Below are 144,179 nucleotides of genomic sequence, written 5' to 3'. Positions count from 1 at the left end.
TAAATTATAATTAATAATTAAAACAGCAATAAATTTAAAGGTTAGAATAAAGTACACAATGACAGCACTAATTAAAATATTGTTATCAGTATAAGGAAGGATGGACTTTAGACAGAAGTTCCAGGGATACAGAAACACTTCATGAGGCTAGGAATTGATCCAACATGAGTACATGCAAATGCTAAATTATCTCTGCACTTCATGATAGAAGGCCATCACAGCAGATAAAAAAGATGTATCAGAGACAAGGTAGGAATATGTTAACAATAGCAACTGGAAATTATACTTTTTAACCTGAAAGGTTGTGTATTGTCTTACAGACCCTGATGTATATTGGTCCAGGTAATCGAGAAGAGCAAAGTGCAGAAAACACTGAGACCTGTAGCAAACTACAAAAGTTGTCACCATTCCATAAATTCTATTAACAAGGATTACTATACAGTCTTAAATGACTATCATCATTCCAACGATACTTGCAGATGGAGGCATATGAACTATATATGCAGAAGTGATCAGCCAGCAATCACATCTAAGAATGCCCAGTACTGGCTGAGTCCCAGCCTGGTTTGAGGAAAGCTACTGCTTTCCATCCAAGACCAGCCAAATAACACCTCATCGGGCTTTATAACATTTTACAGCAAGGTTTGGGCATGACAAAGGATCTGCATGCTAAGGAAAAAGTGAGTGTGTGTGTGTGTGTGTGTGTGTGTGTGTGTGTGTGTATCTGTCTGCTTCATCCAACCATATATTTTAGAAGGAAATGTTTTCATCTTCAAATTAATTCACAGACCTTGTAATAACAATGTGAATGAACTTGATGCCACAGTTTTGTAATGCTATCCAATTATATTTTGTATTCATATATAATAGATAATTGTAACAAGATATCTCTGTCATTTGTCATTCATAATAAATGCTGTGCAGCATTGAAATGAGAAATTAGAGTTTCTACTGTGATAAATATGCATTTGCACTGTAAAAAAAATACAATTTACTGAACTCCATAGGAAGAATTCAGTCATTCATTTGCTAAAAATCATTTTACATTTATTAATATAATTTGTTGATATTTAAGACCACTAAAGAAATCTTCACCTTTTTTCAGAAATTGTTTTGGCTTGAAAGAAAAAGATTACAAGGATACATACAGTGTTATCAACGATTTCTGTTAAGGATGCAATGCGGCAGGGAATCCGGGAAGTTATAGTTATGGCAGGAGCTAATGGAGAGCTCACACGTCACTGTTTTACCACCCAGATAGATGTGGACACATCACTGGACTCAATATGTCTATTTTTTATCATTTCCAGTATTTTGAGGAAAAGTTTCTTACTGTATCTTTTTTCATATGGTTTAAGATATAAGCCATTTCTCTTTATTCTCTCAATTCCCTACTATGGCAACTTTTTCTCAATTTAGTAATTCTTTAAAAACTCTGTGCAATGCATTTTGATTGTAATTACTTTCTCTCTCAAATCCACTTAAATCCACCACTTTTCTTTCTACCCAACTTTGTGACCTTTTTCCAGTTCATTGGTTTTTATAAACCTATCAAGTACAGTATGGCTGCCCATATATTCCTGGATGTATGATCTTCAATTGGAACATAGTTGACCCACCAGGGGCCATGTGCTTCTGGAAAACATATTCTCCCTCTCCCAGATGATATCAGTTGCAATTATTACTTAACTACGGGTGTAACTTAATGCACACTTCCATCTACATGGTGGAATTTTGTCAGGCTTAGCTTGTGCAGGTCTTGGATATGCTGGCATCGTCCTGAGTTCATCTGTGCAGCTGCCCTGCTGTATCTGGAAACGTTTTCTTAGAGTCATCCACCACTTTGGTTCTAGATTGTTGGGAGGATGGCGTATGGTATTCATGTCCTGTAGGCATACATTTTTCACCGCCTACTTTAATAAGGGTTCAACCTCTCATCTAGCCCATCATCCACCAGAGGTAGTAGAAAAGAAAGGTTATGAGAATACAGGGGAAGTGGACCTTTTTAGAAATGGTTCTTTGGGGAGATCCCAATCTTAATAGTTCTCGGTCCAGTTCACTAGCAAAACCTGAATCAAAAACTGTAGTGCAGTCCACTCAGCAGACACCACACACAATTAGCAAGGGCAGTTCAATCTAGAAGAAATCCTGAGGTTTGCTGATCGGCCAGAGTCAATGGAAGCAGCAAAGAAGCAGCAAAAATGTCACAAGAAGTTCTTTGGTGAGTTTCTCTCTATGATCACCACAAGCAAAGCTCAAAAACGCAATGTAAGACAAATCAACACCTGTAACATTCATGAAGACCAGCAAGATGGAGCAAAGCAAACCAATGCTCGAGCCCCCACTGTTTGTGGGGTCCCATTTATAGTCTCTCTAAACTGCGTGCATCCTTTCAAGTGTTTGCATGACAAAATACCCTTTCACCTGTGCCTGCTTCAGCAAAACATTCTTTCACACGTCTGCTTTGGCAAAATATTCTTTCACCAGTCTGCCCCAGCAAAATATCATTATAGCCTGAGTCTCCAAAAAATCAGAAATCTCCATTTTAATGTCCCATTTATGACTGAATATTTTGCAGTCTCTTATTCTCTTCATCTTGATCAGTTCTGGGTCTCTGTGTTTTGACATGTACTGCAAAAGCTTTTCTGGTGTGGCTTGAGAAATTCACTCATTTATGACATAACAATACGTCTTTTTTTTAATTAGATATTTTCTTTATTTACATTTCAAATATTATCCCCTTTCCTGGATTCCCCTGCGAAAATCCCCTATTCTCTCCGCCCTCTGCCTGCTCCCCAACCCACCCATTCCCACTTCCTGGTCCAGGCATTCCCCTATATTCCAGCCATGGTTCTCTCTATGTGTTTTCTTTAATTGGTGGTTTAGTCCCAGGGAGCTCTGGAGGTACTGGTTAGTTCATATTGTTGTTCCTCCTAGGGGGCTGCAAACCCCTTCAGCTCCTTGGGTACTTTTGTTAGCTCCTTCACTGGGGACTCTGTGCTCCATCTAATGGATGACTACCAGCATCCACTTTTATATTAGTCAGGCACTGGCAGAGCCTCTCAGGCGACAACTATATCAGTCTCCTGTCAGCAAGCTCTTGTTGGCATCTGTAATAGTGTCTGGGATTGGTGGTTGTTTATGGGATGGATCTCCAGGTGGGGCAGTCTCTGGATGGTCATGCCTTCAGTCTCTGCTCCGAACTTTGTCTCTGTAACTCCTTCCATGGGTATTTTGTTCCCCCTTCTAAGAAGTGTTCTAGCAAGCATCTGTACCCTCCATCCATCCACAGACAGTCTGATATAGCTTCTCCCCTGATGAAGCCCACACTCCTCTTGGAGATGGAAAACAGGCATGTGGCTTCTATTGCAGCCTGGCCTGAACTCCTATTGCCTGGGTCCCTAACAGGCAGAGGAGAAGTGTGGTAAGCCACATGACAATAGCAGAGAGGGCTGTTAGAGAGCTGCAAGCAGCGAAGCCAGGAGGTGGCCCCACTGCCACAGCACATGAACTCACCCAAGCAGCCCCTGTACGTGAACATCCTTATTTATAATAGCAAGAAGCTGGAAAGAGCCCAGATGTCCCTCAATAGAAGAATGGATACAGAAAATGTGGTATATTTACACAATAGAATACTACTCAGCTATTAAAAAACAATGAATTTATGAAATTCTTAGTCAAATGGATAGATCTGGAAGATGTCATCCTAAGTGAGGTAACCCAATCACAAAAGAACACAATGATATGCATTCACTGATAAGTGGATATTAGCCCAGAAGCTCAGAATACCCAAGATACAATTTGCAAAACACATGAAACGCTAGAAGAAAGACCAGATCAATAAGTCTTAAGGAGTCAGTTTAATATTATGCCCATTTATAAGCATAATAATAGTAGGAAGGGCATATAGTTGATATCACGATGTTGTATTATTGTTAATGATGATGGTGGTGGTAGTGGTGATGGTGGTGGTGGTGGTGATGATGATGATGATGCTATTTTAAGAAGTTCTATGGAAATTTGTCAGGTCAATGCATCATAACTCTGAGACTGTTGTCTGATTAATTTTTCAGTGAGCTTCAAACTAATCTTTTCAGAGTTTATTTAGATTCCCATAATGATGGACCAGTAAGCCAAATAAGTCCTTTTCCCCAAGCTGTAATTGGTCATGGAGTTTATCACTGAAACAGAAAACAAACGAGAAATCCTCAGTCACAGGTAGTAGGGCAGGAAGCTAGCACTGACTCCCTTACTTGCCACATTCCCAGCACACCTGCATCCACAAGTTCCATTAAAGCCACTGGGAATGTTCTGTCCACTGTCCTGGCACATGTCTGCCCTCAAAACTGTTTGCATTTTTGTATTTTATGCCTTATTTAAGAGTCTTTTTATGAATATAGGTAAATGTAAGGATACGAAATGAGTGAATCCACACAAGACAGCATCATGCATGAAGATTAAAAGAAGTTGACTGATAAAAGGAAGTTGTGATCATTATTTAAAGAATTGGATGTCAGCGTTTAAGATAAAACTCTCCACAATTCTATAATCTTACAGTTTTTAACCTTTTAATACATTATATGCCTGTAGAAATGATGAACTCTGACTTATGCCTGGGTTAAATTGCAAGAGGTCTAGGATAAGAAAATTAATTAATACATTACATTAATTATCATCAAAGCATAGGGGAAGCTACAACTCAACAGATGACTCATCAGTACCATTATTTCTTAGCTGGAAGAATAATATGGTTAGTTCATAGATGTGCAGAAATAAAGTAGAAGAAAACATCCAAAAAACAAAACAAACAAAAAAACCACTGTTCTTCTTTAAGAAACTAACTTAAAAGCTACTCTAAACACTGGAGTTCATTAAAGATATTAGAGATATTGTAAAACAAAAAAAATCATACTACACAGTAGAAGAAAAAATGTAAACAATATATTTAAATGTAAATAATATATCCAACTGCTATTATAACAGGCAACATTAAAAGAAACACTTAATTTTTCTATTATAATAAAATATCCATTGCACAATCATGATCATTGCTTTATTTTTAAGTAGATTTTGTCTTTTGTCTAATTCCTTGAAACTCTGGGCTATGCTATGGCTCTCTGTTCTTTGGGTCTATCAGGGTAATGCAAGTCAATTAAATTTCAGCAGAACATGTAATTACTGTTGGGAGTCCCTCTGCAACGTTTTCAATTTCTCTTTAGGGATTTAGAACTGAACAATGAATACTTTTGGTTTAATTAAAATTCAAGTGTCAAATCCCAGAAGGCTCACTTTACAGAGACCTGCCAATCAGTCAATTGACAGGCTCATAAAACTCTTGCTCACTCTGTGATGGTCTTTTCCCCAATGTTATAACCCTTAATGAAAATTTTTGTTTTCTGCTATTTCATCCCAGGTATCTTGTAATTTGGCAGTATTATAATAAAAGAAATGACATTCTCTCCCAAACTAATGAACTATCTAGCACCAATTTACACCAAGTTTCTTGAATAAGATGACAATGCGAAGATTTTTCTTTCTTCTTTTATGATTCATTATAAATTTATGTATGTACACATATATTTGCACCAAAACCTGAAGACTAAAAAACCTAATTGAGATAAGCTTAGTATTTCAGAGGATATTTATTATTTAAATATTCCTTGGGTGTATATTTGTTATCTAATATATCTATATAAACTCTTGAAATACAAGTGAAAAACAGTGCAATTTTTGCACAGTCCTAATAATGTAGTTAAGAATGCAAGTAGCAAAATATTTAAAAAGAAGATATTATAAGTGGATGATACTGAACCCTCCAGGAAACATCAAAGAAAGTAAATACGAACTGGGAAGAAAGGAACACTGCACTGTGGTGAAAATAAGCTTTAGGCACACACTATAAAAATAGTGCGTTGGTAAGGCTTCTTCAGATGTGAGGAAGTTCAAAGTCTAGAAGAGCAATATACTAGAGATTCCTGCTATCCGGGGGCAGAATACTAAATGTACGGTAGTGATGGCATTTAAAAGACTGTCACTAAATCACACCCTCATAAACCCAGCACTTGGGAGCCCAAGAGACAATTTAAGGACTTAGGAACGCAGGGCCCCCAATGAAGGAGCTAGAGAAAGTACCCAAGGAGCTAAAGGGGTCTGCAACCCTATAGGTGGAACAACAATATGAACTAATCAGTACCCCCAGAGCTCGTGTCTCTAGCTGCATATGTAGCAGAAGATGGCCCAGTCGGCCATCATTGGGAAAAGAGGCCCCTTGGTCTTGTAAACTTTATATGCCTCAGTACAGGGGAACGCCAGGGCCAAGAAGTGGGAGTGGGTGGGTAGGGGAGTGGGGGGAGGCATGGGAGACTTTTGGGATGGCATTTGAAATGTAAATGAAGAAAATTCCTAATTAAAAAATATTTTTAAAAAAAAGGAAGGAAAAAGGGGAGAAAGGTAATGAAAGAGGAAAGCTTGGCATTATTTTTGTTTTCGTTGTTGTTGGTGGTGGTTATTTTATGCATTTACATTTCAAATGTTATCCCCTTTCCCAGTTTCCCTTCCACAAGCCCCCATCCCCTCCTCCCTCTCCCCTGCCTCTATGAGGGCTTCCCTACCTGCCCACCCATGCCTGACAGGCAGCTTATCATTTCCCTATCCTGGGTCATCAAGCCCCCACAGGACCAAGAAGCTCCCGTCTCAGTGATGCCAGATAAGGCAATCCTCTGCTACATATCCATCTGGAACCATGTGGACTCTTTGGATGGTGGTTTAGTCCTTGAGAGTTTGGAGGTTCTGGTTGGTTGATATTGTTCTTTCTATGCTGCAAAACCTTTCAGTTCCTACAGGCCTTGTCCTAACTCCCCCATTGGACTAAACACTCAGTCCAATGTTTAGCTGTGTGCATCCGCCTGTGTATTGGTCAAGCTCTGGCAGAGCCTCTTAGGGGACAACTTTCTGGGCTCCTGTCAGTAAGCACCTCTTGGCATCAGCAATAATGTCTGGGTTTGGTGTTAGTAGACGGGATGGACCCTTAGGTGGAGCCGTCTCTGGATGACCTTTCCTTCAATATCTGCTCTACTCTTTGTCCCCGCATTTCCTTGTAATAGGAGAAATTCTGGATTAATATTTTTGAGGTGGATGGGTGGCCCCATCCCTCAAATGGGGACAGTGCCTGAAAGATCCTGAGAGAGAAGAGTGAAAAATTATGTAAACCCCTAGACTTGTGTCCCAAACCCCTAGACCTCACTAATGGCAGGGAGTAAAAGTTTAACTCGCCCCATTGTTCTAGGATATATTACATAAATTTCTAACCACAAAGTAGAAGTTTAACTTGCTCCATTGTTTTAGGAAATGTTCGTACAGACTACTCCAGCTGTTCTGAACCCGTTATGCTTGCCAAATGTTATAGCTCCGTGCCAGGTGTTTGCGGTTTCTGCCTTTACCCTTTGAGCTCAGGGGTCGACTCCTCTACCCCTGCGTGGGATACCAGTCATCCTCAATGCACTGGCCTTTCCTGATTAAACCTCTTGCTGTTTGCATCAAGAGTTGCATAGTGAGTTCTTGGGCATCATGTCATCCCGGGACTTGAGTGAGGGTCCCTGCTGTTTCGGGGGACTTTCATGCCTATTCACTGGATATGGTCTCTACAGGTTCTATCCTCCCTTTGATGGGTATTTCAGCTAAAGACCTACCTCCCTGTTGTGTCCTGGGAACCTTTTGGGTCCCTGGCATCTGGGACTTTCTAGTGTCTACTCCTAGCTTCCCCTCCCCTACTGCTACACACCTACTTTCAAATTCCTGACCATCTGTACTTCTTCCCCATCTCCCCCCATATCTGAACTGGGCCCCCTTCCCCCCCCCTCCTCTCTCCTTCCAAGATCCCTCTCTCCCTCTACTTCCCAGAGATTATTTTCCCCTATGAGTAGTCCACATAGTATGCACTCACTGATAAGTAGATCTTAGCCAAAAAGAAGCTCAGAATACCCATGATACAATGCACAGACCATAAGAAACCCAAGAAGAAAGAAGATCACACCAAAGTGTGAATGCTACAGTACTATTCAATAGGAGAAAGCTTGGCATTTTAAAGAAAGATGGGGCAATACATGGATTTCTAAAAGAAAGTAACAGTAAATCTTTGTGTCCTCTAAAGTCATAGCAAATAGACTAGATTACTAGCCATTACTGGAATAATGGACAAAACACAGAACATAAACACTAGTCATATTACTACATGTATGTAATGTTTGGATATATCTTCATGACTTTGTTCCATCTCTGATCCCAGGCCTGATTGTAATGACTCTGTCCTCAGTAAACCAAGTAGCTCACTTAAGTATCAATTGACAAAGCACAAAGAAATGAAGCTGGAAAGAACCCAGATGCCCGTCAACAGAGGAATGGATACAAAAAAATGTGGTACATTTACACAATGGAGTACTACTCAGCTATTATAAAGAATGAATTTATGAAATTCCTAGGCAAATGGATGGACCTGGAGGGCATCATCCTGAGTGAGGTAACACAATCACAAAAAAACTCAAATGATATGTACTCACTGATAGGTGGATATTAGCCCAGAAACAGTATACCCGAGATATAAGATACAATTTGCAAAACACATGAATCTGAAGAAGAACGAAGATCAAAGTGTCGACACTTTGCCCCTTCTTAGAGTTGGAAACAATCACCCATGGAAGGAGTTACAGAGACAAAGTTTGGAGCTGAGACAAAAGGATGGACCATCTAGAGACTGCCATATCCAGGGATCCATCCCATAATTAGCCTCCAAATGATGACACCATTGCATACACTAGCAAGAGTTGGCTGAAAGGACCCTGATATAGCTGTCTCTTATGAGACTAGGCCGGGGCCTAGCAAACACATAAATGGATGCTCACAGTCAGCTATTGGACGGAGCACAGGGCCCCCAATGGAGGATCTAGAGAACGTATCCAAGGAGCTAAAGAGATCTGCAACCCTGTAGGTACAACAACATTATGAACTAACCAGTACCCCGGAGCTCTTGACTCTAGCTGCATATGTATCAAATGATGGCCTAGTCAGCCATCACTGGAAAGAGAGGCCCATTGGACATGCAAACTTTATATGCCCCAGTACAGGAGAACGCCAGGGACAAAAAAATGGGAATGGGTGGTTAGCGAAGTATGGGGGGGTATGGGGGACTTTTGGGACAGCATTCTAAATGTCATTGAGGAAAATACATAATAATAAAAAATATAAAAGAAAAGAAATAAACATTTGAAAAGTCATGAAACTTTTAATAATACTTTTTTTTCATAATTTTAGCCATTCAAGCCATATATCTTATTTTTGGTACTGCCACCCAATTAGGAGACAAGTCACATGTCAAGAGGGGAAATAAGGAAAAGACGCCAAAATCATACCCCCAACATATCACAATCATCCTCTGTGGCATTCTAAATACTTAAAGGGCTAGAATGGCCTTTCATGTGTATTAAAATTAATCAGAAGTGTAATATATTATCTTTCAAATTTGAGAAACGGTTCCAAAATATCAACATTAATATCCTATTTAAGATCAGAACAATAATCAACAAGATAAAATCTGGACTGATACAATTTGAAATAATTATGAATAATCCTGTGTGTTTTCTCAATATAATAATTTTAAAAAATATTATATAAATAATGTGTGAACAAAAGCAGAAAATACACTGTAGCTTCTGATCTATCCATGCCCCATAGCTTAAAAGAAGATATAAAGAATATGATACTGACAGCTATGAGGTATAAGATACACTTTAACTATTTCTGCTGTTTAAGGTTAAGGTTGATAATAGCATGGATCTGTTGATTTTGGATGTGTATTGACAATCACAGTAGTAATGATATTTCGTGGATTAAATGCCATATGCATGGAAACCAGATTAATTTCTTTTGCTGCCCCCCATTTTACTAATGAGAGCTCTGAGATACCATGCAGTTAAAAATCTTTCCCAATTTCTCAGCAGTTCTGGAGACAGGATTATGAGCAAGATTTAACTAACCTAAAACTATTGTCTCAAAATCTGAGTATACTACTTTGTAAGAGTCTCATTTTTGACCAACTAAGTAACCCAAGCACATAATGACTCTGTGTGTCTTGGTGAGTATGCTCCTACATGATCATGGCCACATGTACCTGTGTGCACGTGCACATGGAGGTCTAACTTCAGTTCTGGGTGTCACGCTTCAGGAGTTGTCGCTGTTTGATTGAAATATAGTTCCTCTTTCATCTGAAACCTCTGTGAAGAGGCTAGGTTAATCAATGAGAGATCTGCAAGTCTCTGACTCCCCAGATGTAGTGAAAGAACCTAGTGGGGAAACCCCCACTCAATTCCCGATTCAGAGTGCACCCAAGAATCACGAACAGAACAGAACGCCTTGATGTAAAAACATGAGGTAGTTTAATGGCGGAGCTCTGGGTCAAAACGTATCTCACACAGGAGACACATTTCGACCCAGAGACAGTGATTTTGACCACGAGGCTTGGAAGCTAGGGGTTTTTATAGAAAAGGGGCTGGGGCTGGGGGAGGAATTGGCGCAGTTTCACATGATTGGTCCATTTAAACATCAGCAGCCTGTTAACATTTAACTTAGGTCAGAAGAGCGGGAGATAGGGAGGCACCGAGCCAGTCCAGCATGTCATTCTCTTTATCTTTATGGCTAAGCAGCGTCAGGAATGTCTTAACGACGGGCCTGCCCAGGCATGTCCTGGCCTGTTCTGCTATGTTCTCAGCCCCAGGTTTCAAAGCTCACAAACAACTCTTTGGGCTATTTGACATAAATTACATGAATCACAGGTTTCACGTTTTATTTCCGTTCAGTAGGATTACAAGAATGGGCCACTAGACTCAGACTTTTATATGTCTTTTGGGGACTGAAGCCAGGTTCATGACGGTAATACGCACCTCATCCACTGAACTATTCTCATCATCATTAGGTGTCGTATTATAAACTATGAAAAACAGCTTATACTGAAAAAATTTTAATAGGCAAGTATATTCCATTGGTGTTGATCACTACATCCACTCGAGTAGTGACAAGTGCGTCAGGCCCTGAAAACCTGGGCACTGTCCCAGGAGAGAAGTTCACGGAAACTTAGTCTCCTGGAACCATGGCATCCTGTATACAGAATGCTCCAATGTCCTTGCTTTAGTTGGTAAATGGACCTGTGTGCTTTCCCTTAATATTGCTTTATTACAAGTGCTCCTAAGGATTGATATTTTGACATATAGCTAAATTAGATTCTAGGCAGTCCTTGATCCGACCCTGGGCATGGATAGCTAAGTCACTGCCCTACACAGGAATTTACATTATCTTAGAAGAAGGAAGTTTGTGATCTAAGGAGGAACCAGAGTAGATACTTAGAACTATAGATAGCTGAGTTACACCCATACACAAGTATTGACGATGACCTAGGGGGAAGGTGGACTATACAATAGACTAGAATAGGAACTACAGCAAGGGCACAAAGCCCTTGCCCCTGGCTTCTAAGATTAAGTGGACCTTAGGTGGAGCAGTTTTTTATCCCAGTTGTTAACATTGAATTTTATCCCATTTGGTCCCTGACAGTCCTTCCGTGTTTACATTCCTCTGTTTTGTGTAAGAATCCAGTAACCTCATTGTACCTTGCCGGTGTGTCACCTAACTTCCCTATTTTCTTCTGTATAAAAAGTTTGATGCTCGATTTGACAAATTACATTCTGATCCACACTCCCTTGTGTCAAGTCTGTTTGTCACCCCAATTCTAGCTGACTCTATGCCCATCTTCTGGAACCCCTGATTCCCATGGATTGAGGGGGGGGGCCGATCAGGCCCGGTCCATGGCAGTTTATCAGCCAGGTTGCTATACTATTGGAGTGTCCTGAATATTATGGTATTTCTGCCCCAGAAAAGCAATTTGAAAAGAGGAGAGAGAGAGAGAGAGAGAGAGAGAGAGAGAGAGAGAGAGAGAGAGAGAGAGAGAAATCTAAGGAAGTAAACAATTGTTAAAGTTAGGGAGTTCCCCTTGTGCAGCCACTGGTGGTCAGAAGGAATACGTTAGCATGTGAAGTGAATCAAAAGGAGAACCCTGAAAAAATGTTAACATGGTGTTGGCCTCCATAGCAAGTGTTTGCCATCTTATGTTTTGCCAACTTTGGTGTCAGAAATAATCACACTCTTTTTTGTTTCTATTGACCTTTTGATACCAGTTAAACTTTACATCTTAGATCAAGTACCATCAATTAATAAGAGGCAGAAAACCTTTAGTGCTATTTCTACATTAACCCAGTTAACTTAGAGTTAATGAAACTAAATGTTTAAAATAATCATTAGAACTTTTCTCAGGTATTAGGTGAAACAATCTCATCCTGATTATTTGAAAACTGCTATATTTGATTATAGATAATTAGTTTGGTCTACTAGGATCACATATCACAAGTTAAAAGTTATTTGATTTTTCTCACATAAGTATAGGTTCTTTGTGCTATAGTAATTATAGTTAGCAATTATTGAAATAAATAATCATTCGAAAAGACCCTCTTGATCTCAATGGATTGCTTATTATATCATTAATCTAATGAAGGTTACTTAATAAAGTATTTTCTATGATTCTTCACCTACATATGCACAAGCATGTGCACACACACACACAAACATACACACACACACACACAAACATACACACACACACAAACATACACACATACACACAAACATACACACACACACACAAACATACACACACACACAAACACACACACACACACACACAAATGTGTATTAGCTCTTTGCTCTCAAAAAAGCTTATGCATTATACACTAACAGCAAGAATAATTGCATTCATTTTCCTTTTCTCTCATTTTAATACTGCTTGCTTAGCATTTTGGTATTATATTTACATAGAATTAGAGAAATTGCATAAGCTTATATATTTAACAATTCACTTGGTAATTATGGCATTCCTAAGATTAAAATGTTTATGATATAATGATAACTGCAGATGAAGATCTCAAAGCACAAAAATATCCAGAAAACATTTCCAAAAAAATCATCACTGTGGGAATTGAAGTGACTTTGTATGGCATTTTTTAGTATTCTTTCCCCTGTCTATGCTGAGGACATATACAATTTTTTTGTATAATTGCATTATAAATTGTTGTGTGATGGCTGGGTACATTAGTCAGAGAGGAGAAAAAGAACAGAAAGAAATCAGAATGAAAGTTAGGAAACTGCATGAAAATAAGCTTTTATCTGCATTGATATTTCTATATTTGAACTAGAAATGTCTTACTTTTAGAAATGTCTTACTTCCCTCCCCTAAGCTCCAAATCCTGGCCCCCAACTCTAGCAGAAGATCCCCTGCTCTACCAGAGGTCTGGCCTATACTAGGACCTCCAAGTAAGACACTGCCCACCACCTGCTAACATTCCTTAGAATCCATCCAGGTGTTCCTAGCATGATCCCCTCCCCTCAGCTCCATATCTGAGCCACAACTCCAGCAGAAGACCCCTGCTTTGGTATTTCTTCAAAAATCATCACTCTGGGATTTAAGGCAAATCCTGTACTATATACCTCAGAGGACAACTAGCCCCTGGAATCCCAGAAGCCAAGACAATATCCATAATCCCAGAGGCCATCCTGTTTCCCAGAAACCCAGAAATCCAGAGGTAATACCATTATCCAAATCTCAGAAGACACTGGACTGGACCTGAAAAGTTAATGGTAAACAAAACCATAGGCCACTCAGGGGAGAACACCAGAGGAAAATCAGAAACCAAGGGAAACATAAAAAAAATTCCATTAATCAATAGAAACTGATAAATTGTCACCTAAACCCGTAATTACCCTAAACATAGATTACTAAAGGATGGCACTTAAAACACAATCATAAACAACTAGTGCAATATGGTATAATCAGACCCCAGCTATCCTACTACAGCAAGTCCTAGATATTCCAGAAGAATAAGAAAATGACCATAAAATCAGTCCTATGCAGATATCAGGGGCCTCTAAAATAGAATAAAGAGATCCACAAAAACAAAATAAAAACAAACAAGTGAAGGAAATAAATAAAACGGTTGAAGAACAGAAAATGGAAATTAAAGCCATAAAAAAACCCACAAACTGAAGGAATCCTTAGGATAGAAAATCCAGGTATGGAAATAGGAATTACATGCAGATTGCAAGTATCACCAACAGAATACAAGAAGTTGAAGGGAGAATCTCAGGCATAGAAGATAAAATAGAAGAAAGTGGCATTTCTATGACTTCCTGACAAATCTAGGAAACTATGAAAAGATCTGTCCTAAGAACAATAGGAGTAGAAGGAGAAAAGTCCAAGCTCCAAGGTCAAGAAAATAGTCTCATCAAAAATCATAGAAGAAAACTTTGCTAACCTAAAAAAAGGAGATTCCTATAAGGGACAAGAAGCTTACAGAACTCCAAATAGATTGGTCCAGAAGAGGAAGTCCCCCCAACACATAATACTCAAAGCACTAAACATACAGAACAAAGAAAAATATTAAAAGCTGCAAGGGGGAAAAAAAGCAAGTAACATATAATGGCAGACTTATTAGAATTATATCCAACTTCTCAATGGAGACTCTAAAAACCACAAGGGCCTGAACAGATCCCTCACAACCTCTAAGAAACCACAGATGCCAGCCCATACTACTAGACCTAGCAAAACTTTCAATCACCATTGATGGGAAAAATGATATTCTACAACAAAGTCAAATTTAAATAGTATCTATTCACAAATCCAGCTCTACAGGAGGTACTAGGAAAACTTGAACCTAAGGATACTTATACTCATGAAAACACAGAAAATAAATAATTTCATGGTCTTCACTGATGACGTTCTTGCATTGGTTCTTGTTTTCTTTGCTGATCTTTGCTTGCCATGACTTAATAGAGAGAAACATATTTTAAAACTTCTGGATTATGTTCCAGTTGCTTTCGGCCACTTGAGCAGCCTCATGTCAATTGGCAGAGACTCCTGGTTTCTTCTGGATCAAGTTGCTGCTGCTGATTTGTGGGGCTGTGCACAGACAGCCTGGTCCCAGGTCAAGCAAAGGTCTGGAACCTGGGTGACCTGATGTTTGGTGACTTCCACCTGCATGGGACAGCAGGTGTTCAGCCACTCCTCCTAGGTCCCTGGCTCCTGTCATGTAGCTATAGCCTCCCACAGCCTCCCCAACCCCTGCAGAGAGGTATGTGGCCATCAGTCACAGCACCAAGCCCTCCCACATGCAAATAAGGTTTCCCCAAAGCTCTAAGGCCAAACCAATGAGAAGTACCTGTTGTCAGACCCTTCCTCACTCCAAAACGGTATATATACGAATCCTATCTGGAAGGATTAGAGGTGTGCGGGAACTACTCCGTCGTCCAAGCCTTTTGTCCTAAGAGCTGTAACACTTGGGAAAACATCTGCTCTCTCCCATATTGTCCGAAGCTCTATGGCACTCCTCACTGGCTAGTAAGCCTCTTGTCAGCCCAGCCCAACCTGACTCATTACAGGGCGGCACAGTAACCTGGAAGGCACAGCAGAGATGGAAGTGGACACTCATTTGGAGCCCACTTCAGTTTCTCACTTCTTATCAGCTATATTCTGATATTCCTCTCCTAAGAATACCCCCCTCCCCAATGTATAACCTTTAATACTTTTCTGGTTCTATTCTTATTCCCTGTTTTAAAGTCACATGTAAGGATTTGGAGCTAACAACTTCAGCAGAGATCAAAGGATCATGGTGTGCTCAGTTACAACGAACATATTTACATCACAGCTCCCGTAACATTGTCTACAAAGTTATATCTATTTCTAAGAAAGCAAGAAATGAACAAAGAAACAAAAGGAGGAAGGAAGGAAAGAAAGGAGGGAGAAGGAAGGAAGGAAGGAAGGAGGGAGGGAGGGAGGGAGGGAGGGAGGGAGGGAGGGAGGGAGGGAGAGAGAGAGGGAGAGAGAGAGAGAGAGAGAGAGAGAGAGAGAGAGAGAGAGAGAGAGAGAGAGAGAGAGAGAAAAGGAGAGACAGAGAGGAGGGACACTTGTAAATTTCCTTATAGGTGTTTCTTGAAACAGTTTCCTCATGAGTTTCTTTATAACTGGCTTTTAAAAGTTTCAGCAAGAGTAACATTTTATGAACTAAAGAGTTGCTGAGCAGCACTTTTCCTTTTTATTGGAGCATTTCAGTACAGACTGAGTAAATTAGAATTTACTTCACAATAATGGATAAAATAGATACTCTTTGATCCAGTGGGAATAGAAGATATACAGCATTATCCCCATATGCTCTTTGGAAATCATATTATTCACTTTAGTATTCAAACAAAGAGTAATTTGTAAAGGATGCATGGTCTGCAGAGTCATTTTGTCAAATTGCTGAAGCTGACTGATTTCTTCAGGGATGTCTTCAGCTGCCATCCCATTCAGGACACATCCAGAGGGCATCTCATTTGACAGTGGTTTGGGGAAACATATTTGACTGAGTATCAATTTTCTGTCACCTTACAGACTATCTCTATAAATTATTAAAGCAATTGTACCAACGGGGTGATTTTTGAGTTGCATTATGTCTTGGATTTTATTTGACTGTGATATATTAAAGACATGATCTGATAAAAATTAGTAAACTTTGTTTGCTACCTTGTGAGCAATGTTCTTATAAATCTTCAGCAGTCTGATGAGGTTTACCTCTAAGCATATGACTTTAAGTCCCACATATTTTGGAATGGCTTAATACTTCCTTTCAAAGGGATAGGTGAACACTTATTTTGTGGCATTTTGATTTTCCAGAGGAAATAATAAGTCACCAAGGTGTTAAATTACTTTTCACAATCACCTGATATATCTAAGGACAAAGACCAAACCCTAGAGGGAACTGCTAAGCCCTGATCTGACGCTCATTTTAGTTACATCCTAGAAAAATCTATTTTCTTCTCTGTGTCATTTAAAACACTTTAATGGTTAAAAAAAAAAACCGACTGCTGAGACTTATGGATGTGATGCACCTCTCAGGATGTCTGACTCAGAGAAATTGTCATAGCCTGTCTGCACCTCAATATCCCCATTTGTAAAACTTAGTTTTGAAGCAAGCCTAACTCAGATGACTCAATATGAGTCTTCAATTTAAGCACCTGGAATGGCATCCAATACATAATGGACTATGTAGTAATCATTACTATACTATATTTTAATCATCAGCATAGGCCTCCTGGACTCACTGCTTAAAGCCATAAGAATCCATTAATTTATTCACAAGCCATCAATTTGGAGGGTGTTTAGGAGTTCACACCTGTATCTATCTCTCACAGTGTCACTGAGGAGTCTTGGGTGTACACATTGACTTTGGTTCCACTATAAAGTCAATAAATTTAGATAAACAATACAGTGATAGCAAGCCCATGGTATCAATATGAGATTGTTTGTGTTCATTGAAGTTTGGACATCACTAGACTGCCATCTGATATTTTCCTTCTATTTGACCATGTTCCAAAGCTTCATGTGGTCTTATAAGGTAGAAAATTGATTTAAGGTAATACTCCATTGATATTGTTTCATGATGTCACCAATACTGGGGTGGAACTTATTTAGGGATATAGCTGCTTTGGAATCACCAACTTTCACCAAACTCCTTTAGGTAGCCAGAAAAATCTCTGGTTTGGTCTATCCATGTTCTATTTGGGAAAAATAGGTGCTTGTTCACGTCTCTCAAGGAAAGCATAAGACAACCAGTACATCTTTATATACATCATGCATATTTATAAACATATATACATTTACATGTCTATAAATGAAAACAAATAGAAAAATAAAAACAAAGAAAATGAGGAAGGTTTAAAGATCTAGATTGCCATACACTGTATTTGATTCTATCAATAGAAAATTATCTTGAACTCTTATTAATAACTGATAAGGACAAAAGGATCACAATTTTCCATTAATAATTATTGTACCTGTATGAAGGATAAATATTAATCCATGGGTTATTCCCATTCTTTTCACTAATACACTGGCTAAGGATTTATCACTACCATTTATATTTATCTGTTTTATTTGTTTTTTATATACAAAATGAAGGTAAATTCAATACGGATTCATCTCAATGATAGAGTTGTCTCTAACAAATATAAGGTTCTTAGGTGAATTCAAATACTGATAAAAGGGATAAAGATAACATGAGAAGACACATATTGAAGAAATATTAGCTGAACAGAATAAAAATTTTCAGTCAACCCCATGCTGATATAAAGGGAAAGATTAAAGGATATTGCTAAAGACAGAAAATTTCAGGAACAGGCAATTATATACAGTGAGTATAATAAGAATTTAAAACTTCCTGTTATAATAAACATATGGTTTGGCATTTTGAATTTCCACTATAAAAATGTATAACCCTATTCAATCATGTTTAGGAGTACTATACTTACTTTTAACATATCTGAAATAAATGCCAAATGGCTTGACATATAAGCTACAGCTGCTTTCAGACTTGTATGGGCAGTGACGACTATCATGGGAACAGAAATTTAGTAAAATTAGCTCATTTGTGTCTAGGTGATGAAACTGCCATAAAGGTCAGTAGTTAAGGTGAATATTTTTCCACTTCACCAGTCATAGTAGCAATACAGCTAATTCAATTTGTAAAAATGGCATGGGGCCATTTTCCTGCTTAGCACATAGTTACAGTGTGCTCTTTCCTTAAATACTGCACTTTCTGATATTTTGATTAAATGGCATAGACATTGCTGTCTTAATTTCTAAAAATAATTAATTTGTACAGATATAGTTTGAATACTGTACTGTTTATGTGAATAGCTTACTAGTCATTAAAATTAAAATAGACAGTCTATAAAGGAAAGCTGGCATGAATGATGAGCTACTGAACTGTCAGTGTTTGCATATTGTCACCCTTCTGATCTAACCTGTTAATAGGTTTGGATTTTGGAGCAAAAGGACACAATGGTCTCCTTTTCCCTCACACCAAAGGGATTGAAAACTAGCAAGGCAGGGCCATCCACGGCTGGATGAAAGCTTGTCCATCCTTTCTCATTAGTACAGGGGAGTAATTTATTATTATTAAAACATTGTTACTATAATTGCTTTCATTCTGCCATTTTCTTCTTATCTATAACTACTTTCTCTTATGCCATAAGCACTTACAATTTTCTTCTATCTTTTGTGGCTTCTTTTATGTATTTTTTTTTTCTATTTCCCCTGTTTATAGCATGGTTTTTAACACTTTCAGTTGAGCTCCTGGTTTGTCTTGTAACTGTCTCCTCTCTTTCCTATCCTTGTTCTGGCTTCCTTGAAGTTTCCTATTGCCTGTTACTCAATTGAAATACTGTGCTTGTTTTCAATGTTATTTTTGTTGCTGTTTTCCTCCCTGACTGGATTGATCTGGTACAGAGAAAAAGCTTCTGCTAAGAAGTCAGTCACACCTTTAAAAAAGAAGTCTCTAAACAGGATCTCTATGGCAACAAGTAAACAGATCACAATGCAAAAGTAATAAAAGAGAGACAATGTGACTCTCCCAATGCCTAAACAAGCTAGCGTGATTGAAAGCTTGAAATTTTTCAAACACCAAGCTGAATATAATATCAACAAAATGATTCAAGCAAAACACTGAATGAGATGTGAAAATCAATTTTCAACTTGCATGAGAAATCCAGTGACACTGGAGAGAATTTTCACAAGAAGATGTGAGACCCTGAAAAGGAAAATAGAAATATTAAAAATTAAAAAAAAAAACTCAATAAATACAAAACAGTGAGGAACAGGCTGAGCATGGTAGCACATGCCTTTAGTTCAAGCTTACTAACGACAGATACAGGAGGAACTCTATGAGTTCAAGGTCAGCCTGGACTACATAACTAGTCCCAGGACAGCCAAGGATAGACAAAGAAACCCTCTCTCAAAAAAAAATTGTAATGAGAAGCATAACCAATATTTCAAATAAAAGAAATAAATATTATCTACTACCTAATACAAGACCAAGGGATGTTTGTTTGCTTATTTGTTTGTCTGTTTGTTTTTCAAGACAGACTAAAGAATTATTAAATTTTGGGTGCCACAAAGTGAATAAAAAGCATAATTAATCAAGAGACCAAACCTAAACTGTAAAGGAGGTCTGAGACACAGACTAACAATAAAGAAAACTTACTTAATAAAATTGTATCACGAAAATTATAAAAATTTAAGAAAGAGTTGAGCACACAAGTAGTTAAGATATTTGGAGCTACAAATAGTCAGAATCCCAAGATAACAGTGTTGCTGCAGAGCAAGGAAAAACACTGCAAACTGCAGTATGAAAAATCCTACATTTGCTTGCAATAGCAGGTTCAATGACAATGTCATCAGAATGCTCAAGGGAAAAATATACCCTACAGCTTGAAATCATGGAATGATATCATTTCAATTCCAGATGGTAGACAAACTCTAACCAAGATTAACATACTATCCTTAGCTATCGATTGGAATAGTAAAAACAGGATTCAATAAGCCCAGAGCAAAGAATGTCTTGCCACCAGTAAGCAAGCATAGCAGAAGACACTTGATGGAATTAGACACAATGATCGAAAAGAAATGTCAAAGCCATGAGAAGCCAAGACAACATGCAGGGCCATGAGTGAACACACATGGGAGAATTAGGGAAGAGTCACACACACTCCCTTTAACACACCAGCAGTTTTCTGGAGTGAAAGGGAACAAGGAGCAAGCAGTACATGGAATCGGATGAGAAAACACAGTTATAAAAAAAATGACAAAAATAAATAGTGCCAGGGTATACCAACATCTTGATGACAAGATGTGCTTGCTATCCCCTAAGAAACTCTGCCAGCACCTAATCAATACAGATGCAGATACTCACAGCCAACCATAGGACTGAGCCTGGGGACCCCAATGAAAGAGTTTGGGAAAGGACTGAAGGAACTGAAAACAATTGCAAACCCATAGGAAGAAAAACAGTATCAACTAACTAGACCCCACAGAGCCAGTCTATGGCTCCAGATATATATGTAGCAGAGGACTGCCTTATCTGGCATCAGTGGAAGTAGTCCTGTGGTCCTGTACAGGCTTGTTGCCCCATGGAAGGGGGATGATAGAGGAATGAGGCAGGTGTTGATGCATGGGCGGGGGAGTAGCTTCTTACAGGCAAGAGTGAAGGAATCTGGGGGTTTGAGGAGGGGAGACCAAGAAGGGGGACATTTGAAATGTAGATAAGTAAAATAATCAATTTAAAAGTTGATAAAAAGCAATACATCCACATCAGCAGTATCTTTAATGCAATTAATCCTTACTCTCCAAGAAAAAGATACATATTAGCCAATTAGATTTAAAAATATAAAATCCATTAACCATCTTCCACTGGGGGAGGGGGGTGGAAAGGTATTTACAACAAGGCTGAGAGTAGCACTAATCTATGTGAATAAATATCAACAAAATGTTTTATAGATCATACAGTAATGTAAATGCTGAGTGTGGTTATTACCTAACTATAACAGACATTATTCAGAGTCCTTTTAAAATATTGCAACCTTTGAGAGATAAATGGTGAGCATGATGGTAAACCTAAGAATCCATCAACTTTCCATCTCCTGTAATAGCTATTTACACGTATTATATTACTCAAGCACATGGGCCTTCATTATCTCCCATGTAAAAGATAACAAAGTCACATTATGAAATAGTCAGCAAGCAAAATACATTTACTGCTAAGAAAATGCAATTGGACCTTTCTACAGACCATATCTTTTACATCACATCAGAATCAAGTGCTTGTATCAGGAAGATTCCACACTATTGGTTAAGAATAACAATATTTAATTTAAATGTAGGGGAACAATTGTAAGGAATGAGTTCATAAAATCATACTACCTTAACAGAATGAAAATCAATAGAAATCATTCCAGCCTCAATAGATCAAGTAAGATAAAGGGTACAACTTAGATTACTAGGTTCTTGGGCAAGTCTCCTGTCTTGTGAAAGGTACATGGCTGCAATAAGTTACCTTAGGGTAGCAGTGACCCAAAGCATCTTGTTAAAGACATGAAGGAAAGAAATAAAGAAAAAAATCAGTGATCCAGAGAGTTATCTTCACAGCTGTGAAAATGCAGGCAACACTCAAAGCTAAAGAAGGAACAGAAAAGCAAACACACACACACAATTACAGGAAGAAGAAAATACAGGATCATAGGAGATCAGAGGTAGTGAACTGGGAAATTCATTTCAGAACTAAGGTTTGGCTTAAGGTTCCCTTTCATATGGTTTTTGACAGCTGATAGATGAAGTTATTAGTTTGGAATTCATATAGAATCAGATTTCTGGCTTCAACTAGAATCCTGACCATCTACAACATGCACACCATTTTCCAATATGAACAAATTCAAACAGTAAGGACAGGATTGCCAATTCACTGGTCAAAGAACCTTGGTCAGTTCCAAAAATATTCTAATTCAGGTGTGCAATATAGGCAGAGGATACAATACAATGGATTACAGTATATAAACACTAGTGAAATAAAATATAAGAAATCTATCAAGTCATAAACTAAACAATAACATGAAACTATACCTACAGCCTTTCAACAGCAGACAAGGTATCATTTTCCTAGCAAAATATAAACAATGTACTACAGGCAAAAATTTATTAATAGTAAAACACTGAAAACAGGTATTAATTTTCACACTTTAAAGCTTAAGAAAATAGGAAGTTAATGTTTTGCAGTGTTTGCCCTGTAGAGGCACTTGGATTTCAATGCTTCACTGCTGGTTTTCTGAATCTCCTTCCTTCCTTCCTTCCTTCCTTCCTTCCTTCCTTCCTTCCTTCCTTCCTTCCTTCCTTCCTTCCTTCCCTTCTTCCTTCCTTCCTTCTTTTCTTCCTTCCTTCCTTCATTTATTTATTCCTTCCATTCTATGCTATGGCTTATGATATTTGTAAATGCATGTTTAATACAGTATTGTAACTTTATATGGGTGTGAAAGGCATGATGACCAAATAGAGACAAGTAAGAATTATGGCTCTTCAAATATAATTTACAAATTTTCTTCCTTTGCTAATTCCTCCTACACATTATATTTAAAAGTAAAACACACACTTGTGAAATTTTAAATATTAAATTATTAAATATTAGAGGATCAAGCAGACCATTTCACCACCTTAATTTACATTTCTACTGCTGAACAGTAAAATCCACTTTGTGACTGGGGAACAATCTGTCCATATTTTTGCGTTATTAAGTTTGGTTAGAGTAGCATGTCTGCTCAATGTATGTTTTCTTTCTGTCTGCTCATTGTGTTGACTCCCCTTTCTTTTTACACAACTGTATTTATTCTTCAAGTCTCAATTAAAATCTTGTTAAGGATTTTTTTCAATTGCCTGGTCTAATTCTTTTTTTTTTCTTTTGTTTGTCCCACAAATCAGGATATCTGTATTTTAACCATGCATTAAGTATGTTCATTTCCCTGGTAGAGTATAAATTTATGATAGAATGATATAATGCTTTTCTTATTGTTTTCACTGAAGCATAATGTGACTATTTCACATAAAACAAGGATTATATATAACGAAGTAAATTTCTATAGAGAAAAAAATAAAATAGTTCATTAATTCTGAAAGGTAATATTTTGCTCATATAACAAATAAAAACACTCGTCAATTAAATAGATCCTCTAATGCAGTGGTTTTTGAACCCCTGTGGTCAAAGAAGTATCTTAAGACCACTGGAAAAAGATGTTTTCATTAGACTTCATAATGGTAGCAAAATTACAGTTATGAAGTATCAACAAAATGGTTGTATAGTTGAGGATCACTATAACACGAGGAACTGTATTAACGAGCTGTAGCATTAGGAAGTTTGAGAACCACTGTTCTAATGTAACTTCACATACATCCTCTTAACAATTTATTAACTAAAACCTCCTTAAGTGTTTAATTCTCAGAGTACTTGAAATTAGAGCTAAGATTTTTTTCATTTAATGTGTCATTCAGTAAGCCAAGATCTATCTCAAGATCTATATTTTCTCTAACCATTTAAACACCTAAGTCATACAAAAAGAATTCTTCTGTGTAGTCAGTAATGTCATGATAAGAACGCTGAGCTGCATTATCACATTTTCCTTCTCTAGGCTCGACCTGGTACCCACGAGTCAGGTTGTGATCCTAAGCCTCTGCAGCTGACCTCAGGTCACCTTTCCTAACCTTCCATTTTCCCAATGTACCCACAGGCAAATAATTCTCTCTTGCTATCAAAGAGGATACCGAGGTCAGAACACCTGATTCCCTCATAGCACAAATGACATACAGCTCTAGTCTTTAAAATTCAGTTGTATAAACACCACAGGATTATCATCCTCAAGACAAAGATCCCTGTCTTCTCTTTAGCTGTCAATTTTGTACACATTTCTATGTTCTTGTTTAAACAGTATATAAATTAAATTCATTCCATCATGCTCCGTATCAGATGCCCAGAAATAACCAAGGAGAGTTCACAGCTCCTTATCCAGTCCCAAATGAAAGTGCATTCTTTCATTTCATTCTGCATTCTCCAGATGCAGGGATATTCTTTTCTGTGCCTTCAGGGCTTATCCCTTCCTTATAACCAGTATTTTTATTCCAAAAACGAACAGATCTCAAAGGCTTCTGTTTCTTCACATTGTCAGTTCTACAACTGTTTTCCTCACTTCACATTTCAAACAGCTGTTGGCCCGCTATGTAGTGAGAGACACTCTATGATACTCCAGGTTTCAGGACTCCATTTAGAAAATTGATGTTTGACCTACCTGTAGTTAGCATGTGCTAACTATATTCTCCCTTGAGCACAGTTAAAATCACCAAAATGATGTTCTCTTATGGACAATACAGGTCCAATATCAGTGGCTCAGTAGAAATGAATATAACCCTTAGTTCTTACGACTACAAATTCTAACTTTCTTTCATTTTGCCCAAGAATGTGTGCCATTTTTTTCCCTTACCTTGAGAATCCTGTAGTTTCTCATAAGCTGTTACAAAATTACACTAAAGAATAACCAGGGTGAGAGAGTTAAAGAAAAGCCTATTTTTTCATTGAAAATATAATTGAACCATTACCAGGAAACCAGAGCTATGACTTTTTAAACTTATTTATCTTTGTTCTGGTGTATTTGTGCACTAAAGAGTTTACTCGAAGCCTTAACAATTGCCACGGTTACCTTTTAAATGTAAACAGAAAATATCAACAGCTCACACAACTGAAAACAAATTTTAAAACCCTTCCCTAATAAGAGAACATTTATTATTCTATTTAGAATCATAGGAGATGAACGGTAAGTGGGGGGAAGCTAACTAGGAGGAGAGGAAATGAGGCAAGCCTGCTGTCTGATGAGCTGTTCTCTCATTTTTCTGCTGGTAGATTTTATTTATGATCATCATTAACACATTTTGGGTTGAGGTGTTGTAAAAGAAACTGAGGGAAAACAAGCTTTTTAGAAAAAGAGAAACAGGCAGTTTACGAGTTATCATTTATTACTATTTACCTGTCAAGCACCAAGGTAAAATACTTCTTTTCATATACACATAAATATGCCTTCCTAAAGCTTCCCTCTGATAGATCTCAGAATTACCACCTTGGCAGAAGGATGTGCTTCACCTCAGAGTATATCAGGTTACTCAAATTTATTTTACTGATTCCAGTAATGCATTGCGTCTACTTGGGAAGCCATGTATCATTTTCAAATCAAAATTTCAGCAGGGGATGAAACATCACAGTTTTTCTAGATTGTGTAAACCAATCTGAAGTGTTTCATTTGTGTGGAAACTGCTTTAACTTCCCAGAGCTGATGATACAATATTTAAGATGCTAATAGTCAATTATTCCTACTTTGTTAGAGGGCTCATTCACTTTCATATAAACTTTGCCTTAATAAAATCCACCATTGTTTGAGAGTATGCCTATTTTCCATACACTTTTATTTACTTGTTTAAAATAGTTTACAGCCTCCCAAGATTAGACTGAAAAGTCCACAACATTTTCTTTCAGGGCACAGACGTCTCTGAAATACTTCAGAAGATACATTTCTAATGGTTCTAATTTTAAATTGTAATTTTCTACTTGCATTTAGTTTTGATATATTTGAGATTGTGTACACAAATTAACCTTTAGAATTTAAGTAAATAGTATATAATATTTCCCTGAACTGAGGATTAATGTATAGCCAACATTCTATATCATAACTAGTAAATAAGTAGATCAATACAGGATTAAGAAGGCATACATTATTAATTTATTTAACAAGTAAGTACATACCAGACACTATGTCACTTGAATAAAGGCTGGCTATACAAAATGTAAGAACCAGATGTTTGTGTTGATCTGTATTTTAATTTCTATTGAAAACGTGCATCTATTATAATGTGGAGGTCAGCGGATCACCCTATTATAGCAAATGTAATCAAACAGAATTGTTAATGATATTCCTGAACTCTTTTCACATTAGCTTGAAGCCAGAGGAAGCAAGGACATTTGTGGATATGGTCATGAAATCTCCCCAGGAGAGAGAGGTTAGATTGAGAGATTCAGTGCTAGAGTTGGGTATGCATTTATTAACTAAATGGACTATGGTGAGCCACTTTATCTCCTCATATATTGTTTTCTTCTCCATAAATAGGAAAATAGAATAAACATATGCTTCAAGAGCTGCATACAGCTTCCATATGTTTATGAAACTGAAGTAAAAATTTTGAGAGATACTCAGGATATGGTAATGTCTTCATACATGCAGTTATTATTATTATTATGTATATTTTTCTATAAATGGAAGGTTTATAATAATCACCCTATAATTTAGAATTCATAATAGTGTGTAGGTATGCATGTCGTCTTATGTGCTTTACACACACACGCACACACACACACACACACACACACACACACACACACACACTGTACTTAGTGAGCTTGGTTGTCACAAAGGCCATCCAGAGACTCTCCCACCTGAGGATTCCTCCCATATACACTCACCAACCCCTGACACTATTGCTGATAACAAGAAGTGGTTGCTGAAAGGAGCCTGATATAGCTGTCTCCTGAGGGGCTCTGCTAGATCCTGACCAATACAGAGGCAGATGCTAGCAGCCATCCTTTGGACTGAGTGTGGGTTCCCCAATGGAGGAGTTAGAGAAAGGACTCAAAGATCTGAAGGGGTTTGCAGCCCCATGGAGGGATCAACAGTGTCAACAGGCCAGACCCCACCCCCCAGAACTCCCAGGAACTAAGCAACCAACCAAGGAGTACACATGGCTCCAGCTTCATATGTAGAAGAGGATGGCCTTGTCAGGCATCAATGGGAGGAGATGTCCTTGGTCCTGTGAAGGCTAGATAGATGCCCACATGTAGGGGAATCGAGGGCAGGGAGATGGGAGTGGGTGGGCAGATGGGTGAGTGGAGGAACACCCTCATAGAAGCAGGGGAAGGGGGATGTGATAGGGTGTGATAGTTTCTGGGAGGGTGTAATGCAGATGTATCAGAAGATGGCCTGGTCGGCCCTCAGTGGGAAGAGAGGCCCATTGGTCATGCAAACTTTATATGCCTCAGTACAGAGGAACACCAGGGCCAAGAAGTGGGAGTGGGAGGGTAGGTGAGTGGGGGTGCTTATTAGGAGACTTTTGGGATAGCATTGGAAATGTAAATGAAGAAAATACCTAATAAAAATAAAAATAATAATAAAGAAAAAAAGAGAAAATATCCAATTTAAAAAAGAAAAAGAAAAGAAAGATTGTGTCACTTTAAGACACAAAACTCTGCCACCATCTTCTCATGGAGTCCCTGTGGATCCTGCAGAACATTCTCATTCAATCGATTTATTCTCAATATAATTCTTCCTCAGTGCCTTATGAGTAGCAGATTCTCAGGCAATATGATATGAAGAAGTAGAAATAGAGAGGGTTACAGATAATGTCATCTTTTTCTCTATCATTTCTCTTAAAATTATAGTTACAAATTTTAATGAGCTAACAATTACAAGGGTTACAGTTTCAAAACGTTACTCCTGGAGTGTCAATAAAATTTCATATCTAAATTATATTAGAGACTCACTACATGTCAATTTGCCAGCTTGCAAACAGGACACATATATTATCACCAAGTGAGTTATCTTAATTCTCTGTGATTCTAAATCAAATGTCAGCCTCTATGCCTCCTCTTTTTTAAAAAAGTAAGCCTTTCATTTACAACTGTCATCTGAGACTGAGAAAAAAGAAATTTCAGCAGAAATGAGATAATTAGAGTATATTAAGTCCCCTGGGGTGATATCCAAAGAGATTCTACTACATACATTTCTAGTTTCCTTTCCTCTCAATTCAATTCAAGGGCATAAGAATACTCAGAATTAAATTAACTTGGAATTATAAAGTCAACTTTCAATAAAAGTGACAGATTAGTGATCTTTAAGTTGTTCTTTCTACTCTCCAAATCATATTTTCTGTTGCTCCTAAAATCTCCTGAGTCCAACATAATTAGGCACAATATGTGCAAACTGGCAAGGACTAACTCCAGCAGAAGTAAAGGGCCTCCTCACTCTGTACAAGATGACCTCCTTAGAGAGTGACGACAGGAGCACCTAGGATGGAAGGTCACCTTAAGAAAATTTACTAATTTGGAGGTGTGGCGTTACCCTTACCCTCACAGGTAGCTTTTATGTCAAGGTACTAAGGAAACATGCAAAAAACATATTTGTGAAATACAGAGAGTTTCAAAACTTATCAAAAAAAAATGATGGTAATCAATGAGCTACCAAGTGGAAACTATGTTTGACAGTTTTACATCTTTTTTTCTTAATTAGGTACTTTCTTCATTTACATTTCAAATGCATGTAGGGTGTCTTGCAAATAACTAGAGAAAAGACTGAACTTCTAAACCAGTTCTGAGAGATTCACGTAAGCCAGTTGGATGCCCTTTCTTCAATGCCATATTGAAAATGGCTCCTTTGTTCCCTGAAATGTGTATTTATCCTAGTATTTTTCTCATAGAAATGTGAAATAATTTTATCTTCAACTGGACATTCAGATTAAAATTTCAGTTATTTTTTAAGATTTATTTATTTATTATATGTAAGTATACTGTAGCTGTCTTCAGAAGAGAGCAACAGATCTTGTTAAGGATGGTTGTGAGCCAACATGTGGTTGCTGGTATTTGAACTCAGGACCTTCAGACAAGCAGTCAGTGTTCTTAACCACTAAACCTTCTCTCCAGTATAAATTTAAAGTTTTAAAGTTTTTAAAACCTATTTTTGTCCATGTGTGTGTGTGTGTGTGTGTGTGTGTGTGTGTGTGTGTGTATGAGTGTGTGTGTGTGTGTGTGTGTGTGTGTGTGTGTGTGTGAGAGAGAGAGAGAGAGAGAGAGAGAGAGAGAGAAATACACACATGAAAGAGACAGAAAAACAGAGACAGAGAGACAAAGAGAGACAGAGAAAGACAAAGAGAGAGAGAGACAGAGAAGCCAGCAGCCTTCAGAGTGAAGAGTCATTTTCTCCTGCCACCTTCTGGGATCCTCCATGATTAAACTTACGTCCTCAGGCCCATAAAGGACAAATGCCTTCTGCTTATTGATTCTATCCAGCATCCTCATAAAAATGTGAAATTTAATTCTGCAGTTACCTAAACAATACTTTTCCAAAAAAGTAGTGATTGATCTATATAGCCACATTGTTATATATTTGTGTTTTAATGACAGCAGTTATAACTCCGGCAAACTAGAATTTTAAGTTGCCTGTGGTAATTTCTAACACTTCGGCAGAGACTTTGATTTTCATAGTTTCATATTCTAGCTTCTTCATTATATTCTTTTTTAAAATGGCCTTTGTTGAGCCCACTCATCTTTTCCCCTTAGGTTAGCTACAAAGCTTTGAAGATCTCCAGCATTTCTTGATGTTTGGGAATTCTTAGATCTGTACTAGAAACTGAATAATGATGACAAAACATTGGTATCAAAACCTCCTTTTGAGTATGTTCCTGGATATAACTGAACAGCAGCTCAGGATTCACTGTCTCAGGGGTAGAAATAGTTTTATATATTGTTAAATATTAATTTATCTTTCATTCAAGTGAAATATTAACTAGTGTGAGAGTTTTAGTTGCTAATTCAAGGCTCAGATCATAATCCCGACTCTGAGGCACTTAAGAAAAATAGGTGAGTCAAAGGTTATTTAAGGAGAATTAAGACCTATCTTGTCAGTACCACTGAATATGATTCATATTGTTTGGGAGTTTATGGAAAACACACTTTTCTCTAGAATTAAATACATAATAAAAAAACTAAAACATTCCCCCATATCTCTGCCTCCATCTCCATGTCTCTGTCTCTGTCTCTCTGTCTCTCTGTCTCTCTCTCTTTCACACACACACACACACACACACACACACACTTTCTCATTTATATGGTTGTTTTGCCTGCACACATGCATCTGTACCACTTATATTACTGGTGTTTCCAGGGACCAAAAGAGAACATCATAGCCCCAGAACCTGAAAGTACAGCAAAGTACAGACAATTGTGAGTCTCTATGTGAGTTCTGGGAATCAAGTAGAAGTCCTCTGGGAGCACTCAGCGCTGTACCCAGTGAGCTATCTCTCCATCTTCACCTGCTGTTTACTAAGAACATCCATGTTGGAGTAACACCATTAATAGTAAGTATTTTTCTAGGCATTGAAAACACTGCCATAAATACAGATATCTGTATGTTTCCAACACTGTAAATACAGATAACCTGCCCCCTAACCTCAAAGCTCTCCCCCAACCATCAGACTTCAATAACCCTTCTGCTTTTCCACACAAGTATATCTCTTACAAATTTTAACACCAATGCATATATTTCGGAGTGATTTCTCTTCTGTGTGCCTTATAACAATGCTAAGGAGGGACTAGTCCATAAAAATTGACTAGAGTAATTGGATTCCACATGTGGTGCAATTTCAATAAAAGACTTCTCATAAGAAATAGCCCTTCCTATTCTCTGCCAGAAATCAAATGCACTACTTACTGGAGAAAAAGACAAAGCAGTGTGCTTTCAGCTCAGAAAATGTAAAAGTTCACTGTAATGTCCTATATTGTACTCTGTAGTTATTACACAGTCATCAAATCAAGAGCATAGCACATATCCACCCTGAGCATCTTCCAAGGTGTATCTATAGTGTTCTGAAGATTCCTTTCAGCTTTGCTTGTTGATTTAACTCCCCATCTGAATTGCTAAAACATTTGCCTCTTCTTAATTTGAAAGTACCTGAGTGTCGGAGAAAGACATTTTACAAAGCAATATTTATGTCATCCAGGTTTAAATATCACTTTATACTTCCTGGTCATTGCACTGTGTGTATATTTGCATGCAAAACAACCCACTGTCATTCTTTAAAAGCCAGGATATAAAATCTTTGAAACTATTAAGAAAATTGAATAATTTTTGATAGAATGTTTTGTGTCTTAAAATTGCATTTCCATTTGCATAAAATTGAAGCCGATATTAATTTGTTGGTTTGTGTTATGTGTGTGGTATATGCTTGTACTTGTATAGTTTTGTGGATTCATGATTTGGATTTGCAGGGCCTTCTGACTTACTGCTCAGTCTGTAAAGTCAAACTGATGAACTCTAGGAACATTGAGATAGTGATGGTCTGTTTTATTGTCAACCAGTCACAATTTCAAATCATCTTGAAGAGTTTAAATGAAGGCTGTCTTGATCCTGTCTTGACACACTTGATCTGTGAGCATGTCTAGGGAAAATTGGTTTAATTCCACTAAGTGATGTGAGAAAACCTGCCTACAATTGGTAACACCATTCCCTAGGAAGAGAATCCTGACCTTTATTATTTGGGGATACTTTATTTATTTACATTCAAATGTTATCCTCTTTACCAGTCACGCCCCCACCCCAAAATCTCCTATTCCATCTCCCTCCCCCTGCTTCTATGAGGAAGAAACTGAGTACAATTGCACATGCATTCGTCTCTGTGTTTGACTGTGATATAGCTGGCCGTTTCAAATTCCTGTCATGGTAAGCTCAAGCGCCATCTTTCCCCTCAGTTGCTTTTCTCTGGGTATTTTATTAAAGTAATTGGAAATAAGACTAATATAGCCTATGTCTCCAAAACTAAGGTGAGAAGTGAAAAGGAAAGACAGTTATCTTTTGGCTTCCTCATGAATATGCATGTCCACATAACCAACCATCCAAATACACACACACACACACACACACACACACACACACACACACACACACACGCGCGCGCGCACATACACGTACCTGTTGAGTGTGTGGTGTTTGAATAAGAAAATCCCCCCCATAGACTCATGTGTTTGAAACTGTGTTCCCACATGATGGTGCCAGGTCAGAAGGATAGAAAACATTTGGAATGCAGAGCCTTGCTGAGCACACATGGGTGATTTCTGACCGTTGGAGTTTAGTGTCTTGTTCCTCCTGTTCACTTTTGGCCAACTGTGTGTGATTAGAGAGTGCTCTCTAGGCTTCTGGCTCTACCTACCTGATGCCACACCTCTACCTGACGCTACGCCTCTGACACTTTCTTTTATAAGCTGATTTTGGTCATGCAAATTTTTTTTATTATTATCACAGCAAACATACTTTTGCTTTTCCTCCTCTAATTCTATTCTTATCTGGATTTCTCTATGCATATGTGTAGGACCCTACACAGGTACTTGTGTGTGTGATAGGCACATATATGCATGCGTGAGTCATCTAATAATGTAGGCACTCTATTATCTTTACACTAATATTTTAGCTAATCATTTTTCAGAAAAGTTTTATCATAGCATAACTTTATTAATCATTTGCTATTAAACAGAAGTCCAAGTAATAATTTAAAAAAAAACATTAAGCTACCCATTTTTAAGAAAGACCTGTTTTGATGGATGCTGTAAGGGTTTCAGTGGCTAAGAGTATTTGCTCCATTTTCTAAGGACACTAGTTGTTTCCAGTAACCACATATGGCACACAAAACTGCATATAACTCCAGGTCCTGGAGGTCTGAAACTGTCTTCTGGCATCCTAAAACATCTACATACAGCACCACACACATACACACACACATAAACACACACAGGCACATGCAAACAAGCACCATAAATGTACACACCATATACATACACACAGACCATACATATCACACACGTATCACACACATATACCATACATACATATCATACACATATACTGTACACACAGATACACACACACACCATACACACAGAACATGTACACACAAACCATACGTACAATTACATACACACACAAACATACATAACACACACAACATGCACCATAGATACGCATACACACATCATATATACAGAACATATACACACAAACCATACATACATTACATATACACACAAACACACATAACACACACAACATGCATCGTAGATACACATACACCACACACACACACACCCCATCCACACAGGTACAATAAATAGACCATCTGAATTATAAATACTAGGTTTTAATAGCATTCATGTCTTTTTGTTCTCCTTCCATTCTTTCATATAAAACTATAAGACTAAACTAATCCTCCCTCATTTCAGGAATGTTTATAGTTTTTACTAGTGAAAAAAATTATTCATTTGTTTTCATTCGGTTCATAATGATAGTCTGCAAATATCTATGACTATACCTGATTACTGGAAGAGACTAAAAGTCTAGGTGAGAGGTGACAAGTGAGAGGATGTTCTCTGCTCATGGGGCCTTCAGTTTTGGAAAATTCCATGCCATCACTGAATCTAAAACAAGAAATTAACAATGTTCCCAAGATAAAAGCAGCCAATGTTAATTTGCTGCTTTTTATACTTTGTTGGACAAGAGAGCTTCAAAGTGGAATGAAGTCCTGATATTGCCACTGGAACTATTTTATTTACCATAAACACTTAGAAGTAGATAAAGATTGTCAGGCATTTGTAGAGTTACTATATAGCTCTCTTTTACATAGCCAGTGCTGCTTTTCATATACAAGCAAAAAACATGAAAACAAAAGATTGCATTGCCTTTAAATGTAGTTCTCATATTTACATATTCTTGTATATTCTAAGATAAAATAAGAATAAATACAATGAGGTTATCAAAACTATACACTTTTTAAGTAGTTGTATTTAAGTACAGCTATCACTGTATGTCTACGAGCTAAAAAGACTTACATCCTCAGTAAAATTAGGAATATTACTATCTTTGTGCTTAACTATGCAGTCATGAAAATCAGAATAATGGAGTCTAAAGACACTTAAATCTGCAAGAATCTTTATAAACCAAATGCACTTCCTTTATTCCAGCAGTTTGAGAAGTTGAGTTTGAAAAACGTTTACCGATTAATAAAAAGCTTTAGCAATTGCAAAAGATCAGAAAATGCTGACCATTTAAATGCATTAAAAGCAAAGCAATCTGTGGTAACTCGGAGACTGGCAAACTTAGAGCAGCGTCAGTAATGTGGGCTTCACAACGGTCACAAGTCGGTGTGGCTGCCACTTCTGTTCTGAGTGTATTTCAAGAATTGCACAACAAGGAAATGAGCCTAAAGTGCATGAGTTTGCCTGCCTAATGCAATCTAGTTAAGTGAAATGTGAAGACTTCGGGGGCACCCATAAATGTCATCATAAGTAGAGTTAGGATACAGATGAGGAACAACTGAACCTGTTAGAAAAGCTAATGAAAAGGTCATGAGACTCACCAACACGACACTTTCAATTTTCCTGACATTTCCTCTGGAGACATGAAGTTCACAGCCTCCAGAGGAACATTTAGGCTCTACTTCAAATCACTAGAAGACATTCTTTTTCATTTCAGTCTACAGTCAATTAATAAGACAAATGATTTTTTTAATGTTCTATGAAGCAGAGCAGGCAATCGAGAAAAAATGGCACTGCTTACTGTGGTGGTCTACTATGTCAGGAGGTCCAGGATGTTGGGCAGATATATTCTGAGTGAAAACATCAAAGACTGAAGTAGACGGGCTAAATACTGAAGCATTGGATTATCTGAGATATTGAATGAGAGAAAGCACATGAAAATTTTATACTCAAGTGGTGGGCATAATGTGATCATTCTGTCTGCTTATACATCCAAAGAAAATGACTTAATTTCTCTAGCTTGTATTTTTATTTTCAATAAACAAATTAGATATGCATGTCAGGGCAACACACTTAAAATGATAATTTAAGTAAAATTTCATATTACATGTTTGCTCTGTTCATAAATGTTGAAAAGCATAACCTAGTATACAGGGTACATATTATTTTATATGATTTAGTTAAATAATTTGGCTGAAATGAATAATTAAAGAAAAGTACTCATACACTCATGCTTATGTATGTAAAATCTGTATGAGAAAATATTTTCTTAAAAATAATTAGTATCAAACACAAGGTCCTAAATATTGAATACTTCAAACAAAATCACTCTTGTCAACATTACATCTTAATGTCTTATTTTTATAATTTGACTAGAGAATACACATACTGGGTGGTATTTTTTAAAAGAAAAGGTTTTCATTTTGCATTTAGCAGGGGTAATTCTGTTATCTACGAACAGAGAGAACACTGCAAATAAAGACTAGGCTGAAGTCTTTGCAGAAGGCTGCCTTTGTACTTCCAAACTAGGGCATGAATAGTTAGCATCCATGCTTATATCAAATTGCTGTTTCATTAAATCTCTTTGGAAGAGCTAGAAAACATCTCCCATCTATTTAAGGGCATGTGAGAGTCCAATATCTCAGGCCTAAACTACTTAATTTGGGGCAATAGTCTCCAGCATGCCTGCTTTAACTGAATAAGCTTGATTAATGTAATAAATAAATTCTTGCAATTCCCTCTGAATCAATAAGTTTCCTGTTTGTTTACATTCCACAGGACTGAGCAATTGTAGTGATATATTTAACTCCACAAAGGGAAGGAAAATGGTTCCCTTGTTACAGAGTTCTGTTATTTCTCTGCTCTTTACAGACCTCAGATATTTATCACTCCAGAAGCTCTGCCGTAATACTTACTGCTAGTAAGGTTACTGGTGCTGCCTGCCGCACCATTAAATTACTTATACTTCACACTTTCTTTAGATGCGTTTTAGTTGTTACAGGAAAACAAAGAACCTATAACATCTATAACACAAAATCTGCATGTGACAGAATGATCAAAATAAACAAAACAACAAAGTGGTGGGTAGCCCTTGTTTGGGGGTGTTAGAAAAACTCTACAAGTACCCTAAGATAATCCAAATCGAAGGAACAAAAGTTTCTAAGTCAGTGAAGTCCGGGTGTCATTCTGAAGAGATGAAAAGGAGCCTGTATCTTAGTGCGAGAGCGCAGAGAGGAGGGGATGCCCGGCATTCAGGAGAGTCCACAGTGGATGCTGCCCAGGCTCCTTCCTTTCCCTGAGTGGCATGTTGGCTGACAACAGGAAGGGGAACTGTCCTCTAAAAAGTTGTTCTACCCTATCCCTGGAAATTTCCAGGTGTCTATTCTCACCACTCCGCTGCCAGTAAAGGCTAGACAATGGAATGTCGAGCAGTGTGTATTAGGAGACATACACTATCAAACATGCTTGAACCATTTATTGGATCATTGCAACTGCAACACATCAGGTGTGGATCTACAAGCATTGTCTGGATGGGACGCCTTCACGAATATTTGTAAATGTATACTTTAATATTTATACACTCACTCTTACTGTATTGACTAATTGCAAGATAATGCTGCTCAAATGAATTATGTTTTAGCTATAGGGAGGAAGCTGCATTCAACTAACGAACATGAAGATTATTACAAAGGGAAATTTTATATTTAGAATACCACTCTGCCATCTACAGGCAAACTAAGAATGTGACATCAAATTGAAGAAAATATTAAACTCGAACTTTTTAGACTTAGAAAAATGGAAAACTATGGTAAATAGGTCGTCTAAAGACAACATGGTGAGATTTCCCACTGAGACTGTTAATGTAGACAGTGGAAGTAATAATTACAAACAAATTACAAAAAAATAGACTGATACACTGACGTCAAAGAAAAAGATTAAATATGTGCATATTAATCTTTACTTTTATCATGAAAGCAATAATTAATCTTTCAAAATATACCTGGACAATTCAGTAGTTTATCTCCTTTTTTCATTCTTTGACTGCCACTCAAGAGTTAGGACACAAGACCTCATCGTTGGTGTCTTTTAATTTCCAAATGATGAGCCTTTAAGCTCACTGTCACTCTGCAAATGCTCTTGTTCATACAGTAAGAGTAATGGGCTGTGCAATTTTAATTTTTTAAAAACCTAATTTTAATGATGGTTCTTAAATGTGTTAACCTCCCTTGTAACCCAGCGCCCACCAGAGGTAATAGAAAAGAAAGGATACAAGGAAGCGGACCTGTTTAGAGAGGTTCTTTGGAACAACTCCAGTCTGTGTTGTTTGGAAATCAGCTGTTCAGTTCACAGGTTAGCTGGCAGTGGCAGCTCGGTCCACTCTCAAACACTTCAAGGATACCAAAGCAGTCCAGTTCTGTAGAGTCAGGATAGCAAATACGAATCAGCAGCAGTGGCACTACCTAGCAGAGACAGCCAGGCCTCGGACTCAGAATGAGTCAGTACTAGGGACCGGCAAAACCACCAGACGTTCTTGGCTGTGCCTGTCTCAGCAAAGCAAAGATCAACAAATATTCAAGACAAGTGTTGCACAGCTAGCAGTATTAGCAAGTCGAGCTCAGCCTCCATCGCTGTCCATTGAGTACTTTTTACACTTCCTCCAAACGTCACGTGTCCTCTATGCCTCCTGCCTCAGCAGGAGCATCTGTCTCAGTTGATATCATCCTGCCAATCAACCCAAGACCAAGGAAGAAACAAGAAACTGCAGCACAGCACCAGAAGGTTTTTTGGTGTGTTTTTCTCTATAGAGTTCCAACAAATGGAGCTGAACCACATAATGTAAGGTGGACCAACACATATGTGTCGTTAGCGGAGAATCTCTCATCATATGTTCTTTACATGCTTGTTTTAGCAGAACATCCTTTCACCTGTGTCTACTTCATTGAAATGTTCCTTCACTAGTGAACCAGAGTATTCTAGAAAACCTGCCAGAGTGAGGCCATTTTATTTTAGGCTTGTGCCCACAGCACTTCTGAACATGCTCAGGAAAAAAGAAAGAAAAAAAAGAAAAGAAAAGAAAAAACAATGTTCCTTCATGAGTTTGCCAAAGTAAAACACCATTGAACCAACTTTCCAAAGAACCCTTAAGTTTCCATGTCAGGGAAATGTGCTCTTAGCACGCTTTCCTAGAATGTACATTCTTTTAGATTATTTCTGAATTACTATTATTGTTTTCCTTCATTGAGTGAAAGGGATATTCACTAAAATACTTTTGAATTACTTTATACTATTTGGTATAAACAATTAATTTATACTAAATTATACATGTATTAATGAATAATGCTAATATAGATTTTGATTGTCTCATTGACTTTTGCTGACATTTGGTCGATGACATTTGTTGTTTATTTTCAGCTTACCACAGTCTATCTGGCAACCCAATATGTAATTTCAGCAGTACAAAAGGACAGTATTGACAGGCCCAAAGTGGGATCCAGCTCAAGGGGAGGACCCAAGGCCTGACACTATTACTGAGGCTATGGAGCGCTCACAAAAATGGATCTATCATTACTGCCCTTGGAAAGACCCAACAAGCAGCTGAAAGAGTCAGATACAGACATTTGCACCCAATCAATGGACAGAAGCAGCTGACCCCTGTTGTTGAATTAGGGAAGGCTGAAAGAAGCTGAGGAGAAGGGCGACCCTGTAGGAGTACCAGCAGTCTTAATTAATCTGGATCCCCAAGATCTTTCAAACACTGGACCACCAAACAAACAGACAGTATACACAAGCTGATATGAGGCCCCCAACACACATACAGTAGAGGACTTCTTGGTCTATGTTCATTCAGAGATGATGCACTTAACCCTTGAAAGACTGGAGGCCCCAGGGAGTGTAGAGGTAAGATGGGTGGAGTGGGGGGCATCCATGTGGAGACATGGTGTGGTGGGGAGGAAGTGTGGGATGTGGAACAGTTGGAGGGTGGGAGGGGAGTGGAGGGGTGGGGAATGGAATATGGAGTGTAAAAAATGAATTACAAATAAAATTAAATTTAAAAATGCATAAAATCTCAAATTAAAAAAAGAGTATATGAAAGAACATCCACTCTCTGAGTAATTTCTGTGAGAACAATATATTTGGCAGATTAAACTGAATTTCTGCTGTCTTTAATTTTTTTATTAATATCCTCTTTCTCTCATACATGTATTTAATCAGTTTTGGGTAGCACCCCACTGCTGCACTCCTGTTTCCTGAGAAGCCCTAGAATATCTTCCTCTTAACTGAATATGCAGTAGGTGATGGTTAAAGCAGTGTTCATATAGGTTGTCTTTTTTAAAAGGTTTAAATCCAAATAGATATTTTGTATTGACCATTTTGTAGATAGAACTTAATCCAGTGAAGGTCTCACAGGAAGTGTGGACCATGTCATTGATTACACTTAATCGATATTTTTATTGAATGATAAGATAGATTAAAACTCAACTCTAGAGAAGTCTTCATGCTTATAAGAGAAATATCCATTCATAAGAGAAAGTACGTACTCTACAAATAGTATCTGCCAAGTCATTGCTCAGATGATCAGAAGCTCCCAGTAATAGAAGCATGTGACTGCTGTGATTCTCCGCACATAAGGAAAAGACACGGCTCTATATTTTTATCTCCACAAGATTGCTACATTTTGTCATTTTTCCTCTGTAAACTACCTTTTAAAACACAAAATCAAACACAAATATACAACATTGTAAACTTCACATCGGTAGCTTACTGAAATAACAGTTTTTAAACACAAGCCAGACAAAACTCAAAATGCACAGAAGTGGCAGAGAACCCTCACTCACTCAGATTCAATATCAAAGCCATGTTTCTCTGAAAATGAGCAATGTCCAGTTAGGGTTTTCTTTCATAGTAGGGTGATGTTACTATCCTTCAAATGTACTTTTATGTCTTTATAATAATCTTTTCTTACTCTTCAAAAGTTTACAGAATATATATATATATATGTTATATATTTATAACATATATATGTGTGTGTATGTGTCTGTATATTCATATCCATTTGTGACTACCTTTCCCCAGTGAACATTTCCTGCCCAAGTTTATATATTCTGTTGTTGTTGTTGTTGTTGCTAATCTCTTTAATATGATTAATGCAGATAGGTGTGTAGCCATCTACTGAGGCATGAACAACCTACCCTTATATGTGTCTCTAAGAGGAATGATTCTCCCTATCTATGCTGCCATGAACTGCCAATAGCTACTCTGATAATAGTGAGCCCTCCAGGCTCCTCTTCTATGCTAGAAGTTTGGGCATCTGATCTTGTGAATGTCTCCTGCAGATAGCTAAAGCTGCTGTGAGTTGTTAGGTTGGTAGAAGAAGGAAAGGAATAGAGAAAGAAAGAATGAGAGAGAGAGAGAGAGAGAGAGAGAGAGAGAGAGAGAGAGAGAGAGAAATATGGTGGTAGAAGCCTCCCTTTCAACCTAGCACTCGGGGCAGAGACAGACAGATCTCTGCGTTTGATGCCAGCCTGATCTGCACATTGAGTTTCAGAATATCCAGGATTATGTCGTGAGATCCTTCCTCAGAAATTAACAATATACACTAGCCCGCGCAGACACCTTGGCAGACAGCAGAAGCAATGACCTTTACGATTGGTGTCCTGTCCTTATTTCTTGACATAGATCATAGAGTCCTCATAATCTTCATGCTAAAATTTAAAACAGCTGCCCTCATCTTGAAAAGAGATAGGCAGATGGTCTGGACCCAGGGTCAACTCTGCCAAGTTCTTTCAGTTAGTGGCCATTATTTTCTGTGCCCAGTGTTAAACCAAACTTCTATACAACTGTCCGTTATTCGTCAAATCTAACACAAAAACTCTCACAGGGTTCCCTGTTTCTTTAAGCCTTCATTTGTGAAGTCTCCCATTTCAAATAAAATGTATATTGAGCATATTTCAATTCTTTTCACTTGTTAACTTGCCGAATGTTGTAAGTGTCTGAGTGGTGTTCCTTAGGTAGTTTAGGGAAAGGTATTACTTTTCTCCTGCAGTAATGCAAATGTATTTCTTTGATGAGACATTGAACAATTGTGACATCCATTTAAGAACAGGAACAAACAGAAATAAAGTGTGTGTGTGTGTGTGTGTGTATATACATATATATATATATATACACACACATATGTGTGTGTGTGTGTGTGTGTGTGTATAAATTGGATTAATCTTCCCAGCATTATATTGAAAAATAGAAACTCCATTTCAAAAGTTACTTCTTTGACTTACACTATATATTAAGAATAACAAGGTTACAGATAAGAAGAAACCATTAGTTGTTAGCAATAATTAAGGACTAAGTGGGAGGAAATTAAAAAAGAATAATAAGAGGAATTCCATTTTCTCTACAAATATTTTCCTAGTTTGTTTAAATAGCATTAAATCCTTTAAAAATACACACATATTCAGTATTTCCCCCACTGTGGTATGATTTTATAATTTTTTTAACTCCCTTGAGCACATTTTGATATGTTCTTTACTGAATTGTTCTTTACTGTTTTTGTTTTTGTTTTTGTTTTTGTTTTTTTGTATACACAATCCTGTTATTTTCCTGTGTAGAATTTTTCTCTATGAATGGCATGGGTTTAAATGTTTTGATATCTTTATTGCAATTTTCAGTGGAGTTTGTAATCATGTACTTTTGCCACTTTGACTGAAAAGTGGTGAAGATTTTTTTTTCTCCCTTGGCCTTTTATATTGGACAGATACTGTAATGCTCTGAGCTGTGATTTCTAATTTAATTGCAGAAATTTTTACTCAATTTTCACCTTTATGTATTATTTAATTATTTTTAAAATTATGTGTGAATAATTATCAGAATTATTCTTTATTACCTATTCCCTATGAATGTAATTAAGGTATGTGTATTTATATTTTCTAAATAAAAGGAGTAAAATATTTTTAACTCTCCAAGAAATTATAAAGGGGATGTTACCTCACTGACAACAGATATTTAACATACTCAATACAGTCCATTAAGTACAAATACACTAAAATTTTATGTGGTGATTATTGATGTATTCCAAGTTCTCTGTTATGATAAATAGAGATACTAATGGTGAATCAATAAATACTATTAGCTGCATTCTTTTATGTTGAGAATATACCTAGGAATGAAATTTTTCAATCACAGGGCTTCATTTGTTCATCTTACACAGCTATTGACAAAGATATCTTTAAAGTGCTTATTATATCTATTTTCCTGAGTGCTGTTCCAAGCCTCTGGTTGCTACACCTTGCCCTATCTCTTTGCTGTAGTTCATATTTCCAATTCCATAACAATGTAAGCAGAAAATGTAATACTGTTCCTGAAAGCACCTCTGCTCTTTTGTCTGTTTCTCTTGTATACAAATCTTCCTATTTGATTGGGAGTAAAAGCTTATGCATTTTGTAAAGTAAAACTTTAATAGTGTTCATCATATACTTTGAACCTGTATATGTTTTTTTATAGTTCTTAAGGTATAACGTTTCTTAAATATAACTAAAACAATTTAGTGAATAACTAGCTTTAATTTAAATGTCTTACTGACCTGTATAAATACTAGTAGCTGTTATTACCAACATAAAAAATAATCCCCTATGTATTCCAAACTTTATTTGCTATCTGTCTATATCATTCTGTAATTCCTATAGAATTTTTTTAACCTGAACATTGTAATATTTTGAGGAGGAAGAAAGGAAAGAAGAAAAGAAAGAAGGGAGGGAGGGAGGGAGGGAGGGAGGGAGGGAGGGAGGGAGGGAGGGAGGGAGGGAGGGAGGGAGGGAGGAATCCACCTCTTCTTTTTATGTAATGCAAATGCCCTTGGTCTCTTTTGTGACTTGATATCTCAGTTCTCTTTATCACTGTAGAATCATAATAATCCCTTCATCCATCCACTTATTAAGTAACATTTTGGTTGCTTTAACTAAGAGTACACCTGCTATTAGCCTGCTTGTGCAAGCTTTTGCAAGAACAGCATTTGAAGTAAATACCAACTCATTTGCAAGATCTAAACAAAGACCAGAGGCAGAGTTTTTAAAGAGACTTCAACCTACCTTTAAAAATCTCTTACCCTCTATCTTAATAAACAATGAGTGGGTTTCTCTGGCCTCACATTCTTTTGTAAAGATGTATTAGGATTTTTGAATCTTGCTGGTAATAATATTAGCAATTAATTACACAATAAATTGTAGTAAAATAAATCACATTTGTGTCTGAGTGTGTGTGTGTGTGTGTGTGTGTGTGTGTGTGTGTGTGTGTGTGTGTGATGCATGTGAGGAAGCACTATGCAGATTAATGTGTGTGTCAGTACATATGAGAGTGTATGCTCATACAAATGGATGACACATGTTGAGACTGAGTGTCCTCTCAGTAACACTCCACTTTCTTTACTGAGGCACCATCTATCCCTGAACCCAGTGCATACTGCTTCCTCTAGTCAAGCTAGTAGGCTCTCGTCCCAAGGGTTGCTATTGGTTCCATAGCATATATTCCCTGACACAATGAGACAGGTTGCAAAGTGTGGTTGCCTAGATTATTCTTAATAAATAAGAGAAAAAAGTTAGAAGTTCTAAAAAACATATTAGCTTAAATTGTTTAAATTTTACTAACCTGGCATAAAAAAAATTGATTGCTTTCACAGATACAAGCTATGTCCTACTTAAAACCATTGCCTTTTACATTTGAAATCCTAACATTTAAAGTAGAAATTCTAAAACGTAATAAGGAAATTTGTATTTTTGATAATTCATTCATGTGATAATTTGTCTGAGTGATAATTTGTGGGTGCATTCGCGTTTTGGAATCGGACATGCACTGCTGTTGCACAAAGCAGTTTCTGCATTTTCCCTCCACCATTTTTCACAATTGCTCACATGAGACAAGGCTTGTTTCCAGCCCCTCTGCTGAGACTGTTCATTATTTTGACTGGAATGCCACTGCATACGTCCTGTCACGGAACACAGCTGCAGAAGCACCTTTGCTGGGAAGTCGCTGCTGACTTGGTAGCATTTCATTTTATTCTTCTCTGTCATTGTGGACCTCTCAAGACTCTTCTCTAGAATATTATACAGACTTTTGTTTTTTAGAAAGTCTTCCTTTTGAGCTTAGACTAACTTGAACTCGTTATCCTCTTTAGCCTTCCACATGGTATGATTACAAGCAGCCTTAATGATACCTACCCACTATCAAGAAACACTTTTTAATCTTTTTTTAAAAATACGTTTTAACAATATATTCTCATCATGGTTCCCTTCTCCTGACTCCATGGGATCCTAGCTAGTTCTCTACCTACACAACTCTCCCTCTTTAGAAATAAAATAAACATGAAACAAACAAAATGACACCCAAATAAATCAAAATTAAAAATCAAAAATGCAGGAAACACATTCTCACGTGCACACATACCATAAAAACACAAAATCAAAAACCATGGTACATATGCAATAGACCAGTAAGACAAACCCCACCACCACCATCAAACAAAACAAAATATGAAAAAATATTTACAAAAATACCATTGAGTTCACTTTATGTTAGCTATAACTGCTGGTCAAGGACCTATCCTGAAATGTGGTTCATATGCCCAATGACACTATGAAAGAAAAGAAATTTTTCTTTGCAAGCTGATGTCAACAGCAGATAGCTTCTTGTTTAAGGGTGAGAGCCTGTGTCTACTCCCTTTCTTGGTAGTGGACCCTGCCTGGCTTTAACCTAGGAAGATTGCTGCCACTGATGCTGTGAGTTCAGATGTCCATCAGTTTTGTGTTGTATAGAAGTCCTGTTGTACTCTCTGGCTCTTGTAATGTTTCTATCTCCTTTTCATCACTCCCTGAGCTCTAAAGGGAGGGGTTTGACCAAACATTCTATTTAGGACCAAGTGTTCTAAAATCTCTCAATCTCTACACATTGCCCAATTGTGGGAGCCTGTGTTCTCATCTACTGCAAGACAAGTCTCTAATGATGACTCAGTGAAGCAATGCTCTTTGGGTATAGCAGAATATTATTAGGTTTGGGTTTCCCTTAGGCCTATGGCCCATCCAGTCTAAGGTTCATGGTCACCTGAGCAATGTCAGGCATGGGTTCCATCTCATGGGTAGGGCCTCAAATCCAATCAGAGAGTGACTAGCTACTGTATAACATTTTGGAATATTATACCAGCATATCTTACAAGGAGGTCTCTTTTGTAGACTACTGTGTTTGTAGCTGTATTGTGATATGTTTTCCATCTAGTAGTGCACAGAGTAACTTAAAGCACCATGAATGTAGTCAGTAGTAGTAAATGACCAAATTAGGCACTAGCTCAAGTTCTCTGAGTTCAATGAGATAAGTAAGTGCTATCGTCAGCAACAGGGCCTTACCATCAGTTTGTAGAGAGGGACCAATAGCCTTAACAGTAGATTGAGTTGTTTAGGGGTTTCCATGGGACCCCTTTACTAACAACTCAACTAGATACAACCCATTCCTAGAACTTGACTTTTCACTTGGTGATGAAAATGTCTAGTTGGAGCATTGTCTTCTGTTACTTTGTGATTGTGATTATATACCTTTCAGATAGATAGATAGATAGATAGATAGATAGATAGATAGATAGATAGATAGATAGATGGAAATATATTTAAAATCTCTACATTAATATACATCTCTGATAAGTATTTTATGATTTTAAAACAAGTTGTATGGAGCAGTTCTGAAACATTGCCTTAAAATATTTACAAATGCTTAAAAGCACTATTTTAGTATACCTGGCTTCCTAATGGATTTTATTCCCATTTTATATCTAAAATATAAAGACATTTTGAGCATAATTTCTCTGAAATATCTCTGGGGAATCTCATCTTTAGCACAGCAGAGTATTTTCATCTTTTTATATAATTTTCACAAATTTTAATATGTCTCTGTGAAAGGATATAAAAAAACATAATGAACCTGACAAACATTTTCAAATAAGTATATATAAGTCACAATCACTAAAAATAATCTACTGCATTCATGATCACTAGAGCAATAGTATGCAGATGCCTTTTCTCTTCTAGTCCAGCACGTAAGGTTACTTATGTTTGTGAAATTATTCTAATTATTTTCTCATTTCAGGGTTCCTCATATTTGTATTGAGAGCCATAATTGTTAAGAATCTGTATACTGCCTGTCATTATGGGAATGATCTCAGAATGAAAGTTCACCTCTACCTCACTGCCTCTAGTTCAAATTTAGTAGGAAGGAAACTGTTGCCTTGAAAATGATTTATATATGATAATCTAAAGATTAAAAATAAAAGACCCATGATATGACTTCAGGGCAAAGGACAAATAAATAACACCTTGCACATTTTCAATCACTTTCTAACTTTTCCTAAAATCATTTTTGGTGCTATAGAATTCAATTCCTTACAATTTGGTGTAAATTTAGCAAATTGTTCAAATAGTCTAACTGAAGGAAAATCAGATCCCCAGTAGAGCAAATGATTTTCTTTTCTTTCTTTTTTCTTTTTTCTTTTTTTTTTTTCAGAAAGTACCAAGACATAATCACAAGCTCTGAATTCTGAGTGCACAAAGGTGGATACAGTAATGGAGTCTGCTCTGTAATCAACAGATTTTCACAATCACTTGCATTCATATGGAACGCCTATGAATCTGTGTTCAACAATTTTCATGATCATCAGGAATCAGAGAAATGTGAGCTATTCAGGAACCTATCAGTAAATTATGGCCTTTACCAGGAATAGATGGAATTCAGCAACTTTATCTCTGGCAACAAAACCCTGACTGTAAAACACAGAAACATTTTACAGTCTTGAGAAAAGCCACCATCTCAGGTTAAAATATCGTCCTGGCCACCCACAGGAGTTTATCAGTTCATGAGAAATCTCTTAAGTCCTGATCTGCAGTGCTATTTGTTCTAAAATGCTTGTTTAGTTGGCGTTGTATCTGCATTAGCATATTCTTGATTTCTTTGGACATGAAAAACGTGGCATAAGCTACAGTATGTCTCTCAAAATAATCATTAAATCCAACTATGACTAGGGAAAAACAGCAAAAAATGGTATGGGTCATAAATGCCATATAACTGTAATTTTCCCACGAGCACTGACTGTTCATCCTGAGCACACACGTTTGATTCCCAGAACCAATATGGCCTCCCCCATAACTCCAGTTCCAGGGCATGAACTTGATCTACAAATATACATGCAAGCATAACGTCATACATGTAAAACAAAGTCTTTTAAAAATTAAATGGCAAATGAGTTAATGGTAAACTGATTTTTGTTAACTCTTTTGACAATATTGAATTCAATGAAGCTTCATATTGAGAGAGAAATAACAAGAGTTCATTTCCCTCTTTCCCATATACACATCTGCATACTAATAAGGTTGCCTTAAGAATTCACACCCTTCTGTAATTCCAGTTCCTGAGGATTCTTGCCCTATTCTGCACCCTGTGGGTACCTGAGCTAACATGCAAACAGATACACAAATAATTTTGAACAATGATAAAAATAACTTACAAATTTACATGTAGTATTTCTTATAAAGTTGATTTAATGAAATTTATTAATTCTGAAATTAATAAAAATACAATTACCGAGATATATTGCTGAATATGGTAATTTCAGTTACATGTATCTGTATTCTTCGAAAGTGTATGTCTCTCTATATGAAGAAACAAAAACTAATTGCACAGCAGCATGCACATTCGCAACAGCTGGAGTGTGTTGATATAAAGAATAGAAAATTTAGATATGAAATATGTAATTCTTTTTCAGTAAATGAGTCTTTGCTCTGTGGGCATCCACCTGACAGATAAAGTCCATACAAATTGAGGAAAACAGAATATATTGATTATAAGTACTTTGAAAATACATTCATAGAAATATCTAGACTCCTTTGAGCAAACAGGGATATCAAACGCTAAGCAAGTTGATACTTAAAGTTCATTATCACACAGACTAGCCAGGTATATCAGGATGCTATAGATTGTGGAACGGATTACAAGATACAGGGAAAAGAAGTAAACATGCTAAGAAATGGCAAGACCTGGGTTTGTTTTAATGTTGATTTGCAAACCCTTCTTGAGGATTTGCACACAATTAGCAATTAGTCTGCTGAGATCTCAGACATTACTTAACACAGAGGCCTGCTTTTAAGAAGTGTATTGTTTCTGACACTGCATTCTCTTATTCTATTTCTGAGCTGCCGGACACATCGTGTTCTCCTCTGATGCTGTCTCCTCTTTCTGAATTCTAGCCAGTAAGGGAGCTGTGGAGCTCTGGCTTCATCCAAACTTGCTCCTTCATTTACATTCCTTCTATATATGAAACCTTAGCTTTGCATAACACCTGCCCACTGCCAACTCGTGAATTTCTGCAGCCCATGCTGACTCACAATAGAGCAGCTGATATTTCTAAGACTATCCTGACTCAACTCCTTAAATAACAGCTCTATAATTTAAAGTCCAGATATTCAACGAAAAAAAAAATAGGTTTCTGGGATTTTTTTAATATTCTATGATTCTTGTCATTCTATTAATTATGTAATATTTAATCATGCAATAGAATCAAAACACTAATTTTTCCTAATTTTTACATTCATTTTAACCTCCTGTACCATTCCACTTTATTTGTAGGATCATTTATTATAAAATTCAAAAAACTACTAAACCTGTAATAGTCTTTTTAATGACACATGTCCCCAGTAAGTTCACATATGTGAACACTGGAGCTCCTGACAGGTGCCACTGTTTTAGAAGTTGACAGAAGCCTTAAGAGGTAGAGACTTGCTGGAGGAGGTACATTGCTGGGGGCAGGATTTAGAGTGTATAGCTTAGCCGCAATTCCAGTTAATTCTCTCTGCTGTGTGAGGCTGATGGTGTGATCTCTTTTTTTTTTCTGTAGATATTTTCTTCATTTACATTTCAAATGTTATTCACTTTTCTCGTTTCCCCTCCAAAAGCCCCCTCCATCCCATCCCTCCTTCCCCTGCTCACCAACTCACCCACTTCCTGGATGCCCTGGCATTCCTCTACACTGGGGCATCAAGCCTTCACAGAACAAAAGGCCTCTCTTCCCATCTAGCTACATATCCATCTAGAGCCATGGGTCCCTCCATATGTATTCTTTGGTTAGTAGTTTAATCCCTGGGAGCTCTGGGCATACTGGTTGGTTCCTATTATTGTTCCTCCTATGAAGCTGCAAACCCCTTCAGCTCCTTGGGTACTTTCTCTAGCTCCTCCATTAGGGACCCTGTGCTCAGTATCATGGTTGGCTGTGAACCTCCACTTCTGTATTTGTCAGGCCCTGGCAGAGCCTCTCAGGAGACAGTTATATCAGGCTCCTGTCAGCAAGCACTTGTTGGCATCCACAATAGTGTCTAGGTTTGGTAACTGTATACAGGATGGATCAGTGGCACAGTCTCTGGATGGCCTTTGTTTCAGTTTCTACTCCACACTTTGTCTCTGTAACTCAGACATGGGTAGTTTGATCCCTAAGATGGACCGACATATACACACTTCTGGTGTTCTTTCTTCTTGAGCTTCATGTGGTCTGTGAATTGTATCTTGGGTATTCCGAGCTTCTGGGCTAATGTCCACCAATCAGTGAGTACATACTAAGTGTGTTCTTTTGTGACTGGGTTACCTCACTCAGGATGATATTTTATAGTTCCATCCACTTGCCTAAGACTTTCATGAATTCATTGTTTTTAATAGCTGAGTAGTACTTCATTGTGTAAATGTACCACATTTTCTGTATCCATTCCTCTGTTGAGGGGCATCTGGGTTCTTTCCAGCTTCTGGCTATTATAAATATGGCTGCTATGAACATAGTGGATCATGTGTCCTTATTACATGTTGGAGCATGTTCTGGGTATATGCCCAGGAGTGGTATAGCTGACTTCTGCTTCAGCTACCTACTTCCATGCTTCCCCCTCTGGGACCCACAACTTCCATAAGTTGCTTTTGACCATAATGTTTTATCACACACACAACAAAAAGTCACTAACATATCTGTGTAAATTTATTGATTTTTCACTAGTGTCCTTACCAAGTCACTACTTTCTGCTATATGAATGACTTCCATAATCCTACATGTCATCTCTTCTATTATTCTACACTACCATCATTCAGAACTGTTGTAATCTTAAATATTTATGACTTCTTTGCAATTATCCCAATTAAGCAAAACGTTTTTCCCTCCAATTTTTTATTAGGTATTTACTTCATTTACATTTCCAATGCTATCCCAAAAGTCCCCTATGCCCCCCCTGCTCCCCTACCCACCCACTCCCACTTCTTGGCCCTGGTGTTCCCCTGTACTGGAGCATATAAAGTTGGCAAGACCAAGGGGCTTCTCTTCCTAATGATGGCTGACTAGACCATCTTCTGATATATATGCAGCTAGAGACACAAGCTCCGGGGGGTTACTGGTTAGTTCATATTGTTGTTCCACCTATAGGGTTGCAGACCCCTTTAGCTCCTTGGTTACTTTCTCTAGTTCCTCCATTGGGGGCCCTGTGTTCCATCCAATAGCTGACTGTGAACCTCCACTTCTGTGTTTGCCAGACACTGGCTTAGCCTCACAAGAGACAGCTATATCAGGGTCCCTTCAGCAAAATCTTGCTGGACTCTGAGGAGTCCTGAATCAACTGGGATTATAAGAAGGATATGCTCCAATCAAATATATTGAAGCAGAAAGATTTTTGAAGGTTTAAAAAAAATAAAAATTGTTCATATTACCTCCTATTTTTCTAATGACAATGACGCTCAACAAAAATACAAAATAAAATGTTTTACTTACCAAAACTATTAAAAAATCAATATGACTCCAGGCCCGTCATACACCTGTAGCACTATGTTCTCTTGAGGCTGAACCAGGAGGGGCTCTGAGTCCAGGAATTTGAGGCTAATCCAAACAACACACCTAGACCTTATCTCAAAATCAGTTAACCATGGTACTCTGTCAACTTGGTGTAATTCCCTCTTTTTCAGTGTTGAAACAAAATGTATTCTTATTCCTGCTGTTGGAATTCTTTTATATATTTATGTATTTTTATTATATTCACCCCCATCCTTCCACAGTTCAACTTCCTTCTTACTTGCCCAAAATTGTTACAGTATTTTTTTTAATTATTCTTTAAAAATAACTCTGTGCCACTCAAGTGTTCTCTGATGTGTATGGTCTTCTCCTGAAGGGTGATTCGCTTACCAGCAGTTCCACATTGAGAACGTTCTCTCCCTTTCTCGGAGCTTCTGGTTATTGCCAATGACTCCGTGCCCTGGTGTGGGAGAGTGTGCCTAGCTGCTTGGTCTCTGCTTGGAGATGGCCAGGCTTGGGGTTTTCCAGGTTGTGTATATGCTGATACAACTGCTGTGAACTTACGTGTTCAACTGCCCTGCTGTGGCGGGAAGATGTCATTTCTGTGTATTCATTCACGGGCTCCTTTTACACTCCCCCCAGCTCCCTCTCTGCAGTTATCCTTGAGACTTGAAAGAAGTCATTTCAGTTAACATGCATTCCTGCATTCCTATTAGGGAGTAGTAGCCTGTAATGTCTTAATTTTTGCACCTCTGCCTAATGTGAGTTAATCAAAATCTAATGCAGTTAGAAGCTTCTCCGATAAGGGACAGGAGATGCATTGATCAATGGCTGTAACAATAATAATGTCATTGGGAATCAGTTTAATAGTACTTTCAGTTAGCAGCATCATAGGAACATGCTCTCCCTAGGACCAAGTGTCTGTCTAGCCATAAGTTCTTAGCCTTGTAAAGGTGCTAAATACGTGTTTCATCCTGTAGAGTGGAACTTACATACAATCTACGTTATAACATGATTTTTCCAGTGGTGCTCACACCACTATTGCACCAGGAGGCATGTTTTTGCAGACTAGTCATTACTGTACATCAGAGGGTTAAGAAGCAGATATAATGGATGGTTCTTGTTCTTCTCCAGTAGCTTACATAGCACTTTCCAGCACTGTGGAAAGAGGCCAATAGGGACAAAATATCCAAGTCCATAACAAGTGTAATTTTGCCAACCTTGATTTTGATGACTCAAGCATGGGCTATTTTCAGTAATTGGGTCTTACCATCAAACTCTGGAGGGTAACCAAGAGTATTGGCAGTAGTTTGTAATGTTCTGGGGTGGCCTATGGAACCTAACTGGCCCACCTCTAAAAAAAGGTAACTCATAGCTTGCACAGGGCATTTTATTCATGAGCCTTTGTTATCTAGTAGGAGCATTTTTTTTCCATTACGTGGTAAGATCATTTTAACTCTTTTAGTGTATGTGTATAATATATGTGGACCTTCTGTAGTACTAGAATTCCACATGACTTTTTCAAAAGTTCTTTGGAGTTAAGCCTACTCTCTTATCTACCCTACCCCCTTCCTCCCACCCCAGCTTAGACCTTCCATTCTGCATTTTAACCCTTTGAACCAGTAAACTCTATCTCCCCTCTCTTCTCTCTCTCTCCCCACTTCCTTTAGTAATTCTCTGACTTTTGTGGTTATTCTAAATGAAACACACATAGCTGTAGATTTAATACTGGCATCCACAGATAAGAGAAAACATGTAGTAACCTTTGTCTCTCTGTGTCTAGGTTATCTCACTCAAAATTCTTGTTTCCAGCTTCAAGCAAGTTACCTGCGAACTTCATAATTTTCTTTTTAATGACTGCTGAATAACAATCCATTATGTGAACATATACTTCCATTGTTCATTCATTGTTAGCAGATGCCTGCACTCTTTTCACTTCTTGGCTAGTGTAAATAGAGCATCAGTGATCTTGGCTCATCAGGTATATCTAGAGGAGGGTACGACATTTCTATAAAATAAAAACTATATGTAAATGACTACAGATTCATATCCCACTAAATGATTTTACAAAGTCCAGTATATAATGTGATTTTCTCTTGATTACTGCATTGGCTACTTTTCTTACTACTGTGACAAAACGCCTGACCAAGACATAGGGAAATAAGGTTTTCTCTACCTCACAGCATAAAGATATGGTGAGTAACCAGAGAGGGTGTCGCAGCAGAAGCACCCAGTGGCTGTTCAGCGTCTGCAGTCACCGAACTCTGTTCACCTTGCTTCCCCAGCCCCCTTTTGTTCCAGTCCATTCCCTAGCCATGTAGACTTCCCTGTCCACATTCAGAGCAAGTGTTCCCCCTGAGAGTGCTGTCATATACATACCATGGATGTGTCTTTTAAGTGACTAGAAAGCCAGTGAGGAAATCGAGACTAAACAGCACTTGGTGATGATGGTGATAAATGAACATTAAAATGTCATGATAATCAGACTGAGGGTTCAGTCAGTAACTGTGGCATTAGCATGAAAACCTGAGCTCAGATCCCAAAACCCATGGGGGTAAAAAGATGGTGTGGTTGCACCCCTCCTCAGTAAGTTATTCAGAACTGATCAGTCCTAACTGGACAATCAGCGTTCTTCAGTGGAGTGGCCCTGAGTATATCAACCACGCTGCAGCGTTGGTCTATGCTGTCCAGCGCACATTGAACTCCGTAGGTAGTCCAGCTTAGTTGCAACTAGCTCTCTTTACATAATGATTCATATCTATAACTTCAACACCCCTGTAATTTTCAGAGTTGGGAATTCATGTGGTGTGAGGTGAGGTATTTTCTGTCATCTGTCTGTTTTGTCCGTTTAGGAGGTAGTGTGCAAGGAGACTGGAGTAGAGAAAGGAAGGCAGAGGATGATGTAGTTAAGGCTCAGGAGAGAGAAGGACGACACACAGCTAAGATAACGCTTTTTCTATTACTACCATTCAGTTTTTAAACTGAAAATAACACATTTTCTATTTTGACCGTTTAATATTTAAACTTCCGTTCTCATTTCTCAAAACTAAATTAGAAGTAATACTTTGAAAAAAAAAGAATATCAGCTTTCTGCGCAGAGGACAAGAAGAGAACTCTAGGTGAGCTTGCTAGGACTATCACAACAAATTAAAACATGTAGATTCCTTAAAGTGCAGAAATGTTTCCTTGTGGATCTGGAAACTGGAAGTGCAAGATCAAGGTATCAGCGGAACGGACCTCTCTCCGTAGATGCCTCTGCTTCGCTTGTAAATGGCAAATGGTGTGACGTCACACACGATTCTCTGTATCCTCGCCTCATAAGGACTCAGGAGTAATGGCAGGTTCCCCACCCTTCTTATCTAACTATAAAGACCCATCATCTCCAAACACAGCACAATCGCGCTCTTGAGGTACTGGGATCAGCACACCAGCCTGTTAACGTGGTGGTAAAGGCTGCAGAAGGGAGCCTGGAAACAGAGTGACCGATACAGTTGGAGGTGGGGAGAAGGGAATAGAAACACATCTAACTTACAACGAGGCATCCTGTAAGGCTAAAGTCACCTGAAACGTCATCATCATGGTGCCGTTTAAGCTGCCCGGATGCTGAGGAGGGTGGGAAAAGGAGACCTTCTTTCATTCCTCTGACTCTTTCGCAGTTTACTCTGTGAAGGAAATATTCGGTGTTAACATGGGGAAAGTTGTTGACGCGTATGCATCCTTCATTGAGAGTCTAAGATAAACAAGTTCAAGTTGAGAAGTGAATTGCGTATGTAATTGCTCATCTTTCATTAGAACACTAGAGGGCGCCCTTCTCTTCTGTTAAAACACTGCTTCGAAATGAGTGGAAATAACAGGAGGGATTGCTCTGTAAAAATCATGGTTTTGTTTGGATAATTATGGGCTTGCTTCCACGTTCATTCCATTCTAATTTTTCTGATACCAAAACCAGCATTTTAAGTAATACTAAGCAGACTCGTAACTGAAAGGCCAGAAATAAGTATCGTGGCCGAGATCCTTAAGCCTGAACAGCTGCTAAGCACAGCCGGGAACAAGTGTTTTGTACCTCTTGCAATTGTCTGTTGAGTGTAATCAGCCTACGTTTCTGTGTTTAGGATTAGGGAGGGTCCTCCATGATTGTTTTCTGTATCTCACGCTCTCAAGTGAAGAGCACATTATTCTAGATTGGTGCATCTTTTAACAAGAGTGTCAAGGAGACCAGCCAAGCATTAAACATAAGAACCAAAATTTCAGCGTGGCCCAGATAGTGTTAATGACCAATATTTCGTTAGCATTTCTGATGTCAAATACCAAGCACTTTATTAAACTATTTTAGGGACACTATTGTGAACGGCTGTATTTATTGTCATGTTTAATATGGAAAGTGTTATAGCATTATGAAAAAAACAGATAGCCTATGACGAAAGGTGGCTTTGTCTCTTGGCATTACTGTATAAACATTTCATACCCTGCATACTTTATAGAGTTTTACTTCTAACAGTTTTGAAAGCTAGGGGTTTTGACTGTAATGTGCCTATAGTGGCAGAGTCTAAGGGCCTGGTCTCTGCTTTCAAATGACAAAAAGAAACCTGTATCAGCACACAGGGAAAGACAGAGGGACAGAAGGACTGGCCTGTTCTGGTTAGCACTTGGATAAAGTTGATCTCATTGGTGGGAGGAACCTGTATCAGCACACAGGGAAAGACAGAGGGACAGAAAGACTGGCCTGTTCTGGTTAGCACTTGGATAAAGTTGATCTCATTGGTGGGGGGAATGGGGCCTCCTGACTCCTCACTCTGACATCCCTTACAAGCCCTGTTCTTTAACCTACCTATAAAGTGGGGATTTTCTTAGACACATTTACTCCCTAGCAAAAGCCATTTGCAGATTTTAAGAAATGCTATGGAGTTTTGTTCGTATTTCTCTCAGGTAAGAAAGAATAAATTTGCGAGGATGGCTTTTGTGACCTGTTGGTGGCGAGTGTGGTAATGCAGGGGTCTGCCCCTAGAGTGGATGAGAACAGTGAGACATATTCATTTTGAATACCTGATAAGTTTGAGAATATTCACCGATTCTGAAATCATGTCGATATTCTGCTAATTATTATCCATCCCAATTAAAAATCTGAGGGTTAGATTTTTTTTCCAATATGCAATTTTAAATCTGTGATACTAGACTGACACCATCAATGTTATCTCTGACCTAAGCACCTTTCAAGTGCTTTTAGGTTGAGAGAAGTAGGGTAGCCCAGACTTAAGTTCCCAGAACTGCCATGCAAAGCTCAGAAGAGCTGGAGGGATGCTGCCAGTCACCAAGGAGACCAATTGCTAAATATCCTAAGCAGAGCTAAGTGCTATGTACAAGACCATGTCCATATGACAACATCTTCACCATGGAGAAAGTTCCCAGGATTTTATAGTGAACATTCTGCAGACCGTTGACCGACCTTGGAGTCTTATCAAAAGGAAACGCTCTGGGAACACTAACTCTGCATCGGGTACAGACCAACAAAAACAATGGGTAAAAGGGATGCTGGTATAGATTGTATTGACGGAGCGCATCTTATTCATATCAAATGGCAAACTTGTAAGGACATTACTAGAACTGTTACCTGTTTGTATTGAAAGAAGCAGTGGGAATATTAAAGAAAAGGAGGCTGACAATTCCCTCAAGTTAGTGGCACGAAGCAGATTGATATACTCACTCAGGAGCGAATGTGTGATGGTGTTCATGAAAAAAAAAAAAGTGGGAGGAACCAAGAAAACGGGTTCTAGTGAGAGTCCGTGCCAGTGCGCGCCCTCTGCCTCGTCCATAATGCAGCCTCACAGAATGATTGCACAAGACTTAATTTTTCTAAACAAGACAACACCTTCAAAACAAATTGAAGACTTCCCGGTTTTTTCACGATTAGATTGCAAAATTTACCAGGCCGCATTTTCCTTCATTTCTCTACTCCCAGCCCTGTTTTGAAAGGAGGATGTCTATACCTTCCTTTCAGGGCACACACTACACTTCAAGCTGTGTGTAACAACAACATGTAACCTGCGGGTTTACTTGCACAATGAAACAAATGCACAACAAAGTGGTGTATACACAAATGAACCAATACCCAGCTCTCTAAATTAACAGTCAGGGAAACAAATAGCACTGTATATGCTCTTTGTGTAATATATTAGACATTACTGACATATGTTTATTTTATTTTTATCCTACTCAGTCTGTATGTTACTTGTATATATGCTTTCTGAAGAAATGAAAAGGAATCATAAATTGAACATCTACCTCAAAATGCCTACAACGCAAGGAAATTGGTATATTAAAACATATAAATATATATTTAAATGAACTTTTGTCACTAGGGTTGACAATGGGAATTCTGAAAGAACAAAAATGTCCCATGAGAAAAACATTGTGAGGAGCGAAACAGACTCGGGCTCCAATCCCTAATGGAAATGCTCTGAGACCTATCTTCCAGTAATTTTACATTCTTACATAGTCCTGCCTGTGGTGAATAAGAGGGATTCCTGGGTTGTTTTTAAGCAAAATAAAGGCAAAATTCATTCAGTATTTTGTCATGCCTTGTATAAAACTGAGCACTTGTTTGTTATCTCTTTGCTGGCTTTGCAAAAGCAAACGTTGAAGGGAGGCAGCCTACAAACAGGAACGAGGGGTAAACTGTGTGAACAGAAAGATTCTGACAGCCAGAAAGAAGCTGAACTGACATCCCCAAACTGAAAGAATACAAATTTAACACACAACAGAAGAGAGCTTAGAGGTGCATCCATTGTGAGTAAACTTTTATGTCAATTACTGAGAAATAATCTAGCATCCCTACAAAAGGATACAGATATCAGAAATGGTGTTCTGTAAGTGTAAGAAGGAATTTGTTCTCTGTTAAGATGCTAAAATGTGTCAAATTCCTGTGCAGTATCAGAAAATTAATATATTTAGCTAGGTAAGGTGGCCCGTGCCAGTAGGCATGTGCTGAGAAAATGGGGGCAGAAGTTTAAGGCCAGCCTGCCTTCCCATTAAGAAAAGAAAGGAAGAAAGGAAGGAAGGAAGGAAGGAAGGAAGGAAGGAAGGAAGGAAGGAAAGAAGGAAGAGAAAGGAAGGGAAGAAGAAAAAAGAAAGGGCTGGAGAAAGAAGGAAAGAAAGAGAAAGAAAGAGAAAGAGAGAAAGAAAGAAAGAAAGAAAGAAAGAAAGAAAGAAAGAAAGAAAGAAAGAAAGAAAGAAAGAAAGAGAAAGAAGGAAAGAAAAGAAGGAAGAGGAAGGAAGGAAGGAAGGAAGGAAGGAAGGAAGGAAGGAAGGAAGGAACAATGAAACAAGGAAGGGAGGAAAATTATTGCATTCATATAATTTGTTTTTGAAATATTTAACATAAAGTATCAATCATTGGTTATGTTTTTCTTAAACTGTAAAATATGATGTTACTTAAATATTTCTGCAAGGAATTACACAGTGTGGCTTCATGGCTTTCAACAAGAATAAAGGTTTTTTTTTTTCATTAGTTCATTTTAAGCTTTACTTGGAGAGTTCTCTTGTTTGGTTATTTTCAGATTCATTTAGGTAGGAGACTTTGCTTTAATTGTTCTCAAATGGGTTGGGAAAAATATATAGAAAATAAAAAAAAATGCAGGTGGGGAAAAATTACATAAGTTCTCCCCATGTAGATAGAAATACGACTTGACAAAGGAATTGATTAACCAGTTGTTAGCACGGGGACAAACTGAACAAGACTAACTTGCCCATGGGTATTTTAGACAGGGTTGTAGTAATTGGATCCCTTTGTGCCTGTGTTTACTCTTTACTTTGTTACAAATTGTTTTGTTCTTGCAATGTTCCAAGTGTTGGAGGTTTTGTTCATTCCATCTGTCTGAGGATGGTTTAAGGCATTCTGTGGATACATTAGTCATTCTTCTATCCATTTCTTCTATACTGAGTTCAACACTACAGTAAACTTTCCCCCACTTTTTTTTCTTTTTTTTTTTAAATTTAATTTTATTTGTAATTCATTTTTTACACTCCATATTCCATTCCCGGAACTTCCGCATCCACCCTCTGACTGCTCCACATCCCACCCCTCCTCCCCATCCCACCCCTTCTCCACGAGGATGTCCCCATCCCCACCTGACCTCTAAACTCCCTGGAGCCTCCAGTCTCTTGAGGGTTAGGTGCATCATCTCTGAATGAACACAGACCTGGAAGTTCTCTATTGTATATGTGTTGGGGGGCTTCATATCAACTGGTTTATGCTGCCTGTTTGGTGGCCCAGTTTTTGAAAGACCTTGGGAATCCAGATTAATTAAGACTGCTGGTCCTCCTATAGGATTGCCCTTCTCCTCAGCTTCTTTCAGCCTTTCCTAATTCAAAAACAGGAGTCAGCTGCTTCTGTCCATTGGTTGTGTGCAAATAACTGCATCTGACTCTTTCAGCTGCTTGCTGGGTCTTTAGCAGCCTTATTTGTGATAGCCAGAAGCTATAAACAACCTAGATGTCCCACAACAGAAGAATGGATTCAGAAAATATAGTTCATTTACACAATGGAATACTACTCAGCTTTTAAGAATGAGGACATCCTGACTTTTGCAGGCAAATGGATGGAACTAGAAAATATCATCCTGAGTGAGATAACTCAGACCCAAAAGGATGTGCATGGTATGTAGTCACTAATAAGTGGATATTAGTCAGAAAGAAAGAAAGAAAGAAAGAAAGAAAGAAAGAAAGAAAGAAAGAAAGAAAGAAAGAAAGAAAGAAAGAAAGAAAGAAAGGAAGGAAGGAAGGAAGGAAGGAAGGAAGGAAGGAAGGAAGGAAGGAAGGAAGAAAGAAAGAAAGAAAAAAGAAAAAACCCATACAGAATACACAAGATACAGTCCACAGAATGCAAAAGGCTCAACATTGCTGAAGTGCCCAAGTGAGGATACCTCAGTCCCACTTGGGAGAAAGAAGAAAGCAATCACAAGTGGAGAGGGAAGGAAAGACTTGGGAGGGAAAGTGGACAGGGTAGAGGGGAATGGGGGGTAGAGGGGAACCTGATCTGGTATTGGGTGAGGGAAAAGGACTGAAGCCCTGAGGGCCAGCAGAAAGTATGTCAACAGGAAACCTCAGGAAATAGGAGGTTGGGGGGACCCTCCCCCAGAATGCACCAGAGACCTGGGAGGTGAGAGATTCCCAGTACTCATATGGAGGACCTTTGATGAAATGCCCAACAGTAGGGAGAGGGAACCTACAGCACCCACCTCCAGCAGAAAGACAGGGCATCAAGTGAGGGAGGGGGTTGCCATCCCTCAGTCACACCACTGACACATAATTGATTCTATATGAAAGAATTACAGAGATGGAAATGGAGAGGAGCCTGGGGAAAAGAAGGTCCAGCGACAGGCCCAAAGTGGGATGCAGCTCAAGGGGGAATCTGTGACATCTTGCTGAGGATCACGACAGCTGGCAAGCAGGCATGGCTCTTGAACAGTATCTGAAAGTGTATGTCTTATTCATAAACTGAAGAGAGAGACAGAGACAGAGTCAGAGAGACAGAGACAGAGTGAGACAGATAGAGAAAGGGAGAGATGCAGGGAGAGAGAAAGAGAGAGAGAGAGAGAGAGAGAGAGAGAGAGAGAGAGAGAGAGAGAGAGAGAATATGCTGAAAATGGTATGGGTTCTTGAAATCTCAAAGGCCACTAGAGACATACATCTTCCAAGAAGGCCATACCTCCTAATTCTTCCCAAACAGTTCCTCCAACTGGGGACCAAATATTAAAATATATAAGCCTATAGGGAATATTCTCATTTATATTACCACATTCCATTCAATGACTGCTATAGAAATCATAATGCAAAATGTAGCCATTCCATACCATAATGCAACATGCATTTAATTCAACTTCAAAGAGCCTTCTAAGTCTCTCAATCTCAAGGCTGTTTAAAAGTCCAAACTCTCTACTGAGGTTCAAGCCAATCTTGTAATTGAAGTCCCACCATGATAGAATGTATACCCCTCAAACTGTAAGGTAGAATTACTTTTTGACAAATATTTTGTCAGCACACACGTAAACAAAATATTATCTCATGGATAAATACCACTCCTACTTTGAGAAACAAACATTAAGAAAGTTGAAGAAAACGTTAAAATGAATGCTGAAGTAGCACAAAAGTAGCATCATAGTAAAGATTCATACATTAATTAATTTAAAACAAACTCTTTTTAGTTGTGGTTTATTTGACTTTTGCTGCACAAGCTTCATGAATGTCTTATCCAAACAAAGTGATCACTTTTCTCATGCAAATAACAGTAGGAACAGTAATTTATGATAGTGTGGCATCAAGGACAACCACAGACTAGCTTCTCTAAAAGGAACATGCCTTTCAGTCCCAGATTCTGACATACTGTGAGATCACGTTTGTTTCATGTTCCCATACACTACCGAGCTATTTCTTCTATAATCACATCCCAGAAGTTGCACAGACACTGGGCATCAGAATTATAAGCACACAACCTATACTTCATCATGAGGAAATGAATTCAAAGACATGTCTGTTTGTTTGTTTTTGTATTTGACTTCTGAAATAGGATGACCTTTATCTATTCAGATTTATTTTTAATAAGTTGACCTGTTTATTTTCTTTACAAAAGGAAGTAGGGGACAATGACAAAAATTAAAGCAAAGAAGAGATAAATGTTTTCTTTCATTAAATCGGATATCTTCGTGTCATCTGACTCCATAAAACGAAAACAAGTCACTTGCAAAGGGACGTCTACAATACGCTTTATTTAACTAGGCCGTACTGCACTGGATTGTGCCCCAGTGTTTAGGACACTCATATAGAGGGTTCTGAATTCCAGCCTCCTGTGGACTACGTAGTGAGACTGTCACAAGAATGAAAACAGAGGATACAAACAGCATGAAAGCAGCCTAAATTACTGAGGGAGCTTACACTGACAGCTGTCACCTACCAAAGACAGCAAACAGAGCAAAGTTAAGCCTTCAGAACCATCATTGCTCATCTTAGTAATTGTACCAGCGACCTCTTCTTCAGTACAGTCTTTATATCTAGGAAGTATCTGAGTTTTCATCATAAAGCAGTCTCATGGCCCATTTTAATAATGTAGTTCATTTTGCTTATTACTTAACATTAAGATAGGATAGGGCACTAAAAATGCGTTTCTACAGAGGACCAAACAGTGCAGTATATTTTAGGTTCCTACCATCATACACTTTAACTTCTTATTTTATTTTATTTTTGTTGTATATTTTATTTACTTGCGTTTCAAATGTTATTCCCTTTCCCGGTTTCCCCATCTGCAATCCCCCTATCGCATCCCCCTCCCACTGCTTCTATGAGGGTGCTTCCCCATCCACCCCTGCCTCACTGCCCTGGCATTCCCCTACACTGGGCATCAAGCCTTCACAGCACCAAGGACCATTCCTTCCACTGATGCCCCACAAGGCCATCCTCTGCTACATATGCAACTGGAGTCACTGGTGCCTCCATGTGTACTCTTTGGTTGGTGGTTAAGTCCCTGGGAGCTCTAGGGGGTCTGGTTGGTTGATACTGTTGTTCTTCCTATGGGGTTGCAAACCCCTTCAGCTCCTTCAGTCCTTTCCCTAACTCCCCCATTGGGGCTCCCATGCCCAGTCCAATGTTTGACTGCAAGCATCCTTATTTGTATTTGTCAGTCTCTGGCAGAGCCTCTCAGGAGACAGCTATATCAGGCTCCTGTCAGCAAGCACCTCTTGGCATCTGCCACAGTGTCTGGGTTTGGTGTCTGCATATGGGATGGATCTCCAGGTTAAAACAATGACTTCATGAAATTTGCAGGCATATGGATGGGACTAGAAAATATTATCCTGAGTGAGGTAACCCAGTCACAAGAAAACACACATGGTATATACTCACTAATAAGTGGATACTAGGCAAAAAATGGGAATACCCACCATCTAACTCACAGGCCATATGAAGCTCAGGAAGAAGAAAGACCAAAGTGTGGAAGCTTCAGAACTGCTTAGAAGGGGAAACAAAATAGTCACAGGACGTAGAGGGACTTGGGAGGAAGAGAAGAGGGAAAGGGGAAAGCGGGGCAGGATCAGGTATTGGAGGAGACTGGATGATATACAGAGGGTCAGTAAAGTGAACAGAGGTGTAAGGCAATTGGGGAACGGGGAACTGGGGGTAGCCACCAGAAAGTCACAGATGCCAGGAAAGCAAAAAGCTCCCAGAACCCAATGGAGATGAGATTAGCTGAAATGCCCAACAAAGGGGGGGGGGGGAATAACACGTAGAGAGCATATCCAGAGGTTAGGCAAGGATCCTGGTTGAGGGATGGGGCCACCCACTCATCTCCAAATTTTTATCCCGGAATTGCTCCTGTCTAAAGGAAATATGGGGACAAAGTGTGGAGCAGAAACTGAAGGAAAGGCTCTCTAAATTTCTAATATGGCCATAACAGCACAACGCACACTTGGGCAATTCATAAACAAACCAATACAATAGGATTTTAATAATGTTGTTTTCAAAATAAATGAACAATGGATAATATTTTCCAACCACTTTTCTACATTGAGTATCCCATATTTATATTCTACTAATTTTCCTGATTTAAAACTGCACTTAATTAACCAAAATAAACTTGAAGATGTATAAAAATTACTTTTATGATGCATTGCGTGGGTGCCCTCGATACACAATAAATTTATGCAAGACGGATAATATTTCTGATGTCTTTCCTGCTTTTATAGTTAGCAATTGTATTATAACAGACAATGTATCTTAAAGAACATTAAAACTAGAAGAATTTGAAGACTGCATCATAGCTCTTCTGTGTAAAAGTAATTTCGGGGAGGAGGTTGCTTCACTCCTTTTCCCAAATAAGTGCAGGGTGTTTCTACACCCACTCTAGCCCCCTTTAGCTCCCTAATAAATGACACAGAAACCTAATAAATTCATTCCAGCGCTGCAAGCCCTGTACGTGGGCAGATACTTATTATCTATTCTAACCCTACTGTAGCTTGGCCATTTTCCAGCCATGAGGTCCTTTATTTATGATCTGAGCCTTGCTCAGGCTTGATCTGTTCCATGTGTGTCCTCAGGGCACCTCCTCCTGGTCTCTGATCATGTTCTCCCCACACCTTCCTCCCTCTCTTTCTCTTTCTGATCTCTTTAGGACCCCCTGGCTGGGATCAGAAGTTCCGCCTTCTCTTTCTCCTCTGCCCAGTTATTGGCTAAATCAGGTCTTCATTAACCAATCAGAAGTGATGGAAAACAAATTTTGAGATGGAGATGCTTACCATGCCAACATCTGGCCGACAACCAGATATCTGGACATAGAAATCGGCATTTGAATACACAGTGCACAAACGCATCCCTTAACACTTCTGTGCTGGCTTATGTTTGGTCAACTAGATAGGGGCTTGAGTCACTTAGGACTAGGGACCTTCAACTGAGAAAATGATCCCACCAAATTGGCCTGTGGAAAAGTCTATGGGGCACTTTATTAAGATTGATGTGGTGGATCTGTCATTGAAGGGGGTAGGTATTCCTGAACAGGGACAGGGTTGTATAAGGAAACACAAACACGTAGAGCAAGACCTGAGAAGCAGGTCAGGAGGCAGCATTCCCACACAATTTGTGCTTCAGTTTCTGCTCCAGATTCCTACCCCGAGTCCCTGCTCTGACTTTCTTCAGCGACAGACTACTGTTTGGAAGTACAAGAGGAAATAAACGCTTTCCTCCTTGTTGGACTGCATATCTGCCTAGCTACTGAGGAGTCGCCATCTCCTGTGTACCCAGACTACAAAAAGGTACCGCTGGGATTTGGGAATAAAGTCTGTGGTCCTTCCTTCCCTTCGGGGCATCTAGGTGCCAGGCAGGAAAGGGAAGAAAGAGCCCAGGTATGGGAGCTGAACCTGATTTGGCTCCAAATGAGTGCTGAGAGTACAGAGAGGATGGGAGAGAAAAGGCCTTCTCCTGGAGATTTAGGTTCGGCTTTTTAAGACGAAGGGCTCCACCACGCCCATCCTTGAAGAAGACATGATCCTTGCTTGTGCAAGCTGTTTTGTTTGATGGCAGATGTGAATGCATACTCAGGGTGAACCAGGGATTAAATACCTTTTACTGGGACTGAATGCCCAGGGAGGGGAGCTCATTGGCTGAACATTCAGAGCCCCAGATACCGCATTAGCGTGGAGAACTCCAGGTTTTTATGCTACTTGACTGTTATAATCCGCTCAGACGGGTGCCCTAGTTACGTGATCCAGGACAAGTAGAACTTGGCAGGAGCTGGTTCCACTCCTGCCACTCTCAGATTCCCTGAGATTCCCTGGGTTCTGAGCCTCCTCAACCTTACCAGTTCTTTTGTCTGGTGGCAAGGTCCACTTACCCCATACCTCCCCAAGTTGCTCTGGGTCATGGTCTTTATAAGAGCAATAGAAAAGCTAAAACACTTCTGAGTTGTAACAAAGTGTTGGCCTGCAGCCTATAGTAATTTCCTGTCTCATAAAATTAATCACTTTTTAAAGAACCCTACATTAGAAACTAGTAGGTTTCTATTGATTCTTTATACTTAAGTAGTGCTTTTCCTTGTACGAAATAAATAAATAGATAGATAGATAGATAGATAGATAGATAGATAAATTTATACATGCATATATTTAAATTTTTGAAGAAAAGTAATTTCTTTTTGAAATTTTCAAACAAACACTAATGAAACACAATTAACAAGTAGGTTCCTATATTTGAACAAAGGCACTTTAAATCCCTTTTATCATTAGTTATATTATTTAGCTCTAATTTTCCAGTCAAGTATTTTTGAGATTTTTTTTTTTTTTTTTTTTTTTTGCTCAGTGAGCTATATATTACTGACTCGTCTTCTCATTAAAATATTTTTGTTATAAATATGATTTTCTTTTAAATTTGAAGAGCGCCCAGGTGTAGTAAGATAGATGTGGCACTTTTTTGATAAAATTAAATAAAGCCACGCTCTGTGCTGTGTCTTTGTTGACAGTTCAGAACTCCCGAGAAGAGCACCATGGGCTGGCATTTGTCTTTAAGCCTCCTGACCCCAGCCCCTCTTACTTTCCTCGAACCAACTGCACATTTGTGAACAGAGAATTTACTCTCCTTTGATCCTAGTAAGTCACAGAGATTTCTAACTTACATTAATGTCTCTCTTCACTGCGGAGGCGAACAAAAGATGTCAACCACGTAGACTCTGGCCCCAGGTTGAGAGTCTTGTGCATTCTGTGAGTTTGCTTGATAACCTACCCTTTGTGTTATCTTCTAAGGACTGTTAGATCTAGTGGAGCTTGTCTGAGTGACAGCGCTAGCGGCATGCAAGTACCTAACAATGTCATCAGTCCCACAGAGCAGGAGTGTGGGTATAGCCTGGCATATGGGCCTGAGCAGTGCAGATCTCTTGAAGTGGTAGGGTAGAGACAAAGCAAAGGAGCTTCCGTCTAAAGGGGGAGAGTGCAGAGCAGTTCTGGGGCCACGAGACCACACTGGAGCCTCTCAGCTAACAATGATGATGCAATTAAAATCTTAGCATGGCGTCTTGAGAACATTTGGGATGTACAAAGGCCCATATAAACTCATACAAATAAAGACCACTTTCGATGTGAAAAGAAGATTGATTTAATATGAATGAAGTAACTGACATGTTGTGTTTCATAAAACATGTTACTGTATAATAAAGAAAGAACTTTGTCTTTAAATAAATTCTACTAAGATGCCAACAAATATGAGAAACCTGTTCTACTGGTTTGGAATGCTGTCTTAGATAGGGTTTCCATTGCTGAGAAGAGACACCATGACCAGGGCAACGTATTATTATTATTATTATTATTATTATTATTATTATTATTATTATTAATTCCATTCATTTACATCTCAGACGATATCCCACATCCTGGTTACCCTTTCACAACCCCCCTCACATCTGCCCTCTACCCCGCCCCTTTTCCTCAATGAGGGTGCTCCCCCATGTACCCACTCTCTCCCACCCTACCCCTCCAGCATGCCCCTACACTGGGGCATCAAATCTCCACATGTCCAAGGGCCTCCCTATGCATTGAGGGCAGACAAGGACATCCTCTGCTGCATATATATATATATATATATATATATATATATATATATATATGCATGGATTCCTCTCTGTACATTCTTTGGTTGGTAGTCTAGTCACTGGGAGCACTGGGTAGTCCTCCCAGCCAATATTGCTCTTCCTATGGGGTTGCAATTCCTCTCCTCACCTCCAGTCCTTCTGGCAGCTCCCCTACCAGGGTCCCCACACTCAGTCTGATGGTTGGCTCCAAGTATCCACATCTTCATTTGTCAGTTGCTGGCAGAACCTCCCAGGAAACAAGACATAACAGGTTTGTGTCAGAGAGCACCTCTTGGCAACAGCAACAGTGTCAGCAGACAGGATGGATCCCTAGGTAGGGTGTTCCCCAAATGGCCCTTCCTTCAGTCTCTGCTCCATATTTTTGTTCATGTCTTCCCTTTGGACAGGAACATTTCTGGGTTAAAAACTTTGAGGTGGGTGGGTGACCCCATCCCTGGACTGGGGGGCCATGCCTATCCAATGGAGGTGGTTTCTACAGGTTCTATCTCCACTTTGTTGTGCATTTCGGCTAAATTCATCCCTGTTGGGTCATGGGAGCCTATCGCTTCCCTCCCTTCTGGGGCCTTCCAGTGGCTATCCCCAGTTCCTCAACCCCACTGCTACATATTTTGTTCCATTTCCTGACCCTCTTATTAGGGGCAATATTTAGCTGGGGCTGCCTTACAGGCTCAGTCCATTGTCATCAAGGCAGGAAGCATGGCAGCATCTAAAACGACACACGGCTGGAGAAGGAGCCAAAAAGTTCTACATCTTAATCTGAAGGCAGTCATCAGAAGACTCTTCCAGGCAGCTAGAAGGAGGGTCTCAAAGCCCATGCCCACAGTGACGCACTTCCTCCAACAAAGCCACACCTCCCATAATGCCACTCTCTGTGGCAAGCATATTGAAACCATTACAGATGTCATAAGAAGACTGCTATGAAATGAGTTGATTAATCAATAAACTTCTCTCCCTTCAGGTCACAGCTCTGGATTCTACAGATAGCCACGCTGGTGGATTTGATGTCTTCTGGTTCTTGGTTTACAGTCTAAAGGGGGAAAGAAGTCTCTGAGGTCTATTTTATAAGGACACTTGCCTATTTGAGAGGATCTCAACTTTACTGATAATCTCCCATGTCCGTCCCCACCCCCATCTTCTAATACCATAATACTGGTGCCTAATATTTCAATCTATGAATCTGAAGAGAATAGGAACTAACAGTCTATAATAACATCATATTTGTGACAAACCTGTCTTGATCAGGAGACACTGTCATGTAATGGTTGTCTGAGTGTGCTTCCCACTATTCTCTCTGATGTAATATGTTACTTCCATCAGTGAAATGGCCTTTGGATTCTATTGCTATTGCTATGATCAAGTTTTAACATACTCTTTGTGAAATATATTACTGGTTGGGATTTTTTTTTCAATACAAGGTAAGACAGGTACAGTTATCCACATAATTTCCAAACATTTTACATCCTTATACTGTGGTAAAGCATTCCTGCTTTTTTACTTGCTTGTTGAAGCATATAAATACAGTTAATTTTCAAAACTATATAGTACTTTGTACTTTTTATTGGAAAATTTTAAATTCCAATTTTATTTATTTTATATCACACAACTGCAGTTTCCCCTTCCTGCTTTCCTCTCAGTCCTTCCCCCATCTCTTCCTCCCACCATCCACTTCTCCCCCAACCCACTCGTTCCCCATCCCCTCCTCCCCTAATCTCCTCCTCTCCTATCTCCTCCACAATTTCTTTTCAGTAAAGGGACTGCCTCAGTGGATATCAACCAAGGATGGCATATCAAGTTGTAGTAAGACTAGGCACCTCCTCCTCTAAGGCTAGAAAAGACACTCCACGGGGGAATCAGTCCCATAGGCAGGCAACAGTCACGCATGTCACAGACAGAGCATGTCACAGACAGAGCATGTCACAGACAGAGCATGTCACAGACAGACAGAGCATGCTCCCACTGTTCAGGGTCCCACAGAAGATCAAACTACACTTCTCTGTTATATGTGTGGGAGGCCGAGTTCAATTCCATGAAGGGTCCCTGGTTGGCAGTTCAGTCTCTAGAATTTCCTTTAATTTTTGGTAAGTGGTGAGTAAAATATGTTCTACCTTTATCAGTGCTATAAGCCTCTGCTTAGTGTTCAAATTTTGCTTCATTTTGCATTACGAAATATTTTAAAGAAAGACAGCTGTTTTCACACCATCCAGGTCAATTTCATGATAGCCTTTTCCCTTTTCTTTCTCAATTAGCTCTACATTATGAAACCCCACCCCTGGCTTCTCCTCTTCCAGCCCACTCTTCTGTCCATGCTGGTGTCCTCATCGCAGGTCCTGTATGATGTGTCAAGATGTTTCCTCTGTCTAAATATATGAATACAATCTCCTCTGTTTCCTTGATCTTCTCTTGTTCCCTTCTATGAGCAACAGATCACACACACACACACACACACACACACACACACACACACATACACACACACACACCTGAACACATGTGCAAGGGTGAATTGGATGTAAGCATCCCTTGAATCAGTATCATCACAGCCTGAATCTGCTCTATATTTTATTCATTCACAGCACATGGGAGGCACAAATAAATACCTCAGTATTGGGTCCTGACTTCTAGTAAGAGAACTTTGTTTTGTTTTGTCTTTTTATTGGAACTGATGAATATATTGCACATGTATACACGTATAATTGAGAGTAGGGATGTCGTTGTTCTTTTCCTATCAGTGAGTACTGAAACACTGTAGTACCAATGAAAATTAACAGTTTTGCATGAGACTTCTATTGTCTAGATAACAGAATGAAAGCTGAGTACTATATGCTCAAAATTCTCGAATTTGTATAAAGCCATGTCTGAAAAAAACTACATCAAAAGTACCCTTCGCTACATTTTTGGGTATTATATATATGATTTAGTTTAAACTGAGGTATATAAGTGAAATTAATTTTAGAAATATATCATATTATCACTTTTTATACCTTAAGAGGCAAGATATACAAGGAATGAATACATTTGTCAAATACAGCAAATGGATAAACTGCACACAATAGCACACATCTCTATGTCGAACACTCTGGAACCTGACAGGAGTATTCCAAGTTTGATAACATAGTGAAACTGTCTTTAAATTAATCAGACACTATCAACAGGACAAAGAATAATTCACCATGTCCAGTTCAAATATAAAACAGGGAAATAAAACTCGCAGAAACTAGTCTAAAACCAACCTCAGGCAGACACTATGCTGGAGTTAAAACAGAGAAGCAGACAAAAATTATAATAAACAAACTCAAATAAGTAGTAAATATATCATGTCACAACTACCAGCTGTGATTTAATCTATCCCAACTGAGAAGTAGACAATTTTTGTTTGTGTGTATGTTTCTACAATCCTGAAAGAAAATAGAAGCATGAAAATACTGTCCTCGTCGTGTTCTTTCAATGGACCAAAACCCATCTAGATACTCAAGGAGGGAGCTGACACTTAACTTCCATGCCATAATGAATGTCAGTTACCAATCAAAGAATACTAAACAAGATGGATATAAGTCATGGGGCAGACAAGCTGCCTTTCTGTTGCAGGCTTTTGTTGTCCCCGAGGACACTGGTTGTGGTGATGGGCTCAGTAATACAATATAAGAGGTTTATCATTTTGATTTTAAGCAAGGAAAGTAAAGTTGGGACAAGAAGCATATAACCAAGACTCTCAGGATGACCTAGTATCAGAAAAGCTACCAGAAATGCTGCCTAAGACTGTCTGACTAGGTGTTTCAGTTTTCAAATTCCACAGTCTCAAGAAACAGAGTTCCTGTGCACAAAATACAGTATTTTTAAAGCTACAAAGGCTTTAAATTATCTCTTTTGAGGAATCACCGGGATGAGGACTATTTGACAAATAGAGTTTGCCATGCTTTGGTGATTTTAGAACAAAGACAATGTTTTCTTTGTAATGGCCCTCTCAGATGAGTGATGCCTTGTCCTGGCTGACACCTGTGTAACAGCTAAATGGCAGTGTTTCCTGGTTCTCTTTCTCCTGTGTTTGGCGGGATAATGGATACACTGTTCTGAGGCACTGACAGAACACACAGTCAACTTCAACATCATCATCAAAGATGGAGTGCCATTGTGCAAAACTATCAGGAAATAATGCCACCATTATTGGCTCATCTCAACTGGATGAGAGTATGTGCGGCATATTCAAATATTATGAAAAAAAACTGAATCCTTTGGGATTCAATTTGGTAATAATGTAAATTATAAACAATAAGACAAATTAATAAATATTTCAAAGAGAATGTAATTATTTTATTTCTCTGAAACTTTCTGTGCTATTTCCTTTTGGGTTTTAGGTTTTTTAAATTTGTTTATGTCCATTTTTCCCTCCTGTCTGGATAGCTTTTTCTTCCAATATTCAAAAACAAAATTCCAATTAGAAGCAAATACTCATTTTATTTTTCCACTTACTCTGCAGCAATCTTACATAGTTGGCTTTCTAATAAAGCTCCTCGCTAGTTATTCAACTACTCTCCCACACAGCTAGCTATTGACAATCAGGACAAATCCCTCAATTCAATTTTATTCAATGCAACTCAATTCAAAACAGACCATTCCAACGCAGCTCAACACATTCAACTACATGCTGATGCCAATTCTAATCCTGTCCTGATTTTCCTTTCTTCCCTTTAATTTCATGTTTCAGATGATCTGGGAATTTGCTCAATCATTGAGCTTTCATTGCTTTGGAAAGAGGATATTTACAGTTGGATGCCACTCTGAACTGTTTACAAATTTTCCCATACATCTTATTTATTACATTTTTTATATTTCTTCCAGATTTTAACATTTATTCACTATTTCCAGAACTCACTTTTTCGTTGATCTATTCAGTAAACTTTCCAAGTTGATTTTTTGTTAGTTTTGTTTTTCAAGATAGGGCTTCTCTGTTCAGCCCTGGCTGTCCTGGAACTCACTGTGTAGACCAGGATGGCCTCGAACTCAGAAATCAGCCTGCCTATGGCTCCCAAGTGCTGGAATTAAAAGCATGTGCAACCAAGCTCGGCCCAGATTAATTTTTTTCTATACATATTCAATAAGATATTAAGAATTTTTATTTACTTTATACATTTTAATATTTTTATTAGATATATTAATTATTTAAATTTCAAATGCTATCCTAAAAGTTCACTTTACCAACCCCCCTACTCCCCACAAACTCCCATTTCTTGGCCTTGGCATTCCCCGGTACTGGGGCATATAAAGTTTGCAAGACCAATTGGCCTCTCTTCCCAATGATGGCCAACTAGGCCATCTTCTGCTACATATGCAGCTAGAGCCTTGAGCTCTGGGGGGGTAATGATTAGTTCATATTGTTGTTCCTCTTATAGGGTTGCAGACCCCTTTAGCACCTTGGGTACTTTCTCTAGCTTGTTCATTCCTTTCCCTGTGCTCAGTCCTATGGATGACTGTGAGCATTCACTTCTATATTTGTCAGGCACTGGAAGAGCCTCTCAGGAGACAGCTATATCAGGCTCCTGTCAGCCAGCTCTTGTTGCCTTCCACAATCCTGTCTGAGTGTGGTGGTTGTTTATGGGGTTGGACCACCAGGTGGGGCAGTCCCTGGATGGTCATTCCTTCAGTCTCTACTCCACACTTTGTCTCTGTAACTCCTTCCATGGGTGTTTTGTTTCCCCTACTAAGAAAGATCAGACTATCCATACTTTGGTCATCCCTCTTCTTGAGTTTCCTGTGGTTTGTGATTTGTATCTTGGGATTTCACAGCTTCTGGGCTGATATCCACTTATCAGTGAGTGCATATCCTGTGTGTTCTTTTGTGATTGGCACCACCCTTTTCCTGACTAGTACACGCCTAGGCTGATTCTTATCTTGGCTGTTGTTAACGTTGCTTCAGTAAACATAGATGTGCAGCTCGGCTGATTTAGCCCTTGAATCCTAGATCCCAGCGAAACACAGTTCATACTCCAGAATAAGCACTTAGAACTCTTCTTCTCATCGACGCTCCGGTTACATGCTCACACAGAGAGGGTGAATGCCACAGGTGAAGGCCTGTGTAGACAGGGAGATGGAGTGGTCCTTTGTGGTCTCAGAGTGTGAGTGTGTTTAGGAGGGTCCTCAGGGCCTTGGCTCAGGACTTGTGTGCTGGGCTGGCAGGACCTTTGATCTTCTCTCCTCCCTCCACCAAAGGACTCTGAGATTTCTTGCCAGACAGCTCCTGATGGGCAGGCATGGGGGCTGGGACAAGCCAGCCCTCAGCAGGGAAGGCGAAGCCTGCCTGGTTGGCCATGGTGTAGAAGGTGTGCACCATGGCAGTCAGAGACTCTGAGAGCTGTGTGAGCTGAGAGAGCTGCTCAGGGCTGAGCCGGGAGCCATGTTGCTGCTCCTGCATCTGGACTGTGTCTCTATAAATCTCCTCAGTCTTGCCCCGCACAAAGTTCACCAGGCTCTTCCGAATCGGTGGTGGGCCTGTGTCCCGAGGTTCTGGGCAATGGGCTAATCCATCTTGGTGACCGTGAGCTTTTGGCTCAGCCTTCTTCACGGAAGTTTTGTGTCTCCTTTTCCCATGGGAGCTGCCCTCACTTCCTGTTCTGGCCCGACTGGAGTCCCTGGAAGTGCGTCTTCTTTTGCTGGGTGCTTCCACCATCTGAGCTGATTCTTCGGTCTGCTTTCTGGAATTGCAGTGTGATCGGCTGGACTCCTGCTCCCTTTTCCTTGGTTTGGATCGTGATGTCCTGTCAGAGTTGCTCTGTGGCTTGGTAGGGAGGTCCAGCTGTTGAGCGCAAGGGCCTGGATGGGGGGTTTCTGCATCCATCCTCAGGCTGAACTGAAAGGCTTTCTCTCTTCCAGGCTGGGGTTCTGGCTCAGTCAGCAGTGGTTGCTTGTGAACAGAACGTCAAAGAGTCCTATAACCGTTCACTTCACAGGGCTGGTTGTCTAAGGCGATCTATAGTATATGCTGGAATCACAATCAAGTCTGACGTGAGGCCAGCGGAGGAAGATACTTGCTAGCAAGCCAGCAAAGACTGAGGCTTCCCTTTTTGCTGTTCCTTATATAGGCCTCTAGCTGAAGGTGTGGCCTGGATTATGGGTGGGGCTTCCCTAATTAAATTCAATCTGGATTAAACCTGTGTGCTCCCGTCTCAGAGATCCACACTAGAAGTGGGCCTTCCCACTTCAAACGATTTAATTAAGTGAAAATCACTCACAGGTGTGCCCAGATGCATTTGGGTTTTAGTGACTTCCTGATATAGTTAGTCACCTTGATGCCAGCCTGCTGGAGATGCCTTTGTTGCTGTTTTGGCTTTTACTGTTTGTTTCTCTGTTTGTTTGTTTGTTTTTTAACTGGATATTTTCTTTATTAACATTGTGGGCTTTCTGTGGGTTTTGTGGCTATTGAAGACCAGCCTTCATCCATAGTGATCTGATAGGGTGTCTGGGATTATTTCAATCTTCTTGTATCTGTTGAGGTCACTTTTGTGAACAATGATCTGGTCAGTTTTGGAGAAGGTACCATGAGGTGATGAGAAAAAGGTATATTCTTTTGATTTAGGATAAAATGTTTTGTAGATATCTGTTAAATCCACTTGGTCCATAACGTGTGTTATTTTCACTGTGTCTCTCTTTAGTTTTTGTTTCCATGATCTGTCCATTGATGAGAGTGGGGTGTTGAAGTCTAACACAATTATTGTGTGAGGTGCAATGTGTGCTTTCGGCTTCAGTATAGTTTCTTTAATGAATGTGGATGCCCTTGCATTTGGAGCATAGATATTCAGAATTGAGAGTTCATCTTGGAAGATTGTACCTTTGATGTGTGTGAAGTGCCCCTCTACCCCCACCCCCACCCCTGTGCCCATCTTTTTTGATAACTTTGGGATGGAATTCAATTTTATTTGATATTAGTATGGCCAGTCCATCTTGTTTCTTGGGACCACGTGTTTTGAAAATTGTTTTCCAGCCCTTTACTCAGAAGTAGTGTTTGTCTTTGACACTGAGGTATGTTTCCTGGACACAGGAAAATGTTGTGTCCTGTCTGTGTATCCAGTCTGCTATCTGTGTCTTTTTATTGGGGAATCGAGTCCACTAATGTTAAGAGATATTAAGGATTAAGGAATAGGGATTGTTGTATCCTGATATTTTTGATGTCAGTTTTAAAGTTTGTGTGGCTATCTTCTTTTGGATTTGTAGAATGAAGATTACTTTCTGGCTCTTCTTAGAGTGTAGTTTCGCTCCTTGTGTTGGTGTTTTCCATCTATTAACCTTTGTAGGGCTGGTTTTGTGGAAAAGTTTTGTGTACATTAGGTTTTGTCATGGAACATCTTGGTTTCCTCATCTATGCTAATTGAGAGTTTTGCTTATTATAGTAGTCTGGACTGGCATTTGTGTTCTCTTAGGGTGTGTATAACCCAGGATCTTCCGGCTTTCATAGTTCTGGTGAGAAGTCTGGTATAATTCTTTCTTTCTTTTTCTTTTTTCTTTTTTAAATTAGGTATTTTCTTCATTTCCACTTCAAATGCTATCCCAAAAGTCCCCCATAATCTCCCCCCGCTCTGCTTCCCTCCCCACCCACTCCCATTTCTTGGCCCTGGCATTCCCCTGTACTGGGGCATATAAAGTTTGCAAGACCAAGGGGCCTCTCTTCCCAAAGATGGCCAAGTAGGCCATCTTCTGCCACATATGCAGCTAGAGCCATGAGCTCTGGGGGTCCTGATTAGTTCATATTATTGTTCCTCTTATAGGGTTGCAGACCCCTTTAGCCCCTTGGGTACTTTCTCTAGCTTGTTCATTCGTGTCCCTGTGCTCAGTCCTATGGATGAGTGTGAGCATCCACTTCTCTATTTGTCAGGCACTGGAAGAGCCTCTCAGGAGACAGCTATGTCAGGCTCCTGTCAGCCAGCTCTTGTTGCCTTCCACAATCCTGTATGGGTTTGGTGGTTGTTTATGGGGTTGGACCACCAGGTGGGGCAGTCTCTGGATGGCCATTCCTTCAGTCTCTACTCCACACTTTGCCTCTGTAACTCCTAACATGGGTGTTTTGTTTCCCCTACTAAGAAAGATCAGACTATCCATACTTTGGTTATCCCTCTTCTTGAGTTTCATGTGGTTTGTGATTTGTATCTTGGGATTTCACAGCTTCTGGGCTGATATCCACTTATCAGTGAGTGCATATCCTGTGTGTTCTTTTGTGATTGGCACCACCTTTTTCCTGACTAGTACACGCCTAGGCTGATTCTTATCTTGGCTGTTGTTAACGTTGCTTCAGTAAACATAGATGTGCAGCTCGGCTGATTTAGCACTTGAATCCTAGATCCCAGCGAAACACAGTTCATACTCCAGAATAAGCACTTAGAACTCTTCTTCTCATCGACGCTCCGGTTACATGCTCACACAGAGAGGGTGAATGCCACAGGTGAAGGCCTGTGTAGACAGGGAGATGGAGTGGTCCTTTGTTGTCTCAGAGTGTGAGTCTGTTTAGGAGGGTCCTCAGGGCCTTGGCTCAGGACTTGTGTGCTGGGCTGGCAGGACCTTTGATCTTCTCTCCTCCCTCCACCAAAGGACTCTGAGATTTCTTGCCAGACAGCTCCTGATGGGCAGGCATGGGGGCTGGGACAAGCCAGCCCTCAGCAGGGAAGGCGAAGCCTGCCTGGTTGGCCATGGTGTAGAAGGTGTGCACCATGGCAGTCAGAGACTCTGAGAGCTGTGTGAGCTGAGAGAGCTGCTCAGGGCTGAGCCGGGAGCCATGTTGCTGCGCCTGCATCTGGACTGTGTCTCTATAAATCTCCTCAGTCTTGCCCCGCACAAAGTTCACCAGGCTCTTCCGAATCGGTGGTGGGCCTGTGTCCCGAGGTTCTGGGCAATGGGCTAATCCATCTTGGTGACCGTGGGCTTTTGGCTCAGCCTTCTTCACGGAAGTCTTGTGTCTCCTTTTCCCATGGGAGCTGCCCTCACTTCCTGTTCTGGCCCGACTGGAGTCCCTGGAAGTGCGTCTTCTTTTGCTGGGTGCTTCCACCATCTGAGCCGATTCTTCGGTCTGCTTTCTGGAATTGCAGTGTGATCGGCTGGACTCCTGCTCCCTTTTCCTTGGTTTGGATCGTGATGTCCTGTCAGAGGTGCTCTGTGGCACAGTAGGGAGGTCCAGCGGTTGAGAGGAAGGGCCTGGATGGGGGGTTTCTGCATCCATCCTCAGGCTGAACTGAAAGGCTTTCTCTCTTCCAGGCTGGGGTTCTGGCTCAGTCAGCAGTGGTTGCTTGTGAACAGAACGTCAAAGAGTCCTATAACCGTTCACTTCACAGGGCTGGTTGTCTAAGGCGATCTATAGTATATGCTGGAATCACAATCAAGTCTGACGTGAGGCCAGCGGAGGAAGATACTTGCTAGCAAGCCAGCAAAGACTGAGGCTTCCCTTTTTGCTGTTCCTTATATAGGCCTCTAGCTGAAGGTGTGGCCTGGATTATGGGTGGGGCTTCCCTAATTAAATTCAATCTGGATTAAACCTGTGTGCTCCCGTCTCAGAGATCCACACTAGAAGTGGGCCTTCCCACTTCAAACGATTTAATTAAGTGAAAATCACTCACAGGTGTGCCCAGATGCATTTGGGTTTTAGTGACTTCCTGATATAGTTAGTCACCTTGATGCCAGCCTGCTGGAGATGCCTTTGTTGCTGTTTTGGCTTTTACTGTTTGTTTCTTTGTTTGTTTGTTTGTTTTTTAACTGGATATTTTCTTTATTAACATTGTGGGCTTTCTGTGGGTTTTGTGGCTATTGAAGACCAGCCTTCATCCATAGTGATCTGATAGGGTGTCTGGGATTATTTCAATCTTCTTGTATCTGTTGAGGTCACTTTTGTGAACAATGATCTGGTCAGTTTTGGAGAAGGTACCATGAGGTGATGAGAAAAAGGTATATTCTTTTGATTTAGGATAAAATGTTTTGTAGATATCTGTTAAATCCACTTGGTCCATAACGTGTGTTATTTTCACTGTGTCTCTCTTTAGTTTTTGTTTCCATGATCTGTCCATTGATGAGAGTGGGGTGTTGAAGTCTAACACAATTATTGTGTGAGGTGCAATGTGTGCTTTCGGCTTCAGTATAGTTTCTTTAATGAATGTGGATGCCCTTGCATTTGGAGCATAGATATTCAGAATTGAGAGTTCATCTTGGAAGATTGTACCTTTGATGTGTGTGAAGTGCCCCTCTACCCCCACCCCCACCCCTGTGCCCATCTTTTTTGATAACTTTGGGATGGAATTCAATTTTATTTGATATTAGTATGGCCAGTCCATCTTGTTTCTTGGGACCACGTGTTTTGAAAATTGTTTTCCAGCCCTTTACTCAGAAGTAGTGTTTGTCTTTGACACTGAGGTATGTTTCCTGGACACAGGAAAATGTTGTGTCCTGTCTGTGTATCCAGTCTGCTATCTGTGTCTTTTTATTGGGGAATCGAGTCCACTAATGTTAAGAGATATTAAGGATTAAGGAATAGGGATTGTTGTATCCTGATATTTTTGATGTCAGTTTTAAAGTTTGTGTGGCTATCTTCTTTTGGATTTGTAGAATGAAGATTACTTTCTGGCTCTTCTTAGAGTGTAGTTTCGCTCCTTGTGTTGGTGTTTTCCATCTATTAACCTTTGTAGGGCTGGTTTTGTGGAAAAGTTTTGTGTACATTAGGTTTTGTCATGGAACATCTTGGTTTCCTCATCTATGCTAATTGAGAGTTTTGCTTATTATAGTAGTCTGGACTGGCATTTGTGTTCTCTTAGGGTGTGTATAACCCAGGATCTTCCGGCTTTCATAGTTCTGGTGAGAAGTCTGGTATAATTCTTTCTTTCTTTTTCTTTTTTCTTTTTTAAATTAGGTATTTTCTTCATTTCCACTTCAAATGCTATCCCAAAAGTCCCCCATAATCTCCCCCCGCTCTGCTTCCCTCCCCACCCACTCCCATTTCTTGGCCCTGGCATTCCCCTGTACTGGGGCATATAAAGTTTGCAAGACCAAGGGGCCTCTCTTCCCAAAGATGGCCAAGTAGGCCATCTTCTGCCACATATGCAGCTAGAGCCATGAGCTCTGGGGGTCCTGATTAGTTCATATTATTGTTCCTCTTATAGGGTTGCAGACCCCTTTAGCCCCTTGGGTACTTTCTCTAGCTTGTTCATTCGTGTCCCTGTGCTCAGTCCTATGGATGAGTGTGAGCATCCACTTCTCTATTTGTCAGGCACTGGAAGAGCCTCTCAGGAGACAGCTATGTCAGGCTCCTGTCAGCCAGCTCTTGTTGCCTTCCACAATCCTGTATGGGTTTGGTGGTTGTTTATGGGGTTGGACCACCAGGTGGGGCAGTCTCTGGATGGCCATTCCTTCAGTCTCTACTCCACACTTTGCCTCTGTAACTCCTAACATGGGTGTTTTGTTTCCCCTACTAAGAAAGATCAGACTATCCATACTTTGGTTATCCCTCTTCTTGAGTTTCATGTGGTTTGTGATTTGTATCTTGGGATTTCACAGCTTCTGGGCTGATATCCACTTATCAGTGAGTGCATATCCTGTGTGTTCTTTTGTGATTGGCACCACCTTTTTCCTGACTAGTACACGCCTAGGCTGATTCTTATCTTGGCTGTTGTTAACGTTGCTTCAGTAAACATAGATGTGCAGCTCGGCTGATTTAGCACTTGAATCCTAGATCCCAGCGAAACACAGTTCATACTCCAGAATAAGCACTTAGAACTCTTCTTCTCATCGACGCTCCGGTTACATGCTCACACAGAGAGGGTGAATGCCACAGGTGAAGGCCTGTGTAGACAGGGAGATGGAGTGGTCCTTTGTTGTCTCAGAGTGTGAGTCTGTTTAGGAGGGTCCTCAGGGCCTTGGCTCAGGACTTGTGTGCTGGGCTGGCAGGACCTTTGATCTTCTCTCCTCCCTCCACCAAAGGACTCTGAGATTTCTTGCCAGACAGCTCCTGATGGGCAGGCATGGGGGCTGGGACAAGCCAGCCCTCAGCAGGGAAGGCGAAGCCTGCCTGGTTGGCCATGGTGTAGAAGGTGTGCACCATGGCAGTCAGAGACTCTGAGAGCTGTGTGAGCTGAGAGAGCTGCTCAGGGCTGAGCCGGGAGCCATGTTGCTGCGCCTGCATCTGGACTGTGTCTCTATAAATCTCCTCAGTCTTGCCCCGCACAAAGTTCACCAGGCTCTTCCGAATCGGTGGTGGGCCTGTGTCCCGAGGTTCTGGGCAATGGGCTAATCCATCTTGGTGACCGTGGGCTTTTGGCTCAGCCTTCTTCACGGAAGTCTTGTGTCTCCTTTTCCCATGGGAGCTGCCCTCACTTCCTGTTCTGGCCCGACTGGAGTCCCTGGAAGTGCGTCTTCTTTTGCTGGGTGCTTCCACCATCTGAGCCGATTCTTCGGTCTGCTTTCTGGAATTGCAGTGTGATCGGCTGGACTCCTGCTCCCTTTTCCTTGGTTTGGATCGTGATGTCCTGTCAGAGGTGCTCTGTGGCACAGTAGGGAGGTCCAGCGGTTGAGAGGAAGGGCCTGGATGGGGGGTTTCTGCATCCATCCTCAGGCTGAACTGAAAGGCTTTCTCTCTTCCAGGCTGGGGTTCTGGCTCAGTCAGCAGTGGTTGCTTGTGAACAGAACGTCAAAGAGTCCTATAACCGTTCACTTCACAGGGCTGGTTGTCTAAGGCGATCTATAGTATATGCTGGAATCACAATCAAGTCTGACGTGAGGCCAGCGGAGGAAGATACTTGCTAGCAAGCCAGCAAAGACTGAGGCTTCCCTTTTTGCTGTTCCTTATATAGGCCTCTAGCTGAAGGTGTGGCCTGGATTATGGGTGGGGCTTCCCTAATTAAATTCAATCTGGATTAAACCTGTGTGCTCCCGTCTCAGAGATCCACACTAGAAGTGGGCCTTCCCACTTCAAACGATTTAATTAAGTGAAAATCACTCACAGGTGTGCCCAGATGCATTTGGGTTTTAGTGACTTCCTGATATAGTTAGTCACCTTGATGCCAGCCTGCTGGAGATGCCTTTGTTGCTGTTTTGGCTTTTACTGTTTGTTTCTTTGTTTGTTTGTTTGTTTTTTAACTGGATATTTTCTTTATTAACATTGTGGGCTTTCTGTGGGTTTTGTGGCTATTGAAGACCAGCCTTCATCCATAGTGATCTGATAGGGTGTCTGGGATTATTTCAATCTTCTTGTATCTGTTGAGGTCACTTTTGTGAACAATGATCTGGTCAGTTTTGGAGAAGGTACCATGAGGTGATGAGAAAAAGGTATATTCTTTTGATTTAGGATAAAATGTTTTGTAGATATCTGTTAAATCCACTTGGTCCATAACGTGTGTTATTTTCACTGTGTCTCTCTTTAGTTTTTGTTTCCATGATCTGTCCATTGATGAGAGTGGGGTGTTGAAGTCTAACACAATTATTGTGTGAGGTGCAATGTGTGCTTTCGGCTTCAGTATAGTTTCTTTAATGAATGTGGATGCCCTTGCATTTGGAGCATAGATATTCAGAATTGAGAGTTCATCTTGGAAGATTGTACCTTTGATGTGTGTGAAGTGCCCCTCTACCCCCACCCCCACCCCTGTGCCCATCTTTTTTGATAACTTTGGGATGGAATTCAATTTTATTTGATATTAGTATGGCCAGTCCATCTTGTTTCTTGGGACCACGTGTTTTGAAAATTGTTTTCCAGCCCTTTACTCAGAAGTAGTGTTTGTCTTTGACACTGAGGTATGTTTCCTGGACACAGGAAAATGTTGTGTCCTGTCTGTGTATCCAGTCTGCTATCTGTGTCTTTTTATTGGGGAATCGAGTCCACTAATGTTAAGAGATATTAAGGATTAAGGAATAGGGATTGTTGTATCCTGATATTTTAAAGTTTGTGTGGCTATCTTCTTTTGGATTTGTAGAATGAAGATTACTTTCTGGCTCTTCTTAGAGTGTAGTTTCGCTCCTTGTGTTGGTGTTTTCCATCTATTAACCTTTGTAGGGCTGGTTTTGTGGAAAAGTTTTGTGTACATTAGGTTTTGTCATGGAACATCTTGGTTTCCTCATCTATGCTAATTGAGAGTTTTGCTTATTATAGTAGTCTGGACTGGCATTTGTGTTCTCTTAGGGTGTGTATAACCCAGGATCTTCCGGCTTTCATAGTTCTGGTGAGAAGTCTGGTATAATTCTTTCTTTCTTTTTCTTTTTTCTTTTTTAAATTAGGTATTTTCTTCATTTCCACTTCAAATGCTATCCCAAAAGTCCCCCATAATCTCCCCCCGCTCTGCTTCCCTCCCCACCCACTCCCATTTCTTGGCCCTGGCATTCCCCTGTACTGGGGCATATAAAGTTTGCAAGACCAAGGGGCCTCTCTTCCCAAAGATGGCCAAGTAGGCCATCTTCTGCCACATATGCAGCTAGAGCCATGAGCTCTGGGGGTCCTGATTAGTTCATATTGTTGTTCCTCTTATAGGGTTGCAGACCCCTTTAGCCCCTTGGGTACTTTCTCTAGCTCGTTCATTCGTGTCCCTGTGCTCAGTCCTATGGATGAGTGTGAGCATCCACTTCTCTATTTGTCAGGCACTGGAAGAGCCTCTCAGGAGACAGCTATGTCAGGCTCCTGTCAGCCAGCTCTTGTTGCCTTCCACAATCCTGTATGGGTTTGGTGGTTGTTTATGGGGTTTGGACCACCAGGTGGGGCAGTCTCTGGATGGCCATTCCTTCAGTCTCTACTCCACACTTTGCCTCTGTAACTCCTAACATGGGTGTTTTGTTTCCCCTACTAAGAAAGATCAGACTATCCATACTTTGGTCATCCCTCTTCTTGAGTTTCATGTGGTTTGTGATTTGTATCTTGGGATTTCACAGCTTCTGGGCTGATATCCACTTATCAGTGAGTGCATATCCTGTGTGTTCTTTTGTGATTGGCACCACCCTTTTCCTGACTAGTACACGCCTAGGCTGATTCTTATCTTGGCTGTTGTTAACGTTGCTTCAGTAAACATAGATGTGCAGCTCGGCTGATTTAGCACTTGAATCCTAGATCCCAGCGAAACACAGTTCATACTCCAGAATAAGCACTTAGAACTCTTCTTCTCATCGACGCTCCGGTTACATGCTCACACAGAGAGGGTGAATGCCACAGGTGAAGGCCTGTGTAGACAGGGAGATGGAGTGGTCCTTTGTGGTATCAGAGTGTGAGTGTGTTTAGGAGGGTCCTCAGGGCCTTGGCTCAGGACTTGTGTGCTGGGCTGGCAGGACCTTTGATCTTCTCTCCTCCCTCCACCAAAGGACTCTGAGATTTCTTGCCAGACAGCTCCTGATGGGCAGGCATGGGGGCTGGGACAAGCCAGCCCTCAGCAGGGAAGGCAAAGCCTGCCTGGTTGGCCATGGTGTAGAAGGTGTGCACCATGGCAGTCAGAGACTCTGAGAGCTGTGTGAGCTGAGAGAGCTGCTCAGGGCTGAGCCGGGAGCCATGTTGCTGCTCCTGCATCTGGACTGTGTCTCTATAAATCTCCTCAGTCTTGCCCCGCACAAAGTTCACCAGGCTCTTCCGAATCGGTGGTGGGCCTGTGTCCCGAGGTTCTGGGCAATGGGCTAATCCATCTTGGTGACCGTGAGCTTTTGGCTCAGCCTTCTTCACGGAAGTTTTGTGTCTCCTTTTCCCATGGGAGCTGCCCTCACTTCCTGTTCTGGCCCGACTGGAGTCCCTGGAAGTGCGTCTTCTTTTGCTGGGTGCTTCCACCATCTGAGCCGATTCTTCGGTCTGCTTTCTGGAATTGCAGTGTGATCGGCTGGACTCCTGCTCCCTTTTCCTTGGTTTGGATCGTGATGTCCTGTCAGAGTTGCTCTGTGGCTTGGTAGGGAGGTCCAGCTGTTGAGCGCAAGGGCCTGGATGGGGGGTTTCTGCATCCATCCTCAGGCTGAACTGAAAGGCTTTCTCTCTTCCAGGCTGGGGTTCTGGCTCAGTCAGCAGTGGTTGCTTGTGAACAGAACGTCAAAGAGTCCTATAACCGTTCACTTCACAGGGCTGGTTGTCTAAGGCGATCTATAGTATATGCTGGAATCACAATCAAGTCTGACGTGAGGCCAGCGGAGGAAGATACTTGCTAGCAAGCCAGCAAAGACTGAGGCTTCCCTTTTTGCTGTTCCTTATATAGGCCTCTAGCTGAAGGTGTGGCCTGGATTATGGGTGGGGCTTCCCTAATTAAATTCAATCTGGATTAAACCTGTGTGCTCCCGTCTCAGAGATCCACACTAGAAGTGGGCCTTCCCACTTCAAACGATTTAATTAAGTGAAAATCACTCACAGGTGTGCCCAGATGCATTTGGGTTTTAGTGACTTCCTGATATAGTTAGTCACCTTGATGCCAGCCTGCTGGAGATGCCTTTGTTGCTGTTTTGGTTTTTACTGTTTGTTTGCTTGTTTGTTTGTTTTTTAACTGGATATTTTCTTTATTAACATTGTGGGCTTTCTGTGGGTTTTGTGGCTATTGAAGACCAGCCTTCATCCATAGTGATCTGATAGGGTGTCTGGGATTATTTCAATCTTCTTGTATCTGTTGAGGTCACTTTTGTGAACAATGATCTGGTCAGTTTTGGAGAAGGTACCATGAGGTGATGAGAAAAAGGTATATTCTTTTGATTTAGGATAAAATGTTTTGTAGATATCTGTTAAATCCACTTGGTCCATAACGTGTGTTATTTTCACTGTGTCTCTCTTTAGTTTTTGTTTCCATGATCTGTCCATTGATGAGAGTGGGGTGTTGAAGTCTAACACAATTATTGTGTGAGGTGCAATGTGTGCTTTCGGCTTCAGTATAGTTTCTTTAATGAATGTGGATGCCCTTGCATTTGGAGCATAGATATTCAGAATTGAGAGTTCATCTTGGAAGATTGTACCTTTGATGTGTGTGAAGTGCCCCTCTACCCCCACCCCCACCCCTGTGCCCATCTTTTTTGATAACTTTGGGATGGAATTCAATTTTATTTGATATTAGTATGGCCAGTCCATCTTGTTTCTTGGGACCACGTGTTTTGAAAATTGTTTTCCAGCCCTTTACTCAGAAGTAGTGTTTGTCTTTGACACTGAGGTATGTTTCCTGGACACAGGAAAATGTTGTGTCCTGTCTGTGTATCCAGTCTGCTATCTGTGTCTTTTTATTGGGGAATCGAGTCCACTAATGTTAAGAGATATTAAGGATTAAGGAATAGGGATTGTTGTATCCTGATATTTTTGATGTCAGTTTTAAAGTTTGTGTGGCTATCTTCTTTTGGATTTGTAGAATGAAGATTACTTTCTGGCTCTTCTTAGAGTGTAGTTTCGCTCCTTGTGTTGGTGTTTTCCATCTATTAACCTTTGTAGGGCTGGTTTTGTGGAAAAGTTTTGTGTACATTAGGTTTTGTCATGGAACATCTTGGTTTCCTCATCTATGCTAATTGAGAGTTTTGCTTATTATAGTAGTCTGGACTGGCATTTGTGTTCTCTTAGGGTGTGTATAACCCAGGATCTTCCGGCTTTCATAGTTCTGGTGAGAAGTCTGGTATAATTCTTTCTTTCTTTTTCTTTTTTCTTTTTTAAATTAGGTATTTTCTTCATTTCCACTTCAAATGCTATCCCAAAAGTCCCCCATAATCTCCCCCCGCTCTGCTTCCCTCCCCACCCACTCCCATTTCTTGGCCCTGGCATTCCCCTGTACTGGGGCATATAAAGTTTGCAAGACCAAGGGGCCTCTCTTCCCAAAGATGGCCAAGTAGGCCATCTTCTGCCACATATGCAGCTAGAGCCATGAGCTCTGGGGGTCCTGATTAGTTCATATTGTTGTTCCTCTTATAGGGTTGCAGACCCCTTTAGCCCCTTGGGTACTTTCTCTAGCTCGTTCATTCGTGTCCCTGTGCTCAGTCCTATGGATGAGTGTGAGCATCCACTTCTCTATTTGTCAGGCACTGGAAGAGCCTCTCAGGAGACAGCTATGTCAGGCTCCTGTCAGCCAGCTCTTGTTGCCTTCCACAATCCTGTATGGGTTTGGTGGTTGTTTATGGGGTTGGACCACCAGGTGGGGCAGTCTCTGGATGGCCATTCCTTCAGTCTCTACTCCACACTTTGCCTCTGTAACTCCTAACATGGGTGTTTTGTTTCCCCTACTAAGAAAGATCAGACTATCCATACTTTGGTCATCCCTCTTCTTGAGTTTCATGTGGTTTGTGATTTGTATCTTGGGATTTCACAGCTTCTGGGCTGATATCCACTTATCAGTGAGTGCATATCATGTGTGTTCTTTTGTGATTGGCACCACCCTTTTCCTGACTAGTACACGCCTAGGCTGATTCTTATCTTGGCTGTTGTTAACGTTGCTTCAGTAAACATAGATGTGCAGCTCGGCTGATTTAGCACTTGAATCCTAGATCCCAGCGAAACACAGTTCATACTCCAGAATAAGCACTTAGAACTCTTCTTCTCATCGACGCTCCGGTTACATGCTCACACAGAGAGGGTGAATGCCACAGGTGAAGGCCTGTGTAGACAGGGAGATGGAGTGGTCCTTTGTGGTCTCAGAGTGTGAGTGTGTTTAGGAGGGTCCTCAGGGCCTTGGCTCAGGACTTGTGTGCTGGGCTGGCAGGACCTTTGATCTTCTCTCCTCCCTCCACCAAAGGACTCTGAGATTTCTTGCCAGACAGCTCCTGATGGGCAGGCATGGGGGCTGGGACAAGCCAGCCCTCAGCAGGGAAGGCAAAGCCTGCCTGGTTGGCCATGGTGTAGAAGGTGTGCACCATGGCAGTCAGAGACTCTGAGAGCTGTGTGAGCTGAGAGAGCTGCTCAGGGCTGAGCCGGGAGCCATGTTGCTGCTCCTGCATCTGGACTGTGTCTCTATAAATCTCCTCAGTCTTGCCCCGCACAAAGTTCACCAGGCTCTTCCGAATCGGTGGTGGGCCTGTGTCCCGAGGTTCTGGGCAATGGGCTAATCCATCTTGGTGACCGTGAGCTTTTGGCTCAGCCTTCTTCACGGAAGTTTTGTGTCTCCTTTTCCCATGGGAGCTGCCCTCACTTCCTGTTCTGGCCCGACTGGAGTCCCTGGAAGTGCGTCTTCTTTTGCTGGGTGCTTCCACCATCTGAGCCGATTCTTCGGTCTGCTTTCTGGAATTGCAGTGTGATCGGCTGGACTCCTGCTCCCTTTTCCTTGGTTTGGATCGTGATGTCCTGTCAGAGTTGCTCTGTGGCTTGGTAGGGAGGTCCAGCTGTTGAGCGCAAGGGCCTGGATGGGGGGTTTCTGCATCCATCCTCAGGCTGAACTGAAAGGCTTTCTCTCTTCCAGGCTGGGGTTCTGGCTCAGTCAGCAGTGGTTGCTTGTGAACAGAACGTCAAAGAGTCCTATAACCGTTCACTTCACAGGGCTGGTTGTCTAAGGCGATCTATAGTATATGCTGGAATCACAATCAAGTCTGACGTGAGGCCAGCGGAGGAAGATACTTGCTAGCAAGCCAGCAAAGACTGAGGCTTCCCTTTTTGCTGTTCCTTATATAGGCCTCTAGCTGAAGGTGTGGCCTGGATTATGGGTGGGGCTTCCCTAATTAAATTCAATCTGGATTAAACCTGTGTGCTCCCGTCTCAGAGATCCACACTAGAAGTGGGCCTTCCCACTTCAAACGATTTAATTAAGTGAAAATCACTCACAGGTGTGCCCAGATGCATTTGGGTTTTAGTGACTTCCTGATATAGTTAGTCACCTTGATGCCAGCCTGCTGGAGATGCCTTTGTTGCTGTTTTGGTTTTTACTGTTTGTTTGCTTGTTTGTTTGTTTTTTAACTGGATATTTTCTTTATTAACATTGTGGGCTTTCTGTGGGTTTTGTGGCTATTGAAGACCAGCCTTCATCCATAGTGATCTGATAGGGTGTCTGGGATTATTTCAATCTTCTTGTATCTGTTGAGGTCACTTTTGTGAACAATGATCTGGTCAGTTTTGGAGAAGGTACCATGAGGTGATGAGAAAAAGGTATATTCTTTTGATTTAGGATAAAATGTTTTGTAGATATCTGTTAAATCCACTTGGTCCATAACGTGTGTTATTTTCACTGTGTCTCTCTTTAGTTTTTGTTTCCATGATCTGTCCATTGATGAGAGTGGGGTGTTGAAGTCTAACACAATTATTGTGTGAGGTGCAATGTGTGCTTTCGGCTTCAGTATAGTTTCTTTAATGAATGTGGATGCCCTTGCATTTGGAGCATAGATATTCAGAATTGAGAGTTCATCTTGGAAGATTGTACCTTTGATGTGTGTGAAGTGCCCCTCTACCCCCACCCCCACCCCTGTGCCCATCTTTTTTGATAACTTTGGGATGGAATTCAATTTTATTTGATATTAGTATGGCCAGTCCATCTTGTTTCTTGGGACCACGTGTTTTGAAAATTGTTTTCCAGCCCTTTACTCAGAAGTAGTGTTTGTCTTTGACACTGAGGTATGTTTCCTGGACACAGGAAAATGTTGTGTCCTGTCTGTGTATCCAGTCTGCTATCTGTGTCTTTTTATTGGGGAATCGAGTCCACTAATGTTAAGAGATATTAAGGATTAAGGAATAGGGATTGTTGTATCCTGATATTTTTGATGTCAGTTTTAAAGTTTGTGTGGCTATCTTCTTTTGGATTTGTAGAATGAAGATTACTTTCTGGCTCTTCTTAGAGTGTAGTTTCCCTCCTTGTGTTGGTGTTTTCCATCTATTAACCTTTGTAGGGCTGGTTTTGTGGAAAAGTTTTGTGTACATTAGGTTTTGTCATGGAACATCTTGGTTTCCTCATCTATGCTAATTGAGAGTTTTGCTTATTATAGTAGTCTGGACTGGCATTTGTGTTCTCTTAGGGTGTGTATAACCCAGGATCTTCCGGCTTTCATAGTTCTGGTGAGAAGTCTGGTATAATTCTTTCTTTCTTTTTCTTTTTTCTTTTTTAAATTAGGTATTTTCTTCATTTCCACTTCAAATGCTATCCCAAAAGTCCCCCATAATCTCCCCCCGCTCTGCTTCCCTCCCCACCCACTCCCATTTCTTGGCCCTGGCATTCCCCTGTACTGGGGCATATAAAGTTTGCAAGACCAAGGGGCCTCTCTTCCCAAAGATGGCCAAGTAGGCCATCTTCTGCCACATATGCAGCTAGAGCCATGAGCTCTGGGGGTCCTGATTAGTTCATATTGTTGTTCCTCTTATAGGGTTGCAGACCCCTTTAGCCCCTTGGGTACTTTCTCTAGCTCGTTCATTCGTGTCCCTGTGCTCAGTCCTATGGATGAGTGTGAGCATCCACTTCTCTATTTGTCAGGCACTGGAAGAGCCTCTCAGGAGACAGCTATGTCAGGCTCCTGTCAGCCAGCTCTTGTTGCCTTCCACAATCCTGTATGGGTTTGGTGGTTGTTTATGGGGTTGGACCACCAGGTGGGGCAGTCTCTGGATGGCCATTCCTTCAGTCTCTACTCCACACTTTGCCTCTGTAACTCCTAACATGGGTGTTTTGTTTCCCCTACTAAGAAAGATCAGACTATCCATACTTTGGTCATCCCTCTTCTTGAGTTTCATGTGGTTTGTGATTTGTATCTTGGGATTTCACAGCTTCTGGGCTGATATCCACTTATCAGTGAGTGCATATCATGTGTGTTCTTTTGTGATTGGCACCACCCTTTTCCTGACTAGTACACGCCTAGGCTGATTCTTATCTTGGCTGTTGTTAACGTTGCTTCAGTAAACATAGATGTGCAGCTCGGCTGATTTAGCACTTGAATCCTAGATCCCAGCGAAACACAGTTCATACTCCAGAATAAGCACTTAGAACTCTTCTTCTCATCGACGCTCCGGTTACATGCTCACACAGAGAGGGTGAATGCCACAGGTGAAGGCCTGTGTAGACAGGGAGATGGAGTGGTCCTTTGTTGTCTCAGAGTGTGAGTCTGTTTAGGAGGGTCCTCAGGGCCTTGGCTCAGGACTTGTGTGCTGGGCTGGCAGGACCTTTGATCTTCTCTCCTCCCTCCACCAAAGGACTCTGAGATTTCTTGCCAGACAGCTCCTGATGGGCAGGCATGGGGGCTGGGACAAGCCAGCCCTCAGCAGGGAAGGCGAAGCCTGCCTGGTTGGCCATGGTGTAGAAGGTGTGCACCATGGCATTCAGAGACTCTGAGAGCTGTGTGAGCTGAGAGAGCTGCTCAGGGCTGAGCCGGGAGCCATGTTGCTGCGCCTGCATCTGGACTGTGTCTCTATAAATCTCCTCAGTCTTGCCCCGCACAAAGTTCACCAGGCTCTTCCGAATCGGTGGTGGGCCTGTGTCCCGAGGTTCTGGGCAATGGGCTAATCCATCTTGGTGACCGTGGGCTTTTGGCTCAGCCTTCTTCATGGAAGTCTTGTGTCTCCTTTTCCCATGGGAGCTGCCCTCACTTCCTGTTCTGGCCCGACTGGAGTTCCTGGAAGAGCATCTTCTTTTGCTGGGTGCTTCCACCATCTGAGCCGATTCTTCGGTCTGCTTTCTGGAATTGCAGTCTGATCGGCTGGACTCCCGCTCCCTTTTCCTTGGTTTGGATCGTGATGTCCTGTCAGAGGTGCTCTGTGGCGCGGTAGGGAGGTCCAGCGGTTGAGAGCAAGGGCCTGGATGGGGGGTTTCTGCATCCATCCTCAGGCTGAACTGAAAGGCTTTCTCTCTTCCAGGCTGTGGTTCTGGCTCAGTCAGCAGTGGTTGCTTGTGAACAGAACGTCAACGAGTCCTGTAGCCGTTCACTTCACAGGGCTGGGGGTCTAAGGCGATCTTCAATATATGCTGGAATCACAATCAAGTCTGACGTGAGGCCAGCGGAGGAAGATACTTGCTAGCAAGCCAGCAAAGACTGAGGCTTCCCTTTTTGTTGTTCCTTATATAGGCCTCTAGCTGAAGGTGTGGCCTGGATTATGGGTGGGGCTTCCCTAATTAAATTCAATCTGGATGAAACCTTTGTGCTCTCTTCTCAGAGATCCAGACTAGAAGTGGGCCTTCCCACTTCAAACGATTTAATTAAGTGAAAATCACTCTCAGGTGTGCCCAGATGCATTTGGGTTTTAGTGACTTCCTGATATAGTCACCTTGATGCCAGCCTGCTGCAGATGCCTTTGCTGTTGTTTTGGTTTTTACTGTTTTTTGATTGTTTGTTTGTTTTTTAACTGGATATTTTCTTTATTAACATTGTGGACTTTCTGTGGTTTTTGTGGCTATTGAAGACCAGCCTTCATCCATAGTAATCTGTTAGTGTGTCTGGGATTATGTCAATCTTCTTGTATCCGTTGAGGTCACCATTTTGACCAATGATCTGGTCAGTTTTGGAGAAGATACCATGAGGTGCTGAGAAAGAGGAATATTCTTTTGATTTAGGATAAAATGTTTTGTAGATATCTGTTAAATCCATTTGGTCCATAACGTGTGTTATTTTCACTGTGTCTCTCTTTAGTTTGTGTTTCCATGATCTGTCCATTGATGAGAGTGGGGTGTTGAAGTCTAACACAATTATTGTGTGAGGTGCAATAGTTTCTTTAAAGAATGTGGATGCCCTTGCATTTGGAATATAGATATTCAGAATTGAGAGTTCATCTTGGAAGGTTTTACCTTTGTTGAGTGTGAAGTGCCCCCCTACCTCCACCCCCATCCCCCCACCCCACCCCACCCCGTGCCCATCTTTTTTGATAACTTTGGGATGGAATTCAATTTTATTTGATATTAGTATGGCCAGTCCATCTTGTTTCTTGGGACCACGTGTTTTGAAAATTGTTTTCCAGCCCTTTACTCAGAAGTAGTGTTTGTCTTTGACACTGAGGTATGTTTCCTGGACACAGGAAAATGTTGTGTCCTATTTGTGTATCCAGTCTGCTATCTGTGTCTTTTTAATTGGGGAATTGAGTCCATTAATGTTAAGAGATATTAAGGATTAAGGAATAGGGATTGTTGAATACTGATATTTTTGATGTCAGTTTTAAAGTTTGTGTGGCTATCTTCTTTTGGATTTGTAGAATGAAGATTACTTTCTGGCTCTTCTTAGAGTGTAGTTTCCCTCCTTGTGTTCGTGTTTTCCATCTATTAACCTTTGTAGGGCTGGTTTTGTGGAAACGTTTTGTGTACATTAGGTTTTGTCATGGAACATCTTGGTTTCCTCATCTATGCTAATTGAGAGTTTTGCTTATTATAGTAGTCTGGACTGGCATTTGTGTTCTCTTAGGGTTTGTATAACCCAGGATCTTCCGGCTTTCATAGTTCTGGTGAGAAGTCTGGTATAATTCTGTTTTTTTTCTTTTTTAAATTAGGTATTTTCTTCATTTCCATTTCAAATGCTATTTCTAAAAAGTCCCCCATAGTCTCCCCCTGCCCTGCTTCCGTCCCCACCCACTCCCATTTCTTGGCCCTGGCATTCCCCTGTACTGGGGCATATAAAGTTTGCAAGACCAAGGGGCCTCTCTTCTCAATGATAGCCAACTAGGCCATCTTCTGCTACATATGCAGCTAGAGCCATGAGCTCTGGGGGGTAATGATTAGTTCATATTGTTGTTCCTCTTATAGGGTTGCAGACCCCTTTAGCCCCTTGGGTACTTTCTCTAGCTTGTTCATTCCTTTCCCTGTGCTCAGTCCTATGGATGACTGTGAGCATCCACTTCTATATTGGTCAGGCACTAGAAGAGCCTCTCAGGAGACAGCTATGTCAGGCTCCTGTCAGCCAGCTCTTGTTGCCTTCCACAATCCTGTCAGGGTGTGGTGGTTGTTTATGGGGTTGGACCACCAGGTGGGGCAGTCCCTGGATGGTCATTCCTTCAGTCTCTACTACACACTTTGTCTCTGTAACTCCTTCCATGGGTGTTTTGTTTCCCCTACTAAGAAAGATCAGACTATCCATACTTTGGTCGTCCCTCTTCTTGAGTTTCCTGTGGTTTGTGATTTGTATCTTGGCATTTCACAGCTTCTGGGCTGATATCCACTTATCAGTGAGTGCATATCATGTGTTTTCTTTTGTGATTGGCACCTCCCTTTTCCTGACTAGTACATGCCTAGGCTGATTCTTATCTTGGTTGTTGTTAACGTTGCTTCAGTAAACATAGATGTGCAACTCGGCTGATTTAGCCCTTGAATCCTAGATCCCAGCGAAACACACTTCATAATCCAGAATAAGCACTTAGAACTTTTCTTCTCATCGATGCTCCGGTTACATGCTCACACAGAGAGGGTGAATGCCACAGGTGAGGGCCTGTGTAGACAGGGAGATGGAGTGGTCCTTTGTTGTCTCAGAGTGTGTGTCTGTTTAGGAGGGTCCTCAGGGCCTTGGCTCAGGACTTGTGTGCTGGGCTGGCAGGACCTTTGATCTTCTCTCCTCCCTCCACCAAAGGACTCTGAGATTTCTTGCCAGACAGCTCCTGATGGGCAGGCATGGGGGCTGGGACCAGCCAGCCCTCAGCAGGGAAGGCAAAGCCTGCCTGGTTGGCCATGGTGTAGAAGGTGTGCACCATGGCAGTCAGAGACTCTGAGAGCTGTGTGAGCTGAGAGAGCTGCTCAGGGCTGAGCCGGGAGCCATGTTGCTGCGCCTGCATCTGGACTGTGTCTCTATAAATCTCCTCAGTCTTGCCCCGCACAAAGTTCACCAGGCTCTTCCGAATCGGTGGTGGGCCTGTGTCCCGAGATTCTGGGCAATGGGCTAATCCATCTTGGTGACCGTGAGCTTTTGGCTCAGCCTTCTTCACGGAAGTCTTGTGTCTCCTTTTCCCATGGGAGCTGCCCTCACTTCCTGTTCTGGCCCGACTGGAGTTCCTGGAAGAGCATCTTCTTTTGCTGGGTGCTTCCACCATCTGAGCCGATTCTTCGGTCTGCTTTCTGGAATTGCAGTCTGATCGGCTGGACTCCCGCTCCCTTTTCCTTGGTTTGGATCGTGATGTCCTGTCAGAGGTGCTCTGTGGCACAGTAGGGAGGTCCAGCGGTTGAGAGCAAGGGCCTGGATGGGGGGTTTCTGCATCCATCCTCAGGCTGAACTGAAAGGCTTTCTCTCTTCCAGGCTGGGGTTCTGGCTCAGTCAGCAGTGGTTGTTTGTGAACAGAACATCAAAGAGTCCTATAGCCGTTCACTTCACAGGGCTGGCTGTCTAAGGCGATCTTCAGTATATGCTGGAATCACAATCAAGTCTGATGTGAGGCCAGCGGAGGAAGATACTTGCTAGCAAGCCAGCAAAGACTGAGGCTTCCCTTTTTGCTGTTCCTTATATAGGCCTCTAGCTGAAGGTGTGGCCTGGATTATGGGTGGGGCTTCCCTAATTAAATTCAATCTGGATAAAACCTGTGTGCTCCCTTCTCAGAGATCCACACTAGAAGTGGGCCTTCCCACTTCAAACGATTTAATTAAGTGAAAATCACTCACAGGTGTGCCCAGATGCATTTGGGTTTTAGTGACTTCCTGATATAGTCACCTTGATGCCAGCCTGCTGCAGATGCCTTTGCTGTTGTTTTGGTTTTTACTGTTTGTTTGCTTGTTTGTTTGTTTTTTAACTGGATATTTTCTTTATTAACATTGTGGGCTTTCTGTGGTTTTTGTGGCTATTGAAGACCAGCCTTCATCCATAGGGATCTGATAGTGTGTCTGGGATTATGTCAATCTTCTTGTATCCGTTGAGGTCACTTTTGTGACCAATGATCTGGTCAGTTTTGGAGAAGGTAGCATGAGGTGCTGAGAAAAAGGAATATTCTTTTGATTTAGGATAAAATGTTCTGTAGATATCTGTTAAATCCACTTGGTCCATAACGTGTGTTATTTTCACTGTGTCTCTCTTTAGTTTGTGTTTCCATGATATGTCCATTGATGAGAGTGGGGTGTTGAAGTCTAACACAATTATTGTGTGAGGTGCAATGTGTGCTTTCAGCTTCAGTATAGTTTCTTTAATGAATGTGGATGCCCTTGCATTTGGAGCATAGATACTCAGAATTGAGAGTTCATCTTGGAAGATTTTACCTTTGAAGAGTGTGAAGTGCCCCCACTACCCCCAACCCCACCTCCCATGCCCATCTTTTTTGATGACTTTGGGATGGAATTCAATTTTATTCGATATTAGTATGGCCAGTCCATCTTGTTTCTTGGGACCACGTGTTTTGAAAATTGTTTTCCAGCCCTTTACTCAGAAGTAGTGTTTGTCTTTGACACTGAGGTGTGTTCCCTGGACACAGGAAAATGTTGTGTCCTGTTTGTGTATCCAGTCTGCTATCTGTGTCTTTTTATTGGGGAATTGAGTCCATTAATGTTAAGAGATATTAAGGATTAAGGAATAGGGATTGTTGAATACTGATATTTTTGATGTCAGTTTTAAAGTTCGTGGGGCTATCTTCTTTTGGATTTGTAGAATGAAGATTACTTTCTGGCTCTTCTTAGAGTGTAGTTTCCCTCCTTGTGTTGGTGTTTTCCATCTATTAACCTTTGTAGGGCTGGTTTTGTGGAAAAGTTTTGTGTACATTAGGTTTTGTCATGGAACATCTTGGTTTCCTCATCTATGCTAATTGAGAGATTTGCTTATTATAGTAGTCTGGACTGGCATTTGTGTTCTCTTAGGGTGTTTATGACCCAGGATCTTCCAGCTTTCATAGTTCTGGTGAGAAGTCCGGTATAATTCTGTTTTTTTTTTCTTTTTTAAATTAGGTATTTTTTTCATTTCCATTTCAAATGCTATTCCTAAAAAAGTCCCCCATAGTCTCCCCCTGCCCTGCTTCCGTCCCCAACCATTCCCATTTCTTGGCCCTGACATTTCCCTGTACTGGGGCATATAAAGTTTGCAAGACCAAGGGGCCTCTCTTCCCAATGATGGCCAACTAGGCCATCTTCTGCTACATATGCAGCTAGAGCCATGAGCTCTGGGGGGTAATGATTAGTTCATATTGTTGTTCCTATTATAGGGTTGCAGACCCCTTTAGCACCTTGGGTATTTTCTCTAGCTTGTTCATTCATTTCCCTGAGCTCAGTCCTATGGATGACTGGGAGCATCCACTTCTATATTTGTCAGGCACTGGAAGAGCCTCTCAGGAGACAGCTATATCAGGCTCCTGTCAGCCAGCTCATGTTGCCTTCCACAATCCTGCCTGGGTGTGGTGGTTGTTTATGGGGTTGAACCACCAGGTGGGGCAGTCCCTGGATGGTCATTCCTTCAGTCTCTACTCCACACTTTGTCTCTGTAACTCCTTCCATGGGTGTTTTGTTTCCCCTACTAAGAAAGATCAGACTATCCATACTTTGGTCGTCCCTCTTCTTGAGTTTCCTGTGGTTTGTGATTTGTATCTTGGGATTTCACAGCTTCTGGGCTGATATGCACTTATCAGTGAGTGTGTTTTTTTGTGATTGGCACCTCCCTTTTCCTGACTAGTACATGCCTAGGCTGATTCTTACCTTGGTTGTTGTTAACGTTGCTTCAGTAAACATAGATGTGCAGCTCGGCTGATTTAGCCCTTGAATCCTAGATCCCAACGAAACACAGTTCATACACCAGAATAAGCACTTAGAACTCTTCTTCTCATCGACGCTCCGGTTACATGCTCACACAGAGAGGGTTAATGCCACAGGTGAGGGCCTGTGTAGATAGGGAGATGGAGTGGTCCTTTGTTGTCTCAGAGTGTGAGTCTGTTTAGGAGGGTCCTCAGGGCCTTGAATCAGGACTTGTGTGCTGGGCTGGCAGGACCTTTGATCTTCTCTCCTCCCTCCACCAAAGGACTCTGAGATTTCTTGCCAGACAGCTCCTGATGGGCAGGCATGGGGGCTGGGACAAGCCAGCCCTCAGCAGGGAAGGCGAAGCCTGCCTGGTTGGCCATGGTGTAGAAGGTGTGCACCATGGCAGTCAGAGACTCTGAGAGCTGTGTGAGCTGAGAGAGCTGCTCAGGGCTGAGCCGGGAGCCATGTTGCTGCTCCTGCATCTGGACTGTGTCTCTATAAATCTCCTCAGTCTTGCCCCGCACAAAGTTCACCAGGCTCTTCCGAATCAGTGGTGGGCCTGTGTCCCGAGGTTCTGGGCAATGGGCTAATCCATCTTGGTGACCGTGAGCTTTTGGCTCAGCCTTCTTCACGGAAGTCTTGTGTCTCCTTTTCCCATGGGAGCTGCCCTCACTTCCTGTTCTGGCCCGACTGGAGTCCCCGGAAGAGCATCTTCTTTTCCTGGGTGGTTCCACCATCTGAGCCGATTCTTTGGTCTTCTTTCTGGAATTGCAGTCTGATCGGCTGGACTCCCGCTCCCTTTTCCTTGGTTTGGATCGTGATGTCCTGTCAGAGGTGCTCTGTGGCGCGGTAGGGAGGTCCAGCGGTTGAGAGCAAGGGCCTGGATGGGGGGTTTCTGCATCCATCCTCAGGCTGAACTGAAAGGCTTTCTCTCTTCCAGGCTGGGGTTCTGGCTCAGTCAGCAGTGGTTGCTTGTGAACAGAACGTCCAAGAGTCCAAGAGCCGTTCACTTACCAGGGCTAGTTGTCCAAGGCGATCTTCAGTATATGCTGGAATCACAATCAAGTCTGACGTGAGGCCAGCGGAGGAAGATACTTGCTAGCAAGCCAGCAAAGACTGAGGCTTCCCTTTTTGCTGTTCCTTATATAGGCCTCTAGCTGAAGGTGTGGCCTGGATTATGGGTGGGGCTTCCCTAATTAAATTCAATCTGGATGAAACCTGTGTGCTCCCTTCTCAGAGATCCACACTAGAAGTGGGCCTTCCCACATCAAAGTGAAAGATCCCCAAATGGAGACCCTCACTCAAGCCTCGGGATGTGGCGAGGACCCAAGAGAGATGCGGAGACCGAAATGGCGTACACACAAAGCTAACCTTTGCACAGAGTAGAGGAGTCTCGACGAAGACTCAAATTTTTCACAAGCTTTTAAAGGCAAAAACCACAAACTGGCAGGGGGAATAGGGAGGGAATAGGGGAAGTTTAACAACCACAAGTTTACTCAACCAAAGAGTCATATCCTGTGTTTGGCAATACATCTGGCCTGTTGAAACATTCTGTGGTTGTTCCAGAAAATGTTTTTCTCAAGTATGTTTTTCAGATGGGAGGGGGTGGGCTCCGAGGTGAAAAGTTCATGTTCTCACAAGAGGCCAGTAATTTTTTATTCTTCATTCCCCACTTCTTCTTGTAAGTAATTCTAATCTTAGAATTTCAGAAGTCTATATCTCTATGTGGAGAATACTGCATTTACTCTATCTTTAACATGGGAACAAAAACAGAATAAGGCGGATTAGTAAACAGAACTAGGCAGGGACCCTTTTAGTGAGGCTTGAGGGTCTCAGCATGACGCAGGTGTAAGCAGATCAGATCTCTGGCTGGAACTGGTAAGATGTCCTTGGGGTACCCAGCTCGTTCACTGTAGCCAGTTGTGACCAGACTTCTTTCTGCACCACCTGTAAGCCTTATAACTTAGTATACAGATCATTATTATAACAACATAGGTTTAAACACATTATTTAAGACAGTGATGGGCATAGGAGCCCCATAAAGGATCTTAAAAAGAGTAAAACCGAATCAAGAGGGAGTATTCTCAGTTTTAAATAGGGCAAGGGGAAGGGGCACCAAGTAAGTCTGTGCCAGTCTCTAGGTTTAATTTTGTCAAGGTCTGTTTAGAGTTTTATTCATTATTTCTATCTGTCCTGAGTTCTGAGGTCTGTACAATTTTTATTTGACCTCTAAATACTTGGCCACACCCTGACTTACCTGGGCAACAAAGACAGGACCATTATCTGACACTATTGCTTTTGGCACTCTGAACCTTGGAAAATTTTTTCTAATAATCTTCTTGATGACTATCTGAGCAGTCTCATTTTTATAAGGAAAAGCTTTTATCTATCTTGAGAACGTTCACAAAAACCAGAAGGTATTCATACACATATTTTTTCAGTAAAGTCTATTTTTCAGTAGATGCCAGGTCTGTCTTCTTATGAGAGGACTAGTTTTCTTTCTTCAGTTTTTACTATTTTATACAGGGTTTCTTTTACCAGTCTTAATTTGTCTATAACTTGATAGTCTTTAGACTGTCAGGATCATTGCTCTTTAGGATGCCTGGGCGGTTAGATTTGCCATCTGATTTTTTTTAGCCACAGCATCTTAGGTCTTTCTCTGCTGATGTCAACAGCTCTCTTTGTCTGTATATTGCTCTGTACAGTGGCAAGAGCATACCTGCTGTCCGTGTAGACTTTTCTTTTACCATTTATAGAGCTTGTATTAAAGCCACAAGTTTAGCTTTCTGGGCTGAAGTCCCTTTAGGGAGGCTGTTGGCCTAGATCACTTGCTTTCTGTCCACCACTGCACTGCTGTCCCCGCCTTCCGCTTACTCTCAACCTTCAGGCTACTGCCATCCGTGTACCAGCTCAAACTCTCAGGCCAAGGCTGATCTGATCCTTCAGATCATTTCGAGTATGAGTTCCTTCTGCCAGAATGTCAGCACAATGATGAGTAGGTGAAGTCTCAGGCAGTAGTGAGATCGAGGATAGCAGGGGGAGCGAAGGTCACTCGTTCAGTCAACAAAAAGCTCTGACAATGTGTCCATCAGTCAGGGGAACAGTTGGATAATGCTTTCAAGAGCGTTAGTCAGCCATCGGTCATGGGGGCTGAACCACACTTTCTAGGACATGTGCCAAGTTTTGTCTCAGAGTCAATTTATCTGCGTCCTTGACCAGAAGCCACTATGTGCAGACAAGCAGGCCATCCTACAGCCACCAGGTCTAATTTTTTATAAGTATGCCACAGGTCTTTTCCAGGGTCCCAATCTCTGAGTAAGAACTTCTTTGACAATACCTTTGTTCTCAGTCACATCTAGGAGTCCCATAGCTGGGGATAACATCAGGGCAGTCTTAATGGCATCCAAGGCCATCCAAGGTTGTTTTTTATTTTTCTATACGAAGGGCTGTTTATCTCTTTAATTAAGCAAACCTGGAATCCACAATCTGCAAAAGCCCGCAGTGCCCAGGAACTTTTTAGCTTGTTTTGCACTGGTCGGTGGAGGAGTATGAAACACAGTCTCTTTTTCTAGCTGCTTCAACAGGTAGGCCACCGGACTCTTCTAAGGACTCAGCTTCTGTATTAGCACCCCTTTTGCTATCTCTTAAACACATTGATCTTTAGCCAAAAGCTTTCTTTTGTTGCCAGGTACTATCTAAGTTTTCTAATTTTCCTGACTTTTGTGACCAGCATTTTATTTTTCTTATCTTTCTGTCTCACAGCACAGCTCTGATTCTGACTCTGGTCTCTGTCTTTGTCAGCCTCATGTTTCCTTAACTCTTCTTCTTGTCTGACTCTTATTTACTGGTTTTTCTTCTAAATATTTCTCATTCAGAGCATCTCTCTCATTTCAGACCTCTCTAATCTCCTTCATCTCTATTTTTACTTCTCTTCACTGTTAACCTCTCTATTTGCCACTGTCATCTATCTCTCCTGAGTCGGCTGAAGATTTGCTTTTAGCTCACTTTTTTGCAGACCTCTATCCTTCCTTCGTTTCTTCTCCTCTGCACTTTCTTATCTACTTACACTAACTTTCTTACCAACTTACCCTGTCCTTCTCTTTGCTTTTGTAACTTCCTGTTACCTTGGTCAGATTGTTGGGACTTTCTAGTCCCACAGAGATGAGACCCCCATCAGAGCCTGGCAGTTAGACTCACAGGTGCTCCTTACCTTGGACAGAAGCCCCAAGTGGGCAGATGCCTCCCTAACTGGAACTTGGAACAGACTCACTGCCAGCAACTCAGGGTGGTGCCACCTTCTGAGAAGAGGGAACTTTAGAGCAGAGACGGGAGTGCAGCTCTCACAGCTGGCTGCAACCGGCACTTATCTTAAAGTGAAAGCAGTTTTTCTGTTAACAAGAGACAGGATGCAAGGGACAGGGGAATGAGAAGCAATCAGGGAAACCTGCGGAGCTCTTGGCCGGCTACTCGCACAGCCTCCTCTTCTTTTTTTTTTTTTTTAGCAGTCACGACACCCAGGGCCACTGACGTTTTAGGGACCACTCCTCATTTGCTCCGGATTTTTCAAGCTCATTTCCCCCTAGGCTCCAGGTCCATGGGCAGGACCACTGTGACCCGCTGGCTGCTCCCTGGAGTTGGAGTGGGAGGCAGGGCAGCTGAGGATCTGAAAGGAAGTGGTCAGCATAGGGATCTGACAGGATTCTTAGGCTTATTTCAGAAGGCATAACTCAAAAACAGTCGTCAGTCATTAGTCCAAGTCTGAACACAAAGAGACACACAAGACACACACAGAAACCGAAAATGAGAGACAGGTTCAACGATAAGGACAATAGACGCAAACACAAATGCTAAGCCAAAAAGAAACCCAAACCGGCACCGAGTTGGGGTAGATAGACAAAAACCGAAAGAATCAGATGGCCGCGGAGCTGTCCGCGAGCCCAGATGGTCTAGGAGATTGATCTCCTCGTGACCTTGGGGGTCCACCAGGCATCCCTGATCCTCCCCCGGTCCTCCTAGGACGTCTCCTAGGGAGAGTGGACGGTAGACACCTGGATACTTCTATCCTTATCTACGCCCTTCTCTCCATCTCGGAGAGCGGCCTCCTCGAGCGTCCGCTAAAAACTGAAAGTGTGACCGCTTCAACCCAATTGTGACAGAATGATAGTATAAACAAACAAAATTACCAAGCGACAGAACTTACCCGATGGGATGGTCTCGGTCTCTTGGGTGGTTGCATCAATCCCGGACGAGCCCCCAAATGAAAGATCCCCAAAGGGAGACCCTCACTCAAGCCTCGGGATGTGGCACGGACCCAAGAGAGACCGAAATGGCGTACACACAAAGCTATTTAATAAAGCGAGGGGGGGGAGGGGGGGGGAAGCCAGCGCGCTGGGGCCGAGACTCGTACACCTTTGCACAGGGTAGAGGAGTCTCGACGAAGACTCAAATTTTTCACAAGCTTTTAAAGGCAAAAACCACAAACTGGGAGGGGGAATAGGGAGGGAATAGGGGAAGTTTAACAACCACAAGTTTACTCAACCAAAGAGTCATATCCTGTGTTTGGCAATACATCTGGCCTGTTGAAACATTCTGTGGTTGTTCCAGAAAATGTTTTTCTCAAGTATGTTTTTCAGATGGAAGGGGGTGGGCTCCGAGGTGAAAAGTTCATGTTCTCACAAGAGGCCAGTAATTTTTTATTCTTCATTAGGATTTAATGAAGAGAAAATCACTCACAGGTATGCCCAGATACATTTGGGTTTTAGTGACTTCCTGATATAGTCACCTTGATGCCAGCCTGCTGCAGATGCCTTTGCTGTTGTTTTGGTTTTTACTGTTTGTTTGCTTGTTTGTTTGTTTTTTAACTGGATATTTTCTTTATTAACATTGTGGGCTTTCTGTGGTTTTTGTGGCTATTGAAGACCAGCCTTCATCCATAGGGATCTGATAGTGTGTCTGGGATTATGTCAATCTTCTTGTATCCGTTGAGGTCACTTTTGTGACCAATGACCTGGTCAGTTTTGGAGAAGGTACCATGAGGTGCTGAGAAAAAGGAATATTCTTTTGATTTAGGATAAAATGTTCTGTAGATAACTATTAAATCCATTTGGTTCGTAACGTGTGTTATTTTCACTGTGTCTCTCTTTAGTTTGTGTTTCCATGATCTGTCCATTGATGAGAGTGGGGTGTTGAAGTCTAACAAAATTACTGTGTGAGGTGCAATGTGTGCTTTCAGCTTCAGTATAGTTTCTTTAATGAATGTGGATGCCCTTGCATTTGGAGCATAGATATTCAGAATTGAGAGTTCATCTTGGAAGATTTTACCTTTGATGAGTGTGAAGTGCCCCCCTACCTCCACCCCCATGCCCCCACCCCACCCCACGCCGTGCCCATCTTTTTTGATAACTTTGGGATGGAATTCAATTTTATTCGATATTAGTATGGCCACTCCATCTTGTTTTGTGGGACCACGTGTTTTGAAAATTGTTTTCCAGCCCTTTACTCAGAAGTAGTGTTTGTCTTTGACACTGAGGTATGTTCCCTGGACACAGGAAAATGTTGTGTCCTGTTTGTGTATCCAGTCTGCTATCTGTGTCTTTTTATTGGGGAATTGAGTCCACTAATGTTAACAGATATTAAGGATTAAGGAATAGGGATTGTTGAATCCTGATATTTTTGATGTCAGTTTTAAAGTTCGTGTGGCAATCTTCTTTTGGATTTGTAGAATGAAGATTACTTTCTGGCTCTTCTTAGAGTGTAGTTTCCCTCCTTGTGTTGGTGTTTTCCATCTATTAACCTTTGTAGGGCTGGATTTGTGGAAACGTTTTGTGTACATTAGGTTTTGTCATGGAACATCTTGGTTTCCTCATCTATGCTAATTGAGAGTTTTGCTTATTATAGTAGTCTGGACTGGCATTTGTGTTCTCTTAGGGTGTGTATAACCCAGGGTCTTCCGGCTTTCATAGTTCTGGTGAGAAGTCCTGTATAATTCTGTTCTTTTTCTTTTTTAAATTAGGTAATTTTTTCATTTCCATTTCAAATGCTATTCCTAAAAAGTCCCCCCATAGTCTCCCCCTGCCCTGCTTCTGTCCCCACCCACTCCCATTTCTTGGCCCTGGCATTCCCCTGTACTGGGGCATATAAAGTTTGCAAGGCCAAGGGCCTCTCTTCCCAATGATAGCCAACTAGGCCATCTTCTGCTACATATGCAGCTAGAGCCATGAGCTCTGGGGGGTAATGAATAGTTCATATTGTTGTTCCTATTATAGGGTTGCAGACCCCTTTAGCACCTTGGGTACTTTCTCTAGCTTGTTCATTCCTTTCCCTGTGCTCAGTCCTATGGATGACTGTGAGCATCCACTTCTATATTTGTCAGGCACTAGAAGAGCCTCTCAGGAGACAGCTATGTCAGGCTCCTGTCAGCCAGCTCTTGTTGCCTTCCACAATCCTGTCTGGGTGTGGTGGTTGTTTATGGGGTTGGACCACCAGGTGGGGCAGTCCCTGGATGGTCATTCCTTCAGTCTCTACTCCACACTTTGTCTCTGTAACTCCTTCCATGGGTGTTTTGTTTCCCCTACTAAGAAAGATCAGACTATCCATACTTTGGGCGTCCCTCTTATTGAGTTTCATGTGGTTTGTGATTTGTATCTTGGGTTTTCACAGCTTCTGGGCTGATATCCACTTATCAGTGAGTGCATATCATGTGTTTTCTTTTGTGATTGGCACCTCCCTTTTCCTGACTAGTACATGCCTAGGCTGATTCTTATCTTGGTTGTTGTTAACGTTGCTTCAGTAAACATAGATGTGCAGCTCGGCTGATTTAGCACTTGAATCCTAGATCCCATCGAAACACAATTCACAATCCAGAATGAGCACTTAGAACTCTTCTTCTCATCGACGCTCCGGTTACATGCTCACACAGAGAGGGTGAATGCCACAGGTGAGGGCCTGTGTAGACAGGGAGATGGAGTGGTCCTTTGTTGTCTCAGAGTGTGAGTCTGTTTAGGAGGGTCCTCAGGGCCTTGGCTCAGGACTTGTGTGCTGGGCTGGCAGGACCTTTGATCTTCTCTCCTCCCTCCACCAAAGGACTCTGAGATTTCTTGCCAGACAGCTCCTGATGGGCAGGCATGGGGGCTGGGACAAGCCAGCCCTCAGCAGGGAAGGCGAAGCCTGCCTGGTTGGCCATGGTGTAGAAGGTGTGCACCATGGCATTCAGAGACTCTGAGAGCTGTGTGAGCTGAGAGAGCTGCTCAGGGCTGAGCCGGGAGCCATGTTGCTGCTCCTGCATCTGGACTGTGTCTCTATAAATCTCCTCAGTCTTGCCCCGCACAAAGTTCACCAGGCTCTTCCGAATCGGTGGTGGGCCTGTGTCCCGAGGTTCTGGGCAATGGGCTAATCCATCTTGGTGACCGTGAGCTTTTGGCTCAGCCTTCTTCACGGAAGTCTTGTGTCTCCTTTTCCCATGGGAGCTGCCCTCACTTCCTGTTCTGGCCCGACTGGAGTCCCTGGAAGAGCATCTTCTTTTGCTGGGTGCTTCCACCATCTGAGCCGATTCTTCGGTCTGCTTTCTGGAATTGCAGTCTGATCGGCTGGACTCCCGCTCCCTTTTCCTTGGTTTGGATCGTGATGTCCTGTCAGAGGTGCTCTGTAGCGCGGTAGGGAGGTCCAGCGGTTGAGAGCAAGGGCCTGGATGGGGGGTTTCTGCATCCATCCTCAGGCTGAACTGAAAGGCTTTCTCTCTTCCAGGCTGGGGTTCTGGCTCAGTCAGCAGTGGTTTGTGAACAGAACGTCCAAGAGTCCAATAGCCGTTCACTTCACAGGGCTGGCTGTCTAAGGCGATCTTCAGTATATGCTGGAATCACAATCAAGTCTGACGTGAGGCCAGCGGAGGAAGATACTTGCTAGCAAGCCAGCAAAGACTGAGGCTTCCCTTTTTGCTGTTCCTTATATAGGCCTCTAGCTGAAGGTGTGGCCTGGATTATGGGTGGGGCTTCCCTAATTAAATTCAATCTGGATGAAACCTGTGTGCTCCCTTCTCAGAGATCCACACTAGAAGTGGGCCTTCCCACTTCAAAGGATTTAATTAAGTGAAAATCACTCACAGGTGTGCCCAGATGCATTTGGGTTTTAGTGACTTCCTGATATAGTCACCTTGATGCCAGCCTGCTGCAGATGCCTTTGCTGTTGTTTTGGTTTTTACTGTTTGTTTGCTTGTTTGTTTGTTTTTTAACTGGATATTTTCTTTATTAACATTGTGGGCTTTCTGTGGTTTTTGTGGCTATTGAAGACCAGCCTTCATCCATAGGGATCTGATAGTGTGTCTGGGATTATGTCAATCTTCTTGTATCCGTTGAGGTCACTTTTGTGACCAATGATCTGGTCAGTTTTGGAGAAGGTACCATGAGGTGCTTTGAAAAAGGAATATTCTTTTGATTTAGGATAAAATGTTCTGTAGATATCTGTTAAATCTACTTGGTCCATAACGTGTGTTATTTTCACTGTGTCTCTCTTTAGTTTGTGTTTCCATGATCTGTCCATTGATGAGAGTGGGGTGTTGAAGTCTAACACAATTATTGTGTGAGGTGCAATGTGTGCTTTCGGCATCAGTATAGTTTCTTTAATGAATGTGGATGCCCTTGCATTTGGAGCATAGATATTCAGAATTGAGAGTTCATCTTGGAAGGTTTTACCTTTGATGAGTGTGAAGTGCCCCCCTACCTCCACCCCCATGCCCCCACCCCACCCCACCCCGTGCCCATCTTTTTTGATAACTTTGGGATGGAATTCAATTTTATTCGATATTAGTATGGCCAGTCCATCTTGTTTCTTGGGACCACGTGTTTTGAAAATTGTTTTCCAGCCCTTTACTCTGAAGTAGTGTTTGTCTTTGACACTGAGGTATGTTTCCTGGACACAGGAAAATGTTGTGTCCTGTTTGTGTATCCAGTCTGCTATCTGTGTCTTTTTATTGGGGAATTGAGTCCATTAATGTTAAGAGATATTAAGGGTTAAGGAATAGGGATTGTTGAATCCTGATATTTTTGATGTCAGTTTTAAAGTTCGTGTGGCTATCTTCTTTTGGTTTTGTAGAATGAAGATTACTTTCTGGCTCTTCTTAGAGTGTAGTTTCCCTCCTTGTGTTGGTGTTTTCCATCTATTAACCTTTGTAGGGCTGGTTTTGTGGAAAAGTTTTGTGTACATTAGGTTTTGTCATGGAACATCTTGGTTTCCTCATCTATGCTAATTGAGAGTTTTGCTTATTATAGTAGTCTGGACTGGCATTTGTGTTCTCTTAGGGTGTTTATGACCCAGGATCTTCCGGCTTTCATAGTTCTGGTGAGAAGTCCGGTATAATTCTTTTTTTTTCTTTTTTAAATTAGGTATTTTCTTCATTTCCATTTCAAATGCTATTTCTAAAAGTCCCCCATAGTCTCCCCCCACCCTGCTTTCGTCCCTATCCACTCCCATTCCTTGTCCCTGGCATTCCCCTGTACTGGGGCATATAAAGTTTGCAAGGCCAAGGGCCTCTCTTCCCAATGATGGCCAACTAGGCCATCTTCTGCTACATATGCAGCTAGAGCCATGAGCTCTGGGGGGTAATGATTAGTTCATAATGTTGTTCCTATTATAGGGTTGCAGACCCCTTTAGCACCTTGGGTACTTTCTCTAGCTTGTTCATTCCTTTCCCTGTGCTCAGTCCTCTGGATGACTGTGAGCATCCACTTCTATATTGGTCAGGCACTGGAAGAGCCTCTCAGGAGACAGCTTTTTCAGGCTCCTGTCGGCCAGCTCTTGTTGCCTTCCACAATCCTGTCTGGGTGTGGTGGTTGTTTATGGGGTTGGACCACCAGGTGGGGCAGTCCCTGGATGGTCATTCCTTCAGTCTCTACTCCACACTTTGTCTCTGTAACTCCTTCCATGGGTGTTTTGTTTCCCCTACTAAGAAAGATCAGACTATCCAAACTTTGGGCGTCCCTCTTATTGAGTTTCATGTGGTTTGTGATTTGTATCTTGGCATTTCACAGCTTCTGGGCTGATATCCACTTATCAGTGAGTGCATATCATGTGTTTTCTTTTGTGATTGGCACCTCCCTTTTCCTGACTAGTACATGCCTAGGCTGATTCTTATCTTGGTTGTTGTTAACGTTGCTTCAGTAAACATAGATGTGCAGCTCGGCTGATTTAGCACTTGAATCCTAGATCCCATCGAAACACAATTCACAATCCAGAATGAGCACTTAGAACTCTTCTTCTCATCGACGCTCCGGTTACATGCTCACACAGAGAGGGTGAATGCCACAGGTGAGGGCCTGTGTAGACAGGGAGATGGAGTGGTCCTTTGTTGTCTCAGAGTGTGAGTCTGTTTAGGAGGGTCCTCAGGGCCTTGGCTCAGGACTTGTGTGCTGGGCTGGCAGGACCTTTGATCTTCTCTCCTCCCTCCACCAAAGGACTCTGAGATTTCTTGCCAGACAGCTCCTGATGGGCAGGCATGGGGGCTGGGACAAGCCAGCCCTCAGCAGGGAAGGCAAAGCCTGCCTGGTTGGCCATGGTGTAGAAGGTGTGCACCATGGCATTCAGAGACTCTGAGAGCTGTGTGAGCTGAGAGAGCTGCTCAGGGCTGAGCCGGGAGCCATGTTGCTGCGCCTGCATCTGGACTGTGTCTCTATAAATCTCCTCAGTCTTGCCCCGCACAAAGTTCACCAGGCTCTTCCGAATCGGTGGTGGGCCTGTGTCCCGAGGTTCTGGGCAATGGGCTAATCCATCTTGGTGACCGTGGGCTTTTGGCTCAGCCTTCTTCACGGAAGTCTTGTGTCTCCTTTTCCCATGGGAGCTGCCCTCACTTCCTGTTCTGGCCCGACTGGAGTCCCTGGAAGAGCATCTTCTTTTGCTGGGTGCTTCCACCATCTGAGCCGATTCTTCGGTCTGCTTTCTGGAATTGCAGTCTGATCGGCTGGACTCCTGCTCCCTTTTCCTTGGTTTGGATCGTGATGTCCTGTCAGAGGTGCTCTGTAGCGCGGTAGGGAGGTCCAGCGGTTGAGAGCAAGGGCCTGGATGGGGGGTTTCTGCATCCATCCTCAGGCTGAACTGAAAGGCTTTCTCTCTTCCAGGCTGGGGTTCTGGCTCAGTCAGCAGTGGTTTGTGAACAGAACGTCCAAGAGTCCAATAGCCGTTCACTTCACAGGGCTGGCTGTCTAAGGCGATCTTCAGTATATGCTGGAATCACAATCAAGTCTGACGTGAGGCCAGCGGAGGAAGATACTTGCTAGCAAGCCAGCAAAGACTGAGGCTTCCCTTTTTGCTGTTCCTTATATAGGCCTCTAGCTGAAGGTGTGGCCTGGATTATGGGTGGGGCTTCCCTAATTAAATTCAATCTGGATGAAACCTGTGTGCTCCCTTCTCAGAGATCCACACTAGAAGTGGGCCTTCCCACTTCAAAGGATTTAATTAAGTGAAAATCACTCACAGGTGTGCCCAGATGCATTTGGGTTTTAGTGACTTCCTGATATAGTCACCTTGATGCCAGCCTGCTGCAGATGCCTTTGCTGTTGTTTTGGTTTTTACTGTTTGTTTGCTTGTTTGTTTGTTTTTTAACTGGATATTTTCTTTATTAACATTGTGGGCTTTCTGTGGTTTTTGTGGCTATTGAAGACCAGCCTTCATCCATAGGGATCTGATAGTGTGTCTGGGATTATGTCAATCTTCTTGTATCCGTTGAGGTCACTTTTGTGACCAATGATCTGGTCAGTTTTGGAGAAGGTACCATGAGGTGCTTTGAAAAAGGAATATTCTTTTGATTTAGGATAAAATGTTCTGTAGATATCTGTTAAATCTACTTGGTCCATAACGTGTGTTATTTTCACTGTGTCTCTCTTTAGTTTGTGTTTCCATGATCTGTCCATTGATGAGAGTGGGGTGTTGAAGTCTAACACAATTATTGTGTGAGGTGCAATGTGTGCTTTCGGCTTCAGTATAGTTTCTTTAATGAATGTGGATGCCCTTGCATTTGGAGCATAGATATTCAGAATTGAGAGTTCATCTTGGAAGATTTTACCTTTGATGAGTGTGAAGTGCCCCCCTACCTCCACCCCCATGCCCCCACCCCACCCCACCCCGTGCCCATCTTTTTTGATAACTTTGGGATGGAATTCAATTTTATTCGATATTAGTATGGCCAGTCCATCTTGTTTCTTGGGACCACGTGTTTTGAAAATTGTTTTCCAGCCCTTTACTCTGAAGTAGTGTTTGTCTTTGACACTGAGGTATGTTTCCTGGACACAGGAAAATGTTGTGTCCTGTTTGTGTATCCAGTCTGCTATCTGTGTCTTTTTATTGGGGAATTGAGTCCATTAATGTTAAGAGATATTAAGGGTTAAGGAATAGGGATTGTTGAATCCTGATATTTTTGATGTCAGTTTTAAAGTTCGTGTGGCTATCTTCTTTTGGTTTTGTAGAATGAAGATTACTTTCTGGCTCTTCTTAGAGTGTAGTTTCCCTCCTTGTGTTGGTGTTTTCCATCTATTAACCTTTGTAGGGCTGGTTTTGTGGAAAAGTTTTGTGTACATTAGGTTTTGTCATGGAACATCTTGGTTTCCTCATCTATGCTAATTGAGAGTTTTGCTTATTATAGTAGTCTGGACTGGCATTTGTGTTCTCTTAGGGTGTTTATGACCCAGGATCTTCCAGCTTTCATAGTTCTGGTGAGAAGTCCGGTATAATTCTTTTTTTTTCTTTTTTAAATTAGGTATTTTCTTCATTTCCATTTCAAATGCTATTTCTAAAAGTCCCCCATAGTCTCCCCCCACCCTGCTTTCGTCCCTATCCACTCCCATTCCTTGTCCCTGGCATTCCCCTGTACTGGGGCATATAAAGTTTGCAAGACCAAGGGGCCTCTCTTCCCAATGATGGCCAACATGGCCATCTTCTGCTACATATGCAGCTAGAGCCATGAGCTCTGGGGGGTAATGATTAGTTCATAATGTTGTTCCTATTATAGGGTTGCAGACCCCTTTAGCACCTTGGCTACTTTCTCTAGCTTGTTCATTCCTTTCCCTGTGCTCAGTCCTCTGGATGACTGTGAGCATCCACTTCTATATTGGTCAGGCACTGGAAGAGCCTCTCAGGAGACAGCTTTGTCAGGCTCCTGTCGGCCAGCTCTTGTTGCCTTCCACAATCCTGTCTGGGTGTGGTGGTTGTTTATGGGGTTGGACCACCAGGTGGGGCAGTCTCTGGATGGTCATTCCTTCAGTCTCTACTCCACACTTTGTCTCTGTAACTCCTTCCATGGGTGTTTTGTTTCCCCTACTAAGAAAGATCAGACTATCCATACTTTGGTCGTCCCTCTTATTGAGTTTCATGTGGTTTGTGATTTGTATCTTGGGTTTTCACAGCTTCTGGGCTGATATGCACTTATCAGTGAGTGCATATCATGTGTGTTCTTTTGTGATTGGCACCACCCTTTTCCTGACTAGTACACGCCTAGGCTGATTCTTATCTTGGTTGTTGTTAATTCTTTTTTTTTTTCTTTCTTTGTTAAATTATGTATTTTCTTCATTTCCATTTCAAATGCTATCCCAAAAATCTCCCATAGTCTTCCCCCCCCCCCGCCCTGTTTCCCTCCCAACCCACTCCCCTTTCTTGGCCCTGGCATTCCCCTGTACTGGGGCATATAAAGTTTGCAAGACCAAGGGGCCTCTCTTCCCAATCATGGCCAACTAGGCCATCTTCTGCTACATATGCAGCTAGAGACACCAGCTCTGGGGGTACTGGTTAGTTCATATTTTTGTTCCCCTTATAGGGTTGCAGACCCCTTTAGCACTTTGGGTACTTTCTCTAGCTCGTTCATTCGTGTCCCTGTGCTCAGTCCTATGGATGACTGTGAGCATCCACTTCTGTATTTGTCAGGCAGTGGCAGAGCCTCTCAGGAGACAGCTATATCAGGCTCCTGTCAGCCAGCTCTTGTTGCCTTCCACAGTCCTGTCTGTTTTTGGTTGTTGTTTATGGTATTGGACCCCCTAGTGCGGCATTCTCTGGATGGCAGTTCCTTCAATCTCTGCTCCATACTTTCTCTCTGTAACTCCTTCCACAAGTTTTGTTCCACCTTTTAAGAAGGAATGAAGTATCCATTCTTTTGTCTTCCTTCTTGATTTTTGATGCTCACATCTATTGTTACAACAGTAGAAGCATGTAATGATAACATTTGTCTACAATGCACTTTATAACAGTGTATGCTATGTCTCTTGATTTTTATTTCATGATAAGAGAAAAAATCTGTTATACCCTTCACATCTATATGACTTCTTCCTTAGTCATTTTAAACTTAAGACTCTGGGTCTATTTGCTTCCTATTTTAGGTTTGTTTTTTGTTTGTTTGTTTGTTTGTTTGTTTGTTTTTCCCCCTCTGTAAACTAAAAAATTTCTATTCAACATCATCACCATATTCATTACGTCAACTGGGCCTACTCTTTTAATTGTTTGAAGCAGAATTACTCCTTGTTTATTTTGGCTTTTTTTGTTGTTGTTGTTGTTTTTTAAATCACCAGTGAAATATCTAGATAATCAGTGGAATTACTCTGAACTCTGTTTTAGTTATGTATCTGTTGATGTGATAAAGTTCTGTGACAAGAGGCAGTTTAAGAGATTGCTTTGTTTTACAGTTCAAAGGCAGTGTCCCTGATGGCAGGAGAAGCATGGCAACAGGAACCGGAAGCTAAGAGATCACATTTCCATTGTGCACAGGAAGCAGAGAGGGTGAGAAAGAAGTGTCACAAGGCAATAAATTCTCTAAGGACATCTCCCTACTATGATTCCTCCCGCAAAGCTCCATGTAATAAAATTACATCACCTTCCCAAACAGTGTGTTCAAATACATGTGGGAGACATTTTTTTAATCAAACTACATCAAAAGTATTTAAACATGATTTCATTTCCATTTTTAGTTAGTTCTTAATCCTGATATGGCATCTAAAGTGTATTAAAATTATTAGTATACAAACTTACTACTAACCCTATTGTGAATATTTTGTATAATGGACATACATGCAGATATTCATAATTTTTTTTAAAAATTTTAAAACTTTATAAGCAAATTTTAAGAAATTACCAAGCACTATGGAATGGAAGATGGTGGTATTCCTGTGTACTAGGCATTGCTTTACATGATGCCTTCCCCTCTCACTTCTCCTGTTAAATAAACGGTATCACAGAAAACTATTGATTTCAACAATTATCTTTGATTTCCCTTAACATCTCAGGTACAGTCTTCATTGGAAAATACACAGAATCCAGTAGCCTCTCACATGGACTTTCCTCCATACAGTCTTTTGCTGGCCTGTATTCAGGAGGCTCGGCAAAGTCTATCAGCTGCCAGAATGAGGGCTTGAAACAAAAATGGAGTCATGCCATTTCTATTCAATACTGTCATACCTATTGAGTTAAACACAGTTTCTCACAATGACTTGTGATATTCTATAGAATCTAGACGTATCTGCTTCTCCATCCCTAGTTCCTTTGGTCCTTCCTCTTCTTTGCTTTTCTCTGCCTGTAGACTCTTTCCAATCCTGAAGTACCCCTTGCTCACTCCACTTTTAGAGCCTTCCACTGACATCACCTGTCCATGGTTTTTTACTTTCCACTTATTCAAAGACTTCTCAGCCACAGAGACAGGGCAGAATGGCCTTCTTAAGTTTCCTTGGACAATACAATACAATAACAAAGACCATGTTAGTCAAATGCTCTCATGAGTCAACATTTCTAATTAATGATATGACTTGGAAATGTAAATATTTCCCACTTTCTCCAGTTTTAGTAGTATAGAACATTCAGGTTCCTTGTTTGGTTTTTGTTTCAGTGGGGCCTTTACTTTCATTTTTCAATCATATTAACTCTACAAGCTAATGTGTGTAACATTTCCATAGATGATACAGGCATCATGCTTTGAATACAACCACCTTCTCCACTATTCTTTCTCTATTCAATCCCTTCTTTCTTACCCATTCCTGTAAAGTCCATCTTCTATCTTTATGTCAACTGTGGTGTGATGTGTGTGTGTATTTGTGAGCTTCTACACATAAAAGAAAACATATGACACTATTTTTCTGTGTCTGGTGTATTTTATTGTACAAGATAAACTCCAATTCAATCCCTTTTCTTGACCGTCAAATGATTTCAGTCTTCCTATACCTCCACTGTGAGTATACTTTAACTCTTGAACTATTGAACCTTGGTGGTAGAGAAAAAGCTGATATAAGCATGGGTATATAAGTATCCGTGTAGTACACTTTTTATATGATAGTTCTTTATTCTTTAAACTACATACTTACTTTCACTGCGGCTGGACACATTTATAATTCCAGCAACAGAACACAGGATTCCTTTCTGTACATCCTCAGGAGCATTTGCTATGTTTTTTTTTTTTTTTTAATTTCTTTTCCTATTTTTAGAGTGGATATTCAGGCCAGGATGAGATGAAATCTCAGTGAAACTTAATGTGCATTTCACCGATGGCTAAAGACATTGACCATTATTATTTGTTTGATTTTAGTTTTTTGTTTGTTTTCTTGATAAATCAAGTAAAAAACCAAATCTTCGACCTGCTACAGGCAGGGTCCATGACCTGCCAATGAGCTACAAGTGTTTTCTATTTCGAGGAATGTCTATTTAAAGTATTTCCTCATTGGTTGATTGAATTTCTCAGACCTTTAATGTTAAGTTTTTACATTGCTATGTGTTTTAGGTAGACTCTGTCTGTCTCAGGAACAGCTGAGCTGGCAATGCTTCTCCTTCTGTAGGTAGCTTCATTTCCTTACTAGGTTCCTTTGTCTTGCAGGGTTTTCATGTGATATAATCCCATTTGTTAATCTTCACTTTTCCCCCTGAGCCTTTTAATAGCTATTTAGGAAGTCGTTGCTAGTGACAATATTTTGAAGACTCTTCTCTGTGCTTGTAATTAGAAGTTTCTAGCTTCCTATGAATGTCTGTGATAGACTTATGTTGAATTGCCTATAGGCTGAGAGACAGAGATCTGCTTTCAGTGGTGCTCACCCAGTTCCTGGTTGATGGAGAAAGGCTGTTATACATAGAACACATGTTTTTGGCAGCTGTGTCAAAAATCAAATAGCTGTCTGCATGTGGTGTTATTTCTGGGTCCTGTCTTCTAATCCACTGGTCTAGCTTTCCTTTCTGTTTTCCTGGCAATATCGGGCTATTTTTGTTACTATCTCTCTCTGCCTAGCATGCTTTGAAGGTAGCTGTATGATGGTGCCTCCAACCTTGTTCTTTGTAACTCAGCATTGCTTCGGCCACATGCAGTCCTGTGTACACGCTCCACTTGTGAACTTTAGGCTTGTTTTCACTAGTTCTGTGAAGTCTGCTGTTGGCTTTGGGGAGGAGCCTTCCATCTTCTGATGTCTTCTTTGGTTCTTTTTCTTGATGTTCCATGATTTTTCCATGTGGGGGGGTTATTCCTTCTCCTTGGTTGTATCTGTTTCTCAGTTTTGTTTGGGAGACTGGTATTTTTAATGACTTGCTTTCTTTATCAGTGGGGTTACAGTAAGGCTACTGGTTCCGATGTGTTGTCTTGGCATCCTGCTACTTTGGTGAAGGTTTTCATCAGCGCTTAGACTCTTATGCTGGGTTCATTAGGACATTAGCCGTCTACAGTAATGGAATCTGTAAACAGGGATACTTTGACTCTGTGTTCACTATTTGCCTCATTTTCACTTCCCTTCTAATCCTATTTCAACAGCTAAGATCGCTAGTCTTATAGTGAGAGTGTTAAAAATGGACGGTTTGTCTTCTTGTTAAGTATACAAAATAGGCTTTCCATTTCCCCATTTGATATGCTGCTTTAACATTCAAAGTTTTACTGAGTAGCTGCTAATCATTTGATGAAACTCAACTGGCATATGTGACTAGTGCGCACAGATTGTTTAAAATGAAAACTACATTTCATATAGAAACAAATTGTCTATTAATTCAATTCTGCCCTCGCTCACATAAATCCACAGAGCTGCAAACTTCCCTTAAACACAAAACAACACTACATCTGACAAATGGTCACTTCAATAAGCCTTCTATCTTTTAAACCTGAACTAATCCATACAGACAGTGTAATAAGTTCAGTGGCTCACTGTAAAGTATTTTATTTCTGTAAGGTGTTTTTTCTTCTTGGTATTTGACAGACTTAAAAGAAGTAATATAAACAGTGTAAAATAGCATGTGGCATAAGTACATGCAAGTTGTTCTAATTCTAAATTCCTATCCTGTTATGTCACTATGGCTACTCCATCTAAGAAGATTTACATAGAAATTTCTATGTAAACTTTCCAGATTAAGATTTTTAAAGGAATTTACTTTTACTTGTATTTTAATACATTATTTCCCTCATATTATTTATTTCAAGTAAATTTACCTGTTATCGTAGAAAATTAAACTTCTAATAAATTTTTATTTGTGAAAAGTGTTTTCCTTTTTCTTTCTTTCTTCACCCCCTCCCTCCCCCGGTTAAAAGAAAAGCAATATGCCACAAGCTTTTGCAGTAGCACGTGCTTGGACTGCCCTCTAGTGGTCTCTTAGTCACTAACACCCGGTGAGTTGGAAGGAGGAGGTCTGGGGAAATCACCAACACACAGGCGTAGATATATGTTCAGCCAAGAAACTGACTTTCATAGCAGATAAGAAAATGGCCTCCTCATACAATTCTTGAAGGATATTAAAGATCAAAATTTCTTATAACATTATTGTTACTTTAAAAATATTTATTATTTGTGTTGTATTGTGTAGAAATCATAAAAAATGACTATTGCTTGAAACAAACAAACACTGAAGTTGATACAAAGAAATACTATCGGCAAACCTGGGCTTCTGAGAACTACCCTCACCACATTGCTGCTGCTCACAATGGCTCCCCTTCTGAGTTATTTTAACTTTTAATTAACCCTGTTACTTTCTTACACTCATAAAGAATTATCTAATGCAAGATGGCCTAGTTGGCCATCATTGGAAAGAGAGGCCCATCGGTCTTACAAACTTTATATGCCCCTTTACAGGGGAATGCCAGGGCCAAGAAGTGGGATTGTGTGGGTAGGGGAGTGAGGGGCGAGGGTATGGGGGACTTTGGGGATAGCATTGGAAATGTAAATGAAGAAAATACCTAATAAAAAAAAAGAAAGAGAGAAAAAGAAAGAATTATCTCTAGATGTGAGAGTTTAGCATTTAAACCATTTGCACTCATGGCATTTATTACAGCTTAACAATAATTCAATAAGTGAATCCTAGGTAAAAACAAAAAATTTTGGGATCATTCATAACAAATGCTAATCATAGAGCATCCTTTTGGGGCAGAATACTGATTCATTTTCATGTACTGTTTAAAAAATATTCTCCAACTTTTGTTTGCTAACTAGAAGGAATTTACAAACAATATCGCCTCATACATTTTCTGTGTGTACTTTATGGGCAATATTTACTTCTTCACGTCTCTTAGAATTACACTAATATTTTATTTCCTTTTACCTCAAACTGTTAATAAGGATATGTTTTGTATGTTCAATGTACTAGTTTAAACTGTATGAAGAAATTGAAACTATATTTCCTTTAGTTGCAGAGAATTTAATCAGAATATTAGATAAATAATGAACATTATATATAACAATAGACATATTTGAAACGTTTCATCATTGAGGTTATACTTTGCAATTAAATGTCTTTTTTTGCCTTCTTAGAAAACACTACAGAAAACCAAGAAAACAGGAAAACTTAAGGCAATAGGGGAAATTACTGTGTTTTGTAAGGAGCATATAAAATAATCCTTTCCAAAAGTGTAACTCACGTGAACATTTTCTAAATGTTCTCCTTGATAGAAATATTTCCTAAAGGGAGAACTTCAGACAGCTCTCTGGTGGATGCATTGGTAATGATGGCATAAACCGAAGATTTAGAACAGCACAAGAGTTACAAAGTATGCACTGTACATAAGCTATCCTTACTATCCTAATACACTTTAGATTCTATATGTAATGCAGCAAAAAATAGAAGCACAATATACATATGCTATGTAAAAAGATTCGTGGACATATTTCACCATCACATCATCTCCCCCCCCCCCCACACACACCTGGGTTTCAGATTTGAAACTACAAAACTATGTCCTTAAAAAAATTAATATGGCCCTTCTGGTCAGCTCCAGCACTGGGTCACCTTGGGCACCCAGGTGACACCCCCAAGGTCCCTAGAGGACTCTCCATGAGATCTTAGGACACAACTTCTGTTCCATTCCAATCGTGCAGGACCTGAGACAGCATTAGGGAAGCAGAAAACCCGGCCTGACCAAGGTCACAAGTCCCTTCCAGACTGTACCAGCACCTGGTCACCTAGGGCAAGGAGTCTGCAGACACCCCCAAGGTCCCTAGAGGACAGCTTCTGAGGCAGACCCCGTTTCTGGATCCAGACATCCTGGCACCTTCTCTGCTAGAGGAGAGGTGTCCAACCCACCTGGGAGGGCTTTGCCAGAGCACCTAGAGGAGCCATCTTGGTTCCTGGATCCCTCTGAGACGAGGCTGCACAGGTGAGAGTTTGGACTGCAGAAGCTAACAGCTTCTGGGACAGGCCAAAGATACACAGCTTCTGGGACAGGCCCTGTTTCAGGCCTTCATCTTCTGCCAGGAGGCAGGTCTGAACGCCAGATATCTGTGCACCTTCCCTGCAAGAGGGGAGCTTGCCAGCAGAGAGTGCTCTGACCACTGAAACTCAGGAGAGAGCTAGTCTCCCAGGTCTGCAGATAGAGGCTAACAGAATCACGAGAGGAACAAGCTCTAACCAGAGATAACTATAACAACTAACTCCAGAGATTACCAGATGGCGAAAGGCAAACGTAAAAATCTTACTAACAGAAACCAAGACAACTCACCATCATCAGAATGCAGCACTCCTACCTCACCCAGTCCTGGGCACCCCCAACACACCCGAAAACCTAGACCCGGTTTTAAAAGCGTATCTCATGATGATGGTAGAGGGCATCAAGGACTTTAATGACACACTTAAAGAAATACAGGAGAACACTGCTAAAGAATTACAAGTCCTTAAAGAAAAAACAGGAAAACACAACCAAACAGGTAGAAGTCCTTAAAGAAAAACAGAAAAACACATCCAAACAGGTGATGGAAATGAACAAAACCATACTAGACCTAAAAAGGGAAGGAGACACAATAAAGAAACCACAAAGTGAGGCAATGCTGAAGATAGAAACCCTAGGAAAGAAATCTGGAACCATAGAACAGCAATGGATTACAAGACATGGAAGAGAGAATCTCAGGTGCAGAAGATTCCATAGAGAACATCAGCACGACAATCAAAGAAAATGCAAAATGCAAAAAGACCCTAACTCAAAACATCCAGGAAATCCAGGACACAATGAAAAGACCAAACCTATGGATAATAGGAGTAGTGGAGAATGAAGATTTTCAACTTAAAGGGCCAGCAAACATCTTCAACAAAATTATAGAAGAAAATTTCCCAAACCTAAAGAAAAAGATGCCCATGAACATACAAGAAGCCTACAGAACTTCAAATAGACTCGACCAGAAAAGAAATTCCTCCCGACACATAATAATCAGAACAACAAATGCACTAAATAAAAATAGAATGTTAAAGCAGTAAGGGAAAAAGGTCAAGTAACATATAAAGGCAGCCTATCAGAATTACACCATACTTTCCACTAGAGACTATGAAAGCCAGAAGATACTGGACAGATGTTATACAGACACTAAGAGAACACAAATGCCAGCCCAGGCTACTATACCCAGCCAAACTTTCAATTACCATGGATGGAGAAACCAGAGTATTCCATGACAAAACCAAATTCATACATTATTTTTCCATGAATCCAGCCCTTCAAAGGATAATAACGAAAAAAAACAAACAAACAAACACGAATACAAGAACGGAAAGCACACCCTAGAAAAAGCAAGAAAGTAATCCTTCAACAAACCTAAAAAAAAATAGCCATAAGAACAGAATGCCAACACTAACAACAAAAATAATAGGAAGCAACAATTACTTTTCATTAATATCTCTTAATATCAATGGGCTCAATTCCCCAATAAAAAGACATAGACTAACAGACTGGCTACACAAACAGGACCCAACATTCTGCTGCTTACAGGAAACACATCTCAGGGAAAAAGACAGACACTGCCTCAGAATGAAAGGCTGGAAAACAGTTTTCCAAGCAAATGGTCTGAAGAAACAAGCTGGAGGAGCCATTCTAATATTGAATAAAATCGACTTCCAACCCAAAGTAATTAAAACACACAAGGAGGGAAACTTCATATTCATCAAAGGTAAAATCTTCCAAGAGGAACTCTCAATTCTGAATATCTATGCTCCAAATGCAAGGGCAGCCACATTCATTAAACTTTAGTAAAGCTCAAAGCACACATTGCACCTCACACAATAATAGTGGAAGGCTTCAACACACCACTTTCATCAATGGACAGAACATGGAAAGAGAAACTAAACAGGGATATAGTGAAACTAACAGTAGTTGTGAAACAAATGGATCTGACAGATATCTACAGAACATTTTATCCTAAAACAAAAGGATATACCTTCTTCTCAGCACCTCACGGGACCTTCTCCAAAATTGACCATATAATTGGTCACAAAACAGGCCTCAACAGATACAAAAAAATTGAAATTGTCCCATGCATCCTATCAGACCACCATGGACTAAGGCTGATCTTCAATAACAACATAAATAATAGAAAGCCAACATTCACGTGGAAACTGAACAACACTCTTCTCAATGATACCTTGGTCAAGGAAGGAATAAAGAAAGAAATTAGAGACTTTTTAGAGTTTAATGAAAATGAAGCCACAACATACCCAAACTTATGGGACACAGTGAAAGCATTTCTAAGAGGGGATCTCATAGCTCTGAGTGCCTCCAAAAATAAACTAGGGAGAGTAAACACTAGCAGCTTGACAACACACCTAAAAGCTCTAGAACAAAAGGAAGCAAATTCACCCAAAATGAGTAGATGGCAGGAAATAATCAAACTCAGGGATGAAATCAACCAAGTGGAAACAAGAACTATTCAAAGAATCAACCAAACAAGGAGCTGGTTCTTTGAGAAAATCAACAAAATAGATAAACCCTTAGCCAGACTCACTATAGGGCACAGAGACAACATCCCAATTAACAAAATCAGAAAAGAAAAGGGAGACATAACAACAGATCCTGAAGAAATCCAAAACACAGTCAGATCCTTCTACAAAAGGCTATACTCAACAAAACTGGAAAACCTGGATGAAATGGACAAATTTCTAGACAGATAACAAGTACCAAAGTTAAATCAGGATCAGATTAATGATCTAAACAGTCCTATATCCCCTAAAGAAATAGAAGCAGTCATTAATAGTTTCCCAACCAATAAAAAGCCCAGGATCAGATGGGTTTAGTGCAGAGTTCTATCAGACCTTCAAAGAAAATCTAATTTCAGTTCTTCACAAACTATTCCACAAAAGAGAAACAGAAGGTACTCTACCCAACTCATTTTATGAAGCCACTATTACTCTGATACCTAAACCACAGAAAAACCCAACAAAGATATAGAACTTCAGACCAATTTCTCTTATGAATCAATGCAAAAATCCTCAATAAAATTCTCGGTAACTGAATCCAAGAACACATCAAAACAATCATCCATCCTGACCAAGTAGGTTTCATTCCAGGGATGCAGGGATGGTTCAATATTTGGAAATCCATCAACGTAATCCACTATATAAACAAACTCAAAGACAAAAACCACATGATCATCTCCTTAGATGCGGAGAAAGCTTTTGACAAAAACCAACACCCATTCATGATAAAAGTCTTGGAAAGATCAGGAATTTGAGGCCCATACCTAAACATGATAAAAGCAATCTACAGCAAACCAGTAGCCAACATCAAAGTAAATGGTGAGAAGCTGGAAGCAATCCCACTAAATTCAGGGACTAGACAAGGCTGCCCATTTTCTCCCTACCTATTCAACATTGTACTTGAAGTCCTAGCCAGAACAATTAGACAACAAAAGGAGATCAAGGAGATACAAATTGGAAAGGAAGAAGTCAAAATATCCCTTTTTGCAGATGATATGATTGTATATATAAGTGGCCCTAAAAATTCGACAGAACTCCTAAACCTGATAAACAGGTTCAATGAAGTAGCTGGATATAAAATTAACTCAAACAAGTTCAATGGTCTTTCTGTACACAAAGGATAAACAGGCTGAGAAAGAAACTAGTGAAACAACACCCTTCACAATAGTCACAAATAATATAAAATACCTTAGCGTGACTCTAACTAAGGAAGTGAAAGATCTGTATGATAAGAGCTTCAAGTCTCTGAAGAAAGAAATTAAAGAAGATCTCAGAAGATGGAAAGATCTCACATGCTCATGGATTGGCAGGATCAATATAGTAAAAATGGCTATCTTGCCAAAAGCAATCTACAGATTCAATGCAATCCCCATCAAAATTCCAACTCAATTCTTCAACAAATTGGAAAGGGCAATCTGCAAATTCATATGGAATAACACAAAACCTAGGATAGCAAAAACTCTTCTCAAGGATAAAAGTACCTCTGGTGGAATCACCATGACTGACCTAAAGCTGTACTACAGAGCAATTGTATAAAAACTTCATGGTATTGGTATAGCAACAGACAAGTAGACAAATGGAATAGAATTGAAGAACCAGAAATGAACCCACACACCTATGGTCACTTGATCTTTAAAAAGGGAGCTAAAAACATACAGTGAGAAAAAGACAACATTTTCAACAAGTGGTGCTAGCACAAGTGGCGGTTATCATGTAAAAGAATGCAAATTGATCCATTCCTATATCCTTGTACTAAGGTCAAATCTAAGTGGATCAAGGAACTCCACATAAAACCAGAGACACTGAAACTTATAGAGGAGAAAGTGGGGAAAAGCCTCAAAGATATGGGCACAGGGGAAAAATTTCTGAATAGAACAGCAAAGGCTTGTGCTGTAAGATAGAGAATCGACAAATGGGACCTCATAAAATTCCAAAGCGTCTGTAAGGCAAAAGACACTGTCAATGAGACAAAAAGGCCATCAACAGATTGGGAAAGGATCTTTACCTTTCAGATAGAGGACTAATATCCAATATATATAAAGAACTCAAGAAGGTGGACTCCAGAAAATCAAATAACCCCATTAAAAAATGGGGCTCAGAGCTAAATAAAGAATTCTCACCTGAGGAATACTGAATGGCTGAGAAGCACCTATAAAAATGTTCAGCATCCTAAATCATCAGGGAAATGCAAATCAAAACAACCCTGAGATTCCACCTCACACCAGTCAGAACGGCTAAGATCAAAAATTCAGGTGACAGCAGATGCTGGGGAGGATGTGGAGAAAGGGGAACACTCCTCCATTGTTGGTGGGCTTGCAAGCTTGTACAACCACTTTGGAAATCATTCTGGCATTTCCTCAGAAAATTGGACATAGTACTACCGGAGGATTCTGCAATACCTCTCCTGGGCATATATCCAGAAGATGTTCCAACTGGTAAGAAGGACACATGCTCCACTATGTTCATAGCAGCCTTATTTATAATAGCCAGAAGCTGGAAATAACCCAGATGCCCCTCAACAGAGGAATGGATACAGAAAATGTGGTACATATACACAATGGAGTACTACTCAGGTATTAAAAAGAATGAATTTATGAAATTCTTAGGCAAATGGATGGATATGGAGGATATCATCCTGACTGAGGTAACCCAATCACAAAAGAACTCACATGATATATACTCACTGATAAGTGGATATTAGCCCAGAAACCTAGAATTCCCAAGATACAATTTCCAAAACACAAGAAATTCAAGAAGGAAGACCAATGAGTGGATACTTCATTCCTCCCTAGAATAGGGAATAAAATATCCATGGAAGGAGTTGAAGAGACAATGTCTGGTGCTGAGACGAAAGGATGGACCATCCAGAGACTTCCCCACCTGGGGGTCCATCCCATAACCAGTCAGCAAACCCAGACACTATTGCATATGCCAGCAAGATTTTGCTGAAAGGGCCCTGATATAGCTGTCTCCTGTGAGGCTTTGCCAGTGCCTAGCAAATACTAAGTGGATGCTCAGAGTCATCTATAGAATGGAACACAGGGCCCCCAATGGAGGAGCTAGAGAAAGTACCCTAGGAGTTTAGGGGTCTGCAACCCTACAGGTGGAACAACAATATGAACTACCCAGTACCCCAAAGCTCGTGTCTCTACCTGCATATGTAGCAGAAGATGGCTTAGTTGGCCATCATTGGGAAGAGAGGCCCTTGGTCTTGCAAACTTTATATGCCTCAGTACAGGGGAACGCCAGGGCCAAGAAGTTGGAGTGGTTGGATAGGGGAGTGGGAGGGAGGTTTGTGGGGGACTTTTGGGATAGCACTGGAAATGTAAATGAAGAAAATACTTAATAAAAATAATTTTTAAAAAATATGTAAAATCATCTGCTGATTTGATGAATTATATACCTTAAATATATGTGTTGCTGTAGCGAGCATATGGTGAGGTGTGTCTTAGATACTGCCTAGATCACTTGGATCTGAGCCTTTTTTTTTTTTTTTGACAAATCACTATTATATAGCTCTGACCAAAGGAAAGTTTTGATTAAAAAGCAAATTTATCTTTAGGAAAGCATACAGTGGGAAATGTTCTATAGTAGCATATTCTCAATTGTTCATCAAGTAGAGTAGGTTTGTCTATACTCCAGAGTGAAGGACTGTAGCCGCCCGCAGCTACAGGAACCCGGTTCCTGAAGAGGAGGCTGAAGCGATATGGGAGGACATGACGGGAGAAAACAGGAGACCAAGACAAGATATTGTTTCTTTGTTTGTTTGTTTTGTCTTTTTTGTTTTTCAAGACAGGGTTTCTCTATGTAGCCCTGGCTGTCCTGGAACTCACTTTGCAGACCAGGCTGGCCTCCAACTCAGAAATCTGCCTGCCTCTACCTCCCAAGTGCTGGGATTAAAGGCATATGCCACCACCACCCAGCTCCAAGACAAGATATTGCTCAAGGCCCAGAGTTTACTAAGAGTCTGAGCTTATAAATTCTCTTGATGCTCTGTCGCCAGGCTGTCAGCACTTGGTCAGGAATGTCTCAGGAAGACAGGTTCAGTCCCTCAGTGGGTAGGAGTCTTAGAGAAGAGAGCAGAGGTGGCAGAATAACACACCTATCTCTAGGTCAGAAGACTCCACCCTAGGTGGTCTCGTTCACAGTGGCAGAACAGTTCTGAGCCAGGTTGCTTAAGGCTGGGGAGGCTACACAGTACTGTAAAAAAGGCTTTTAGAATTATAGCACTATGATAAAGCCTGGTTGCTACCGCCTACCATTAGCACCACGGACTACAGACTGAAATGATGGGTTTTGGAGCTTGATAAAATTATGATTTATGTAATAACAGCCATCCCCACCGTGACATTTAATGCCAGTTCATCATCTGAATCTTCGTGACATCAACATAAAGGAGGTGAGAACTATAGAAACCTGAGGATAGGAGGTCTTATAGTGTGGCTGAGTTCTCTCCACTGTGTTGTTAGTAAGGAGCAAATCTACCAAGTGTTCCCATCTGTCTCCTCTCGACACACTCATCATTGAAGGAGGAGAAGCCCATCACAAGCAGAAAATCTGAGGATACACTTTGTAGTGTATAATTGCGTACACTTTCTATATGTGCACATATGTGTGTGTGTGTATATATATATATATATATATATATGCATATGTGTACAAATATGCACATATGCAAACATATTAAAAATATTCACCACTTTTAGAGCATTTCCTCACTCCATGCTCAAATTTCATGTTCAGAAAGGTAGAACTCTGCATGGCGTTCACTTTCCCTTTATAACTGACGGTCGCCTCAGGAGGTGACATGAATTCAGCATTGGGGAACTACAACATACCATACTGTTGAGACAGCTTTATTCAGGTCACAGACGGCAAGGAGATTGTTCCTAAGGGAGAAAACGCTCGAGTAGGAGAATGGAAAATCGGGATTTCATAAAATAAAGAGGCTCAGGGAAAAGAATGGAGAATTCTTGGTCACTTGGGAAGGGTGAATGGAAACTCACCTCAGAGCGTCAGAAGGCAGGGTGGTCATTGTGACTGTCCAACCTTATATGCATGGGCTGCATGGGCCCAGGAAGCTATGAACTATGGCTATGGTGCAACATAAAACCATAAACTTACATGAAACATAAACTTTTTGTGTGAGAATTTCGTATGCACACACAGTGTATTTTGATCAAGGCCATTCCCTGTTCCCGTAATTTTGTTCCTTACTTTCTTCCTAACTCTTGAGGGAGTGGAACTATGTAGGTGATAACATTGTGTCACAATGTCAGAGAATGCCACACCTGGTGGGGGCAGGGGGTGTGAGATGAGAGAAATCTTTTGCGTTTTCCAGTCCCAAAGGTTCAGGCAAGCTTCAACATTGCCACTACATTGCCATAGTCTTTCTTGGATGTGAAAATGTTGTCAATTTTTTAAAAAATCCCACTACTGACTAAAAAAACAATTGGCCACTGAAGGTTTTGAGGTGCTGTTACTTTGCCAATTAATTTGCCAAGAGCAGACATTTTGACAAATAGCCTCACTTTTCCTATATGACCTCATAAATATATACTATGTTACAACTTAAACATAATTCCCTTCAAAATAGCCAAATCCATTAACGAAGTTAAAATAAGTCTGGTGATTTAAAAAGAGAAATGCCTTTCCCAGGAACATCTTCACGTGCATTGTACTAAAAGGAAGTAGACAGGGATGGGAGAGAGCTTGAAAATCCTAGCAGTCAAACACGTGCAGTAGAGGCAAGACAAAGTGTTTACTTTTAAAGCTTTCTGAGACAATAACTAATCTTGAAGTTTGGCCTCCTGTTGTGATATAATATATTTGAATGTCATCAATATATTAAGTGCAGTAAATACTGAGTTAAAATTCTCTGGAAAATCTGAAACAAGTTTTATTTCAACATCGCAATTTTTCTTTTAAAGCACAGCAGAGCAGAGCAGCAAGTCCCAGCATTCATGTTTCTGCTTTCCCAGTTGCCAACATCCTCACTCCACGTCTGCTCCTGAAAGTAATATGTAACTGAGTCCATGTCTTAACCAGTTGTAATTGGAAAATCTATTCATCACCCAGGTGTGAGAGAGACTGGTCCCAAAGAGACAGATGATGGACTGTGAGGAATCTACCCCATAGCTCTCTTTCCCAGGGACTGGACCCTGGGGATGTTGTTCATATCCAGATGGAAGGAGTGTCTGCTCCTTCACAGGGCCCAGGGAATTCCTACTCTTCCTCCCCATAGATATAATTCTTGCTGATTCTACTCTCATCCAGAGCACCAGATGCTGCAAGCCATGACCTTGGAAAGAACACCACTGATCGTTAGAAAGAGAGTCATAAAACGAAATCCAGAAAGATGGACAAAATGAGAGGACAGGCCACACCACAGGACAGAGCACAAACAACAAAAGCAGAAAGAAATGGAGACGTAAAGAAAGTTTAAGGAAGGGTATGAAGAAGAAGGAAAGGACGTGGGTAACATAGGGAGTATCCTTTGTCATACGTGTGCACCAGTTGTCACAGGACTCGGATCTGCATATTTTCTAGTCTAAAAAAATCGTCTAGTCTAACTAAAAAAAAAGAAAAAAAGAAAAAATCTACAAACTTGCAGAACTCTAGTTTGGAAAATAGGTCTACATAATTACTATTTTTAAAAAGTATAGTTCTCTTAGGAATTGTATAATACACAATCTTCCTTCCTTGCTCTAATCTTATTGCAAATAGCAGACTATTGATTGTTTCTAAGCCAGCCTTCTCCTTCCTGTGCAAGGAAGGATCCAAGTGTAAAGTGGCACTCCTCTGAACCTCTTTGCTAACAGTGACTCTTCTCCCATTGTTCTGGAAGCGCTGACACTTTCTTCATCTTTCTCCTTTTTCCTCCCTGTGGGAGGAAAACATCTGTATGCCTTGGAGAAAGGGCGATGATAGAACGGACCTGAGGCCTTTCAGTCTGTTAACCAGGGTTTACTTTTTATGGTTCCTTTTCTTTTCTTTGTGCACTGCTCATTCTGAAGGATAGCCACGTTTTACAGTCTATATATACCCCTTTGTAGTAATTAATCAATTTGATGTTTAATCGTCACGTTTGCCAAGGCTGTATTTTATGTCAACTGATGCGTTCAGTCATTGGGATTTTTAAAATAAAAACAAACGGTCTTTCAAAAGACAGGAAAATAATCTAATACTCATCTTCAAGCCATGTTTTCCCTTGTTTCAGAGACTTTTAAAACAGAAAATATAAACACCATGAGAAAAACTATATTAGCACAAACAGACTACAGAGTGTCATCTGGAAACTTTGAACAGGAAAATATTATTTTAAGGTTACAAAATGGAACAAGATATCCATTTAATTTTTGTTTGAACAAACAGCAAAGTAGCATTAATAGCTATAGAATTCATGAAAACAAGAAAGGGAGGGTGTGTAATAGTGAACGTGAGTGTTGGGAGAAGCTTGACAAGGGAATTATCAGCTGTTGGGTGGAGCCCCTCAGAGGGCAGTTCCCCTAGGTTCCTGACTGCCACCTTTACAGAGTGTCACTGATAGTGTCAAGAATTGGTGCTTGCCTATGGGATGGGTCTCAAGTTGGGCTGTTTATTAGTTGGCCATTCCCTTGGTCTTTTCTCCATCTTTGTCCCTGAATTTCTTTTAGACAGGACAAATTTTGAGTCGAAAGTTCTGTGGGTGGATTGGTATCCTTATTCCTCCACTGGGGATCCTGCCTGAGTACAGGAAGTGGTGTCTTCATGATCCATATCCCCACTGCTATGTGTCTCAGCTAAGGTCACCAGCATTGAATCCTGGGAGCTTCCCCCATCACAGGTCTCTGGCAGGTCCTAGAGATCCCCACCACCTCACCACCCCTGAAAGCTACACTTTCTTTATTTTTCTACTGATAGACACCTTGGCAAAGGCTGGCTATTGTGAATTTACTGCAATAAACAGAGAGGTACAAGTATGTTTGTTGTTTGTAAACAGAGTCCCCCAGGCACATTCTTAGGTGAGGTATAGCTAGGTCATACATTAGCTCAATGTGAGGATTGTTTTGTTTTGTTTTGTTTTGTTTTGTTTTGTTTTTTAAGGACCTATGATAAAGATTTCCTTAGTGACTGAACTAATTAATATCCAAACCAACATTTGTACCAATAAGAAATTTGCAACTGCCTCCACCCCCATTGTTCCCAACATTCGTTGTTGCTTGTTTTATTATAATAACCTTTCTGATTGAGATGAGATAACACCTATGGAGTTTTAATTTGTATTTCCCTGATGGCCATGGATGTTGTTGAACATTTTTTCCAGATGCTTATTGGACATTTATATAATTTCTTTTGAGAACTCTGATTAATTCATTAATCACTTTTTATTGCATGGTTTTCTGCTATTGTGTTCTTCAGTTCTTTATCTATTTTGTATATTATTTCTCTGTGAGATGTATAGCAGTCATTTGCTAAGCTGATTGTTTTTCTTGCTGTTCAAAATTTCTTCTGTTAAATTCAAGTATTTCTATTTGTAAATTTGAGGTTTTCTTTTTTGTTTGTTTTTTGTTTGTTTGTTTTTTGATACAAGGTTTTTCTGTATAGCTTTGGCTGTCCTGGAACTCAATCTGAAGACCAGGATGGCCTCAAACTCAGAAATCTGCCTGCCTCTGCCTCCCAAGTGCTGGGATTAAAGGTGTGTACCACCACTGCCCTGCTGAGATTTTATTTCTTGAGCTAATGGAGTACCCTAAAGAAATGTCCCCATATTTTCTTCTAAAAGTCCCACAACTTTGTGACTTATGGGTTAAACACATTCTATACATTTGTATAGTGTATACTTTTATATTTTGTATTTTAAAGTCTTCACTCTTCTAAATATAGTGATTATCGAGCACCATTTGTTGAAGGCAAGATCTTTTATCCAGTGTGTTTTTAACATGTTGAAAGAATTCAGGTGCTGCACCTATGTAGGTTTCTTCTGAACCCTCCGTGCTGTTCTATTGATCTGTGTCTGCCTTGTGTTGCTGCTATGCTGTTCTCGTTGCTATGGCTCTGTCGTGTGCACACACATAGACACACACACACACACACACACACACACACACACATGAATGAGGTGGGGGGGACAGAGACAGAGAGACAGAGACAGAAAGACAGAGAGACAGACACAAAGACAAAGAGAGAGAACAAAAGTGGTCCTCAGAAACTGAAATCATATGTGAAATAAGAGATGTACAGAGAAGAAACTGTGAGAACAGTTGAGAGCACAGACTGTGTCTGTATGGTCACTTTCATGAGGATAAGTGAGTCTCTATGTACATTTCAGTTGAGCAGGTACAGGGCTATCTCTGTGCGTTATCAGGACAGCAATAAGCAGAAGATTTAAGAGACTGAAATAAAATTGTGTAATATAATTTGGATTGTATAAGCCCGAACAAATTCTAGGTGTTAAATTCGTAACATGTATGGATTTTACAATTTTCTAATTTCCAATTAATATCTATTTAATTGATTTACTATTAATTTTAAACTTGTACATTAATTCATTTCAAATTATTGCTCTTTCATTATTGCAGAGTGCTTACATTTGCATAAGGCTACTAATAACTCAATCATGGAGTAGAAAGAAATATATACTGCATCATCTACTCTATCACCATAACTTTGTATGTCTAAGTAAGATACAATAAAAGGAAAAAGATAAGGAATTTAAATTATGTGCAGTGTTTAAACAGTGTTTAGGAATGTAGAATTTAGAAAATAAGGCTTTTTTCCCCTTCTTCAATATCTACACATAAATTTCTGTGATAAGAAATTATATTTTTATTACACTAGTTATATTTAAATATTTATGATATTATTGATGATCGATTGAAACAGCTTGGGTAAAATAAATTAGGTCTCTTCGGCCTGAGGCCATTAAAGCATTCATTGCAGAAGGAAGTGAAATTGGCCTTCATGAATTAACCTCCTCCCTATCTGCTGGAACGTCCTCTAGTCCTGGCTACAGTACATTCCTGTGAGCTTCCGCTTAAGCCCTCTGCCAGACTTAATGTTATTCCTGAGGGAGGAAACCTGCCAGAGCTATTTCTCATTTAATTTGCAAGGACATCCTGTTTAGGTACTTATCAAAAGAACAAAATAGTTGATGCCAAATAGCACAAACTCTGCTTTAGAACACTTCACAAGCAGGATTGAAGTAACAGCAAACACCTTGAGGGAACTGTAGCTTCCCTCTTACAATCTAGTAAGTACCCACAAAATATGACTTTGAAGACTATGCTTTTAAAATATCTGTATTTGCTTTACATACACCAAGGGATTTCTAGGTTTGAGGATATTGCTGAATCATTTAGAATAGTTATTTAATGCTATAATTCACTAGAAAAAGAAATATTTCGATTGAACCATATGATAAATTCAAACATTTATCTATTTTGAATAAATAATTATTTAACATAAAGTATTTATTTTAATTATAATTGCCATGGTTAACAAGAAAACAAATTTTACCCACTTTATTACATAATCATTAATGTTCAAATATATTATTTAGTTTCATGTAATTTAATTTCCTAACTTAATGCAGACCATTCCAGTTTTCAATACCCCTGCTGTGTGTCATATAAAATAAATGTAGGTACATTTTGATTTTGAAGTTTTTTATGCCCCCCCAAAAATGGAATTGTTTCTACTTTTATGGACTGTGGCTATAACCTGTAACTTTAATATATAATTTATATTATAAATTATTATTATATAATTTATATTATAAATTATTATTATATAATTTATATTATAGTTAGCACCGTTGTAACACATTGTTTCTTATGTGTGCTTGCTTTTTTAAGGAATTTCTATCAACTAGATGACATCATGAATGTAACAGTAGTAAGGTTGGTAGTGAAATCACTCCTGATAAGAGGAGTTTGAAGTCTATTAGGAAGTGGAAGAGCAATGAAGTGACTACCCCTACGAGAACATTTTACATCACAGTTGCAAAGAACACATCTATCCTCTTCATTAAATCAACTGGTGTCCTTGAAGCTCCGGCTCAGCTGCCCTCTGACCCAAGAGAAGCAACAAAATCCTAAATCTCACTCCTCTGGCAAGATCCACCAGGAGGTGATTTGTTGAACAGCTTGTTATGTGTGTTGAGAGAAGATCTTCTACAACTATTAGGAACAAACACAAGCCCAAGTTTTGAAAAAGTCAAGCAAAAATGAAATTGAAATAGGATAGTAAGTTTATTTTATTTTCACAGTTAATGGTTTCCATGGAAAACCATTTTTCCCCTTTTAGCTTTTACATTTCTTTTTATTGAGATAGATTTTTGTATGCAATATATCTTGATGTGGTTTTTCCTTCCCCCCATCTTCTCCCACAAGAAACAGATAAAGACATAGACACAGACATTCTCACACACAGAAATCATATAAAGATAGAAAGTCAGAAACGATGCTATATAGAAAAGACCTATAGGGTTAAAATAAAAATGACCAGACAAACAATTTTGTAATTAAAAAAGATGAAATTTCTTTAGACTTTATTTTAAAGACCCCTAAAATATTCTGTAGGAAGATGACAAATTAAGATAGAGTAGTACCTAGAGCTGTAGAGTCAGTTCCCCACCTGCCCTAAAACTCTCTATTATTTATTCACAGAATGAAACTGCTATACTCAGTCATTCTACACATCATGAAGTACGTTTCTATCAGTTCTCCCTTTGTACCAAAGGCCACCAAAGGCTGGATGTTTGCAGTTGCTGGCAGTTGTTGTCTGAAATGCTGTTAATGACAGGCAGCACACATTTCAGAGCCTGGGAAAGGTCCCAGTACTGAATATTCTCCGTGCTGCAGGACAATTGCTTTATTACTTACAGAGTAAAAAGTCAGAAGCAAAAGGACTGAAGCAGAGCCACTTCTTAAGACTATCAGAAATTACAAAGAATCATGTGCGTTTTGTGATCGTGTGAATGAAATATAACTGCCTGCTTTTATTATAAAATTGCACTTATTATAAAATTGTTTGGGGTCATACATTTCCTCACCAAGATATATATTTTTTAGAATAGAAGTATATGGAAAAAAATCAATTTGAAAAATTCAATTTGTGAGAATATAAGAAAAACCAGTGTGAGAAGGGGTTCTTTTCAGGGACATAGATGAGCACAGGGTTGCAGTTAAAACATTCATCAGCAAACAGTGACACAAACGAACTTTGAAATCTAGGAACAGTCAAAGAAATGTTCCCCAAGAAATCTTTAAGAAGTAGCCTTGTACAGAAAGTAGCAAGTTTTCAATTAAGTTTCTATCATTTAAGTTTGGAAACAAAAAACAAACAAACAAAAAAACCAAAGTGTGTATTGTTTGCTTTATCGTACATGATTTTAGGAAGTCTGACATTTGAATGACAGCTCAAAAATGAGTAAAAAGTTGACGTCCCTTGTATTTAATGACTTACTAGGTCACCATTACTTACAGAAAGAACACACTGCAACATCGGTGATTAGGCCAGTTTTAAGCGACCAGCATGCCTTGTATCCTGTGCAGATTTCTTGATTTAGTCTAAGAATTACAGTGGAATATTCTCCCACTTGTCCTGGACTATTCATTTCCTGTTATTTGCTCGATCCAGAGGCCAAGGGCTTTTGGTTTCTTGCCTTTGTCATATATCTGCTCAGGAGTGCTATTTAAGATGACTCTGGTCCTCGTGACCACAAGGTAAGTTACTGGAGTTGTTTTCCCAAAAGACTAGCAGCAGCACATGTGTTTAAATGCATTCCCCATTGTCTTGAGAATTTTCAAATAACTTGAGAGCAATCAAATGGACTGCACACATGGAACCATAAGTTAGAGTACTTTATTTTTTTTAAGGAAAGACATCATTGACTAGCAATTATGAATTGCTTTGACTTAAACGTTTATTAAAGTTATATTTCCTAACCACATTTAGTCTTGGATAAAATTTATTTAACTTTATATCCTTTCCAAAATCTGTCCCATAAATGTTTCTATTAACAATGCAACATTTCAGTGCGTGTAAGTATGAGTCTTAACCTTTCTTCTCAGACTGCCTGCATGACTTTCATCTCTATCTTGATTTGATAAGCACAGCACTAGCTTACAAACATATGATAGAGATGAGTTTTGTATTCAGAGTAGAAGTAATTTATACCCCAAACATTATTCAGTAATATTTTATATATACTTTGATCTGCTAACAATGAGGCAATATTCAGAAGTTTTCCTGCACAATGAATTTTTCTGGGTTTTTACTTAAGAAATACACTTTGGTTTTTTTTTTTTTATTTTTATGGATGGAAAACCTTATTTTTTAATATTTTTATTAGGTATTTTCCTCATTTACATTTCCAACGCTATCCCAAAAGTCCCCCATATACCCCCCTCCTCTACTCACCCACTCCCACTTTTTGGCCCTGGCATTCCCCTGTACTAGGGCATATAAAGTTTGAATGACCAATGGGCCTCTCTTTCCAGTGATTGCCGACTAGGCCATCTTTTGATACATATGCAGCTAGAGTCAAGAGCTCCGGGGTACTGGTTAGTTCATAATGTTGTCCCACCTATAGGGTTGCGGATCCCTTTAGCTCCTTGGGTACTTTCTCTAGCTCCTCCATTGGGGGCCCTGTGATCCATCCAATAGCTGACTGTGAGCATCCACTTCTGTGTTTGCTAGGCCCTGGCATAGTCTCACAAGAGACAGCTATATCTGGGTCCTTTCAGCATCTTGCTAGTGTGTGCAATGGTGTCAGTGTTTAGAAGCTAATTATGGGATGGATCCCCGGATATGGCAGTCTCTAGATGGTCCATCCTTTTGTCACAGCTCCAAACTTTGTCTCTGTAACTCCTTCCATGGGTGTAAAACCTTATTTTTATCATTTGTCATTCTGTGTGAGATATGCAGAGACATCACTCGTTAATTCCGTAGCAGCCTCAGCTTCTTTTCAGAGCCTATTACCCATAGCATTGAGACTTTGAACGTCATCTTTTGAGAACTGTTAATTTCTTTGACCCATTAATTAACTGGCAGGTTCATCCTAGGTCTTTAGGTATTCTATATACTAACCTCCTGTGTGATGTACAATTGCAGGAGATTTGTTTTCCCCTTCTGCGTGTCTTCTCTCTACTGAATTTCTTTTGGTAAGTAAGATTTTTAGTTTATGTAAATCCTGTTTGGTTTTACTTCCTGAGTTGCTGGAATAGTTTTCAGAATATCGTTGATGTGTGGATTTTGAAATGTTTTCATGTGGCGTCCTTTAATACATTCAGACTTTTAGGTCTTCTATCAAAATCTTCCATCCATTTGTACTTTGTTTGTTTTTGAGTCTAGGTTTCTATGTAATCCTGGAACTCACTATATAGACCAGACTAGCCTTGAACTTGAAGACAGAGATTTCCCCTGCCTTTGCTTACTGAGTGTCCAAATTAAATCCATGTGCCACCATGTCAGGTTTTAATCCATTCTAAATTGATATTTGTTCAGATTGAGATAAGAATTCAGTGTCATTCTTCTAGAGGTAGATACCAGATTTAAGCATTTTTTGTTAAGGGGAGTTTTACTCAATATATGTTTTGGGCATAATTGTCATAGGAAAAAAATCAGGTGGCTACAGCTTGTGTGGTTTACTTCTGGGTCTTCTATTCCATCCACCTGGCATATATCAGATATATATATATATATATGCTTTTGTGTTAATATCAAGCTATCTCCCTAGATTCATAAATTTGTTTTTTAATGATGCCCCATATATCTTGCATGATATGTTTGTACTGTCTTATTTCATATTTATTGTCTGAATGTTCTCATTCATTTACCTTGTCTTCAAGATCTGATATTCTATCTTCCATTTTGATTCCATCTTCTACTTGATCCATTTTATTGACGAAGCTGTGTACTTACTTTTTATGTGACTTAATAGTTGTTACTTCTATAATTTTAATGATGCATATTTTCAATATTTCTCTCTCATATTCTTCCTTCATATACCTGATTGCAGGGAACTGAGATAATATGAATGAAATAAGAATTTCAGGTTTAAGAATCTGCAGCAATTTGTATATGTCTGTAAACACAGAATTAGGGGAAGGGTCCATGGAATAGAAGAATAGAATCCTTTAGACACAATAGGGTCAATCTCTATGTTCAGGCTGAGAGAGCAATGCAAATTGAGGATGCAATCACAACTGATGGAGATTAGATATAAATATAGATATAGATATTTAGATATAGATATACCATTTATACCCCAGACAAATCATTATTTAAAATCCAGTAACACTGTAAGGGGTGAATGGAATAAAATCAAAATATTGTGCAGAAAGATATGAATCACTGGGAAGGAATGGAGGGTCATGAAGCAAAACCAGAGAACAGGAAAGTAAAGAGAGACGAAAACTTGGGACTCTGGGGTAGGTGGAGAGCCAAGATTATTAAAGCTATAGGAACAGTGAGAAAGTAAAACATGAATGTAGGCATACATTTTTTTGCAACTTTTAGTAAGGGTTCAATTTCTCCTATAGCCCATCAGCCAGCAGAGGTAGTGGAAGAGGAAAGTTATTAGGATATGAGGGAAGTGCACCTGTTCAGTAATTATTTCTTTGGGGGTGAGTTCAATCTTTTTGGGTAGCAATTCAGCCCCATAGCAAACACCAAACACAACTTAGCAGCTACAGACCAGTCCTTTCAGCAAGCAGAATCCTAGAAGCCATAGTGTAATCCTGAAGAAAGCTCCACACTCACCAACTGGACTGAGGTGGGCCGCAGAAGTGGCAAGCTGCTACAGGAACCTCATGAGCAGTTCTTGGGTGATTTTCTCTCAAGTTGAGCTCAACAATGCTATGTAAAGCAAACCAATAAAAGCATGCATGACTTTATTGAATGACATCCACATGGAGCAAACCAAACCAAAGCTCAGTGCTATTCTCCCACTATCTGTGAGGTCATAATTATACTCCTTCATCAAGAGTTATTTCACCTGTCTGCTATATCCAAACATTGTTTCACCTGCATCTACTTCAGGAAAACAGTCTTTCATGTGTTTGCTTTAGCAAGACATCCTTTCACCTGTATGCCCCAGCAAATCATCATTTGGCCTAACTAACTTTCTAAAGAACTTGAAGTTTCCACTTCACATGAAGGATATGGGGGATGAGACTCAGATAAAAGGAGGTAGGAACAAAGGGGGTAGTTTATGGCTTGTGGATAAGAGAAATAGAGACTACAAAAACCATAGACAGACACTACATGAAACTGGTGGGGAAAAAGAAAAGAAGGAAAAACGATCACAAAACCTCACTGAACAGTAAAAAAACAAACAAACAAAAAAAAAAACAAAAAAAAAACCAACTTTGAATATTTATGTACAAAGATTACAAAAATAAAAGAACCCACAATAACATAAAATATGAAAGGACAACATCAGCCAGTATTTCTTCCTCGCTGCCAAAATACTGGATCATTCCCCTCACTAAAATATCTTATAGACAAATCTAGACTTTTGCTCTGTGTCTCAGAAGTCAATATGCAGAGTAGATGGGTGTCTCCATGGAGACCAATCAAGATGCTTATGTGTATAGTCTCTGACTGGGCATCAGCATGGGTGAAGCCTCTGTTAATGTTTCTTAGCCTTCATAATGAAGAACTGTTCTAAATCCCTCTCTTCAAACATACACACACACACACATACACACACACACACATGCACACACACACGCATACACTGCTTTCTCTATGTGCAAGTTGGCCAGGCTCTCTCATCTTCAGTTTTGCTGTTGGAGTTTGTCATGTGGATCTGCCAACACCTGTGTGTGTGTGTATGGTATGTATGTATGTATGTATGTATGTATGTATGTATATATTTTGGCTATCTCTGCCTCTCAAAGCAATTCTCATGATGTCTATTGGTTAGTACTTGATGAGCCTTAGCCTGAGTACGTTTACTAAGAGTCCTTTTGGACCATAGTTTTCTTGATCCATCTATTCACAGGGATTTTCTTGCAGTTCTGTAATTCTATGGCACCCATGCTCTTTATAGTTGGAGAGGAGTGGCCAGGCCTAGTTTGGCAGCTTTCTCTCTTCCTATTCCCTTTGGTCTGAGTTGCTTACTGGCTCAAATTCTCGCAGGGTCTGTTTCTTCCTGTTCCAATAATACAGATGTTAAAACTGGAGAGCCAACATTGGCAACTCCCAGCAACTGCTTCATGCTTCCATGCTTAAGCATCTTGTCCTTTCCTAGAAATGTTCTTCTTCCCTTTGGTTTCAGAGCAGGTTGTTGGGGGAATCAACTTCTTCCTTGAGTTCATGGAAGCTCATAGTGTGTGTTCCTCTGCTGGTTCCCTTTTCAATCTAATGTTCACTGTTTCCATGTTTTACAAAACCTTCCTGAGACAGTAGTTTCCTCTGAAGCACCGCGGACTCTCCAGACCTCTCAGCTCTCTTTGCAATACTAACCCACATTTTTTTTTTCAGATCCATGGGGACATAGGGAAGAGACGATTGTCCTCACTCCATCTTCTTCCAAGACCCTCAGAATGTCTTCCTAGTAGTAGAAAATAAGACAGAACCACGATGCTTGAGAATACACCAGAGCCACGAGAAGATAAGAGTAAATGATAAACATCAGCTGAGACAATTTTACTTCATCAAAAATCTTCTAAAAGTTCACTTTTCTGCTTTATTCTGTCTTGTAAAAGTTAAAAATAAATCTTTTGCTTGCTTCATAACATCATCTCTTATTCCTCATGTTTGTATTTGATAAATCCAAGGTGGTGCTGGGATTTAGTTGGCCTGGCCATAGGTATCCTATAAGTTATTGTCCTTCAAGGATTCGGGATTCTTTTTAATCTCCCTAGTGGTAGAGTCATCCAAAATTAGATATAATGCTGTATGTTCTGCTAGCATTTAAGTTTTTAAATTCTTATTCTTCTCTCTGTACTATCTATCCAGCAACTATCATCTACATTAGTCTAGTTTCTCCATTATAACTAATGTTATCAACTGGCTATATACATTTACATTTTTAAAAAAAAAAGTTGTTTTCAAAGCTGAAAAAAAATATAAGAAGTACTATTTTCTATGTCCTTCCTTTTGGTGGTTGGTCAGAAGTATGGAAAAAATGAGGTGAAAAGTTTTAGTATAAAGGGGCAATAATACATATTATTCTATAAGTCTACAGTGAATCTAAATACAACATAAATATCTTTAGTGAGCTTCCATACTTTTGTTATTTAGGGTGTAATTATACGATGGATATTTCAAATGGCTGCAGGTAACCTAACATTATAAAGGCAACACCCTAGTTATTAGAAAAGAACTCACAGAAACTATTCTTCCTATGAATTGTACCAGCTCCCTGAGTTTGTAGACAGCATTCACATGCACGTGTCCATCACATCTTCCAGAAGCTGGGGTAGCACTGAAATTCCAAGGGGACAAAGTTGCAGTGACAAAATTTCAAATATCGTGCAGGAATTTGTGTCTATGTACCAAGAGAAAACTTATTTTTCTTTATACAAAAATGATCTATGTTTCAAACATAAGAGGAAGTTCTGCTAGTAAAGAAAAAGAGTATATTTCAGTTCTAACATGTGCAATGATGATATTGTAAGCTGTGTTTTAGAGTGACAAGGCTTTACATATTGATAAGACCATGCTAATATTTACCATATTCAATAGGACAGAGGTCCAATAGTCCCAGTAAAATGATCTAATTTGTAGGGCACTGTAGAAAATCAGAAGTTCACGAGGTTAGAAGAGACTAACAGTAGGTGTGTCAGCCAGCTTCTTACTGCGATGGCAAAAAGTCTTCAAACATCAACCTAAAGAAGAAAATGTACCTTTGACTCATGTATCAAGTCTCAGTTCCAGATATAGGGCTCTATGATTGAGGGGCCTGCAATAAAGTAGAACACCATTGTGGGGAGCAGATGATGAGATAAAACGTTTCATGTCACAAGAGAAAGGAAGCAGAAAGGTGCTGAGAATAAATTCTTCTCTTCAACAGAATGCTCCCAGTGGCCTCTCAACTCAGTCCTTCTTCCTCAATTCCCCACAGCCTCCCAATAGCCCACTAAGCCATAGATGCAGAACTGTGCCAGCCTGTTCACAAGATCAGGCTTCTCATGGGCCTGTCACTTTCCAAACCTCTGTCTCTGAACAGTGCTGCACCAGGTACCAACCAAAGTTTAAGAGACCAACAGTAAGGGCAGATATGCCTTTTCTGATTGTTCTAGTTCAGACAATGGAATTATTAAGTGTAAACATGAATAAAATGTTGCTGTTGCAACCCCTAGTTTTATTTTCACAACATTTAGTAGCATTTAGTAATCAGATTTCCTGTATTATCAGTGTATGCAGAAAAGTTTATGATAAATATGTTATTAATAATCACTCAGTTAATCAGCAATAGATGAACACAGATTTTTTTTATTTACCCAAACTACTAAGTGTGCTTGGAGAGAGAGAGAGAGAGAGAGAGAGAGAGAGAGAGAGAGAGAGAGAGAGAGAGAGAGAGATTTGAAGAGAAAAAAGTAAGAGAAGATAAAACTCAAAATTAAATTTTACTTTATATAACAATGAGCTATTATTCGTAAAGAATATTTAAAACTTATACTACAATACGAAAATTAACTTGAAAAACATACTAAGTTCAGAAAAAATACACACAAAACATCATTAGAGTAAAAAATCCTCTTCTTTCCCCATCTTTGTTTACAGGAAGCAAGTATAGACTAAACTCCATTAAGCAGGGATATTCTGATTATCTACTGTGGTACACAAATCCTACACTCATTGTAAACACGATGCGGGAGGTAGGAAGCAATCATTATCAAAAGCTGCACAAAACGTATATTGACTACTATGTACTTTGAGGAAACGGATAATGGGATAGATAAAACTTAAACATATTTTAACATCTAAAAATGCATTTAAAACTAGAATTTAAAAGCAAACTAAACTCTAAACACTAAATCTTTTCTAACTTTTGTATACTACATGATACAGCAGACTCAGACTTAATTCTCAACACAAACCAGAACTAAACTGAAAATTCTCATTTATAGAAAAGAGAATGGGTTGTATTGATATAATTTAAAAATGCACTGCATTATCTTTTTAATTATGTTCTGAAAGTTTATAAAACTTTTAGACTATTTCCTATACTCTAGAAAAGTATTTTATGCCTCTCAGTTTCTGCTATACATTCTTTTACATCTTTACAAGAATAGTGTGTATATATAAACTTAAAACATTCATATATATGTAATGACTCCATCATGCATCAAGCTTTAATATATCAATTGTCCTGAAGTTAGGATTTATTGCTCTTTCATCACCCCATACAATTCCAAACTGTCCATACATATGAAAATACTGAATTATATGGTTTATAAAGTTGAATATTAGGTTTACTGTCAACATTATTTCCTCCAAACCAAATAAAAGTGAACACTAATTCCAATGATGCTCCAGTATACTTTCCTTGTTCCTCTGAGAGAACACCCATATCTAGGTTGTTTGAGGGATGGAGAAATAGATATTTTACAATTTGACACAGTGCAAACATTAGAATACTCTTCTTCAAAAAGCAGTGCAATTTACCGTGCATTTGGGGTTATAAAAAAAACTACTTACTTGCTCACATAAAGTGTAAAGATGTTAGCTTATGTCTATAATTCAATTAGGAGGCAAAGCAGAAAGGGGACAATGAGTTCAAGGCCACCTTGGACTATGGAGAAGATAAAAAGACACAGGGCAAAGGATGGAGAAGAGATGGTGAGAAGGAGTAAGGATGAACAAGAAAATAAGAAGAGGAAGTGAAAGGAAGAGACAGTGTTGGAAACTAATCAGGCATGAGAAAGTCTCCATACTCTTTTCCAAGCTCCTAAGCTACTCCAGGAAGAGAAAGGTCCAATCTTCTTAAGGCTTCACCCTGTGCTTAAACCACGGAGAGTGTAGGGTTTTTTTTTTTCCCCTCTGAAAACCTCTACTTTTGTAACTACAAAACATTTTTTAAATTATGGGTTTTATAACGTGCACTTTTTGTATTCCTCACAGATACAATTTAAACCATTTGAGAAAATTAGATTCAATTTGTTGAATATTCAAATGTACATACTACCTCCAAATAATTAGAATAATACTGTTGTTTAAAGTACACTATTAAACTACTACACACAGACAACACTCTTAAAGCCAAGCAACTTACTTGAGGTTTACTTCGTTGCAACTAATGTAAGCCATTTGAACAGTGATATAAAAATCCACACATTTCTGTTTGCTTAGCTACACAGCAAGTAACATTCGCAAGCAAATAACAACAAAGAATAGTTTATTTGATAATTGAAAATGAAAAATTATTGTTTTATTCTTGTCCTAATTCATAAAACCAAACAAGGTGTGTAAGCCAACATGATATTTGTCTTATTGTTTCAGAGAAACTGAGCCTCTTCAGTCTAATTGCACTAAGCAGAATTTTTTTAATGTTGGCACCAACCCCAAAAAATGCTGGAATGGCTCTGTCTGTGTGCTCAAGCTAGAGAACACTTTCCATTTTACAACTCATTTCCCAGATGTACAGTTGTACTGAAACAGAACACTCAACCCTTAAATATGCTAGTGGATAGTTTCCATAAGTCCAAGTTTATAGGATAGCATGTCTGCTTAAAGAATCACCCCTCTGCTCTCGTCACTTCTTTCCAAATTGTCTCCAGTTGCATTAAATGTGTGAAATTATCCCTTAGATGGTCAGTTTATCTGGAAGTGACTTTACCTCTATTTGGCACAGTATCCGCAAGCTCAAACTAGGTGAGATCTGATGTACACTTTCCCCCTTCATAAGTAATTCTGGATCTTGGGAAAGTTGTAAGAAAGTGTTCTATCACTTACAGTGTGCTATAATGATCTGAAAAGGAAATTCCAGAAACAACAACAACAAAATACTCAGCATAACACTTCCTCAACTCTATAAAATTGAATAGCATATCTTGGCCCCATGGAACACATCACTCCACGGATAATGTCAAGATGGCTGTAGTTAGTATTTCTGGAGGAGATGCAGATGAAAAAAAAAATGAAGAGATTCACAGAGGAGTTACAGAGCAAGAGCTGATCTTCTCAGAAGATGTTCTTTACATTCAAAGCTGTTTTCTTTTTCTAAAGAAAATTTTGTTCTAACACTGGCTAATATGCTAAATCAAAGAAAAATGGCACCTACATTGTGAGCTATTCCTTTTGGAATAAAATTTAATGTAATCCACATGTGCAATCGTATGTTTTCCATCCACATAAAAAATTCTCAACACTAGTCAACACTTTGAATTGTACAGGAGTTGCATACAGTCAAAACTCTGCAAGAGGTAAAAGCTAATTTCATTTTCAACATATAATTTTCAAATAAATAGCAAGACTCTGTATTTCAAAGTGTGTGCTTTTATGTATTTGAATATCCTCCTGTACAAAATCTTCCAAGTTATAACTGATGGTACTATATTTATTAGGCTAATAAATAATTTCTGCTAAATAGCTATAAAATTATACGTAATTATTGGGTAAAAATGTCTTATGGACAAGCCTGGGAATCTCTAATTTAGATACATGTTTAAAAATGCTTGAGCAGGGACTGGAGAGATAGCTCCTCCAGAAGACACAAGTCCAGTTCTCAGCACCCATGCAGTAGCTCACAAACTGGATTTTTTTAATCAAGCTGTGAACCTTTTATTTCCTGCATCTCAAAATTTTACCTACATTTCTGGAAAATGTAATTCCATAATTAGGGAAAGGATGGTAAACCCAAGGTCTGGCAAAGGCAAAAGCTTTCAGATGGGAGAAATTCAATCCCATGCTTTGACAAGAGACACAAGCATGTTACATCATAGTTCTAAATATCCCATAAAACAACAACAACAAAAAAAAATAAAATAAAAAAATAAAATGAGTAACAGGGCAGGATGCTGGAGAGATGGCTTAGCTCTAGCTAAGAGAAGAGGTCTAGCTGATTTCCCAAAGGTTCGATTCTCAGCACCCACATGGCAGCTCACAACTGTCTGCAATTCCAGTTCCAGGTGATCTGACACCCCCACAAAAACATTCATGCAGGCAGAAAACCAATGTGTGTAAAATAAAAATAAATCATAAAAATGGCAGTACTAGTTCCAGGGAATCTGACACTGTCTTCCAGTTTCCATGAGCATAGTATAAGCATTTAGCACTTATACACACAGTCAGGTATGACATTCACGCACAGAAATAATAAATCTCTTTTTCAAATGCTCAAACATGAGATAAAAATGATGACTTTAATGAATATGCCAAACAGGACAAGAAACAGCCCATAATAAGGTCTCAACCCTACACACAAAGCTATAGGCAACAGAGAAAGCCTGGGAATGGAATGGGTGAGCCTTCCCAGGCAAGAGTCCACCAATTAGCTGTCTAATGTCAAATAGACAGCCTTAAAAACAATACATATATTCATGAACTATCAATTAAGAAAAAAGCCATGGGTTTGAAGGACAGCAGTGAAGAGTATATGGGAGGGTTTGAAAGGAGAAAGGGGATGG

General features: G+C 40.3%; 2 long non-coding RNA genes and 10 pseudogenes across 4 annotated transcripts; 1 reads left to right on the top strand and 11 right to left on the bottom strand.

Moving 5' to 3' along the window:
• Nucleotides 1-33,707: 33,707 nt before the first annotated feature.
• Gm29871 lies at nucleotides 33,708-68,446 on the bottom strand. 3 transcript variants are annotated; one of them, XR_383733.2, is made up of 5 exons: nucleotides 68,281-68,446; nucleotides 67,179-67,277; nucleotides 54,470-54,599; nucleotides 37,387-37,518; nucleotides 33,708-33,767 (listed from the first exon to the last, which is right to left on the bottom strand). It is a non-coding gene; the product is annotated as a predicted gene, 29871 (long non-coding RNA). The 3 variants fall into 3 exon arrangements; XR_874942.1 differs by having other exon boundaries at nucleotides 54,499-54,599; XR_874943.1 differs by lacking the exon at nucleotides 68,281-68,446 and adding an exon at nucleotides 67,716-67,744 and having other exon boundaries at nucleotides 54,499-54,599.
• A 565-nt stretch (nucleotides 68,447-69,011) lies between these two features.
• On the top strand, nucleotides 69,012-138,345 carry 1700128A07Rik (RIKEN cDNA 1700128A07 gene). The gene is made up of 4 exons (NR_045938.2): nucleotides 69,012-69,129; nucleotides 112,128-112,221; nucleotides 131,448-131,837; nucleotides 138,088-138,345. It is a non-coding gene; the product is annotated as an RIKEN cDNA 1700128A07 gene (long non-coding RNA).
• On the bottom strand, nucleotides 72,981-74,060 carry Frg2f3 (FSHD region gene 2 family member 3; annotated as a pseudogene).
• Nucleotides 76,347-77,608, bottom strand: Frg2f13 (FSHD region gene 2 family member 13; annotated as a pseudogene).
• On the bottom strand, nucleotides 79,703-80,972 carry Frg2f10 (FSHD region gene 2 family member 10; annotated as a pseudogene).
• On the bottom strand, nucleotides 83,057-84,146 carry Frg2f12 (FSHD region gene 2 family member 12; annotated as a pseudogene).
• Nucleotides 86,419-87,508, bottom strand: Frg2f2 (FSHD region gene 2 family member 2; annotated as a pseudogene).
• Nucleotides 89,781-91,052, bottom strand: Frg2f9 (FSHD region gene 2 family member 9; annotated as a pseudogene).
• On the bottom strand, nucleotides 93,138-94,399 carry Frg2f7 (FSHD region gene 2 family member 7; annotated as a pseudogene).
• Nucleotides 96,481-97,562, bottom strand: Frg2f6 (FSHD region gene 2 family member 6; annotated as a pseudogene).
• On the bottom strand, nucleotides 104,275-105,361 carry Frg2f5 (FSHD region gene 2 family member 5; annotated as a pseudogene).
• Nucleotides 107,647-108,905, bottom strand: Frg2f11 (FSHD region gene 2 family member 11; annotated as a pseudogene).
• Nucleotides 138,346-144,179: the final 5,834 nt, after the last annotated feature.

This window comes from Mus musculus, chromosome 14, assembly GCF_000001635.26.
Source record: "Mus musculus strain C57BL/6J chromosome 14, GRCm38.p6 C57BL/6J".
Lineage (NCBI taxonomy): Eukaryota > Metazoa > Chordata > Mammalia > Rodentia > Muridae > Mus > Mus musculus.
This window is presented reverse-complemented; position numbering and strand designations above follow the sequence as displayed.